The 121,523-nt window shown below is 37.4% G+C and overlaps 1 protein-coding gene across 2 annotated transcripts; it reads right to left on the reverse strand.

Annotated features, from left to right (window-relative positions):
* Positions 1-4,004: 4,004 nt before the first annotated feature.
* GOLM2 (golgi membrane protein 2) lies at positions 4,005-118,176 on the reverse strand. Of its 2 annotated transcripts, XM_045900177.3 has the most exons (10): positions 117,535-118,176; positions 84,417-84,471; positions 78,680-78,782; positions 76,861-76,951; positions 73,301-73,445; positions 72,704-72,784; positions 45,542-45,640; positions 43,770-43,940; positions 13,360-13,527; positions 4,005-6,095 (listed from the first exon to the last, which is right to left on the reverse strand). In XM_045900177.3, the coding sequence occupies exons 1-10, from the start codon at positions 117,859-117,861 to the stop codon at positions 6,025-6,027; spliced, it is 1,311 nt and encodes a 436-aa protein (XP_045756133.1). In that variant the 5' UTR covers positions 117,862-118,176; the 3' UTR covers positions 4,005-6,024. The 2 variants fall into 2 exon arrangements, with proteins under 2 accessions (XP_045756133.1, XP_045756134.1); XM_045900178.3 differs by lacking the exon at positions 13,360-13,527 and having other exon boundaries at positions 117,535-118,174.
* Positions 118,177-121,523: the final 3,347 nt, after the last annotated feature.

Raw genomic sequence — 121,523 nt, forward strand, 5'->3', positions numbered from 1 at the left:
TAATCATATGATATTCTGAAAAAGATAAAACTATGGAGACAGTAAAAAGGTCAGTGGCTGCCAGGGTAAGGGGTAAGGAAGGAGGAGTAAGTGGAACACATGGGATTTTTCAGACAGTTAAACTATTCTGCATACTATAATGGTAGATTCATGTCATTATACATTTGTCCAAACCCACACAGAATTTACAGTACAAAATGTGAATCTTAATGTAAACTGACTTCGGTTGATAACGTGTGTACAGTGTTGGTCTATCAATTTTAACAAATAACTTTACACCGCTGTGGGAAGCTGTGTGTGTGTGTGTGTGTGCAGAAATGGGGTACTTGGGGAATCTCTATTTTCTACTTAATTTAGCTGTGAACCTGAAACGGCCCTAAAAAGTAAAGTCTACTGAAAAAAAATTAATACTTGGTTCAGTTATTGGAAAAGTTTTAAGTATGCTTGGAACATGAGTAGGTGAACATACTTACTCAAATATAAATTTCATGAATGCTAAATACCAATCAAATATTTCCAATGATAATTTAGTGTCCAAATTGAGATGCACTGTAAATGTAACATATACACTAGATTTCAGAATTAGTACAGAAGAAAATATAAAATATCTCATTATTAGTATTCTATATTGATTACCTATTAAAATGGTAATATTTTGGATATATTAGTTAAATATCAAAATTTCACTGGTTTTTTAAAATGTGGTTACTAGAAAATTTAAAATTAAATAGTTAAATAAATTAAATTATTAAATTTAAAATTAAATTATTTTAATTTTGTATTGTATTTCTTTTGGATAGTGTTGCACAAGATATTCACATGGCTTGTTCTTTTACCACCTCTTCAGAAAGGCCCTCCCTAATGATCCTATCTAAAATGGCACTCCTTTAGGGGCACTTGGCTGGCTCAGTCGGTTAAGTATCCGACTCTTGATTTCAGCTCAGGTCATGATCTCAGGGTTGTGGGATCAAGCCCCACATCAAGCTCTGCACTCAGCACGGAGTCTGCTGGAGATTATCTCCCTCTGCCGCTCCCCCCACACCACTTGTGCTCTCTCTCCTCTCTAAAATAAATGAAAGCTTTTAAAATGGCACTCCTCCATCACTATTCCTTTATTCTGATTTATTTTTCTTATAGCATTTATCAATATGAGTATAGAAAATAATGATCTCTCCCTCTGGCCTGTAAGTTCCATGAAGGCAGAGACTTTACCACTGTTGTATCCCTAGTACTCAAAACAATTCTCCACACATATTAGGTACTCGATAACTAATTGAAAGAATGATCATTGTTCTTTCATGATGGAATCTTTAGGCTTATGTGTTAGGGGGTGGGGTGGACAACATCTTGAGCACTCATCAAATATTGAAATGAACCCCAAATCCACATTTCTGGGTCTCTCAACATTTCAACCCTCTATTCTCAAATACCTATAGTACAATTACATTTGTATGTCTTCAAATTCATTCTACTACCATTGCAATTTGCAATTAAACCCATCCAAAGAATTTTTCATTTCAATTGTTATACTTATGAGTTCTAGAATTTCCATTAGGTTTTTTATAATTTTCATTTCTGTGCTGAGATCCTCTATCTGTTCACTCATTTAAAACATTTTCATTTAATCTTTAAACATAACTTTTAATGCCTGCATTAACAAATAACAATATAACAAATAACAATAGCCATCTAATTTTTTTAACTATGGATCACATTTCAAGTCTTTGTCTAGTAATTTTTTATTGAATATTGGATATTGTATATATGTCATAGAGGTTCTGGATTCTGTTATCTTCTGAAAAGTGAAGATTCTTGTTTTAGCAGATTCTTCAGTTACTGAGTGGTTACCTTAAACTATTATAGGCTTGGTTTTATACTTTGTTATTAGTTCATATCTATGAGAAGCCCAAGGAATTTCATTAAGTTCTAACTTGGCAGGACTCAATCTCCATACTCTATCTCCCCTTAAAATCTTGTCAGAGCTTGTTAGGGCAGGCCTAGGGAGGTCTTACCCTAGGGCATGGTCTTTATCCCCAAGGTACAACCTTTCTAATGTTTCAGCTGGATGCCACAACTGTTAGAGATCTCTACCTTGGCAGGCCCGGAAACTTGGTGCCCCTGACCACTGCTTTTAGGCCAACACTTCTTGACCTCTGGTATCTACATTCCATTCTCAACTCTGTAGCAACTGCCTTCTGGTAAGCCTCAGGTGGTCTTGCTCTGATTACGTACAGCCCAGCCCTCAGCCACGGACTTGTGGGCATCCCCAAGGATTTCTCGGGTTACCTCTCTGTATAGCTCCCTCTCCATGCCCACCCTATTGATTCCACTTCAGCTGCTCTCCACTATGATCTCTGTCTTCTCAGCTCAGCCTCTTCACACCACAAGAATCTGGGTGATTGTGGGGCTCAATTGCTTAAGTTTCCCTTATTTCAGAAGTTTCAGGTTTGTGCTACCCCAAAACAGTCGCTTCATATATATTGTCCAGTTGCTACTAATTCAGGAGGGCTAGTCAAATTACTCAGTCATAGCCAGAAACAAAAGTCTCCCTTCCCTCAGATTTTTTGGAGTGGAATTAAGGAAAGAGGAGCAGCTGCTCTCAGGTGACCAATTAAGAAAATATGACCTGCTGGAAGCCACGGTTAGGAGGTTTGATGGGAAAGCTGGTCTAAGTGAAAGAAAGTAGCAAGTAGAGAGAAGCAGAAATGGGAGTTGGTGAAACAAAGCAGCATTTAATTGTGTCAGTTGTCCACAGGTCCAGGAGATTCCTGTCCTTAATGCAGTTTGCTAACATGGACCATTAAATTTCCCCCTTTCTCTGGGATAGTTGTTTGAATTTTCATTTGGAACACTTAGTGAGGAGATTTTTTTTTTTTTTTTTAAGATTTTATTTATTTATTTGACAGAGAGAGACATAGCGAGAGCAGGAACACAAGCAGGGGGAGTGGGAGAGGGAGAAGCAGGCTTCCCGCAGAGCAGGGAGCCCGATGTGGGGCTCGATCCCAGGACCCTGGGATCATGACCTGAGCCGAAGGCAGACGCTTAACGACTGAGCCACCCAGGCGCCCCTAGTGAGGAGATTCTTAAAACGAATTGGGTACAGCCCAATTAGAAGTGAATGCTGATGTGAAGACTCGATAACATAGATGTTGGAAATATGTTAATATCACATGGTTTGATTATCTTATTGAAACCATAGGGTCAGACATGTATGTAAGGGAAGAGAATTTTCCAAGGCTAGCCATTATGGGAAGTAACTATCTCCCTCATAACTATGCAGTTTTTGTTTTATTTTGTTTTCTTGCAGATTCTCTTTCCTCATATTCTAGCAAATTTTGTTATAGGATATACAGGACAAGTCAAAAAGGCACACAATCTTGAGATTTTTCTAAAATAAAGGTACATATTTTAGAAATGATTTTGAATTTGTATTCACATTTTCCCTGGAATCATCCCTCCATGTATATTTTATTTTACATATTCTTTTTATGGGTTAGTAGCAAGTGACCTAAACCTACAAGGTTCTCCCTACCCTACCCTTACCATACCTCTTCAGCCTCATTTCTCTCCCCTTGCTCATGATACTCTAGCCTCACAATTAAAATGTTTCATTTAAGTGGAAACTTAATTACTTGGAAACTTAGAGACCTTGAAAGCTTGGAACTTTATTTTTAATAGTTCTTATCATTATTTAAAATTAGCTGGTTCATGTGTTTACTTATATATTGTCTGACAGCTCCAACTTGAAAGCTCCATGAGAACAGAAATCTGGTCTATCTTATCCACTACAGTATTATTACATAAGACAATGCTGGGCAGATAGGATGCATTCAGTATTTGTTAAATAAACTAGCACTACAATAAACAACCCTAATATAAATCTTTCTGCCATTCTAGTTTAGCTTAGCCTAAAATGTATTATAAATTTGCTCAAATTTTAGTGTTAAAATGTAGCTATTTGCATCACATGAGTGTGATGTGTATATGTATCAGAATCAGCAAAATAGTAAAACAAGTTTAATTTATTAGAACCCAGTAAATGATGATTTTATAAGCAGAGTTTCCATCAAATTAACACTTAATTCCGGGCAAAAATACATGTAAAAAACCTAAATCTTAAGGCAGAAGTAAAATATTATAAAAACCAGCATGTCTATTACAGACTGTAGAATGTCAGAATTTTAAGAGATTCACATAGTATTTTATAGCACTAAAATGTTAATACAGTCAGAAATATTATCAATTGGTCCAAGATTTCTCAGTTTATAAAATGTCTAGACTAATTGAAGCAATTTTGCTGTATAAGTAGTAGCTACGATATTAAGTGATTCTTTTTATGACAAAGGCAGGAAATTTCATGGTTTTCATTTGTTAAGATTTTACAGTATTAAATATAAAGTATTACTAGAAGTATGTTTTAGATTCATCTTCCCACCGTAATGCCCAAAAGGTGTACATCAATTCCCTTTAACTCCATTTTTTTTTAAATTCTGTGAATTTTCATATCTATTCATTATAGGCCTGACTATACTCAGCAAAGGCATGAATTGCTTACTTTGATTTGGTAGAAATAACAATTTTAATAAATCACTATATATTTTCCTGGTCGCAAAATAATTTCAAACTGAAGTCTAAGAAATTTTGCACTTCTAATAAGTGAACAGCTTTTTCACCTCTTTTAAGTTTGAATTTTTGACTACAACCCAAGCACAAAGGACAGGGAGGGAAGCATTTCATGTTTATGCGCAATTAACAGAAGGACTTCTGAAAAACAGAGTTAACAACCTTAAATTTCTCCATATGATCAAAACCTTTTATTTTGGGGTGGGGGATAAAATTTAAAAGATTTAAATCCAAAAGCAGGGATTAACTATAACTAGCTTAAGCATTCTATGGAATAGTGTCAAAAAAGACAAATGCATTTAAAATAATTTTGTAAGTCTAGCAAATATGAGGTTTATGGGTTCTTAACAACATATTAATTACAAAGATTCTTCATCTTTATTACAAACTTTTAAGCTATTTTAATAAAACGGCTGTAGACCTCACTGTACTTCTACTTATCTGTGCATTAATAAAAATCTGTTAAAACTCCTTATTTAGTACTTCTGAAAAATTCTAGTCAAATAAGATCACTATAACTACCAGAGAAGCTTTGAAATACTGATTGCAGATTCATTTCCAAGTTGATTTAGCTTCTTTCAGAATCTGGCATTTAAATCATGAATATTTTCACCAACTTGGACCCTGAAAATATAAAAATTTTAGCCAATGATGGTTAAACAGTACTAGTATGATGTGAAAAAATAAAAATTGAAAATACATTGTCAATCATGCATTTCACAATTTCATGAACTAAGTAAGGTAAAACTCATAAATGTTGTTATGTCTTTGCAGGTTACCTCAACTTCCATCAGGTATCAGCTGAAAGCTAATCTGCCAAAACACATCAGCACTCATGTAAAATAAAAGAAGTAGGGAAATGATTTTGCACACATGCTGCCCAGTGTTTGGCTTTCAGGTTCCAACCCCTCTTTTATGTAACTATTCTAGGTGTAACTCCATGAAAAGCATGAGATGAGGAGTAGATAGAACAGAACATCTGTTGGGCTAGCAAGAATATATTAGTGTATAAAAAGTTTTTCAGCTGAGTGTTCTCACTGGGGTTATGCTATGTGCAACATATAAACTGTACAACCAATTTTTCCTCTTTGTCCATTTGTGGAACGAATTAGGCTCAATAAAATGTAAAATATACATTAGTTCATTTTAAATGCAAAGATTACAGTTTTGCTTACTTTGTTTTTGGCTCAACTGTGATATAACCAAAAAAATCTCTGCTTTAATAATACAATATGAAAAAGTTCACCTATGTACATGGGTACATTTCTTCATTAAAATTTTTCCTTAAATCTACCTCAATCTATCTTTACAACTGATCTTTACAACAAAAGTCAAAAACAACAAAGTAGAAATGATTCCATTTTACAGCACTTTAGGTTTTCTGAAGTTTTCCTTTAGGGCTTAAAGAACATCATTGAAACGTTGCTTTCCATAGTCTGCAGGATCCATCTGAAGTTCTCGTTCTTCATCATCTGTAAGGGAAATAGTTACGTATCAAGAACATTATTTTTAAAATCACTTGCAGAAAACCAATTAAATAATGCCTCAGGTTTTTTCTCAGCCTTAGGGTAGTTTTCTGCTTGTTATTTTATGCCTTTTAAAATAGCATTCTATTTCTTAGTTGCTCGGCTGAACAGTGAAAAGTCTGCTTTCCAAAGTCTTCCAACATACTGGAAGATTACTTAATTTTTTTCATCAAATTATTTATTATTTTATTTTTACATTATACATATTTTCTTTCAATGGGTAGCATTTGTATTATTTTATACCCAATGTTAGCACAATTACTTAGTACTAAGTTTTAAGGAGGGCACGTACTGCATGGAGCACTGGGTGTTACACGAAAACAATGAATCGTGGAAGATTACTTAATTTTAACAAATCTTTTGACAGTAGTTAGATATATAAGTAGATAGAAGTAGAGCTAGATATAGTTAGCAAAACTTTAGGAACCCACAAACATTGAGGAGTTGATCCTTGTATATAAAATATATTATTTCTACTAGATGAATTAGTCCTTTAAGTTTGGTAGAAACCATTCTGTATACATTGTCATGCCTTTAAAAACCAGCTTTTTTTCTAATTACAAAATGAATCCATACTCATCACATAAAGATTATCAAATAAAAGACAGGAAAATAAAAATTACTCAGAATCCCAATATTTAACATTATAGTGAATTTCTTTGCTCCTCTGCAAAGAGCTTACCAGCAACTTCTTAAATGAAATGTACTAACCAAAACTTAACTTTTTCTTTACCAAAAAGAAAAAAATTATTATATAATATTGTTAGTAAGATCCTCAAAGTCACTTTGCAACTATATTAAACAACTCCATATAATACTTTGGAGTTTGATTTATTTAGCTATTGACAGGTATTTCTGGGTCCTTCTTGGCTATCACCTGTCATTTCACATTACTGTTAGCTTATCTGCCAGTAGCAATCCCTTTCTAGTTTTGTTCTAAACTACAGGTTTTGAAATAAGACTGCTCAGAATACAAAAATTATGTTAGAACAAGAATGAAAAGTAATTTAATCAAAGCAAAGAGGCTTCTTTTTTGGTATATGGCTTTAGTGACATCTTTTGGCTCCTCCACAGCCTTAAAACATGATTTTTCATACTTTCTGGTTCACAGTTACAATAACCCAACAGCTTAGTTTTTGATAGACTGAGGTGTTACTATCATAATTGTCTGGAAATATAATTTTATATAATTTAAAGAGTTATATGTTAGAATTCAAATTCACGTGTATACTACAGCTTTCTGAAATCTGTTCTTTTAGATTTGAAAGGTTTTCCAGAAACTCTCAGCTTCTCTAGTATATCCTATAGTAAAATTTTGTTCAAGAAAGACGCCATATGGTGTATGTAGTATGTATTAACTTTACATAATGATGTGTTCTTATTTCTTCTTTATGTTTATTCATAAAAAATGCCAAATAAACCAACTTCCTTTTTTCCTCTCAATAACTTTCCTATTAAACTTACAGAAATTCTCATTTAGAATTGCAGGTAACCATTTTATATCATAAGCTAACAAAATGATCTCATATCCTCAATAGTGTAATCCACTAGGTATGATAACCTCAAATCTGTTACAGGTAAAGGCTGCAATTGTATCCATAATCACACGTGTATTTTGAAAATATGCTAATCAATCTCTTATCACAGAACTCTTTATACTTTAAAGATTATCTTTGGGTTTTTTTTTTTTTTTTAAGATTTTATTTATTTGACAGAGCACAAGCAGGGGGAGCTACAGGCAGAGGGAAAGGGAGAAGCAGGCCCCCTGTGGAGCAAGGAGCCCCATGTGGAACTGGATCCCAGAACCCAGGGAGCATGACCTGAGCCCAAAACAGACCGTTAACCGACTGAGCCACCCTGGTGCCCCAAAATTATCTTTGGGTTTGTTTTTTTTTAATATTTTATTTTTTTGACAGAGAGAGACACAGCAACAGAGGGAACACAAGCAGGCGGAGTGGGAGAGGGAGAAGCAGGCTACCCACGGAGCAGGGAGCCCAATGCGGGACTGGATCCCAGGACCCCTGGAATCATGACCTGAGCCAAAGGCAGGCGCTTAACAACTAAGCCACCCAGGCGCCCCATCTTTGGTTTTATAGGGACATCTGGGTGGCTCAGTTGGTTAAGCATCTGCCTTCGGCTCAGGTCATGATCTCAGGGTCCTGGGATCCAGTCACAAGCCCAACACCCTGCTCCAAGGGGAGCCTGCTTCTCCCTCTGCCTGCCACTCCCCCTGCTTGTGCGCGCTCTCGCTGTCTCTGACAAAGAAATAAAATCTTTTTTTTTTTTTTTAAGATTTTATTTATTTGACAGAGAGAGAGAGCGAAAGCAGGAACACAAGCAGGGGGAGTGGGAGAGGGAGAAGCAGGCTTCCCGCGGAACAGGGAGCCGGATGCGGGGCCCAGTCCCAGGACCCTGGGATCATGACCTGAGCCGAAGGCAGACCCTTAACGACTAAACCACCCAGGCGCCCCAGAAATAAAATCTTTAAAATAAATAAATAAATAAAATAAAACAGTCACTGGCACCTCTCCAGAAAGCTCTCCTTAGGATCCATGTTATAGGATATCACCTATACACATCTTTCAGGACTTCAGTAATTAAATGAAAAATTAACCACCATGGAACAGTGGGAAAAGCAGCTATACAAAAAAGAATTCCTAGAAATTTAACAGAAAAGTTATTAAAAGGAAAAAGTAGATATGTTGGAAGATTTTTTAAGTGAATAATTATAAAGAGAAAATAAGAGCAAAGCTCTAGGAACAGAAAAACTGAATTCTAGTCCAGACCCAGGCACTTATTAACAAACCTGAGCTACTTTCTAACCTCTTTAGTCCTTTAATTACCTTCTCAATAGAGTACAGATAGCAACTGGTTTTCCTATCTCAAAATAAAATAATGCATATGAAGGCAGTCTTTACTTCCAAAGTCTTCTACAAATATAAGAAGGAGTTTGTTGGTTCTATTAATTTATGCTTTTAATCAAATTTTAATATGGTGCCTTCACATTATTTTTCAGAATTCTACAGGCCTTTTGGAATATTGCATTTTTCTTAGATTCAACTATTATTTACATTAACTAAAGTCCATTTTCAGTGTAGCTATTCTAACCAGAATTCAAATTTCTATTGACAACCTTTTAGCATGTATTTGTAAAGTATGATGAAATTACCTAACCAAATCTGATACAGAACAGAGAACCACTAAATATAATTATATTTTATTTCATTTTACAAAGCAGCAAAATCTGTAAATATCTCATTAACATAAAATGACTATTAAAGGAAATACAAAAACATTCATAATTTATTAAATAATTCCTAAATTCCCTCTGAAGTCAAGAAAGGACCACTTCCATAAAGCCAGCTCTACCAAGCAAGAACATCTTGGGGTAATAAGGCAGTGAGACTCCACTAAAATATACAAATTAATCCATAGGCCAAAGTGCAGTTACCCTCTAAAGCAGGCAATCCAAAGAAAAAAATTTTATGTTTCCTTTTACTTCTTAAAAATTATTATTCAACAAACATTTATGTAGTGCTTGTAGCGCGAAAGATGTGTTCTAAGTCCTAAACAAATATTTGAATCATATAATCCAAATAACAACAGGTAACTATATCCCTATTTTACAGATAAGGATATCGAGGTACAGAGGTTAGATAATTCACAAGGTCATAGAGCTGGTAAGTGGTGGAGCTAGGATTCAAATCCAGGCAATCTTGCTCCAGAATCCAGGCACTTAAGCATTATGTTAAGCTTCCTTCCAAAAATATACCCAGTTATATGCAGGTCATATTCTATTAAGCAAACTTGGAACTTCTATGGGATTAAAGATAAGAGTAAAGAGAATGTGTAAACATCCATCTCTGTATTACAATAAAGAATGAATTAAAAGACATATCCATCAGATATATAGTGTTTCCAGAGTTAATCTATTCATTGGGTCACTTAAAAGAAGGCAGGAAAAAGAATTTTTACACCAATGTAAATAAAATAATATTTCTTTTAGGGAATGCTTCAGGAAACCAGGAATTAAAAATCAAAATAAACCAGGAAAAATAGGCTTCATTTAATTCTACAAGAAAACACTCGATAGGTAGTGCTGTCCCAAATGATCAATACATATGAACAAGCATTAGAGATAAAGCTGGAATCCTCTAGCTCTCTAATGGCAGAGATGATGCCAAAATCTCCATTTCATAATCAAGAATTTGGGGCACGAAAGCTAGAATGTCTTTAGCTGAATCCAGAACCTCAGTACAGCAACTAGAATCTCTAATTCTAGGGACCCAACAGATTGAGGAAAAAAACTACTAATATTAGAAAGAGCAGAGAAGAGCCCCTAACGCTAGAACCTTAGTAGTATTTCTGAAGTGCATGTTTCAGTTTTTTTAATTGAAGTAGAGTTGATACAATGTTCCATTAGTTTCAGGTGTACAGCATAGTGATTCCACAAGTCTATACATTATTCTGTGTTCACCACAAAGTGTAGCAACCATCTGTTACCAGCATGTTTCAATTTTTGATATCTTTCTAGCTGCAGAGTCTCAATGGTGGTAGTAAAGTTTCCACATTCTTTCCCCTCGTCTGGAGGAAGATGTGTTTCAGGCATGCTCGATTCTGAAACACATTTTCCCATAATACCTGTGTTAGAGATAGTGCTTCCACTGTGAATGTGACCACAGAATTTTAGAACTGAGAAGGACCATCTATTGTAGTTCAACATTCACATTACAGATGAAGAATTGTGGTCCAGAGAGTTTAAGTGACTTGAAAAACAATACACAGCTGGTCTCCTAACTCCGACTAATGTTTTTTCTCCCACTCTATTTTACTGCCTGCTTTGGCTACAAGTGCAAACTGGCCTGGAAACCCAACCATTATTTCTACATTGAAACTATGAAGAAACGCTTTTAAATTTTAAATATTCTAACTTAATAATAAACATTTAGATTCAAATTGTTGATAAACAAGGGAACACCTATAATTGCCCCTTCCCACTTTTTGGACAGTTAATACTACATCTAAAGATTTCCTGAAAACATGTTTAAAATTAATTGGGTCTACAATATTCTTTTTTAGTCAGTTCACTCAAACCTATCCCTCTTCATTTGCTGTAGCTGATGTTCTTGAATCTTTGTTCCCTATGATAAAGGAGTCCCCTTGGTAGCTATCTTATCCTGCTGCTGTCATCTAGTAAATCCCAAAATGGGATAAAAAAAAAAGTTAAGTGGCAACCCCCAGCTCAAGTAAGCTTCACTAGCAAATGAGGAAACCCCAAAATTTAACAATCCTCTCCCTACTTCATTGAGGGTTATCATCTTAGGTCATTTCCTCATATTCCTTAGAACTGATGCATTTATTTCCTTGTGGATGGGAAAGCAGAGCAGCATGAGGGTACTGGAGACCTAAAGTGGCAATGAGAACTGGGGGTGAGAGAGGGAGAAGGGTATAGGAGAGAGAGAGAGAAGGCACTGAAGATAAATGTACTTACTATGGATAAAAGCCATACAAAATAACTGAAATTTTGTGATAAAAGTCATTAACTTTAAGATAGCCTAAAACATAAGAAATACTTTTCAATTATAGTTGAAATTATTTGCTCTAATAAAAACCTCAAAATTATCCAATGACATGATAGATAGCAGTTCTTATGAAAGAAAACTAGACAATGTTTAAAGTGCAAACTAAGTTTATAAGACCAGAAGTTAAAAGGTTATTATTCTAGTCACAGTTGTAAGAATAAAAATTCAATGAGAAAGCATAAAATTATCAGTTAACAACATTTACCCAGGGCCCTATGTATGCTAAGTACTTTGGGGAGTGGGGGGATGGGTGAATATGATAGCAGGAAAGGATACAAACAAAATATAAGGCAAAATAAATGAAAATTCCTGCCCACCAAGAGCTTACAATCTAATTGGTGATATACATGCATGAAAAAGCCTGGAAACAATGTTATAAATAACTGCAAAAAAATATAATCCAAACAAATCACAAAGCAATGAGAAAAAAATGGTAAAATTTATGAAAAATGGATGAGATTATAGAAAAGGTGGGTATAATTTATTCAATAGCTCCAAACAGTGTTTGAGTTCTTATTAATGTATCCTTAAATAACTCTTAGAATTATTATCTCTTTCTATTCCCAAAAACCATTCTTCCAAAACTAGAATGTACTATTGAAACAATGCCTATGTGGAAGTCAGAGTCTCTAGTTTCCCTTTTTCTAATAACTATGTAGTATTCTAGGACAACTATATTTTCTTCTGAGTTGTATAAAAACAACCCTTTTCATGAACCTAAATAAAATTTGATTACTTTAAAAAGAGTTAAGGAAGAAAAAAAGAGTTAAGGAAGAAATCAAGACAGTTTACATTGGAAAATATTTCATGCATCCATCACATTATAAAATCTAATACATCACACATTATGTTCATAATCAACTTTTACAGAACAGAGAAAAAGTTCCACAAATACTACTAAATGATATTAGCAGGCAAAAAACAAGCCTAAAAACTTGCAATAACGCAACATACTCTGATATGCATGCATGGGTAGGGCTGCATGCACACAGGTAAATTCTGAACTTTTAATAACTTAAAAGCTCAGAAGTTACACAGTTAACAAGGAAAATATGTTGAATCTGTGTATTAAACATGAAACAGACAAATCTTTACAAACCATTAAATATAAATTTTCAGCTTCTCAGAAAAAATTTCAGAAACAGCCTTCCTATACTGAATCAGTAATGAAATAATCTTATCTTCAGTGTGGAGGAGACCATTACTTTTGGGGCTTTCCTTATAACACAAAGGCTGTCTGGTCAATATTTGTACCTAGAATAATGAAATGTTTTCAGATGAGAAATTGGAAAAGAATTATTTTCTGGGAGCATTTGCCTCAGGTAAACTCTAGAGCTATTTCAAGCAATTTAAATCTAAAATTTATGAATATTCTTGAGTTTCAAATTATAACTATATCAATAATTACATGTAAGGTAACTAAAATGAAAATACTTAAATAAAATAATTAAGATCTACATATATGACTATCATAAAATTGTTTTCAAAATAAAATTGAAATCCTACAGGATCTCTTTGTATTAGGATTATAATGCCACTAATAAGTGGGGAAAATTCTACACAAATTCAACCAAAAAATTTAGAGGTGGGTTTCACGGTCACAGCATGGAGGCCAGGCCCACGCTCACCTTGGACGTCTTCCTCTCCACCATCACCATCTTCTTCCTCATTGTAAGCCAGCTCAGCCTGCTTGTCTGCCTCGTACTCACCTACGTTACCATCATCCCCATTATAATCCGCCAGTTTAGAGCCATGCTGCGGATCAACAGGGGATTCATTCTCATCAAAGAACCGGCCTGTGAAGTAGGTAGAGGATTAATTCAAGAGTAAAGAGAGAAGAAAAGAAGGGACCTACACTGGAGGCAGACCAGAAAGTAGACAAGTGAAACCTGGCAACTTTCAGGGTACTGGTTATAAAAAAGATACATTTGTGAAGATTATCCAAGACAAAAAAGAAGTAAGAATAAAGACTGAAAACAACTTTTTAAAAAAATTTCTCTTTTGTGTTAATTTTAGTACTTGCTACTTAAGGTGTGAATATTTTCTTAAAGAAAAGATTACCATTTTCAGGACTGTTTTCCCAATAACCAACAACTTCTCCAATATAAGTATTTGTCTAATTTACCACTTTAGAGAACAATAAATAATTTTACTACTAGAATCTGTAGTCCTTTGTTGCTTATGAAATACTACTTTCTATAAATAATTTTTGATAACTTTTTTTGTAAAAATAAACAAGTACTATGCAGGCTAGTTTCTTTTTGGATGCTAAGACAAACTAACACAACTGAGGGATATCTCAGGTTCCTTCAGTGACAGTGACTCACGCTATAGCCTTGGATTTCCAAGGAGGGATGGGAGAAAGAATAAACCATCAGAATTCCTGGTGGTACGTGTTTTTTTCAAAAAAAAAAAAAAAGAGAGATAAAGCACAAGTAATTCCGATTTATTCTTTCCCATTTCCTAAACAGGACTTTTAAAAGTCAGAGGTAGAGGAAGCTTAAGAAAGTTGACCTACATGAGACTGTTATATTGCACACATTCATAAAAATAAGAAACCAAAAAGAGCAATAGACATAGTATCTACTGTAGAAAGCTATTCAACAACTAAGTATTGAAAATAAAAATGTTAGGCACACTAAGATCTGACTCATAAGTTAAACTCTACTTAGACATTAAATTTAAGTAGCATAAAGAAAATTTTATTCCAATCCCTAAAATATAAATAACAGTAACTTACTAATGATGAAAGAATTTAAGACTTTAAAAAATTATGAAAACTTTCTATGATAAGTTTAAAATTTTTTGAATTATATTTTTAAGAATTACATTGCAATGAGCCATTCAGGAAAAAAATTAATGACTTCTTTGCTTGGAAAGAAAAGTTAAGTGCAAATGGAAAGAATTATGGAGGTATTGGTCAATTTTACAAATAGCTCACCACATCATTAGGCCAATATATTTCTATTTGCTGGGTAAAGAGTTAATCAGGAAAATAATTAAAGAACAAATCACACTTACATAGGCTTTCAAGGATGGAGCATGTTTACAACAGGAGACTTAAGTAATTGGGGCCAATAAAAAGAGCATAAAGTCATCTTACATCTATTCCAGAATAAGGTTGGATATGTACACTTAAAAAAATGGAAAAGTTGATAAAACAGAGTTAGAGAAAAGAAATGGATATAAAAGAGTTAAAAAGGAAAAAAACAGAAAAAAGAATATGTAAGCTAATTTGTGAGAAAGACACCTTATCTCCTAATGATAGTAATACAAAACAAAACATCTTGGTGGCTTTTGTTATTATTTCTTTCTCTAACAATAAAATGGATGACACCAATGTAAGCAGAAAAATAGGAGATTTATAGAGATCTATATTTTCTTTTTTTAAATGCAATATTTATTATGGTCTAAATACCTGGAGCAGTTAAAGCATCCTTATGCAATAAGAAACTGCTGTTTTATATATAAACATTTTAATATGGTAGTTACCAGTGAATTTCTCAAGAAATTTTTTTAATTTTTATCAGTTATGAAATATAGAAGACTAAAAAATTAGTCTAAAAAAGCTATTATAAAATATAGTTAATATTACTGTACATTAACCAAAAAAACCATCCACCTATACCTTTTATAATATTCCAACAGAACAGTTTATAGTTTCTTTCTTTTGTAGGTGTTTGATGATCTGACTAGCCTGAATTCTGTCCTAAAAGTATAATATTACAATTAGTGACACTAGACACTAGACAGAGATAACCAGAAAATCAATAATAAGAATGGTTGAAAAATCAACCACAGGGGCGCTTGGCTGGCTCAGTCAGTGGAGCATGAGACTCTTGATCTCAAGGTTGTAAATCTGGGCATACAGATTCCTTAAAAAAAAAAAAAAAAGAAAAGATTGGATGACCGCACCACTGTCCTTTGCTAAATAAGTAATTTGTGCTATCAGATATACAGAATTTTCACCTTTGGAGAAAGAGCTAACCCTTCATATAGGGTTTCCAATACTATGATAGCCAAAACCAGTGAGAAAAAAAGAACCAGCTACACAACATTACCAGTCAAGTTGGGATGTCAAACTTCACATTAAACAGTGAATGAATATGACAGTATAAATAAAAATGCCTAACAATAAATATAACAGGCTGCTAAATTATATAATTTTCAGGCAACATATTTGCAAAAAGAGTTATATAAGGGAGAAATCCGTGTGGGTTAGAGCTAGAAGGGAAGGTTTCAAAAAAGAGGCAAATATATTGAACCATAACAGAGAGAAGGAAAGAAACATTCGAGGAAAAGGTTAAGAAGGTAGATGGAGTATTCAGGAGACAGTAGAGAGATTAATTTGATTGGATTTATATTAGACTGTAGAAAGAGGAAGTTTAGACAAGAAAATTAGGAATAATTATGGAAAACCTCTATAGTTAGAGGCTTTAAAGGGCTTCCTATATCCACTTCACAAGGTCAATGTTAGAATGAATGACTAAGTATATGAAAGTATCTACAATGCTTTTTCATCCAACAAAGACTCACTAATGTATGTGAAAGGTATTGCACTGGGCACTGTGACGCAAAAATAAACTTACAATCTCTATTTCTGGTAACGCATTGTAGTAAGGGAGACAAACATGTAAACAAATATTTAGAAAGTGATGCTGTGTGTGCTATACCACAATGACCTAGAAAGTGACATCTGAACATGGAGACTTGCTACCACTGGTTTCTATTTGATAGAGGAAGTCTGGACTTTATGTAGGAGGCAATAGGCAACTGTCATGGTTTCTTTTAAGCTCCCTGAGAACAGGACTCTAATCTGGCTTATGTACCACAGCAACTCCACTGTCTATTCAGGTAAGGAGCTATGAGGACTTAGACTAGGGAGATATAACAGGAAATTAGTTAGGAACAGATAAATCAAATACATTTAAAAATGACAAATTGAGTACATGGCACAATGGAATGGAAAGACTCAAAGAATGATTTTATAATCCTAGCCTAGAAACTAAAAATAAAGATATTTGTACCCAAAATGGAACAACTGAGAAGGTATGGAAAGTAAATGCTTTAGGTATACTGAACTTAGGGTTACAGTAAGATGTCCAAATGAAAGTATTTTATAGATGCATGGAAATACGGAACTAGACTCTAGGTACAAAGTGAGGGCTAGATGTATAGATTTAAGATTCATAAAGAAGATAGGTTAAATTATGGGAAGATAATTTCTATTAGAAAATGAATATTTATAGAAAACAGCTATAAATCAAAGAAATGATCTTAGGTAATGACTGTATTTGAGAAGGGGAAAAGGAAGTAATAAGGGTAAAGTTATCACATGATGGTGTAAAGCTGTGGTATGTTTCAACAAGAATTAAATATTGTACTTTATCTCTGAAGCATTTTACCTATTTGAAGATTTTTAATTCGGTTCTATCTCTCAGTAACACAATGCTAAAACTGTGCCCAACTAGGTGAGTAATATGGTAATTATATTAGTTTGGATCCCCAAATTTCCTTCCATTTTTGCAAAATTCAATTGTGTACTTGAATATTATTTTCATCCTGGTGGCTGCTTGAAAATGATTAACTTACAGCCTATCAGTAACAAGATATTAGCTCCATCCCAACAGTTTAAACATGAGAACACGAAGAAAGAAGCAACATACACTCTAGCTACTGAAAGTCTTTGGGTGGTATCACGTTGTAAAAAAAATCCTAAGAGACTGTTGACAGACTTTTCAGTTCACTTTAAACAATACAATAGAACTTCATACAGCATGATGGGTATTCTGTAAAACACCTTAAACATCAGACTGCAAACTTCCAAAACCAGTAGAAAACAAAAGGATGACAACAAATAACTGTAACATTGCACAATCACAAAAAGGCATTTCAATCAAGAGAACTAGACTGTATGTTTTAATCCCGTACTGGAAATCAAACGAAGGTAAGTAACTTTTTTGCTTCATTAGCTCAAGGTTCGCTTTTAGGTTTCAATTTCTCAACTATTTTTTTTTTTAAAGATTTTATTTATTTATTTATTTATTTGAGAGAGAGAGAATGAGAGAGAGCACATGAGAGGGGGGAGGGTCAGAGGGAGAAGCAGACTCCCTGCCGAGCAGGGAGCCCGATGCGGGACTCAATCCCAGGACGCCAGGATCATGACCTGAGCCGAAGGCAGTCGCTTAACCAACTGAGCCACCCAGGCGCCCCGCAATTTCTCAACTATTGTATGAAAAACAGGTTTTATGTTTTTCTAGTCATTCTTTTAATATATTATCACTATTATAAAGAAAATGAATCAATCTGAGTTGGTCAAAACTCTAGAGAGAAAGAAAAGGAAATTTTACTCTAAAGAAGGCAACATCTTTTTCTAGCCTTCATCTACTCCCAGTATCCACTGTGTACCATTCATTTGGACATCAACGCATTGAAATGATTCTTACATTATTCAATTTAACACCTACAGTTCTGACTACTTCAAGTATCCCTGAGGGTCCATGGTATGTGAAAACTTATAATCTGTTGAGACATGAATTAGAGTTTGAATGCTGGAAGGGTGAGGTGTGCAAATTGTGACAAAAATGTTACAGCAGGCTTTCCCCACCAAACAATGTATAGGGAAAACTACCGACTGGCTTTTGAATGGCTTACTTTGATTTCATCATGAGGCACGTTATGGGGCAAAAAGACCATACTTATTTTACATCTCAAGGTATAGGACCTGCATGTAGTAGGCACAGGAAGAAATCTGTTAATTGACTGTTGACTTACGGAAGGTAAAGAGAAACCAGAGAAATGAAAGAAGCATACTAGCTGGAAATTATGTCTAACAGCATCTGAACAATCTGACCATCATCACTTCCCCAACCCCATTCCCAATGCAAAGAGGTTCAACTGCTCTTTCCCCTTCTTTACATTATCCACAGGCTACATTTTTGTTATTTTTTAAGACTAATGCTATGAGGGGAAGGGAGAAGAAGAGAAGGGAGACACATAATTTGATTTGCATCAAGGTCAAATACTGTTCTCCTTTACCTTTTGCTTTTATCCTCCACCAAACATACTGGACTAGTCTTAGAACTAGCATAAAATAAAGGGGCCTGAGGCAGGAAGTAATTTGCTAATTTTTGAGTAAGTAATACCAGGCACATGTCACTTATTTAGGACAAGTACATTAATCTGATGTACATTAAGTAGTTGGACACTCTATTTCAACTTCAGTATTCAAATATTCTTAATAGTTTTTTTCAAGATTTTATTAATTTATTTGAGAGAGAGAGAGAGAGAAAGCACAAGAAGGGGGAGGGGCAGAGGGAGTGGGAGAAGCAGGCTCCCCGCTGCATCAGCCCAATATGGGACTTGATCCCAGGACTCTGGGATCATGACCTGAGCTGAAGGCACACACTTAACTCTGAGCCATCCAGGTGTCCCGAAAAAATTTTTTTTTCTTTTCTTTCGTTCTTTTTTTTTTTAAGTAAGCTCTCCACCCAACATGGGGCTTGAACTCAAGACTCAGAGATCAAGAGTCCCATGTTCTACCAACTAAGCCAGCCAGGTGCCCCTACAAAAATCTTTTTTCTTTTTTTTTTGTTTTGTTTTGTTTTAAATTTTTCTTATAAAGTAGCACTCTGATCCATACTTGACGAAAGTTTGACAGATTTTTCTATTTTTTTCTTATTAAATATTTTCAGATATACAGAGAAGTGTGGAGAATATAACATCCATGTTTCCATCATCCAGAATTTTGTCTAATTTTAATTTTTTTTGCCATATTTGTTTTAGAACTTTTATTTATTTATTTTAAAGATTTTATTTATTTATTTGACAGAGAGAGACACAGTGAGAGAGGGAACACAAGCAGGGGGAGTGGGAGAGGGAGAAGCAGGCTCCCCGCAGAGCAGGGAGCCCGATGCGGGACTTGATCCAAGGACCCTGGGATCATGACCTGAGCTGAAGGCAGTCGCTTAACCAACTGAGCCACCCAGGTGCCCTGTTTTAGAACTTTTAATAAAGAAAACATTACAGATACATAAAGTTCCCCAGGACTTCTCCCTAGCATTCTCCTCCTATCCCAAAGACAACCTCTCTCTTAAACTGGGTGTTAAACATCCCCATGAAACTTTATGTATTCTTTGATAAATTGATTCACAAGCCTCTAAACTTTAAATACATGGCATCTGGGCAGGAAAGAGTTAACTTGGCATGCCTCGTTTGCTCAAACCTTGTACATTCCAAAGAAAGGTTTGTCTTCAGTATTGGTGGTTGGCTGGAAGCTGGAAGCTAACTTCTGGGCCTATGGAATGTTGTGCCTGATAAGTATTTTTGTATGCCTGAGGCCTTGCGCCATGCTATACCAGTATGATTAGATAAATTTATCCTAACAAAACAATTTATGGCGTATATTTGTTTTTGCTAGGTGGAGGGTAGGAGGGCTAGAGTCTGAGTAACTGAGCTCAGTCATGAGGGTATCATATGACATGTGGGCACTACATGACTGACTCCCAATAAAAACTCTGGACTCCAAGGATCAAGTAAGTTTCCTGAGTTGGAAACACTTCATACATGTTGTCACACATGTTCGCTCAGAGGATTAAACAAATCTCCATGCAACTCCACTGGGAGGGGACACCTGGAAGCTTGCATTGGCTTTCTCCTGGAACTTGCCCCATGAGCCTTTTCCATTTGCTGGTTCTAATCTCTGTCCTTTCATTGTACTAAACCATAACTGTGAGTATAACTCTTCTGTGTCCTGTGAGCACTTCTAGTGAATCATCAAACCTGAGGGTGATTTTAGGACTTCCAACATAGCATAATGTATCTGTTTTGCAACTTGCTTTATTCTCTCATTATGCTTTTGAGATTTATCCATGTTGATAAATGTGGCTTTGTTCATTCATATGAACTCATATATATAATTCCATTGTATGTGTATGGTACATACACAATGATTTAACCATTCTCATACTGATGAACATTCATTTCCAATTTTCAATGTAATAAACAATAAATATTCTTGTACAGTTCTAATACATATGAAAGTGTTTATAAGTACATATTAAGTTGTAGGGTATGTACATCTTCTCACTCTTACGATTGACCTTCTGATTAACAGAAGTTCTTAATTTTAATCAAGTCCAATTTATCATTTTTGAATTCATGGTTAGCTTTTATGGGGGAGGGGAGATTAATCTGGTTTAAGAAATCCTTGCCTACTCCATGTCATGAAGATACTATTTTGTTTTCTTCTAGAGGTTTTATTAGCTTTAAATTTTAAATCTGAAATCTATTTTTTTTTCTCATTAAACTTTTGTTTTAATGGGCCTCAAAATTCTATGACAGATTTTTGGTCAAGTTGTTTCCATTAAAAGGTACTGATTTTAAAAGCTAGTAACTTAAAACTGCCACACACACACACACACACACACACACACACACACACAAAATGGTCCACAAAACATTCTCCTTTCCTTCCGAAGGTCTTACGATGCATTGTTATCATTAACCAGTCTTTTACTATTAAACTTAAATGGCCAATGACACAAAACAGTTCTGAGAACGTTCTTCCACCACTGATGAAAACTGGGGTGGCAGGTGTTGGAGATACTATTCATTTAGCCTTCTGAGCTTTTGGGGCAGACTTGGTGACCTTGCCAGTTCCAGCTGCCTTCTTGTCCACTGCTTTGATGACACCCACAGCAACCATCTGTCCCATGTCACGAACAGCAAAACAGCCTAGAGGAGGATAGTCAGAGCAGCTCTTAACACACATAGGCTTGCCAGGAACCATATCAACAATGGCAGCATCACTAGATTTCAAGAACTTGGGACCATCTTCAGCTTTTTTCCAGAATGATGATCTATCTTCTCCTTCAGCTCAGCAAACTTGCAAGCAATGTGAGGTGTGTGCATATCCAGCACTGATTTGGCCTGGATGGTTCAGGATAATCACTTGAACTGTGAAGTCAGCTGCTTCCACTGGTGTGTCATTTTTGCTGTCACCAGCCACACTGCCACAACAAACATCTTTGACAGATATGTTCTTGACATTGAAGCCCACATTGTCCCCAGGAAGAGCCTCACTCAAAGCTTCATGCTGCATTTCAACAGACTTTACTACAGTTGTAACATTGACTGGAGCAAAGGTGACCACCATGCCAGGTTTAAGAACACCAGTCTCCACTCGGTACTAGTACCAGTACCACCAATTTTGTAGACATCCTAGAGAGGCAGACGCAAAGGCATGTCAGTTGGACGAGCTGGTGGCAGATTGCAATCCAGAGCTTCAAGCAGTGTGGTTCCACTGGCATTCCCATCTTTATGGGTGACTTTCCATCCCTTGAACCAAGGCATGTTAGCACTTGGCTCCAGCATGTTGTCACTATTCCAACCAGAAATTGGCACAAATGCTACTGTGTCAGGGTTGTAGCCAATTTTCTTAACATAGGTGCTGACTTCCTTAACGATTTCCTCGTATCTCTTCTGGCTGTAGGGTGGCTCAGTGGAATCCATCTTGTTAACACCAACAATTAGTTGTTTTAGACCCACTTCAAATTCACCAACACAGCAGCAACAATCAGGACAGCACAGTCAGACTGAGATGTGCCTGGAATCATGTTTTTGATAAAGTCTCTGTGTCCTGGGGCATCAATGATGGTCACATAAGACTTGCTGGTCTTGAATTTCCACAGGGAGATATCAATTGTAATACCACGTTCACCTTCAGCTTTCAGTTTATCCAAGACCCAAGCATACTTGAAGGAGTCCCTCCCCATCTCAGCAGCCTCCTTCTCAAATTTTTTGATAGTTCTTTTGTCGATCCCACCACATTTGTAGATCAGATGACCAGTAGTCGTAGACTAGCCTGAATCTACACGTCCAATGATGATGATGTTGATGTCAGTCTTTTCCTTTCCCATTTTGGTTTAGGTTTAGTGGTGGTTTTCATAACACCTATGTTCTGGCAGCAAACCCATTACAAAAAAGCTCTGCAATCTATCTTTAATTTAATTCTGTATATTGTGGAAGTAGGAAAGCCAAGGTTAATATTTTCCTATTTGGCTATCCAATTGACCCAGTACTATTTATTGAAAAGACTATCCTTTCCCCCATTGCATTATATATTTTTCAAACTTTTAAAGAAGATTTTATTTATTTATTTTGACAGAGGGAGAGAGAAGAGAGAGCACAAGCAGGGGGAGGGGCAGAGGCAGAGGGAGAAGCAGGCTCCCCTCTGAGCAGGGAGCCCGACACAGGGCTCAATCCCAGGATGCTGGGATCATGACCTGAGCCCAAGGCAGATACTTAACCAACTGAGCCACCCAGGCATTCCCCCATTGCATTATGTTATCAATGTTGTCATAAATCAAGCGACTATATATGTGTGGTAATTTCTTCATTCTTCAATCTGTTCCACTGGTCCATCTGTCTATTCTTGTGACAATACCATATTGTCTTAATTACCTCATCAATAATAGTTTTATAATAATCTTGATGTCTGATAGAAGTCACTAAGTTTCATTCTTATATATTGTCTTGGCTATTCTTAGTCTTTTGCATTACCATACATATTTCAGAATCACTTTATTTCCACCAAATTTCACCAATTTCACCAATTGCAGTGCTATCCATCCAATTCCAGCAAAAAGAAAAAAAATGCTGCTGGGATAATAAATGGGATAGCACTGGAATTCCAGATCAATCAAAGAAGAACTGACATCTTTAAAACATTGAGCCTTCTAAACTATCAACATGGATTTACTTATATATCATCTAATTTCTGTCAATAATGTTTTGTAGTTTATACAAGTTCTTGTGAATATTTTGTTAGAATTTTTTCAAGAATCTGATGTATTTTATGCTATTAAAAATAGTTTTTTGGGGCATTTTTCTGGCTCAGTCAGTGGAGCCTGCAACTCCTGATCTCAGAGTTGTGAGTTCAGGCCGCATGTTGTGTGTAGAGATTACTTAAAATAAAAATCTTTTAAAAAAATAGTTTCTTTGGAGCGCCTGGGTGGTTCAGTTGTTAAGTGTCTGCCTTCGGCTCAGGTCATGATCCCAGGGCCCTGGGATCGAGCCCCACATCGGGCTCCCTGCTCAGCGGGAAGCCTGCTTCTCCCTCTCCTACTCCCCCTGCTTCTCCCTCTCCTACTCCCCCTGCTTGTGTTCCCTCTCTCACTGTGTCTCTGTCAAGTAAATAAATAAAATCTTTAAAAAAACTAAAATAAAATAAAAAAATAGTTTTTTTTTAAAAAATTTCACTTTATATGTTTTTTGCTGACATATACAAGTGCAATTAATTTATTTTAGCCTTCTAATAACTTTGCTAAATGCTTATGTAATACTCATTTACTTTAATAGTTTGTAGATTGTTTTGAGTTTTCCACATATAAAATTATACCTGCAAATAATAACAATTTACCCAGTTTTATTTCTTCTTTTCAATCTCTACACTATTTTTTTTCACACTTTATATCATTGACTAGGACATACAGTGAAAAGTTGAAAAGAAATAATGATAGAGGTTATCTTAGTCTTCATGATTTCAAAGAGAAAATTTTTGATAGTTCACCATTAAGTGATGTTTGTTAGAGGATTTTTGTAGATACTCTTCATCACATTACTGTCTAGTCCTAGTTGCTTAGAGTTTGTTGTTTATCATGAATACATGTTGAATTTCTTCAAACGCTTTCTTTGCACGTATTGAGATGCACCTACTCGATTTGTCTCATATATTTCGTTAATGTGATGAATTACATAGACTGCTTTTCAAATATTAAAAAACCTTGCATTTTGAGAATAAAGCCAACATGGTCATCATGTATATCAATTTTATCTATCTCTGGTCTGATATGCTAATATTTTATTCAGTATTTTTACATGTACAATGTTGGCAGGAATTGTCCTGTAATTTTCCTTTTTCATAAAATACTTAGTTCTGCCATCCAACTTATGCTGGCTTCATAAAATGAGTTGGGAGGTGTTACCTCATTTTCAATTCTCTGAAAAAGTTCATGTTAGATTGCTTTTATTTCTTCCTCTAAATGTTTGGAAGAATTCACCCGTGAAACCATTTGGGCATGAAAATTTCATTAAGGGAAGGTTTTAAATTACAGATTCAATATCTATTTTTTTTTTAAGGTTTTACTTTTAAGGGCACCTGGGTGGCTCAGTGGGTGAAGTGTCTGCCTGCGGCTCAGGTCATGATCCTGGAGTTCCGGGATCAAGCTCCACATTGGGCTACCTGCTCAATGGGGACACTCCTTCTCCCTCTCTCTACCCTTGCTCCTTTTCTTTCTCTTGCTCACTCCCTCAAATAAATAAATAATATCTTTAAAAAAAATTTATTTTTAAGATAATCTCTACACCCAACATGGGGCTCCAAACCCACAACCCCAGGATCAAGAGTCACATGCTCCACCAACTGAGCCAGCCAGGTGGATCTCACAACCCCGAGATCATGACCTGAACCCAGTATCAACAGTTGGAAACCTAACCAAATGAGCCACCCAGGCGCCCCCAGATTCAATATCTTAAATAAACACAGAACTCTTCAGATTTTCCATATCTTCTTGTGTCAGTTTTATATACAGGTGTTTTTCTAGGATACTACCCACTTCTACATTTTCCAGTGTTTTGGTAGTAATTCACAATACCTAATTAAATGCTCTTTTTCATTCCTGATATTGATAATTTGTGCCATCTCTTTCTGTCTTGATCTGTGCTAGAGGTCTTATTTTCACTAATCTTTTCAAATAACCAATTTTTAGTTTTATTGATTTCATGTAGTGATCCTGAGTTTAGTTACCTAGCTAAACTCTCTTATAATATTAGTGTCTCTTTTGGGGTATGGTGAGACTTGATTACCTATTCAATTTACTTAATGTTATTGGTTTATTCAGGTTCTCAAATCATCTTGAGCCAATTTTGGTAATTAGTTTTCCAGAATATTACCCATTTGATCTAAGTTTTCAAATTTATTGTCAAAGTTTTAAATAAAATTTTCTTGTGATTTAAAGATTTAAAGTATAACCTCTGTTTGTTTTTTTAAGATTTTAAGTAATTTCTACACCCAACGTGGGCCTTAAACTCATGACCCTGAGATCAAGTCGCACACTCCTCTGACCTAGCCAGCCAGTTACCCCGACCCTCTGTTGTCCTGTATATTACTTATTCTATCTTTTCTATTTTTTCATTAGTATTACTAGAGGTTTATCTAGTTTGTTTTTGATTTTGCTCCTAGTTATTCTTTATTTTCCACTTCACTTATAATAGCTCTTACCTATTTTTTCCCCTCTCTTCTACATTCTTTCCGTTTCCTCTGCTATTCTTTTTCTCCTTTCTGTGAGGTCAGATTGTTTGGGTTCTAACCCTGACTCAGCTATTTACTAGCTAAGTAATCTTGAAAGTATTATGAAACTTTTTTGTGTGTTTCCAGTCTATAAAATGGGAATAATATCTACACTCTGATTTGTTATAAGTTTATACATACAAATACCTTTAGAACAAAAACTGGCACATACTAAACACTCCAATGTTAGCTATTTTAGTATCATCATCATTAATAGTAGTAATATACAACTACTTCGACCACTACTACTATTATTACTATTTTGAATTTGACTCATTTAATTTTTAAGATTTTATTTATTTATTTGAGAGAAAGGGAGAGGGAGAGGAAGAGAATCTGAAGCAGACTGCACTGAGCACAGAGCCTGACTCTGGCCTCGTCCCACAACTGCGAGATCATGACCTGAGCAGAAACCAAGAGTCGGAGGCTTAACCAACTGAGCCATCCAGGCGCCCCTCAACTCATTTAATTTAGGGTTTTTTTTCTTACTGCTCTCAAGGCCATAAATTTAGCTGTAAATATTACTTCAAATGTATTTCTCACATTTTGATATGTGTGGTACTATATTATTGTTCAGTTCTGTAAATTTGTAAATGCTAATTATTAATTCCCCCCTCAAAAAAAAGTTCTTGATGATTGACATTTTTAAGTTTATAATATAGGGGTTTTAAGATACTATTCACGATATAAATTGTCTAAAAATTTATCAAGACTCTCTGTGAACCTAGGATCTAGCCAATTTCTGTAACTGTTCCATGTATACTTTAAAAGTCTCTCTACTAAACGTAGGGATCTGGGGCATGTGGGTGGCTCAGTCGGTTAAGCCTCTGACTCTTGGTTTCCATTCAGGTCTTGGGATCAAGCCCCGACTTGGGCTCTGCACTCAGCAGGGAGCCTGCTTGTTCCTCTCCCTCTGCTCCATTCCCCACACTCCCACTCTCTCTAAAATAAATAAATAAAATATTTTTTAAAACAGGGGCGCCTGGGTGACTCAGTTGGTTAAGCATCTGCCTTTGGCTTAGGTTATGATCCCAGGGTCCTGGGATGGAGCCCCGAGTCGGGCTCCCTGCTCAGTGAGGAGTCTGCTTCTCCCTCTCCCTTTGTCCCTCCTCTCTTCCCCACTGCTTGTGCTCTCTTTCTCTCAAAATAAATAAATGAGGGGGCACCTGGGTGGCTCAGTCAGTTAAGCCGCTGCCTTCGGCTCAGGTCATGATCCCAGGGCCCTGGGATGGAGCCCCACATTGGGCTCCCTGCTCAGCGGGGAGCCTGCTTCTCCCTCTCCCTCTGCCTGCCTCTCTGCCTACTTGTTCTCTCTCTCTCTGTCAAATAAATAAATAAAATCTTTAAAAATAAATAAATAAATAAATAAATAAATAAATAAATAAATAAATGAATGAATCTTTATAGTTGTTCCTCTTGTTATTATGGTAACTTCTTCTTTTTTCCTTAAAATCTATTTTATCATTTGTTAATACTTTATACCAACTTTCTTTAGTTCTCACTAAGGAATATCTTTACTTAAATTATGATAAAACATACATTACATAAAACATATCATCTTAACCATTTTTAAGTGTACAGTTCAATGGTATTAAATACATTAACACTGCTATGCAACCACCACTACCATCCACATCCAGAACTTCTTTTATCTTCCCCAACTGAATACTGCATATTCATTAAACAGTAATATCCCCTCCCTGACCCAGGGCCTGACAACTACCACTCTTTCTGTTTCTATATATTTGACTACTCTAGGTAACTCAAGTAAGTAGAATAATAACAGTATTTGTCCTTTTGTAACTGGCTTATTTCACCTAGCATAATGTCTTCAAGGTTCATCCATGTTGTAGCATGTGTCAGAATTTCTTTCCTTTCTTAGGCTGAGTAGTATTCCTTTGTACCTATACACCACATTTTGTTTATCCATTCATTCGGCAATGAACACTTGGGTTGCTTTACCTTTTGGCTATTGTGAATAATGCTGTTGTGAGTATGGGTGTACAAATACCTGCTCAAGTTCCCTGTTTTCAGTTCTTTGGGGTATACACCAAGAAGTGAGAAATATCTTTTATAGTCCTTTTATTTTCACATTTTCTGTGTACTGTATGTGTTTAAGATTTAGTTGTAAACATTTTATAGCTAGATTCTGCTCTTGTATCCTTTTGTGATCTCTTTGATAACTTTGTTTATTTTTATCATGGTTTTTCTAGTATTTGATCTTATTTAATTTTTACTGTTTAGATTCTCTTCTTTAAATTTTCTTCTTTCAAAATTACCTCCTATTCTTCCTCTATCCACTGTTAGATGGAAGTGGTACATTGTATTTCTAATTTTTTAGTGATTACCCTTAATTTTTAAGTTTTTATATTTTATTTAGTTATTTTTTAGGTAGGCACCATGCCCAACGTGGAGCTCGAACACATGACCCTGAGATCAAGAGTCACATGCTTTACCAACTGCACCAGCCAGGTACCCCAACCCTTAACTTTTAAACATATATAATTTATACATTTTTAAACAAAATTACAAAGTATTCAGTATTTCCATCCTCCTTCTGAGCAGGACATGGACCTTTTCACTTTACCCTTGAATACCTTCTCTTTTATTATTATTTGTTGTTTTTGCTGTCTTAACACAAAAATTGTTTTAAGTCAATAAATTTATCAATAGGTTTGATCAATTTGAGTTCCCATTTCTTGTAGCTATTACTACGCCTCTTCAATTTTCTCTTTACTAAAGAATAACCTTTATCCTTCATTGAGTGTGTTTATGAGATGTAAACTCAGTCTTGCGTAACTGAATATGTCCTCATTTTATCCTCATTGTCCTCATTAGCTGGTATAACATTCTACATTGGTAGTTATTTTCTACTCATCACACTTAAGATATTATTCCATTATTTTTTGTTATTTGATTTGCTTATGAAAAGTCTACTGTCAATATAATTGTCATACCTTGAAAATAATCTATATCTTCTGGTATCATTTAAGATTTTTTCCTTTATTTTTGGATACTCTGAAGTTTTCCTATGCCTAAAAGCAAAGATTTTCTTCATTATCCTACTTGACACTCGCAGGCACATTTGATCTGAGAACACATACATGTCCTTATTCAACTGCAGAAAATTCTGAGCTCTTCAAATTCTTCAAAATTATTTTCAAGTATTGATTATCTACCCCATTTCCTCCATTCTCTACCTGAAACTCTTATTAGACATACATATATCTTCTGTCTTAACACCTCTGTCATATATACATATGATATATATTTATCTCTATATCTGTCTCTTTGCCATTCTGTGCTACATTCCTGATAAATATCTCAGTACAAGCTTCCAAATCACTTATTTTAGTCAATTATTTTCATGGTCTAGCATCTCATAGACTTTTATTTCAGTGATTATATTTTTAATTTCTAAAATGTAAAACTGGTTTTTAAATTTATGTTTTTGCTTTATCTCTGCCTGTTTCTTAATTTTTTTTTTTTTTGAGCAAGTTATCTCTTCATTTGCCTCTTTGAGCATCCTTAACCATATTTAGTTTTTAGCAGACTGTTAGATAAAATTGTTTTCACATTACAATTGTTAATATGGTGGCTATGTCTCTTAGCATTAATATTTTTCATACATTTGGAGTTTTGGTTTGCTGACTGATTTTTCATGTAGGTGGGGTATTTGTTTAAGTTTTCTCTCTCTATGTCAACCCATATTATCTAGTAATGTTAAAGATGTTTTCACCCAGTTCCCCAGTCTAGAATGAGATTTATAATCCCATTTCAGAGTTTCTATTCCATGATGCTACTGGGGATAGCACAAATTCAGTATAAAACCGATGGTGGTGTGGTATGACCATGCAGCATGGTTACAAGGCTGCATCCCCACGTTCCTATCTCCATAAGCCTTCAGGTTGCTAAACACTGTAGTCCTTGATAGCCGTCAGCAATAGCTTTATTTTCTGCTTCCTTTGCCAAGTGAGATGGGGCAATAACCAGGTCTTGGCTTTATGCAATAAGCGTGGGTCCTATTTTATTCTTGTTGCTTTTAAGAGCCAAATTCCCGGAAACCTGCATTTCCAGATCTGAGCATCATAGGTCCAAGCATTCAGTTCCTTTCATCATCTAGTGTTTTTGTTTCTTGGCCACACAGAAATGTTAGCATTGTTTCGAGATTATCAGTACCTTTTTAGTTCTCTTTTTTATATTTTTGTCTATCATTATTGTGTGAGCAGAGTGGGTATGTCAAAGGTGAACTCACTAAACCATTTGTAACAGAGGTTGAAAATTACTTTTAAAAATCCATATATATAGGGCGCGTGGGTGGTTCAGTCGGTTAATCATCTGCCTTTGGCTCAGGTCATGATCTCAGGGTTCTGGGATCGAGGCCCACATCACACTCCCTGCTTGGTGGGGAGCCTGCTTCTCCCTGCTTGTGCTCTCTCTCTCGCTGTAAATAAATCAATAAAATCTTTAAAAAAAAAAAAATCCATATATATATGGAAAAATCATATACTCTGATACTCTAGCTTGTATCTCCAGTGTTGTTCAGGAGACTCATTAACCTTGGTTAAATAAATGAATTCCTGCTGTTACTTACCCTGAAGCATGTTATACAGAAAAAACCCATATGAGAGGCAGCTTGATCATTGCCTACTGTTTCAAGTAACTGTCTTTGTGACTTTCAGGATGAAGCTGACATTTGAAAAGAATGGTTTTCTCTATTCAAGGCATCTAAATATACAGGGTATGTCCCTCCTATTGGCAAACAGGTAGGACTTACATGAATTTTCAGTTTCAACTACTTTGGAGAATGTCTGACTCCTTCCTTGAAGAATGCCTCCAGCATACTTTGAAATATCCCCTAAACTATATTTTGTGTCACAATATAGCCCATATTCTACATTTTAAATTAAACCAACTCAAATAGATCTTCCAAATATAATGAAATACGCCAACAAATTATCTAGCCATTTTCACATGACGTGACAATACAAATCTAAATTTATAAAAATATATCAATAAAAATATGATACGCTAAGCCAAAAAACAAAAAAAAATACTACATTTAAAACTGCCAAAAAATTTGTGGTGATTATTGTGTAAAATCTAAGACTGTTCCTCACATACCTAGTCAGGAAAAATTATAGCTATAAATGCATAAGGTTCTGCCTAACAGGCATTCAACAAAAGTTAGTTTAAATGAATATATTAGTAAGAAAAAGAAATGTGAAGATTAATTTTCTAAAACTAAAAAATTAAAAAGTTTAAGACCTAAAAACTTTTAAAAAATAATAAAGTGGCAAGTCACAAGGAGCAAAGAATAAAATAAGGATAAGACAGATTAGAAATTAAACAGTGACAGGGGCAGCTGGGTGGCTCGGTCATTTGAGTACCTGACTCTTGATTTTGGCTCAGGTCATAGTATCAGGGTCACGGGATTGAGCCCTGCTACAGAGCCCGAGCTCTGCACTCAGTGAGGAGTCTGCTTGAGATTCTCTCTCCCTCTTCCTCTGCCCTCCACCCCATGCTCTTGCACTGTTTCTCTAAAATAAATAAATCTTTAAAAAAAATTAAACAACAAAAACCCCCCCCAAAACAAAAACAAAACAAAAATAAATGAAAAAATAAAAAAAATTAAACAGTGGCAAAAATAGTAGTTGGGTTTTTGAAAAATAGAAAAATTTAAACAATTGATAAACTACAGTTTAAAAAAGAGTGACTACAAAAGTTTTACAACTAAGAATTTTAGAATAAAGAAATTAAAAGTAGGGAAATTCTCATAACTATATATTGATATAATTTATGACCAAGTTATCATTTTGATTGTCACTATCTACAGAAATAAAAAATTCCAAAACTGATACAATAATTTTAACAAATATTTAACAAATGCTAACTATGTGCATGAAGTCTGGGAAAATAAAAAAGAGTAAGACACAGTTCCTGCCCTCAAGAAGTTACCACTTTAATACAGAAGGTGGGTAAATGAACAGTTACAGGATTCAGGACACACCATCCAACGTTGCTGGTTTCATTTTTCAGATTTAAGGAAACCTTTTTTTCTTTTCTCTTAAGCAATCTATAAGTTAAAGCAATTTGATAAAATATACCTTTGTGAATAAAGATAAACAATTTTTTTTCTCCCTACCTGATCCCTCGAGAATTCAGAAACTCTGAGTAATCTTATTTTCGTGCAACACAGTTACTTGGGTAAGTTCAGTAAGAATCCCTTTTCCTGGTATTAGGACACATTTGGAAACTTTAGTTATATTACCAAGGATCTGACTAAATGTCATACTTGAGAATGATGCATAAAATCCAGTGTGACCAGCTTTACAAATCTAAGGTTGACTATAAGAAGTCAATATTTATTGGGTTTTCCTTGGCTTGGCTTCCTAACCTCTAGAGGCTTTTAAAATTCAAATCTGAGATTCCTTACGAAAAGTTCCAGCAAACAAACTCAAAAGACCTCTGTGGGCAATCACTATTCTTGCTGCACTTATATAAATAATCAGACCAACTTTAACGAGACTAGCCTTATATTTTTTAAAATATTTTATTTATTTGAGAGAGAGAGAGAGAGAATGAGAGAGAGAACACGAGAGGGGGGAGGGTCAGAGGGAGAAGCAAACTCCCTGCTGAGCAGGGAGCCCGATGCGGGACTCGATCCCGGGACTCCAGGATCATGACCTGACCCGAAGGCAGTCGCTTAACCAACTGAGCCACCCAGGTGCCCCGAGACTAGCCTTATTTTGCAAACAAATTAGTCTTACTTTGATTATCTTTGATAGAAATGGCGGTGACTATAGAGAGAAAAATGATGCTTCAACAAAAAACTATAGCACACCCTCATGGGTATTAAATTCTAGTCCTATTCATTGTCTTTAAGATTTTGTTACCTACTAGGGCGTCTGGGTGGCTCAGTCAGTAAGCGTCTACTTCAGCTCAGGTCATGATCTCAGGGTCCTGGGATGGAGCCCTGTGTTGGGCTCCCTGCTTGGCAGGGAATTTGCTTGTCCCTATCCCTCTGCCCCACCCCCTGCTCATGCTTGGTTGCTCTCTTTCTCAAATAAATAAATAAAATCTTTTTTTTTTTTAAGATTTTATTTATTTATTTGACACAGAGAGATAGCTAGAGCAGGAACACAAGCAGGGGGAGTGGGAGAGGGAGAAGCAGGCTTCCCGCCAAGCAGGGAGCCCGATGCGGGGCTCGATCCCAGGACCCTGGGGATCATGACCTGAGCCGAAGGCAGACACTTAATGACTGAGCCACCCAGGCGCCCCAATAAATAAAATCTTTAAAAAAAAAAAAAAGGATTTTGTTACCTACTTGTTAACCAGACTGCATCTTGAATCCTTCTAGTTTCCCCCAGTATCTAGCTACAACTCTTCAAATTAAAGTTTCCAATTTCTTCCCATCCTCTGACTTGGAATTACTAAAAATTAAAACTCTCCTTTTCCCAAAGCCCTGCAAACTGAAGCTGGACAATTTGAAGCAAACTTCAGAGAAACCGCCACAACAGCTCATGTATGGACAAATTTTGTGCCTTCCTATGTGAGTCACTTAGAAAATTCACCAAATCGGGATGCCTGGGTGGCTCAGTCGTTTAAGAGTCTGCCTTCGGCTCAAGTCAGGATCTTGGGGTCCTGAGATTGAATCCCACATCGGGATCCTTGCTCAGCAGGGAGTCTGCTTCTCCCTCTACCTGCTGCTCCCCCTGCTTATGTGCTCTCTCTCTCGCTAACAAATAAATAAAATCTTTAAAAGGAGAAAAAAAGAAAAAGAAAATTCACCAGATCACCTGATGACATTGCCAGAGACATTCAAAGTGTAAACCAAGAAAATCTGTCATAGTTCCAGTGCCTTGTCCTTATTCCATCTGAAGATGCTTCAAGTCCAACATCTAGAAAATCTTCTTAACTGACTGCCTTCTGGGCTAAAAACTAGTTCCAACCATTAATAGTTGTTTTTCTTTTGTTTCCCTAGAAATACTCAGGACAGAGACAGGTTCAATGAATTATGGGACAGTCTACCAATTCAGTTTCTGGAACGATATTTCTTGAAGTTTCAGATGGGGGAATGACAGGGTTCAGGACATTCTACCCCCAAATACAATATCTTGGCATATTAAATATTTTAAGCTGAAGGAATTTGAGAAATGGTATGTGAAGGAAGGACTTTCTGACCTTCCCTTGAAGCAGGTCATAAAACCCTCATGTGAAAGGTACCCTCCTTGTACCTAGAGGGAAGGAACATCTTTATATCCAAGAGAGAGCAACACCAAGAAGAATCTGAACAAATAGGCCTTGCTACATTTCCCCCAGCTTACTACACTTACCTCACACCCTTTGACTTATCACATCTTTCCACTTTTCATCTGACTTAGCATAAAAACACTCAGGTTTAACCATTTCTCAGGTCTTCATTTTCTTATGAAGTGTCCTGCATCATTAAAATTTACATTAAATAAATTTGTATGCTTTCTTCCTGTTAATCTGTCTTTGTCAGTTTAAATTTTCAGACCTGGTCAGAGACCCGAAGAAGGTCAAGGAAAACTCCTCCTTCCCTACAACAGTTTATTACAGAATAGTGTGGGATATACATTAATGAAAGTATGTTCAACAGATTGAAGAAGTATGAGGAAGGAGTAATTGATACGGTCAAGATTACTAACGATATGAAGAAGGACTTTACCAAACAGGTGACAGCAGAGCATGGCTTTAAAGTATGATTAGGAACTTCTTAGAAATAGAACAAGAAAAGGAAATATTAAAGAATTTTTCCAAAACTTCCAAAGTAGAAGAGGTGGTATGATGCAGTGGAAAAGCAGTGAACCTGAAGATAAGGGACCTAGATAATAGTCTTGGTTGTTCCATTATTTACCTTAAGCAAATTAAATTTTGTGGACCTAATTTTTCTTTTCTGTCAAATGAGGGAATCACATTAGAGAAGAGCCTCAAACTTTAACGTAAATTAAATAAGGTCTAGGGTAGAGCCTGAAATAAGGTCTAGGGTAGGGCCTGAAATTCTAACAATCACATGTGATACGGATGCTGCTGGTCCACTGACCTATACTTCGCGCAGTAGGGCATTAGGTCATCTCTACAGGTTCCTTGTATCTTAAAAGTTTATTTCAAATAATTCTTCTATTATTTTGAAACTTTTTAGGAAATATGATTTTGAGAAGGATAAAACCAAACAAGAAAGCTATATAGGTGAAAGAAAGAAAGAAAGAAAGAAAGAGAGAGAGAGAGAGAGAGAGAAAGAAAGAAAGAAAGAAAGAAAGAAAGAAAGAAAGAAAGAAAGAAAGAAAAGAAAGAAAGAAAGAAAGAAAGAAAGAAAGAAAGAAAGAAAAAGAAAGAAAACTACACTTAAAAAATAATTTCCCAGGGTGCCTGGGTGGCTTAGTCGTTAAGCGTCTGCCTTCAACTCAGGTCATGATCCCAGGGTCCTGGGATCGAGCCCCGAATCAGGCTCCCTGCTCAGCAGGAAGCCTGCTTCTCCCTCTCCCACTCCCCCTGCTTGTGTTCCCTCTCTCTCTCTGTCAAATAAATAAATAAAATCTTTTAAAAAAAAATTTCCCTTTATGATTAAATAGTGTTTACTCTCTGAAAAATAAATATTTAATAAAATCACTTTCACAATTAACATGATAATATATCTTTCCAAAATCCTTATAAAAAGAATTTATTGGACATATGAATAAGCAATTTAAAAGTACAAGAAATGAGAAATACCAAAAAGTAAATTATAATCTACATAATAGTGATGTACAACTTGGAAATATAATGAAAAACAGTCCGTTTTTAAATAATGAGAAAAAAAAGTTAAATATTTGGACATCGATTTAACTTGGGAAGTCAGATATATATTCAAAGAAAAGCATAAGACTACAATGAAGCATGAATAAATGGAGCCTTAGATGGAAAGACTAAAAATAGTAAATAATATAATACTACCCAACTTAATCTGTAGATTTAATTCAATATACACTAAGGTTTCTTTTTTTGTCTTTTGTCTTTTTTTTCTTTTTTTCAGAGAGGGAGAGGGGTAGGAGAGGCAGAGGGAGAGGGAGAGAGAAAATCCCAAGCAGACTCCCAGACCAGTATGGAGCCCCTACACGGGGCTAGATTTCACAACTCCGAGATTATGACCTGAGCCAAAATCAAGAGCGGGATGCTTAACTGACTGAGCCACCCGGGGACCGCTACAGTAATGTTACTGAAGACTACTTATAGAACTTGATAAACTAATAGTGAAATTATCCTGAAGAACAGAGAAAAAATTAGATTTTTAAAAATTTCTTTTTTTTTTTAAAGATTTTATTTATTTATTTGAGACAGAGAGAATGAGAGACAGAGAGCATGAGAGGGAAGAGGGTCAGAGGGAGAAGCAGACTCCCTGCCGAGCAGGGAGCCCGATGCGGGACTCGATCCCGGGACTCCAGGATCATGACCTGAGCCGAAGGCAGTCGCTTAACCAACTGAGCCACCCAGGCGCCAGATTTTTTAAAATTTCTAAGTTCAAATTATTATAAAGCAGTTTTCAAGCCCTTATGTGATATTCTGATTTATGATAAGAAATATTATTTGGTCTTTATCCCTTTTCTGGCAGAGAGCTCCTAAAACATTTGGAATTTCCTAAGTGAGGAGAGCCAAACTCCAATTTCCTCATACCTTCCAATACATCTCTTCTATTCCAGAGTTCTATCCTTTCATAATAACCCTGTAATCTAGGAAATAAAATGTTTCTCTGAGTTCTGTGAGCCACTCTAGCAAATTAATTGAACTCAAGGAAGGGGTTGTTGGAACCTCAGATCTACCATCAACTGGTCAGAAGCACAGACAACAACCTGGACTGAGTAGAGCACTTTTATGTCCAGATAAAGAACAGATGATTAAAAGAAATGAAGGTTCTCATAAGAGTCAAGATGGATAAACCTGAATATATACAAATAAAAACCTAATTATCAAATTCAGCTAAGTTGCAGGATACAAGATCAACAAACAAAAATCAGCCATAACTGGAGAAATTTGGAGAAAGGGGAATCTTTGTACACTGTTGGTAGAAATGTAAATTGGTACAGCCACCATGGAAAACAGTATGAAAGTTCCTCAAAAAATTAAAACTAGAACTATCATATAATCCAGCAATTTCACTTTGGGTATTTATCTAAAGAAAACGAAAATACTAATTCACAAAGATATATGCACCTCCATCTTTACTACAGCATTATTTACAATACTCAAGAGATGGAAGGGCACCTGGGTGGTTGGCTCAGTGTGTTAGTGTCCAACTCTTGATTCCAGCTCAGGTCGTGATCTCAGGGTTGTGAGACTGAGCCCTATGTTGGGCTCCACGCTCAGTGTGGAAACTGCTCCTCCGCCCGTCCCCCCACGCATGTGTGCTCTCTTTCTCAAATAAATAAAATCTTCTTTTAAAAAAGAGAGAGATGGAAACAATCTAAGTGTCTATCAATGGATAAATGGATAAAGAACTTGTGTGGTATATATATATATATCCCATGGAATATTATTCAGCCATAAAAAAGGAAAGCTTGCCATTTGGGACAATATGGATGGACCCTGAGGGCATTATATTAAGTGAAATAAGTCAGACAGAGACAGACAAATACCATATGATTTCTCTTATACATTTTTTAAAAAAGAAAAAACCGAAGCTTATAGATAAAGTGGGCAGACTGGTAGTTGCCAGAGGTGGAGGTAGGGATAGGAAAAATGGGTAAAGGTCAAAATGTAAAAAAAGAAAAAAGAAAAGGAAAAATGCAGTTGATTTTAAATAGGCACAGAAATTTTGAATCATATTCAAAGTACTGACTTTGTGTGTATATGTATACACGTTTATATATGCTGATGTTTATATATGCTGATTATATAAAAACACTGATCCATAGCTATTATTGTTACAATAATGAAAATAAAATACCACATTCTAAATTTTTAAGATGAAACCAAATATTACATATCCTTAGAAATTTGCATAAAAATTAGAACCTCAAAAGCCAAGAAAAAAAAAACAGTCATATTTCTGTGCATTAGCAATGAACAGTTTGAAAAGGAAATTAAGAATTAAATTTACAACATCAAAAAGAATAAAATGCTTGGGGCGCCTGGGTGGCTCAGTCGTTAAGTGTCTGCCTTCGGCTCAGGTCATGATCCCAGGGTCCTGGGATGGAGTCCTGCATTGGGCTCCCTGCTCAGTGGGGAGTCTGCTTCTCCCTCTGCCCCTCCCCCTGCTTGTGTTCCCTCTCTCACTGTGTCTCTCTCTGTCAAATAAATAAATAAAATCTTAAAAAAAAAAAAAAGAATAAAATGCTTAAGAATAAATTTAACCAAGGAGGCATAGACTTGTACACTGAAAACTATAAAACATTGCTGAAAGAAATTAAAGACACTCTGAATAAATGGAAAGACACCCATTTTCATGTACTGGAAACTTACTATTGTTCAGATGACAATATTCCTCAATCTAATCTACAGATTCAACAATTGCCTTGGGGCACCTAGCTAGCTCAGTCAGTAGAGCTTGTGACTCTTGATCTCAGGGTCATGAGTTCAAGTCCCACATTGGGTATAGAACTAACTGAATTTAAAAAAAAAAAAGCCAACTGCCTTGTTAGAGTAGCAGACAAGCAGATCCTAAGAGTCATATGGAATTGTAAGAGATCCCAAGTCATCAAAATACTTTTATAAAGAACAAAGTTGGAGGGGCGCCTGCGTGGCTCAGTTGGTTAAGTGGCTACCTTCAGCTCAGGTCATGATCCCAGAGTCCTGGGATCGAGCCCCATGTCAGGCTCTCTGCTTAGCAGAGAGCCTGCTTCTCCTTCTCCCTCTGCCTGCCGCTCTGCCTGCTTGTACTCTCTCTCTATCTCGCTGTCAAATAAAGAAAATCTTAAAAAAAACAAAGTTGGAGGACTCATACTTCCTGATTTCATAAGTTACCACAAAGTTACAAAACAATGTGGCAGTGGCATCTGGGGAACAGAATTGAGAGTCCAGAATAAAACCATACAATTAATTTTCAACAAGGATGTCCCAACTGTTCAATGGAGAAAAAAGAGTCTCTTCAGCAAATAGTATGGGACAACTAATACCTGCATACAGAATGAAGCTGGATCCTTACCTCATATCATATATAAAACTTAGATTAAAAATAATAAAAGAAATTGGGCGCCTGGGTGGCTCAGTCGTTAAGCATCTGCCTTCGGCTCAGGTCATGATACCAGGGTCCTGGGATCGAATCCCACATCGAGCTCCCTGCTCAGCAGGAAGCCTGCTTCTCCCTCTCCCACTCCCCCTGCTTGTGTTCCTGCTCTCCCTATCTCTCTCTCTGTCAAATAAATAAATAAAATCTTAAAAAAAAAAAATAGATTAAAACCTGCATATAAGGGGCAAAACTATAAAGCTTTTAGAAGAAAACATGGGGGGAATCTTCATAAGCTTTGATTAGGCAAAATTTCTTAGATATGACACCAAAAACATGAACAACAAAACAAGAGATAAATTGGACTTCATCAAAATTAAAAATTTTGTGCATCAAAGGACACTATCAAAGAGTGAAAAGACCACCGGCTGAATGGGCAAAAATAACTGTGAATCATAAGTCTGATGAGGATCTAGTCCCCAGAATATAAAAAAGAATGCTGAAAACTCAACAACAAAGACAAACAACCCAATTTTTTAAAAAATGGGCAAAGGACCTGAATAGACATTTCTCCAAAGAGAATTATACAAATGACCAATGAATACATGAAAAGATGCTCAATGTCCTTAGTCATTAGGGATATGCAAATGAAAATCACAATGAAGGGCACTTGTCTGGCTCAGACAGTGGAGCATGCAACTCTTGATCTCAGTTGTAAGTTCAAGCCCCATGTTGGATGTAGAGATTACTTAAAAATAAAATCTCTAAAAAAAAAAGAAAGAAAAGAAAATCACAATGAGATACCACTCCATACCCACTAGGATGTCAACAGTGAAAAATAAAACAAAAAACCCCAGAAAGTACTAAGTTGGCAAGGATGTGGAGAAATAGCTAACAAACACTGCTGGTAGGACTGTAAAATGGTACAGCCACTGTGGAAAATACTTTGGCAGTTCCTTTATAAAGCTAAACACAGAATTACCATATAGCCCAGCAATTCCATACCTAAGTATACACTTGAAAGAATCGAAAACAAGTGTTCAACAAAAACTTGCAAATGAATGTTCATACAGCATATTCATGATAGCCAAAAACTAGAAACAATTCAAATTCAGATAAATGGATAAACAAAATATTATTATATTCATATAACTGAATATAATTTAGCAATTAAAAAATAAAGTACTGGGGTGCCTAGGTGGCTCAGTTGGTTAAGCGACTGCCTTCGGCTCAGGTCATGATCCTGGAGTCCCGGGATCGAGTCCCACATTGGGCTTCCTGCTCAGCAGGGAGTCTGCTTCTCCCTCTGACCCTCCTCCCTCTCATGCTCTCTGTCTCTCATTCTCTCTCTCACAAATAAATAAAAAATAAAGTACTGATACATGCTATAATAGGCTGAACTTTGAAAACATCATGCTAAATAAAAGTAGCCAGACACAAAAGGTCACATATTGTGATTCCATTGATACGAAAGATTCAGAACAGGTGAATTCATCAAGTCAGAAAGCAGATTGGTCTTTGCCAGGGACTGTGGGTAGGAGAGAACTGGGAGTGACTGCTTAATGGATACAGGGTTTTATTTCGGCATGATGAAAATGTTCTGGAACTAGATAGTTGTGATGATCGCCCAACATTATGAATGTACTAAATGCCACAAAATGTATACTTTGGTGAATTTTACGTGCATTTTTCCACAGTTTAAAAATTATTTTTAATTTAAAAAATTCTTGCATGATAAAATATAACAAAGTCTCATATCAGGAAAGGCAATGGAAGAGTAAAACTGTGGTAAAGGTAATTTATAAAAGGTTAATATCTGAATTATTTATAAAGATTTGACACAAAGAAATAGGATCAATATCCAAAGTTATCAGGCTAAGTGGTCAAAACTGATGCACAGATTATAAACCAAGAAATAATTACAGTAAAATCCTCACATAAAAATGGAGAGGCTACCAGAAAGTAAATGCTTACTGAAACATCTTTAAGGAATCATTATATCCTAAATGCCTTATAAAGAAGTTAAAAAGCAAATGTGGCCAGGCCATAGGGAAATAAATAAGTTTAAAATCTCCAGTGACATTGTGAAACTGGTTCTAGAGAACAATCTAACAATATGTAACTGGAACTATAAGCTTGTTAGGTACTTTGTCCTAGGAATTTCAGTTCGGGGACTACTTTTAAAGGAACACACTCAAAGTAGGAGAAGCAGGAAATAATTTGAAAATAAGATATTCATAGCCATGACAACTAACATGAGAAAATACGAAATAATTTAAATAATCAATAAAAGAGTTGAGCTAAATGAACTTTTATTATTGCTTAAGCACAATGGAATATATGCATGTGTCTATATATGTGTGTATGTGTATATGTATATATCTATTTAATATAACAACCGTGTAACTATTTGATAGGTTAAAATACATGTAAAGATAATGCTAATGTAAATGTGCTCCCATTGATTTCAACTCTGTAGATACAGTGAAAAGAATTTGGAGTAAGAGTTTAAAACTCAACAGGCTCTTTTAAATAAGTTGTAGAGAATAAAAATTTCCTGGCAATTATTTTCCAATCACATTCTTTACCCAAAGATCAGTAAAAAAAATATAGATATGGCAACAATAAAAAGTTTTTCAGGAAAAACTATAAGTTTAGAAGAAAGTCTTAAATGAATTAAGATACTGAATTAAGGGGCGCCTAGGTGGCTCAGTCATTAAGCATTTGCCTTCGGCTCAGGTCATGGTCCCAGGGTCCTGGGATTCTGCTCAGCGGGAAGCCTGCTTCTCCCTCTCCCACTCCCCCTGCTTGTGTTCCCTCTCTCACTATGTCTCTACCTGTCAAATAAATAAATAAAATCTTTTTTTAAAAAAAGATAATGAATTAAGATATTCTGTTTTGCCCTTACTACCTCTTTCTTTCTATTGAGATAAAAGTTTTCAGGCCAATTCCTCAATAAGACTTAGAGAAAAATCTTTTCACTGTATTTTTTTTAAAGATTTATTTATTTCAGAGGGAGAGAGAGAGCAGCAGACACCCGCCAGGCTGCCTCGATCCCATGACCCTGAGATCATGACGTGAGCAGAAATCAATAGTCAGACGCTTAACCAACTGAGCCACCCAGGTCCCCTTCATTGTACTTAAACATTAGGAGCACCCGGCTGGCTCAGTCGGAAAAGCATGCAACTCTTGATTTCGGGGTTGAGTTAGAGCCCTACGCTGGGTGTAGAGATTACTTACAAATAAAATCTTAAAAAAAAAAAAATTTTTTTTGTTTTTAGCCTATGTTTAGCTAATTGTTTAATAAAAATGTTTTTCAGGGCACCTGGGTGGCTCAGTCGGTTAAGCATCAGCCTTCGGCTCAGGTCATGATCCCAGGGTCCTGGGATGGAGTCCTGCATTGGGCTCCCTGCTCAGTGGGGAGTCTGCTTCTCCCTCTGCCCCTCCCCCTGCTTGTTCTCTCTCTCTCTCTCTCACTCACGGACAAAAATAAAATAAATAAACCTTTTTAAAAAAATGTTTTTCAGATGATACTTGATTCAGTCAACATATATGGATGCGCTTTAAAATATCAAGGAAGGAAAGTTAGTTAAATGTATGCAAAGTATATATTCATATAGACGAAGAAATATGAACGACTGTCAAAAGACCAATAATACCCTGAATAGATTTAAAAAATGTAACATCATGCAGTCCTCACTGTACAAGGAACCTGTGCACAAATAACTACCTAATCACTGCTCTGAACAGTTGTTGCCACAGAAACCATCAAAAAGAGCAAAGGCAAACTGCAGCTTTTAGACATTCTGTCTGTTCAGAAGTTGTAGTTGTACAAAGCCTTGTAAAGCAGAAGTAGTGAAAAGTATAGTTTAAGGGAACTGACCTAAGAGATACATCCTGTCCAAATTCTACTACCAGAATTTTTTCTTACACTTCCTAAGAACCTGCCAATTAGAGAATTATGCAGATTAACAGCTACTGTCCACTTATCAAAACTGATACCTCTGAAACAATTAAGCAGTGATACTTTATTTGTTCAATTTCTTTCACTTCTCTCCTAACACCTAAATGAAGCAAATTGCAACTGGAGGGAACAGAAAAGGCAGTAGGCACTGAGTCTTCTACTATGGCAGTCTCCCCAGGTCTGTATATTTCCCAGAATTCATTTTTCAAAACTATTTATCTTCTCCTCCTAAGCAAAGTTTTCATTCATTAGCCTAACAAAACATAACTTTTCTCACTTCTCCAAAAAAATGTTATAGTCATAAAAACTAATGGCATTTTTAAAAAATCAACTCACCTGAAGATTATAATAATTGAAAACATGAGAAGCTTTTTAGAGTCTTCTTTAAAATATCTCTATCCATTTAAAACCTGCTTTCCTTTTAATTTTACCACCATCATACTTTCTATATGCATATAACTTCACATTCATTAGAGATTATAATAATGAAGACCCTAATTGAGCCTTGTAAACATACTATATTTAAATCTTTTCAGCATAACATTCATCAACTGATTCTTACTTTGCTTCAACTTATGGAAATCACCGACTCTATCCTTGGTAGCTTGCTTTAGTATATCTGCTTGAATTCTGGGTACACTCTCCAAGTTCGGGCCTGGAATTAAACGCTGAAGAGGATTGGAAGGGTTCTGTTTTGAAGTTCCAGGGTTTCCATTGTGATGTCCATGAGAATCTATAGCATAAAAACATCAAACTAAAGTCATATTTCACAGAGGAATTTCACAAGACCTGCTTTAAGAAAAGGTATCAATATTGTCTGATATTGAGTAGTCAGGTAGCCTTTTTTTTTTTTTTTGGCTTTATTCTAATTTCTTTAATCAAATCTTACAGCCAATGTGATTTTAGCTGTGTGAAGTTTACTAATCATTTCTAGGTAAGTATCTCTAATACTGATTATAAACCTATCCAAAAAAGAGATACATAGTAGAAACCCAAAGATTTAAATGGCATTAAGAGCTGTATCTTTTTCTCCCTTCAAACTTGGTATTGCTATCAGAAATCTCTAGTCTTTAAGTCATTTTTTTAAGCTTTTATTTATTTATTTGTTGGGAGGGGAGAGCGCGACACACACAAGCAGGGGGAGCAGCAGGCAGAGGGAGAGGGCGAAGCAGGATCCCCGCTGAGCAAGAAGCCCAATGCGGGACTCCACCCCAGGACCCTGGGATCATGACTTGAGCTGAAGGCAGATGCTCAACCAACTGAGCCACCCTGTCCTGTCTCTAAGTCATGTTCATCTACACAGTGACTCACAACTGTTAACTTTTTTCAGTTTATTTATTTATTTCTTAAGTAATCTCTAAACCCAATGTGGGGCTGAAACTCATGACCCCAAGATCAACAGTCACATACTCTACTGACTGAGCGAGCCAGGCATCCCATGTTAATTCTTATTTCTCTTTCTTGCTTTTAAAGATATTATTTTTTTAAAAGATTTTATTTATTTATTTGACACAGAGAGAGAGCATAAGGAGGGGGAGCGGCAGGCAGAGGAAGAGGGAGAAGCAGGCTCACCACTGAGCAAGGAGGCCAATGTAGGACTGGATCCCAGGACCCTGGAATCATGACCTGAGCCGAAGGCAGAAGCTTAACCAACTAACCCACCCAGGCGCCTCATAAAGATTTTATTTTTTAAGTAATCTTTACACCCAACGTGGGGCTCAAACTCACAACCCCAGAGATCAAGAGTCACAGGCTCTACCAACTGAGCCAGCCAGGCGCCCCACGTTAACTCTTGATTTTTTTTTATTGGTAACTCCTGGATATAACTTTTCTTTCCCCCACTCCTCTTTCTTCCTCATCAAAAACTTGATTTAGATCCTTACTATAATTAATTTTAGTCATATCAATTCTCATTTTAGGGAACATTTCTATAAAATCAAATACATATTCAGTAGAAAACAGATACATTTTTAAGTATGGAGTAGGGAGTTGAAAACAGATGGATATAGTAGTTAATAGAAGGACTCTGTGAGATTAATTTCAACACATTTTGAAAAGGGTAAATACATATAGACTGGCAGAAATGAAAAGGAATATAGTCCAGAGTGGCAGAACAAATAATTCTTCTACTCTTAATAACACTTTAGACAAAGTTCATTTTTAAATGATTATTTCTCCCCAAGCTTCGATCAATCATTGGGAAATATATAACATTAACTAGAAGAATGAATGCTACCTCACCATGCCACTAAATGACATGTTTTATGCACTTCATAACAACACTTGACCAGTAAATTGGTTTTCAAATGGAATTTTAAGAATAAGACTTCATACCTGGAACCACATTTGGGGAGAGAGGTTGTCCAGTTGGAATATGGGAGACTGCTTGATGACTTTCATATTGAGAAACAGAAATAGAGGGTTTCCTTAGAGCTAAAAGAAAAAAGAGATCCATATTATTCCTGTCGATATGATTTCTAAAAACCAACCATCATGAATCTATTTGCACTGCACTAATCCTATGATGCTTATTTTAATTTTATAATCTTTGTAGTTGATATATTAACTAATTAACTTATGGTTACTAAGTGATACATTGTACTATCCATCACAGACTTTGGTGACAAATAAATCTGACCAGGATGTAAAATAGTTGGAATTCTGTTTTGTATAACACTATATCCCCAACACCTAGAATAAGTGACACATAACAAAAGCTCAGCTAAGATTTGATGAATAAATAAATGAATCTCTTCAGATACAGCAAGATCTTTTTCTGTTGATAAATAAAAATTGACATTTACAGATTAGGTGAAGCAATGAGAATATGCTACTGTAAGTTGCTCAGATTTTAAATAAAAACTAAAGATGACTGATGGAACAGGTTGCATTTTATTTTTGAAGAGGGAAAATTTGTATTTTGTACAAAGAGCTTCACTAAGAAAGATGTACACATGTCTAGCGGGGACTTTATTCTCTCTTAAGAAATGAAGGCAACAGGGAAAGATCATTTTCTGCTTACTACCACTAACTCTACAGTTTCCTTGGGCAGCTTAACAAGATAGAAAAGCAGAGAGCAAAGAAGGAAACTAGAGAGAAGGGAAACAGATGAGAGCCCATCTCTAAGATATGATTAGTGCCACATTTTATTCTGGTGGCAGAGACAATGTGTTCCTATTTCATCAGATTCTTCCTGGGCACAGATCAGCCTTACTTACAGTTAGGGGCCATAAGACTAAGTTCTGACTCTGAGGATATAAGTGAAACTGAATGTGCCACTTCCAGGTATGGTGATAAAATCTGTGCAAATCACCTACAATCTCTCTTCCCTCTCTGCCACAACTCAGGATGCTACATGTGAAGATGAATAATATCAAATAACGGAAGGGACACTGCTTGGAGGAGAGCTACAACAGAATCACCCAACCTGCATGAGACTGTAAAATGAACAATAAATAAATCCTTCTTGTTTCAAGCCACTGCAATTGGGAGTTGTTTGTTAATATAACACAGCCTAATCAATTCTTTCTTTCTCTCTTTTTTTTGGGGGGAGGGGCAGAGGGAGAGGAAGAGAGAAACTCTTAAGCAGGCTCCATGCTCAGCACGGAGCTGGATGTGGGGCTCGATCTCATGACCCTGAGATCATGACCTGAGCCAAAATCAAGAGTCAGATGCTTTACAGACTGAGCCACCCAGGCACCCCACAGCCTAATGAATTCTAACTTACAGTATACTTGGGTTATTTTTATAATCTTGAAAGTTTGTTTCAATGACTGTATTTCATTTATTATTACATGGATTTCTAAAGTTAAGTACTCAAGAGTTTAGAATTCACTCTAAGAAAGCAACTTACTCAAATTTACAGAAAGTTGAGGTTTTCTATATCTCACTATATTCCCATTACCCTGTTTCTATTTCTAGCTTCAATGTCCAACACCCACTTCTGCACATAAGACAGCTAAATAACAATCTGCTAACATCTTAAAAGAGCAATAGCTTGCTGGGTTTAATTAATATAATTTTTATTTGCTAACACTCTAAGGACACTAAGCATCTGGTCGATATATTTGGAAAGAGAAGTCAGTCACAATCTACAAATTTGTTTTATAGATTTGTATCACCATAGCTAGCTCTGGCACTACTCAAACCAGAAGACAAGAGAGAGCATCTCCACTACTAAACAACGAGTAATTACAAATGTCCTTAGCTTTATAGAATAATGCCTCCTGCTCAAGAACAAGGTGACTATTTGGAGGCAAAGCTATGATTTAGATAGGTGAGAAAAAAAATGCTGGATTAAAAAGAGCCTCTGTAAAATACCCAGAGGGGTTTAGATACAGTATAAACAGAGTAGTAATATGGAGCCCTTACAAGTTTGATATGAATAATACATGTTCCTGGAGAAAATTTATAAAAAGCGCAAAGCACAAAGAAATTTAAAACTATAATTCCACCACATACAGGTAACCACTATATCATTTCAAGACTATCAAAGATCTTTAATGTTTTGTGGGGATTTTTTCCTGTGCATTATACTATACACCTTAAACAAAGGTAGGGTCCTATCACACATACTCTTATAATCTGATTTTTATTTAATATTTTATACCTATCCTTCTTTGTCATCCCATTTTCTTCTACAACATTCCTGATGGTAATGCTGAATCAAAACTTCCAATTTAGTGTTAACTATACTTCAACTAAACAAATAATTAAAAAACACAAACAAAAAACTTCCAATTTAATAGGCTTGGCTAGAAAGATCTGGGTAAAGAATTGCCACAGGGATCTTAAAGCCCCACACACTGCATCACCTAAGCTAGCTGGTAAATAGACTTCTACTACTTAAGAAAAAGAAATGTGTGTTCTGTAAACATTTCAGTTTCTATGCTTTTATGTTGACTTTTTGTTTACTTTCATTTTTTCTTTCTTTAAAAAGTTCCTTTTTAAGAAACTCCAGCCTTGGGGCGCCTGGGTGGCTCAGTTGGTTAAGCATCTGCCTTCGGTTCAGATCATGATCCCAGGGTCCTGGGATGTAGCTCCACATCGGGCTCCCTGCTCGGCGGGAAGCCTGCTTCTCCCTCTCCTTCTGGCCCGACTCCCGCAAGCTCATACTCTTCTCTCTCAAGTAAATAAATAAAATCTTTAAAATAAAAAATAAAAGGCAAAAACTCCAGCCTTGTTTTTGTTGAACTAAGGGAAAAGGTAATTTACCTATACCTAGGATAAGACAGAGGCTTCCCCCAGGGGTTAGAATGAACAGTTACAGTCAGTGATACCAGAACAAATGAAGACCTAGAAAACCACTAGTGGGCTTGAAGATAAGTGAGACTGCTAATCTCACTTTCCAATTTCTATAGGGTTGTTCAGACTTTTTTTCTATACACATATAAGTATCTAATGTTTATTCCACAAAAGTAAGATATTATACTTGCTTTCTTGTAACCTGCTTTTTTCATTTAAAAAAATAGTAAGTATATTTGTATGTTAATAAATACAGTTCAACATTATCATTTTTAACAAGTACATATCACACTTTATGGATATAACAAATTTAATGAATTAACCCTCTCTTTAACACTTATATAACTTTCAATTTGTCATTATAATCAATTTTGCGTTACACATTTTTACACCTACATGATACAGTAAATTCTCAGGGAAGTACTAAGCAGTAGGGCAAGAGCCATATGTACTTCTTAAATTAAGAGAAACTAAATAATAAATGTGAGCTTGAAGTCAATAAAAGTGCGGGAAAAAAAAATCAGACACTAAAGACTGCAAACAGTAATTTATATTAAAGCATTTCTAACTTTCTATATATTTTACCCTGGTCCTCTCCATTGAGGACCACTGAAAGCCAGGAGAAAGTATACAAATTGACAGAGAATAGCACGCTGCTATCAGATAATATTAATAACTAGGCTACTAAAATATATATATCATTGATAAAGCCGTTATTAAGGAAAAGTACCAAAGATAAAATGACAAAGCCTAGTTATGATAAAGACAAAACACAGGACACAAAGTCACTTGGAGCATACAGCTGTTATCCTATTACTCAGGTTCTGGGTTTTATATTTTTTATAATGGAGAGCTATCAGTATGGAAGTTCAATCATTCAACAATATTTATCATTCAACAATATTTACCAAGCGTCTATTATATGCTAGGCACTGTTATTAAAAACTGGAGACTCAGGAGCACTGCGTGTTATACGCAAACAATGAATCATGGAACACTACATCAAAAACTAATGATGTAATATATGGTGATTAACATAACATAATAAAAAAATGGATAAACAACTAATTTTCACCAAGAAAAAATAAATAAATAAAAAACTGGAGATTCAACAGTAAACAAAACAGACCAAGTCATTGCCCCCATAAAGCTTACATTCTTGTTGGGTAGATAATAAGTAAACAAGAGTATGTATAAAATATAAATGTCAGAGTGAAAAGTTCTATGCATAAAGTAAAACAGGGAGATATGATAGAGAGTGGTGGGAGATTCTGTTTTAGATAGTTTGGTCAGGGGAGGCATTTTCAAAGAGACATTTAAGCAGAGTGAATGAAACATGGAGGAAAAACATTCAGGCAAAATCATCAAGTACACACAAAGGCCTTAAGACAGGAGCATGCATGGCATATCAGAGGAACTGCAAAGAAAGAAGTGAGGGGAAAGTGTTAGAAATGAGGTCAGAGAAGAAAGAAGGATCTATATTAGAGACACAACAGTTAAAAAGTTAGACATAATTGGTTAGGGGGTTGGGGGGCTAATGGCTGGGACTACATTTGGCAATTCCAAAGGAGGCAATAATGTACTAATTATAATAACTGTAGTTCCCATTTTCTGACTGCTTAGTATAAACCAGGCACTAATCTCATGTCACCCTTAAATCTATGTGAGATAAATATACCTTTCACAGATGAGGAAATTGAAACTCATGACAGAAGAAATGAGATATACATTTCGCTTGACTTAAAAATTCAAAGTAGTCATTTCTGGAGGAACTGGCTGAGATGCTTATAAAAGGTGATAGTAGGTTTAAGGTTAATCCTTCTTCACTTCTCTATTGCCCTCAGTTGCAGTCCCTACTCTGAGAGCCAAAAAAGAAATGTCTGCATTTCCTTTTTCCAACGATAGGGCTACAACCTTAAAAATGTTCAAACCTTCCAGTTTCTGTCTTAGAGGGCATCACAATCCAGTGACTATGACTATGGAGAAGTAAGTATAAGTAAGAATAAGCAACGGTCCTCAACTCAACAGATACCACCCTGGACATACTGAATAAGGGGGTAGTACCTAGGTATCTATATTTATTAAAAGCCCCAAAAGTGGTTCTGGTGCACAGCCAAAAGAATAAAATTATAAAAAGCATGAGCTTTGGAGTCAGACAGACCAGGACTTAAATCATGACTCTGTAATTTATTAACTGTATGATTTTGGGTTAGTGACTAATTTCTCAAAGTCCTAGTCTTCATCTGAAAAATAGGGATAATGCCATTTACCCTGCATGATCGATTTGGAGGCTAAGTAAGAATATTAGCTACTCAATTATGATATAAGCCTAGAAAATAGTAGGTGTTCAATATATACTGAAGTTGTCAAAATAAAGTATTAATCCTTAGAAAGAAAAAAGAATGCAAGATTCATGTTGAAAAAACGAAAACATTTAAATGTAAAACTACTGGCCTTAACCAATGTATTGAGCTTCCTGGTTACAAAGTTTGCTCACACTCAAGAGTCCTGATGAATGTTTACTTATAATAATGTTTTGGGAAGTTATGAAACTCTAACTGGTAAGTGCCCATAAATATATTAATCATCTTGAAGCATGAACATTAAATACAAAACAATGATGTAACATTTTTATGTTACTTTGTTCTGCATACAGGAACAGATATAACATGCTTGTAAATTGCTCAAATATGAGCCAGTGGAACCACCTCCACCCTCTGAGCAATAAAGGTACATGTCTAAAGAGACTATTAAAATGATGTTCTCATATGGCTCCTAAGACCTGGCCTGTGAACTTTGGCTCCTTCAAATTTGGAGATCCATTTATATAATTTTAAAAGAACAACATAAATTTCCACTGCTAGCCATAACATAGAAACCAGTATTGGACTTACCCTCTTACAACCCAAACTTTTTTTAATATGGACAAAAATACGTAAGACAACTGTTTTCAGGCACTGGACAACCAGCAGCATAAGACTAACTCTTGAAAAAAGGGGTGTACATGAGATAGGCAATCTTAGTGAGCAGAGGAGGCAGAGATCAGAGTTTGAGCGGCTCAGGTGGTTGCAATTTGTAAGACAATACTACAAAGAAGCTGTGTGGAGTGAAACAGAGGAGAGAGATCAGCATGGATATTCCTCTTGGGTTTCTGGCTGAGGCCTCAGCTATATATACAGAGGGTTAAGACTCTAGAGAGGCTAACAGAAAGCACTTGCTGCTGCAGGGCTGAGAGCTGAACAGAAACAGGTCATAAAGCACTTGAAAACAATGCATCTTTGGCCCAGCCATAATAGAGAATCTTCACTGAGCATCCTGAGCATTCAGATGAGATGCTACAAGTCCTACTTTAAAAATAGGGATCACGTCCTACAGTTAGGAACCATGCCTTCAGACGAAGAACAAAATCAAAACTGACCTGTCCTGACAAAGCATAAAATCAAGTCTGACAGAATCAAGAGCATTCACCAATAATTTGACTGTCTGCCAGAATAAAAACTCAGCACCCTTTAAAAGACAACAAAACCCATACTTCTGTACTATAGCATTCATATAGCACACAATAAAATTACTAGACATACAAAGAAGCAGGAAATATGACCCATAATCAAGGAAAAAAGCAATCAACAGAAACAGACTCAAAGATGACCCAATTGCTGAAACTACAGACAAGGACCTGTAAACAGTTGTACACACATACACACACACACACACATACACACACACACAGATTTAAAGGAAAGACATCCAGTAGAGAAATGGAAACTAAAAAAAGAACCAAATAGGAATTCTAGAACTCAAACACATCTGAAATGAAAAACACACTGGATGGGCTTTGAACAATGGACTAAACACCATAGAAAAAGGGGTCAATGAACCTGAAGACAGCTCAAAGGCATTAAACGAACAGAGAGAAAAAGTATTGCAAAAAAACCTGAATAGAACTTCAGTGACCTCTGAGATAATATAAAGCAGTCTGAAATACATGTATTATGAGTTCCAGAAGGAAAAAAAAGAGAAAAGGGCAGAAAAAAAATTGAATATCTGAATTTGAATGAAGGCTGAAAATTCCCCAAATTTGGTAAAAAAATCAACCCACATATTGAAGAACCTCAGGGAATCTCAAGCAACACAAACACAAAGAAAACCAGGAGACCATTTCAAGGTATATCTTAGTAAAACTCATGAAAATCAAATATATAGAGAAAATCTTAAAAGCAGTTATCAAAAAAAAAAAAAAAAAACCATACTACCAGTACCTGGCTGGCTCAATTAGGAGAGCACACAATGCTTGATCTCATGGTGTGAATTCAAGCTCCACACTGGGCATAGAGCTTACTTAAAAAAAAAAAAAAAAAATACACACTAATACAAGGGCTCAACAAAAAGAATGATGATGGCTAGCTTAGAATCAGTGCAGTCTATAAAACAGTGGAATTGCATTTTTAAAGTGATAAAAGAAAAAAAAAATCAACCTGAATTTCTTTTTGGTTTAAGATTTTATTTATTTATTTGTCAGAGAGAGAGCACAAGCAGGGGGAGGTGCAAGCAGAGGGAGAAGCAGGCTCCCCGATGAGCAAGGAGCCTGATGCGGGACTCAATCCCACGAGTCTGGGATCATGACCTGAGCCGAAGGGAGACACTTAACCAGCTGAGCCACCCAGGGGCCCCGTGAATTTATATATTCAACAAAAATATACCTCAAAAATGAACATGAAATAAAAATGTTTTTAGATAAACAAAAGTTGAAAAAATGTGTTGTTAGAAGACCTGCATTTCAAGAAATGTTAAGGGAAGTTCTCCTGGCTGAAGGGAAAATAATAATCAAGATTGAGATCAGAATCCAGGGGCGCCTGAGTAGCTCAGTTAGTTAAGCATCTGACTCTTGGTTTTGGCTCAGGTCACAACCTCAGGGCCGTGAGATCGAGCCATGAGTGGGGCTCCATGCTCAGCAGGGAGTCTGCTTGAGATTCATTCCCTCTCCTTCTACCCACCCCTCCCCCTGTTCTTTCTCTCTCTCTCTCTCTAAAATAAATAAGTAGGAGCGGGAAAACATGGCAGAGGAGTAGGGGACCCTATTCCAACCAGTCCCCAGAATTGAGCTGGATATCTACCAGACCACTCTGAACACCCATGAAATCAGCCTGAGATGTAAGAAGATAGATCTGGATCTCTACAAACAGAATATCGCAGGTGGCTGGTTTCGAGGTTTGAAGTGGGGAGCCATGATTCCACAGGCAAATAACGGAGGATAAACGGAAGGGGGAGGGAGCCGAGCCCTCAGGATCCTACACCACTGGTGAGCGATAGCCTCCCGCGCTGGGGATGAGGCACAAACTCGCAGACTGGTAGTGATGGGGAAAGGATTTTAGGGCAGTCCCCTGGATGGAAACCCAGAGCAGCCAGGTCCCACATGCAAACTTGGGGTGGCTGGCGGTTTTAGAAGCACAAAGGGCAGAGAGGTGCCCCGACCCGGAGGAGAGGACTGGGAGCGCTGCTGAGGGTCGCACAATCCAGGACACTGCAGTTTATAGCAGCACAGACAAAAACGGAGATAGTGTGGCCTGGAGAGCTCACTGGAGAACAAATTGCGATCTCTCTGCTCTGAGACAGAGGGTTGGAAACGATCTCTTCTGCTCTCTTGGAAGAGACCCGGAAAGCCACCAGGGAAAACTACCAGGGAACAAAAGCCCCAAACACTGGTTTCCACTGAGCCCATCCCCCACAACAGGGGGCAGGGCAACTCTGCCCAAACAGGGTTGCCTGAGTAACAGTGTGGCAGGCCCCTCCCCCAGAAGACAGGCTGGGAAAACAAGAGGCCAGCAACCCTAAGGTCCCTAGAAAACAGGTGCATCTTGCTTGGATTCTGGTCAATAATTTGGACTCTATACATTCCCTCAACCACCCCTCAACAGAATGACTAGGAGGAGGAACCCCCCAAATAGGAAAGACTCACAGACTATGACTTATGCCACAGATTTACAAATGGATTCAGATATAACCAAGATGTCGGAGATAGAATTCAGGGTAGCAATTGGGAAGACGATAGCTAGAATGGGGAAATCGATTAATGACAACATAGAGTCTCTAAGGGCAGAAATGAAAGCTGAATTGGCAGAACTTAAAAATGCTATCAATGAGATCCAATTTAGATAATCTAACAGCTAGGGTAAGCGAGGCAGAAAAACAAATCAGTGATTTAGAAGACAAATTAAGAGACAAGAAGGGAAAAGAGGAGGCCAGGGAAAAACAACTCAGAATCCATGAAAATAGAATCAGAGAAATAAGCGACACCATAAAACGTTCCAATGCCAGAATTATTGGGATCCCTGAGGGGGTGGAGAGAAAGAGAGGACTAGAAGATATATTTCAGCAAATCGTAACTGAGAACTTCCCTCATCTGGGGAATGAAACAAACATTTGTGTGCTAGAGGCAGAGAGGAACCCTCCCAAGATCAAGGAAAACAGGCCAACAACCCAGCATGTAATAGTAAAACTCGCAAATCTCAGAATCAAGGAAACCATCTTGAGGGCAGTTAGGGGAAAGAGATTCCTTACCTACAGAGCAAGGAACATCAGAATAACGTCAGACCTATCCACAGAGACCTGGCAAGTCAGAAAGGGCTGGCAAGACATATTCAGGGTACTAAACGAGAAGAACATACAGCCAAGAATACTTTATCCGGCAAGGCTGTCATTTAGAATGGATGGAGAGATGCAGAGCTTCCAAGACCGGCAGAAACTGAAAGAATATGTGACCACTAAGCGGCCCTGCAAGAGATATTAAAGGGGATTCTATAAAAGGAGAACAACCCCAAGAGTGATATAGAACAGAAATTTACAGGGACAATCTATAAAAACAAGGTCTTCACAGTCAACATGATGACAATAAATTCATATCCTTCAAACATCACTCTCAACATGAATGGCCAAAATGCTCCCATTAAAAAAAAAAAAAATGCTCCCATAAACGGTACAGGGTTGCAGACTGGATGAAAAGACAGGACCCATCCATATGCTGTCTAAAAGAGACTCATTTTGAACCTAAAGATACATCCAGACTGAAAGTGAAGGGATGGAGATCCATCTTCCATGCCAACGGACCTCAAAAGAAAGCTGGGGTAGCAATACTTATATCAGACAAATTAGATTTTAAACTAAAGACTGTAGTTAGAGACACAGAAGGACACTATATCATTCTTAAAGAGTCTATCCAACAAGAAGATCTAACAATTGTAAATATCTACACCCCCAACATGGGAGCAGCCATCTACATAAGCTAACTGTTAACCAAAATAAAGAGTCATACTGATAACAATACGTTAATTGTAGGAGACCTCAATACGCCACTCTCAGCAATAGACAGACCATCTAAGCAGAAAATCAACAAAGAAACAAGAGTTTTGAATGACATACTGGACCAGATGGACCTCATAGATATATACAGCACATTCCACCCTAAAACAACAGAATGCTCATTCTTCTCGAGTGCACATGGAACTTTCTCCAGAACAGACCATGGGTCACAAATCAGGTCTCAACTGATACCAAAAGATTGAGATTATTCCCTGCATATTCTCAGACCATAATGCTTTAAAACTGGAACTCAATCACAAGAAAAAGTTTGGAAGAAATTCAAACACTTGGAAGCTAAAGACCACTCTGCTCAAGAATGTTTGAGTCAACCAGGAAATCAATGAAGAACTTAAACATTTCATGGAAACCAATGAGAATGAAAACACAGTCCAAAAACTATGGGATACTGCAAAGGTGGTCCTAAGGGGGAAATACATAGCCATCCCAAGCCTCACTCAAAAAAATAGAAAAATCCCGAATTCACCAACTAACTTTACACCTTAAAGAACTACAGAAAAAGCAACAAATGATGCCTAAGCCATGCATTAGAAAAATAATTAAGATTAGAGCAGAGATCAGTGAATTAGAAACCAGAAACCTAGTGGATCAGATCAACAAAACTAGAAGCTGGTTCTTTGAAAGAATTAATAAGATCAATAAACCACTGGCCAGACTTATCCAAAAGAAAAGAGAAAGGACCCAAATTAATAAAATTATGAATGAAAGGGGAGAGATCATGACTGACACCAAGGAAATAGAAACAATTATTAGAAATTATTATCAACAACTATATGCCAATAAATTGAGCAACCTGGATGAAATGGATGCCTTCCTGGAAACCTATAAACTCCCAAGACTGAAACAGGAAGAAATTGACAACCTGAATAGGCCAATAACCAGTAATGAAATTGAAGCAGTGATCAAAAACCTCCCAAAAAACAAGAGTCCAGGGTCTGATGGATTCCCTGGGGAATTCTACCAAACATTCAAAGAATAATACCTATTCTCCTGAGGCCGTTTCAAAAAACAGAAACAGAAGGAAAGCTTCCAGACTCATTCTATAAGGCCAGCATTACCTTAATCCCAAAACCAGGCAAAGACCCCATCAAAAAGGAGAATTTCAGACCGACATCCCTGATCAATATGGATTCCAAAATCCTCAACAAAATCCTAGCTAACAGGATCCAACAATACATTAAAAGGATCATCCACCATGACCAAGTGGGATTTATCCCCGGGATGCAAGGGTGGTTCAATATTCACAAATCAATCAATGTGACAGAACATATTAATAAGAGGAGAGAGAAGAACCATATGGTCCTCTCGATGCAGAAAAAGCAATTGACAAAATACAGCATCCTTTCCTGATTAAAACTCTTCAGAATATAAGGATAGAGGGAACATTCCTCAAGTTCATAAAATCCATCTATGAAAAACCCACAACGAATATCATTCTCAATGGGGAAAAGCTGAGAGCCTTTCCCTTAGGATCAGGAACACGACAAGGATGCCCACTCTCACCACTATTGTTCAACATAGTACTAGAAGTACTAGCAACAGCAATCAGACAACAAAAAGAAATAAAAGGTATTCAAATTGGCAAAGAAGAAGTCAAACTCTCTCTTCGCAGATGACATGATACTTTATGTGGAAAATCCAAAAGACTCCACCCCCAAATTACTAGAACTCATACAGCAATTCAGTAATGTGGCAGGATACAAAATCAATGCACAGAAATCAGTTGCTTTCTTATACGCTAACAATGCAACCGTAGAAAGAGAAATGAGAGAAACGATTCCATTTACACTAGCACCAAAACCCGTAAGATACCTCGGAATAAACCTAACCAAAGAGGTAAAGGATCTATACTCTAGGAACTACAGAACACTCGTGAAAGAAATTGAAGAAGACACAAAAAGATGGAAAAACATTCCATGTTCATGGATCGGAAGAATAAACATTGTTAAAATGTCTATGCTACCCAGAGCAATCTATATACCTTCAATGCCATCCCGATCAAAATTCCAATGACATCTGCTGGAAAAAACAATTCTAAAATTTGTATGGAATCAGAAAAGACCCTGAATCACCAAGGAAATGTTGAAGAAGAAAAAAAAAGCTGGGGCATCACGTTGCCTGATTTCAAGCTATATTACAAAGCAGTGATCACCAAGACAGCATGGTACTGGCACAAAAACAGACATATAGACCAATAGAACAGAATAGAGAGCCCAGATATGGACCCTCAACTCTATGGCCAAATAACCTTTGACAAAGCAGGAAAAAATATGCAATGGAAAAGACAGTCTCTTCAATAAATGGTGCTGGGAAAATTGGGACAGCTATTTCCAGAAGAATGAAACTCGACCATTCTCTAACACCATTCACAAAGATAAACTCAAAATGGATGAAAGACTTCAATGTGAGACAGGAATCCATCAAAATCCTAGAGAACATAGTTAGTAACCTCTTTGACATCGGCCACAGCAACTTCTTTAAAGATTCATCTCCAAAGGTTACTGAAACAAAAGCAAAAATGAACTTCTGGGACTTCATCAAGATAAAAAGCTTCTGCACAGCAAAGGAAACAGTCAACAAAACAAAGGGGCAACCCACAGAATGGGAGAAGATACTTGCAAATGACACTACAGATAAAGGGCTGGTATCCAAGATCTATAAAGAACTTCTCAAACTCAACACCCAAAAAACAAATAATCAAGTCAAAAAATGGGCAGAAGACATGAACAGACACTTCTCTGAAGAAGACATACAAATGGCTAAAGACACATGAAAAAATGTTCATCATCATTAGCCACCAGGGAAATTCAAATCAAAACCACACTGAGATACCACCTTACACCAGTTAGAATGGCAAAAATTGACAAACTGAGGGCTTTAGAGAGGAAGGGGGTGGGGGGATGGATTAGCCCAGTGAGGGGTATTAAGGAGGGCACGTAGTGCATGGAGCACTGGGTGTTATATGAAAACAATGGATAGTGGATCACTATATCAAAGACTAATGAGGTATTGTATGGTGACTAACATAACATAATAAAATAAAATGGAAAAACAAAAAACTTTTAATGTATTTTTATAAATTTAGATATTTCCTCTAAAAGCTTTAATCATTAGAGAAAGAATCTTAATCAATAATAATAACTACTACATTGCTTCTTTATTTCTTTATTTTTATTTACTTATTTATTTTTAGAAAGGGAAAGGGGAGAGGAGCAGAGGGAAAGGGAGAGAGAATCTCAAGCAGACTCCACGCTCAGTGCGGAGCCTGATGCAGGACTGGATCTCAAGACCCCAAGCCTGACCTGAACCAAAATCAAGAGTTGGACACCTAACCAACTGAGCCACCCAGGCGTCCCTATGTTGCTTCTTTAAAACATAAGCTTTTCTGGGGCAGCTGGGTGGCTCAGTTGGTTGGGCATCTGCCTTCTGCTCAGATCATGGTCCAAGGGTCCTGGGATCGAGCTCCACATCGGGCTCTTCACTCAGCAGGGAGCCTGCTTCTCCCTCTCCTTCTGCCTGCCACTGCCTCTGCTTGTGCTCTCTCTCTATCAAATGGATAAATAAAATCTTTAAAAAAAAAGCATAATCTTTTATTTTTTCTCCTCTCAAATACCACTGTAATTACTTCTCTTTAATTTTTAAAAAATTATTTATTTTTAAATAGGTAATTTATGAAATTACCCTATGAAATTTTGAAACCAAAACCCAAAAAGTTCTAAAGATTGTATGATGAAAACTAAGTCACCTTTTTATCTGTCCTCAGTCTTCTTTCCCAAGGGTAATCACCATTACCATCTAGAGCAGCACTATTCAACAGAACTTTCTGCAATGAAAATGTTCTGTACTCGTGCTGTCCACTATAGTGGCCACTACCCACAGGCAACCATTAAGCACTTAAAGCACTAGTTTGAGGAACTGATTTTTTAGTTCTAAGTTTAATGAAATTAAATAAATACATGTGACCAGTGGCTACTGTATTAGACAATGTAGATCTAGAAAATTCCTCCAAGAGAAGTGGTTTTCAACCTTAGTTACATAATACAATCACCTAAGGAACACTTACACATTCAGTGCCCAAGCTGCATCTCAGACCAAACATATCAAAATCTCTGGAGTGGGACCCAGGCATAATTTTATTTTAACTCCCCAGTGATTCCAATATAGCCAAGGCCAAAAGCCTCTATTCCAAAAAATTAATTTTATAAATAAAGCAGCTCTATCTAATATGCATTTATAAACCAAAAGGAGAAACTTTTTCTAAGTTATTAATTAGAAAAGAACTTCCAATTGTTCAGGTACATAAAAATCTTTGTATCTATCAGGATTTTCCCCAAAGTAAATCATTAGAGGCAATTTTTACTATGAGGTTAACTGGATCTTAAAACTAGAAAAAAGTTTCCAAGTAAGAAATAAGATTTTTCTCTCTGTTGATATGCATGACATGGAGGAGGATTACATACTCCTAAAGAACTCTTAAAGATCAATAAGGAAAATACCAACAATCCAATAGAAAACTTGACAAAAATGATTACCAGGTAATTCATAGAAGGCAGCAACCAAAATGGCTAACATATGAAGGGATGCCTAATATCACTAGTACCACAGCATATTTAAGTTGAAATAAGATAGTATTTCATAAATGTCAGATTGGCAAAAAATTAAAGTACAGCAAACCCAAACGTTAGTGAGGATGTGGATAAACAGAAACTGTCCTATATTACCAGCAGAAGCGTAAATTGATATTACTGAAGATAAAGATATTCTATGATGCAAGAATTCTACTTTTAAGTTCATACTCTTATACACAGTTTTGCAACCATTGTGCTGAGCTATTGATCTCCTCAACTCTCAGTGACTGAGGAGGGCCTGGGACAGTTAGATCCCTAGTCATGTTTTCTAGCCAGTACCAGGCTCACCTCTGTAACTCAATATACTACTTAAATATTAGTATCTAGAGACTAGATACTAGAGACTCTCATATGCATAAGAAGACATAAACAAGAACATCTACTGTGGTATTATTTGAAATAGCAAAAAACTAAAAGCAGTCTTAATGTTTATTATATGCAAATAATAAATCATGGTATATTTATACAATGAAATAAATATAACTGTTAAAAAGCCACAGGTATGGGCGCCTGGGTGGCTCAGTCGTTAAGCGTCTGCCTTTGGCTCAGGTCATGATCCCAGGGTCCTGGGATCGAGTCCCACATCGGGCTCCCTGCTCGGCAGGAAGCCTGCTTCTCGCTCTCCCACTCCCCCTGCTTGTGTTCCTGCTCTCGCTATCTCTCTCTCTGTCAAATAAATAAATAAAATCTTAAAAAAAAAAAAAAAAAAGCCACAGGTATGACACGGGTAAGTCGCAGAAGCATAAAACTGAGGGGGAAAAAACAAGTTATAGAATAATATACACACTAAGACACTATTTATTTAAAGTTTAAGGCAGCAAACAAAACAACACTTTATAGTTTTATAGATGTTTACAAATGCAGTAAAAGCCTAAAAACATGTACAGAAATTGATACACACCAATCTCAGCATAGTAGTTACCTCTGGGGAAGAAGAGACAGGAATAGGATCTGGAAGGTACACAAGGAGGCTTCAACTTATCAGTAATGTTTTATTTCTTTAATAATAACATCAATAACAGAAATATCTGAAACAAATGTGGCAAAATGTAATGTTATTTTTGTGGCTTTCTTTTGCGGAGATGTAGGTACTTCGCTATTCATTATATTATTCTCTGTTTTATTTTATGTTTGGAATGTTTTTTTAATTTAAAAAGTTTAAAAACTAGTGATATAAATATGTAACTGTCTAACATAACAGGTGTCTAAAACAGCATAAAGATAAATATCCAGGTAAGTGTTTGGTAACAGGTTAAATTATAAGATTCCTATAAAATCTTGGTGACTAGCTCAAATCAACATTAAAAACAAACAAAACCCACTGAGGTTTGGCTCTATGGTTTGGGAGCTCAGAAGCTGAAATGTCATGTTAATCATAGGCATATGCTATATACCTCTTGCCTGTTTCAGAGCTACATTTTAAGACAGTTCAGCCCTGCTCCGTTATAGTTTCTAGTATAACCTTGGCTATCATAAATAAAACAACACATAAAAATCTATTTTAAAATGACAAGGATGTGTTCTTTTCTCTACTTCTGCTGTGGGGTTACTGCATCTACAGCCATTAGGGACTCCACATACACACCAGAACTTGCACAGGCATTAAGAATTTTGGCATAGACTACTTCAGAGAGAAAAAGACAACACTCAGTAAAAGGAATGACAAGAAGATAACAAATATGTTTCTAAGGATATGCAATAATCATAATAATAACAATTGTAACTAAGATTTATATAGCAGTGGCTATGTGCCAGGCACTGTCCTACGTGCTTTACATTTAAATCTCACATTCACACTATGAGGTTGGAACTGCTGTTATCCTACTTCACAGATAAGGATAAGAGCAAATAAATGGCCGTCACACTCCTATTAAAAGATGGGAGCCATGGGTTTGAGTCCTGGCAGTTTGTTTCCAGATACCACTGCGCCACCACTAAGGATATTCTGGTAATGCAAGCATACACATTTACTGGGACCCTGTTATGTGTAAGGCATCATACTAGGAGCTCAAGGTACAAAGACAGGACATAGCTTTCCTTTTTGCATCTGACTGACTACACAGCTCAAAGTTTCTTTTCACCATTTACTATAGCAAAACAATCTTTATACTCAAGATACATACCTAAATAATTAAGGGTAACTGTTATAAACAATGATTTTCAAAGCAAAGCACCAACAGTTTAATGAGGCTCAAAAATTAATCCAGAGGACTTCCAGTTTCTGGTTCCACATGTAAGGAGCTTAGGGGTTGCCACACTATCATAACTAGTAAAAAGCTAAAGAGGATGAAAAATCAACAAGTCTTCTGGATAGGAGAGAAGAGGACACAGGGCAGACCACTGTCCCTAAGAACAGAGAGACAGAAAGGTGAATACAGTAAGTCACAGCTTACGAAAGAGACTCGTGAGCAGAAATGGCCACTGGAACCAGTGCCAGGGCAGGAAAACCTGAACTGTAATTGATGTTCAGTGTGGACAACTCACTGAAGCCTCAGTGTGGATAACTGAGAGAGTTAAAAATTCCAGGAGGACCCAGTCATAGGGAGGCTCCCCACAATATTGTGAGATTTACCTCCAGGAGCTCAACTATATTCCCACAGTAAGTAGTGGGGGGAAAAAATCCCCTCAGGCAGGAGGAAGGGAAAAGGAACCATTCTGAAATACACTAGAGCACTTTGTTCTTAACAAGGCCTGCCCATGGGAGAAACTAGGTAAACAGAGCCTAATTTGCTAGGGTATTATCAGAGCCTAAGTGACCTTAATTAGAAAAATACCCAACTTCAGCCCACCCTAACCATCCTGCCCCACCTAAGGGAAAGGAAAAAAACTGAAAAAGCTTGTGAAGTTCACAGACCAGAGGCACAGACTCACTCTAAAAGAATAGAAATCATAGGACTAAAGAACACTTCGCACTCTTCACTACCTCACACCTCACTACCACATTACTAAAGGCCTACTTACAGGAGTAACTATTACCTCATACATCATGTCTGACTATCAACAGAAAATTCCAAGTCATACCAAAAGGCAAAAAAGCACAATTTGAAGAGACAGAACTAGCATCAAAGAAGGAATTATACCAGACCAGGAATTTAAAACAACTACAATTAATGTGCTAAAGACTAATGGATAAAGTACACAGCATACAAGAACAAATAGGCAATGTAAGTAGAGAGATGGAAATCCTAGAAAGAACCAAAAAGAAATGCTAGAGATAAGAAAACACTACAACGGCAAGGAAGAGTGCCTTTGATGGGCTCACTAGTAGACTGGACACAGATGAGGAAAGAAGCTCTGAGCTAGAGGATCTATCAACAGAATCCTCAAAAACTGAAAAGCAAAGAGAATAATGGTGAAAAAATAACAGAATATCTAAGACAACTACAAAAAGTATAACATATGCATAATAGGAATACTAGAATGAGAACAAAGAACAGAAGAAATACATGAAACAATAATGATTGAGAATTTCCCCAAATTGATGTCAGACACTAAATTGCAGGTCCAGGAAACTCAGAGAACACCAAGCAATAAGAGCCCCCAAAAGACAACATCAGAGCATATCATTTTCAAATTACGGAAAATCAAATATAAAGAAAAATTAAGCCAAAAGAAGGCCTCTAATCAGCCATGACAGTGTAGACAGTGTCTACATATAAATATTTTTGGCATTAGTGCTAAATTTACACAAAACGTATACATTTTTTGGTGTTCCTCCCAGTTCTAAGCTACAGTGCTGCAACCGTTATATGAATCAATATGGCAAATTCATACTATAAAAATCAGATATGAATTTGTTGGCATCTCATCAAAAGTAGCATTCTTCATCCCTATTCATTCTAATGAAATAGTTGTATGCTTTTTTTAATCAAGCAGAAGCAGCAAGATAGGATTTTTACCCTACTAAAGTGGTTCATGTATGAAAGACATATGAAAACCGCTGTCTGGTAAGCACAAATTACCTAAAAATGGTCAAGATAAGATCTTTAAGACCTTTTGCATTTCCATTTCATTTAACTCTAATTCTGGAATTCCTTGGTGGCCAGGTAATAAATTATGATAGTGGACAAATGAGAAAATAAAATGAGACACTACACATTTAAAGTAGCAATGATAAAATTTTAACTTGAAAACTATGCACAAAAGAGGTTAAAAATTATAAATTTCAATGCAAATATATTTTTGTATATATATGACATCAAAAATAAATGCATGCAAGCAGGTAAACAACCCTTGCTCATATATCTCAACAGGGTGCTTCTATATACTAAAAACCTGCAGTTTATCCGTGGCAAAACTTTAGGTGAGAGTTAAAAAACAAACAAGAGCAATGTAAAAGAGATTAATCAAGCTCAAAGCTCAGTAAGTCTAGGACCAAAGTAAGTGCTACAAAATTCAGAATAATAATACATGGTCTAGGAGGAGCAAGATGGCGGAGGAGTAGGAGACCTAAATTTCATCTGGTCCCAGGAATTCAGTTAGATAGGTATCAAACCATTCTGAACACCTACAAATTCAACAGGAGATCAAAGAAAAGAATAGCAGCAACTCTCTGAACAGAAAAGCGACCACTTTCTGGAAGCAGGGACCCAACAAGTGGCAGATCCGGGGAGATACTCCTTCATCCCCGGGGAGGAGTGGTGCACCACAGGAATCTGCTGGGTTTGGAGACTCCAAACGGGGCCGTGTGCCAGAGACAGAAATGCTCAGTCACAGGCCAGGTGAGCATGGAGTGCGGCCGGAGACCGGGGAGATGGGAGTGATTGACTGCCTTTTCTCTGGGGGCTCACTGAGGAGTGGGGCCCTGAGCTGTTGGCTCCTCTGGGACCAGAGATTGGAAGGCCACCATTTTCATTCTCCTCCTCTAAGCTGTGGGGAAAGCCTTCAGGGAACAAAAGCTACTGAGAGCAAACCCAAGCAGATTACTTAGCCTGGCCTCTGGCAAGGGTGGTGCAATTCCGCCTCTGGCAAAGACATTTGAGAATCACTGCAACAGGCAAACCGCCCCCCCAAGAAGATCAGCAAGAACAGCCAGCCAAGACCAAGTTTATCGATCAATGACAACAGCAGAACTCCAACACTAGGGGAATATAGCACACAGAATTCATGGCTTTTTTTCTCAGGATTCTTTAGTCTTTCAAAGTTAATTTTTATCTTTTTTTTTTTCTTTTTCCCTTTTCAACCAAAATCTTATCAATCCCTTCTTTAAAAATCTTTTTTAATTCTCATTTTTAGAGCCATATTCTATCCTTTCATTGCAGTTAACCTTAATTTGGTACATATATAAGTTGTTCTCTCTTTAAAATTTTGGGATACAGTTTCTTCTAACAGACTAAAATATACCCTAAATCTCTAGTGTATGGCTTTGTTCTAGTCTCCTGCCTGATCACATTCTCTCCCTTTTTTGTTTTTGTTTTTTAAATTTCTCTTCTTTCTTTTTTCAACCAACTTCTTTATCAATTCCTTTTATAAAATCTTTTATACTTTTCATCTTTACAATCATTTTCCATCCTTTACCCTTATTTTTGTACATATATAAGTTTTTCTTTCTTTAAAATTTTGGGAGGCAGTTTCTTCTAACAGACCGAAATATGGCCAAAATCTAGTGTGTGGCTCTGGTCTATTCATCAGCCTGATCATATTCTTTTTTTTTTTTTCTTTCTTTCCCTTTTTTTCCCCCCTGGTTTCGGGTCTCTTCTGATTTGCTTAGTGTATATTTTTCTGGGGTCGTTGTTACCCTGTTAGCATTTTGTTCTCTCATTCATCTATTCTTCTCTAGACAAAATGACAAAATGGAAAAACTCACCTCAGAAAAAAGAACAAGAGGCAGAATCGACTGCCAGGGACCTAATCAATATGGACATTAGTAAGATTCTGGAACTAGAATTCAGAATGACAATTATAAAGATACTAGCTGGGCTTGAAAAAAAGCATGGAAGATACTAGAGAATACCTTTATGGAGAAATAAAAGAACTAAAATCTAACCAAGTCAAAATCAAAAAGGCTATTAATGAGGTGCAATCAAAACTGGAGGCTCTAACTGCTAGGATAAGTGAGGCAAAAGACAGAATTAGTGATATAGAAGACCAAATGATAGAGAATAAAGAAGCTGAGAAAAAGAGAGATAAACAACTACTGGATCATGAGGGCAGAATTCGAGAGAGAAGCGATACCATAAGATGAAACAATATTAGAATAATTGGGATCCCAGAGGAAGAAGAAAGAGAGAGAGGGGCAGAAAGTATGTTGGAACAAATTATAGCAGAGAACTTCCCTAATTTGGGAAAGGAAACAGGCATCAAAATCCAGGAGGCACAGAGAAGCCCCTAAAAATCAATAAAAATAAAGTCAACACCCCGACATCTAATAGTAAAACTCATAAGTCTCAGAGACAAAGAGGAAATTCTGAAAGCAGCTCGGCACAAGAGGTATGTAACCTACAATGGTAGAAACATTAGATTGGCAGCAGACCTATCCACAGAGACCTGGCAGGCCAGAAAGAACTGGCATGTTATATTCAGAGCACTAAACAAGAAAAATATGCAGCCAAGAATACTATATCCAGCTAGGCTGTCATTGAAAATTGAAGGAGAGACAAAAACCTTCCAGGACAAACAAAAACTAAAGGAATTTGCAAACACAAAACCAGCCCTACAAGACATATTGAAAGGGGTCCTCTAAGCAAAGAGAGAGTCTAAAAGTAACATAGACCAGAAAGGAACACAGACAATATACAGTAACAGTCACCTTACAGGCAATATAAAGGCACTAAATTCATATCTTTCAATGGTTACCCTGAATGTAAATGGACTAAATGCCCCAATCAAAAGACACAGGGTATCAGACTGGATAAAAAAACAAGACCCACTGATATGCTGCCTGCAAGAGACTCATTTTAGACCCAAAGACACCTCCAGATTGAAAGTGAGGGGGTGGAAAATCATTTACCATGCTAATGGACACCAAAAGAAAGCTGGGGTGGCAATCCTTATATCAGACAAATTAGATTTTAGACCAAAGACTATAATAAGAGATGAAGAAGGACATATGTCCTACTTCAAGGGTCTATCCAACAAGAAGCTCTAACAATTGTAAACATTGATGTCCCTAACATGGGAGCAGCCAATTATACAAGCCAATTAATAACAAAATCAAAGAAACACATCAACAACAATACAATAATAGCAGGGGACTTTAACACCCCCTCACGGAAATGGACAGATCATCTAAGCAAAAGATCAACAAGGAAATAAAGGCTTTAAATGACACACTGGACCAGATGGACTTCACAGATATATTCAGAACATTCCACCCCAAAGCAACAGAATACACATTCTTTTCTAGTGCCCATGGAACATTCTCCAGAAGAGATCACATCCTAGGTCACAAATCAGGTCTCAACCGGAACCAAAAGACTGGGATCATTCTCTGCATATTTTCAGACCACAGTGCTTTGAAACTAGAACTCAATCACAAGAGGAAAGTCGGAAAGAACTCAAATACATGGAGGCTAAAGAGCATCCTACTAAAGAATGAATGGGTCAATCAGGAAATTAAAGAAGAATTTTTAAAAATTCATGGAAACAAATGAAAATCAAAACACAACTGTTCAAAATCTTTGGGATACAGCAAAGGCAGTCCTAAGAGGAAAGTATATAGCAATACAAGCCTTCCTCAAGAAACAAGAAAGGTCTCAAATACACAACCTAACCCTACACCTAAAGGAGCTGGAGAAAGAACAGCAAATAAAGCCTAAACCCAGTAGAAGAAGAGAAATAATAAAGATCAGAGCAGAAATCAATGAAATAGAAACCAAAAGAGCAGTAGAACAGATCAACGAAACTAGGAGCTGGTTCTCTGAAAGAATTCATAAGACTGATAAACCCCTGGCCAGACTTATCAGAAAGAAAAGAGAAACGACCCAAATAAATAAAATCATGAATGAAAGAGGAGCGATCACAACCAACACTAAAGAAATACAAACAATTGGGGCGCCTGGGTGGCTCAGATGGTTAAGCGTCTGCCTTCGGCTCAGGTCATGATCTCAGGGTCCTGGGATCGAGTCCCACATCGGGCTCCCTGCTCCTTGGGAGCCTGCTTCTCCCTCTGCCTCTCTCTCTCTCTCTGTCTCTCATGAATAAATAAATAAAATCCTTAAAAAAATAAATAAAAAAGAAAAAGAAAAAGAAAAAAAAAGAAAAGAAATACAAACAATTATAAGAACATATTATGAGCAACTATATGCCAGCAAATTTGATAACCTGGAAGAAATAGATGCATTCCTAGAGATGTATCAACTACCAATATTGAACCAGGAAGAAATGGAAAACCTGAACAGATCCATAACCACCAAGGAAATTGAAGTAGTAATCAAAAATCTCCCAACAAACAAAAGCCCAGGGCCAGATGGCTTCCCAGGGGAATTCTACCAAACATTTAAAGAATTAATACCTATTCTTCTGAAACTGTTCCAAAATATAGAAATGGAAGGAAAATTTCCAAACTCATTTTATGAGGCCACCATTACCTTGATCCTAAAACCAGACAAAGACCCCATCAAAAAGGAGAATTACAGACCAATATCCCTGATGAACATGGATGCAAAAATTCTCACCAAAATACTAGCCAATAGGATCCAACAGTCCATTAAAAGGATTATTCACCACAACCAAGTGGGATTTATTCCTGGGCTGCAAGGTTGGTTCAACATCCACAAATCAATCAATGTGATACAATACATTAATAAAAAAAAGAACGAGAACCATATGATCCTCTCAATAGATGCAGAAAAAGCCTTTGACAAAGTACAGCATCCTTTCTTGATTAAAACTCTTCAGAGTGTAGGGACAGAGGGTACATACCTCAAGATCATAAAAGCCATCTATGAAAAACCCACAGCGAATATCATTCTCAATGGGGAAAAACTGAGAACTTTCCCCCTAAGGTCAGGAACATGGCAGGGATGTCCATTATCAACACTGCTATTCAACATAGTACTAGAAGTCCTAGCCTCAGCAATCAGACAACAAAAAGAAATAAAAGGCATCCAAATCGGCAAAGAAGAAGTCAAACTCTGACTCTTTGCAGATGACATGATACTTTACATGGAAAACCCAAAAGACTCTACCCCAAAACTGCTAAAACTCATACAGGAATTCAGTAAAGTGGCAGGATATAAAATTAATGCACAGAAATCAGTGGCATTTCTATACACCAACAAGACAGAAGAAAGAGAAATTAAGGAGTCGATCCCATTTACAATTGCACCCAAAACCATAAGATACCTAGGAATAAATCTAACCAAAGAGGCAAAGGATCTGTACTCAGAAAACTACAGAATACTCATGAAAGAAATTGAGGAAGACACAAAGAAATGGAAAATCGTTCCATGTTCATGGATTGGAAGAACAAATATTGTGAAAATGTCTATGCTACCTAGAGCAATCTATACATTTAATGCAATCCCTATCAAAATACCATCCACTTTTTTCAAAGAAATGGAACAAATAATCCTAAAATTTGTATGGAGCCAGAAAAGACCCCAAATAGCCAGAGGAATGTTGAAAAAGAAAGGCAAAACTGGTGGCATCACAATTCTGGACTTCAAGCTCTATTACAAAGCTGTAATCATCAAGACAGTATGGTACTGGCACAAAAACAGACACATAGATCAATGGAACAGAATAGAGAGCCCAGAAATGGACCCTCAACTCTATGGTCAACTAATCTTTGACAAAGCAGGAAAGAATGTCCAATGGAAAAAAGACAGTCTCTTCAACAAATGGTGTTGGGAAAATTGGATAGCCACATGCAGAAGAATGAAACTGGACCATTTCCTTACACCACACACAAAAAATAGACTCAAAATGGATGAAAGACCTAAATGTGAGACAGGAATCCATCAAAATCCCAGAGGAGGGGCGCCTGGGTGGCTCAGTCGTTAAGCATCTGCCTTAGGCTCAGGTCATGATCCCAGGGTTCTGGGATTGAGTCCCGCATCCGGCTCCCTGCTCCGCGGGAGCCTGCTTCTCCCTCTCCCACTCCCCCTGCTTGTGTTCCCCCTCTCGCTGTGTCTCTTTCTGTCAAATAAATAAATAAAATCTTAAAAAAAAAAAAAAATCCTAGAGGAGAACACAGGCAGCAACCTCTTTGACCTCAGCCGCAGCAACTTCTTGCTAGAAACATCACCAAAGGCAAGGGAAGCAAGGGCAAAAATGAACTATTGGGACTTCATCAAGATAAAAAGCTTTTGCACAGCAAAGGAAACAGTCAACAAAACCAAAGACAACCGACAGAATGGGAGAAGATATTTGCAAATGACATATCAGATAAAGGGCTAGTATCCAAAATCTATAAAGAATTTCTCAAACTCAACACCCAAAAAACAAATAATCCAATCAAGAAATGGGCAGAAGACATGAAGAAACATTTTCCCAAAGAAGACATCTAAACGGCCAACAGACACATGAAAAAGTGCTCAACATCGCTCGGCATCAGGGAAATCCAAATCAAAACCTCAATGAGGTATCACCTCACACCAGTCAGAATGGCTAAAATTAACAAGTCAGGGAACGACAGATATTGGTGAGGATGCTGAGAAAGGGGAACCCTCCTACACTGTTGGTGGGAATGCAAGCTGGTGCAGCCACTCTGAAAAACAGTATGAAGGTTCCTCAAAAAGTTGAAAATAGAGCTGTCCTACGACCCAGCAATTGCACTACTGGGTATTTACCCCTAAGATACAAATATAGGGATCCGAAGGGGTACATGCATCCTGATGTTTATAGCAGCAATGTCCACAACAGCCAAACTATGGAAAGAGCCAAGATGTCCATCAACAGATGAATGGATAAAGAAGATGTGGTGTACACACACACACACACACACACACACACACACACACACACAAATGGAATATTATGCAGCCATCAAAAAGAATGAAATCTTGCCATTTGCAAGGCCTGTTTCTCCCTCTCCCACTCCCCCTGCTTGTATTCCCTCTCTCACGGTCTCTCTCTGTGTCAAATAAATAAATAAAATCTTTAAAACAAAAAAAAGAATCACTGGATAACGTCATTACTTCACAAACAAATCATGCTCATTCTAACTCTGCATTTTTAAATTCCTGTTATTGCTCTTGTCCTTACCTTTATTTTAGAGGCATATACTGTGGTGAATTGGAAACCCCAAAGAACAGGCATAAAAGAATGTGAGAAGGTAACAAAACTATACAAATGAAAGGATTAATATTCATTCATTTGGACCTCAGAAACTCAGCAATTTCAGCCACATACAATGACCTATAACCACAGAAGTGATCCCTAAGATTGAAAAGGAATAAAAATAGCCAAGAAGGGCGCCTGGGTGGCTCAGTTGGTTAAGCGACTGACTTCGGCTCAGGTCATGATCCGGGAGTCCCTGGATCGAATCCCGCATTGGGCTCCCTGCTCAGCAGGGAGTCTGCTTCTCCCTCTGACCCTCCCCCTCTCATGTACTCGCTCTCTCTCATTCTGTCTCTCTCAAATAAATAAATAAAATCTTAAAAAAAAAAATAGCCAAGAAAAATCAAAGACATGCTGTTACTTCCAGTTTTTCACCACAATAAATTGGAGTCAGCAAGGAGGAGTACCTATGACAACTAAGAAACATAGAAATGGCAAGAAAAACAAAGAGACAAGGGAAAAACAAAAGAAACAAACAAAGAAAAAAAAACACTGAACAGGACTAAAATACCAGTAGTGACTTAAAGTGGAAATGTATAAGAAGCAGACACATTAATGAAGAAAGAAACAGACACTGAACAGCAATGGCCATAAAAGAAGAAAAAGAAAAATAGGGTATAAACTACTGAAAGTGTGGGGTAATTAACTGAAAGACAAGCCAAATCCTATATAAGGGTATTACCATGCCATATTAAAGCACACCAACAACACAGCAATCTGGGAACATATTTTGTCTCACAGATATGAGCCATATATACTTTTACTAAACACAAATGACTCTAACATAGTGTAACTGTCATGAGCAGTAACTCTGAGTTAAGAAAATGTTCTAATATGGTTGATTCAACACAAAAACAAGTGCTTTAACAAATTTTCCAAAACAATTGTATCCTAAACAAGTCCTGGCAATTAATGGGTAGTTAATTAACAGAAAATATAAATCTTCCAGAGATCTATGACTTTTCTCAAATGACTATGACCTCTACTCAAAGAGAGTAGGGTAAATACTCTGATAACTTTTACTTACCAGTAGGAAGATCTTCAACTTTTGCAAGGTCATTCTCTTCTATTCCAGGCATTCCTGCATCACCGCTTCGTTTGATTTGTTCTGCCCAAGTAACAAAAGATGTAATTCTTTTTTTTTAAAGATTTATTTCTTTTAGAGAGAGAGACAGACAGACAGATCAGGGGAAGGGGCACAGAAGAGGGAGAGAATCTCAAGCCGACTTCATGCTGAGGGCGGAGCCCAATACAGAGCTTGATTTCATGTCCTTGAGCCAAAATCCAGAGTTGGCCGCTTAACTGACTGAGCCACCCAGGCACCCCAATAATTCTTTTTTTCCCCTTATATAAATTGAAAGTGTTTTGAAGGAATGTAATAATCAGTTTCTAAAGCAATAGGCTACATTGACTGCATATCTTTATATCTTGCTTTGGACATAGTTGTAACTCTAAAACAATTTACTCTTTTTTCTTCTCTATCAAGAGATCCAAATTTGAAACAACACTGACACCTAATCATAACTGAACTAAAATCAAGCAATATTCTTTATGACTGAAAATGTTCACTTCAAAGTGAGTAGAAAAGTCAATATCCTATTAACACAAAACAAAATAGTAATACCTTTCCCATGTGGAATATGATTGCTTGAGGGTTCTTCATTCTTATCTGCAGCATTCTCAGCTACTCTGGGAATGTTTTTAGGTACTGCGTGATTGTTTATACCCAATTCATTTCCATCTTTTGATTCAAACTTGTGTGACTTTTGCTGTTAAATAAAGATTTGGTAATAGTAAATATTTTTTAGTTCAAAAGATTAAATAATTGACACAACTACCAATTAAATGTTCTGAAACAGTTCATTTTTTGAAACATATACCATGGGTCCAAATTCCAAACACTTGGAGATGTGGGATATAATATTATTTTCTGTTCAGTTTTTAAAACCTAATATGAAATAAAAGAATAACACTTCTTAAAGTCTCTGATTATAGTAAATGGTCTAAAATGTTAGGAAGAGGTAATTCTCTTTGGCTATGCTGAAGGAGTGATGCTGCAAGAAGACAGTCTTGCTTGGAGGTTGCTATGGAGGCCTACAGCTGGGCATTATCCCGGGTGCTATGGGCAGGGTGGGTTCTCTATAGGCCTACGTTGTAATCGAGCAGGATGGTGGACTACAGGAGGCTGGCACATGGGTGCCCCCTCAAGTGTGATAGATGGCTAGTGACATTGCCAAGCTTTTCCAGAAGCAGAAACATATGGGTGGAAAATAGGCAAACTTCTTCCTAGGTGCACTGGCCACCCAAGCATAGGAAGTAACAGCAGAACAACACACAGGTCAGTATTCTTTCCAACATGCTTCTAACCCAATCATCTCCTTGGAAACTTGAATCTTCAGATAACTGGTTAGGCCTGATTCAGTTCTATCGGTGGGCCAGTTTTGCTTTTATATTGGTTGAGTGGCCTCAGTGGAAAATTGAAAGTGGCAAGGAGTTAAATACACATACTTGTGTTGCCACATAGGTCCTTCTACTTAAAATTTAATGCATATATAAATGCTCTGTCAACTCTAAAGCACTATGCAATGTAATCATTAGTAATGTTATAAAAAACAATAGTACTAAAAAATCTAAAGGAAATCTAGAAAAACTGAGTCAAATTGTAAGAATTTGTCACAATAAAGAAGAAAAGGTGTTTTGACAATCAGGTACAGGTATTCCAGTATGCCTGGCAGATAAAATTAACAATAAAAATTTGCACTGTGCTTCATAGTTTACAAACTGCTTTCAAATCTATCCTCTAGTAAAGTGAACAGTTTTGGGAATAATGAAGTCAAACTGAGGCTTAAAGAAGTTTAGTAGCTCATCCAAGGTTACCAAGATAGAGAATTGTGGAGAAAGGATTCAAACCACAGTCTTCCTCATTCCCACATTTCCTGGGAGCCAATTCTGAGCTTAATATTCAATGAGTGAAATGATAACACTGAAATTTTTGAACATGTCAACAGGAGGGCCGAGGGTAAGAAAATCTATGAGGTACAATCTGAACAGGCAGCCTGCTTCTCTGTGCATTTCACTATAATGCTGTATCATAAGGCTATTTCTATAGTACTCTTCGTAGATGTGGATAAAACAAATAATATTAAGCAAAACTTAAAGTCAACAAATTACTGTTCAAAAATACTTTTCCATTTAAAATAGTTAATAAAGACATTGTCCCTTTGATGCATTATTAAAGATAGTACCTTTATGTGAATGGACAATAGCAAATATTCTTAATAAAATTAGATGGCTTTCTAAATGCAATGTTAGTGATGTGGTAAGGGGGCTACCTGAACATTTTTTAAATAAAACTTTTTATTCTGAAATAATTTTAGACTTACAGAAAAGTCATTACCCCTCACCCAATTTCCCTTAATGTTAACATTAGTATGGTCCATTTGCAAAACTATGAAACCAACATTAGTACATTATTAACTGAATGCCAGACTTTATTTAGATTTCACTACTTTTTCCATTATGCCCTTTTTCTGTTCCAGGATCCAATCCAGGATACTATATTTCATTTAAGCTCTCATAGTCTCCTTAGTCTTCTCTGAGCTACATCAATTTCTCCTCCTTTGTATCATGAAAGCAGAAAACAAATGAGTATGGCTGTGTTCCAATAAAACGGTATTTACAGACACTATGAGTTTCTTATAATTTTCCAATGTCATGAAATATTCTCTGGTTTTTTCCAACCATTTTTAAATGTAATAACTGTATTTTGCTTATGGGTAGTATGGAAACAGGCAGCAGGTGGGATTTAGTTTGCTGACCACTTCATCAGAGTAAGTTCTAAGATAGGCATGTGCTTGGTTAAAAAAAATAAAATCCCTGACTACAACTTACACTTGTTTCCTATAGCTTCCATTAGATTTGTTCCAATGAAAAAAAACAACTGAAATTTCACAGAATCAACTTATTAAGGTAGTAGACCAGGGAATGAAGGATAGGGAGTAGGATTAGGCAGCTGGCCTGAAGGGTAAGGGCTGGTGTGCTACCCTAGAAAGGAGAAGTTCTCTAAGCCTCTCCATTCCTCCCACTTTGTTCCATTTAGGGCAAAATAAGGGTAAAGAAGAACTGGAGAGGACATTAGTCAATTAATAATATAAAAATAGCCTAGTACACACTTGCCTGGAAAAAATGGAAAAGTTCTCTCATCTGTGCTTCTTGGGAGAACAGAAGAGAGTAAATTTATCCCCTTATTTATCTATTACACTTGTAATAATGCAATTACAACAGCAAACCCCTCTCTTCCTTTTGTGTTCTACTATGCTCCTCTAGCCACCCAGTGTCTCAGGAATGCCTTCAATGCCTCTATGCTGCAATGGTAGCCCACTCAGACCTGTCATCTTCCAACAATCTATGTTCACATCTCTCCAAGGTAGGCTGTGGATGGGAGCAGCTAGTCCACTTTGTAGATTCAAAAAATGAAATAGAGAAAGAACACTGCCCTCGATATCATGCTCTAAAATAGTGAGTTAGCTAAGAACAAAAATCTGGTTTCTTTAACTTCTTGGCCTGTAGGTAAGATGTTACCACTTTTCATTATTCCATCTCTCTTTAAATCACAAGACTTTTTACAAAACATGGTTAGTCAGATAAGATTACAAGGTGCAAAAAAATGAATGTCCTAATGACCAGTAATTTTCAAATTCCTTCCATTTCAAGCAGGGGCTTCACAATATATATCAAATGAAAATGGATAAATTAATAAAAGAATTTGCACCCCCAAAATATGAATCAAAATAATGGCTAGTGTTTCATTTCTGTGTTTTAAGAAAGGAATTCAGAATAACAGAGATTGATACTTAAGGAAAAGGTGTCTCAAGTTTTTTCTATTTCTTAAATGCATAAAATAAGAAGTAACTGATTTGTCAATAAAGTTGTATCCACTTTACAGTCTGAGAAATATATTAATAGCAAAAATATTTAACTCAAAATTCGTTTTAAGAGTTGAGGTTATATTTTTGCAGATGTCTAATTTACTCAGCAATAAAAACACTGCAAGTCATTTTTAGAAATTGGCAAGCTAGAGTATTTAAAAATACAATGTTTTATGACAGAAGTACATATTTTAATTTCTAAATTACAAGATTTATAACAAGAACATATTCTGATTTAAGTATTTTTTAAATTTACCTTTTGTTCCTGCAAAAACTGGTCTGCTAATTTTTTAATATTTTCTTCATGCTGTGCTCTTAACTCCTTGATCTGTTGTCCACACTGAAAACTAAATTACAAAGTCATTCTTTTAGGCTATATTATCTTGGATTGACTTCTCAAAGTTGTCTAGAAGTTGAAAACATACATTTAAAAGATAAAGCATTCAGTTAGCAAGAGAGTGGGCACAGAAAGACAAAGAGCAGATATAAAAAGAGCTCACAGTCAAAATTCTGAGAATATTTGAATCTTTAATAGAGGATAAAGAATACTGATAAAGCTAATTAAAGTAACAGAAATTAGAAAGATGAAAAATTATTTTTATAAATTACATTTATAAAGAAACAATTATCAAAGCCAACTTCAAACACAGAAGAGAAAAAACATTATAGAAGAGAAAACCATGAGACCAATATATAGTAACAGATGAGAAAACCTAGAATTATGAGAGTTGATAAGGAGTGGCAGCAGATGATTTATCCAATAGATAGCATTTTCAACACAACTGTAAGAGTTCTAAACCATAAGAATAACAAGAATGGAAGGAACCAATAAATAAGATAGAATGGAATCAAGAAAAAAGGTGAAGGAACAGAACAGATAAAAGATTGAGAATTTTCACTGGACAAGTGGCCACAGAATACAAATAATACCATTCGTGCAAAAAGAAACAAATAGTTACAAAATATACAGAAAAATGTTAACTTTCACCATTAAAAGTACAATTAAACTTCTTATATGTATATATGGTAGTACTTTATTCCTATACTAGCAAAATTAAGTCCGAGTTATAAAGGCCAATGTTGGTAGGGGTACAGGAAAATATTTACATTATAAATTAGTACAACCATTTCAGAAAGCAATCTTTCATATATGTGATAAAAGCAACAAAACATTCTGTCTCAGGAATACTACATTTGAGAATATACACCAGTGAAATAACATAAGAGGGAGAAATCCTTTTTGCATAAAGGTTTTTATAGCTGGTATTCATAACAGTATGATAAGGAAAACTCCTGCAATAGTCCAGCAACTGGGAGAGATTAAACAAACTTTGGTACATTAACATGCTGGAATGATATATTACCTTTGAATACGCTAACTCTCTAATTCTATAGATATATTGAAAATCATTGGATACTATTAGGTTAAAACACATACATGTAAATAGATGCATATTGATAACCTACAAGAGTAAGAAGCCAGAAATGGATACATGGTACTTTAAAATATAGTTCATCTTTCTAATTTTGGGTATGCAGACCTAAAAAAAACCTTTCATTATAAAACTGATTAAAGATATAAGAAAGGTTTTTAAAGAGCGAATGCCAGAAAGAGGTTCCCCGACCTCCTCACCAACTGAGTGTAGAGGTGTACGCAAGAATGCAGAGCAGGGAAGCAGCAGCTTGCACTCAGTCCCTAAGCTGTTCTGGGGACACCTCCCAGTGTTGGCTTCATCTTCTGGATGCCCCTCATAGAGAACCACAGATTCTCCTGTTAGTCTTTGCACATCTAATGCAAAACTCAGGCCTTGAACGATTTTCTGGCTCACAATGAACTCTTCTACATGGGCAGACTATACATACCTTGTAAAAGATACTTTAATGGCGTTTAACATATCACAATAAAAAAGTGTGGATCTCAAAGAGGCACAGAAAGACAACAGAAAAGGAATTTAAAAGACCTAAGGAAATGAAAGAAGAAAAGGAAAACAGAAACCAGAAAGGAAGAAATAAATGGTCCAAAAGTTGGACAAATATTCCAGATTCATAGCTATTTGTTGCATATAGCATCTCACCTCTCATATTCTAACCTCTTCACAAGGTAAGTAGTGTTCTTCCTATAGTCCTGAAGCTGGTCTTCCTGTCGAAGAAACTCCTGACGAAGTTCAGCAAGTTGCTCTATCCACACAAGGTAAGAATCAAAGGAATAAAGTTTACTCATTCTAATACTTCTTATCAAGAAGTTACGGGATTTTTAAAATTTATATACACGTCTCAATTTCTTTACTCAAACTCTCAGGCAGTTAAATTATATAATTAGTACCACATTTAATTGCCTTTTATAATGCATTGGCAATAAAAATTTTTTTAAAGAATTATTTATTTATTTGAGGTGGGGGAAAGTGAGTGAGCAGGGGGAGGGGCAAAGGGAGAGGGAGAGAATCTCAGGCATACTCTGCACTGAGAAGGAGCCCAACGGGAGGGGCTCCATCTCATGACCCTGAGATCATGACCTGAGCCAAAACCAAGAGCCGGCTGCTTAACAGACTGAACCGCCCAGGCGCCCCAGCAATAAAATTTATTTTAAAAACAAGATAGCCTTGGGGCACCTGAGTGGCTCAGTTGGTTGGGCTTCCAACTCTTGGTTTCAGCTCAGGTCATGACCTCATGGGTTGTGGGATCAAGCCCCACACTGGGCTCCGAATTCAGCGGGGAGTTGGCTTGGGATTCCCTCTCTCCCTCTGATCCTCCCCCTGCTTGTGTGCACATGTTTTCTCTCTCCCTCTCTCTCAAATAAATTAAAAAAAAGACAGCCTCAGTGGCTTTGACATCAATCAGAAATATTAAAAAATTATACATTTTTTTCATATTATGTAGGTATATACTAACTGTGGAAACAGTACCAAAAAAAGACAAAAGACAAAAACCAAAAAACCCTACTTAACTCTTTAAACCTATCTGCTTTATAAAAGGGGAGTGGGGAATCATATTTTTTAGAGGTGTTGGCTATGGATACAGGATTCAAGGTTTCTTTTTCATTTTAATAACATTTGACTCCCAAGTTAAGTGCAATCACTTTGGATCTCATTTCTAGTTCTGCTGCTAATGCTAGGACCACATATACTATAATTATATTTTCAAAGCTCATAATTTCTGGACAAGAGCTTGAAGTTTTAGTTGTAATGAACAACATGAACTTCCAAGCTGAAGAGTAGATGAAATGTGGGGCCTTTATTTCCCCCCAGAGAGGGAGAGGGTGGGGAGGGGCAGAAGGAGAGGGAAAGAGAATCTTAAGTAGGCTCCATGCCCAGTGCAGAGCAGGAGCCAGGGCCAGGCTTGATCTCACAACTCTGAGATCATGACCCAAGTAAAATCAGGAGTCAGAAGCTTAACCGACTGAGCCACACAGGCGCCCCAGATGCTCTTTTGTTCACATTTAATCCACAATCACCCACCCCACATTTTCTAGAGTTGCTCCCTCTTCACATGACCCTACAAATAAAAGAAATTCAGCCAGAGAAGAGAAACATCAGTTTCTGAAAAAGAGGATTAAGAAAATTAGCTAACAGCTTTAGCAGTAAGCAAAAGTAGTGAGAAAGTCTTAATTTTTATAAATGGCAACAGAGGTCTTTTCTGCATAAGTAACATTTCTTAAGACTAAATATATCTAGGGGCGCCTGGGTGGCTCAGTCGTTAAGCGTCTGCCTTCGGCTCAGGTCATGGTCCCAGGGTCCTGGGATCGAGCCCCGCATCCGGCTCCGTGCTCAGCGGGAAGCTTGCTTCTCCCTCTCCCACTCCCCCTGCTTGTGTTCCCTCTCTCGCTGTGTCTCTCTCTGTCAAATAAATAAATAAAATCTTTTAAAAAAAAAGACGAAATATATCTAACCATAGTATACCAATATTATAACATCTACTTTTCATGGAAGGCTTCTAAAATCAGTCTTATTACTTTAAGGGCACTCCAAAAATGCTTGGGATATAAGTTTTCAAAAAGCAGAGGTAAAATATATTTATAATATAATTATATACATGTAAAAAACTGGACTAAAATAAAAATATTTCAAAGTGCTACCAGTGATTATGTTTAGTGGTAGGATTCTGAGCATATTTTTTTCTCTTTCTAAATTTTATTGTGGAATCATAACTGTGACAATGACAACAAATAAAAATTTTAAGGTCAGATGAACATTTGTTGAAATGTATAAATAAAACATTTAACAATGCGCATATCAATAGTTATTGTATAGTATAATACTTAGGTGTAAAAAGTTAATGATTCACATAAAATGTTTGTAGTTGATAATCATGTTTACATATTCAAGCCACATATTTTTATTTAAAAAATTTTTGAGCTATAACACTGTATAAATTTAAGATGTACAACATGTTGATTTAATTCACTTCCCCACTGTGAATGACTTCCACTGAAGCACTAGCTAACACCGCCACTGTCTCACATAATCACCATTTCTTTTTGTGGTGAGAATGTTGAAGATCTACTCTCTCAGCAATTTTCAAGTACCTAATACAGTATTGTTAACTATAATCACCATGTTGTTTATTAGATCCCCAAAACTTACTCATTTTATAACTGAGAGTTTGTACACTTTGACCAACATCTCCTCATTCTCCCCACCCTACTCCCAACCCCTGGTAATCACCATTCCATTCTGTTTCTGTAAGTTTAGTCAAGCCACATTTTAAGTTTCTTCTTACTCTATTAATTCTCCAATATGTAAACATGGTTGATCTCCATAGTTTTTCATCTCTGATATCTACCTCAGACAAAAATAGAAATCTGACAACAAGTATCCCTGAATAACACATTACTTGATCCCTGGCCCCATCTCCTAAGATATAGAGGACTAGAGGTAGCAGAAACTCTGGCCTCAGCTATGGCTGTTGATTCTACAGAGACACTGAGATCTCAGCAAGAGGCAGTGACAAAAAGTCTTGTAGCCTACAGATATTTAGCCAGTTCAGTGAACCTGTATTCAGGCAGGAAAGGTTCTAGAACTAAAAAGTTACTGCAATTAAAAAAAATAAGCACCAGCAAGCAGCTACTAGATAATGTACCTCAACTGGTGGTCTGTAGGCTTCTTTTTCCCACATTGTAAAATAACTGAAGTAGCTAAGTTTATCTTCAGAATGAACCTGAGGCTTAGTATGATTTCAAGATTTGGGATGGCTTCTCCTCCTTCCCACAAAGTTTTTCACTAACAACATTTGAAATTCCTATATCAAGAAGTAGTTTTAGGGGCGTCTGGGTGGCTCAGTCGTTAAGCGTCTACCTTCGGTTCAGGTCACGATCCCAGGGTCCTGGGATGGAGTCCCCATCGGGCTCCCTGCTCTGCAGGAAGCCTGCTTCTCCCTCTCCCACTCCCCCTGCTTGCGTTCCCTTTCTCTCTGTATCTCTCTCTGTCAAATAAGTAAATAAAATTTTTAAAAAAAAAGTAGTTTTATTTCTAAATGGAGATAAAAGGCTTAAAATACAATTGACAAGGAAAAATAAAACATCAGTATGAGTGAGTTCCAGTCGATGTAAAATAACAGATTCTTTCCTGTTTGAATACAGGGAAAGGATTATAAAGCAGGGAGCTCATTGGTACTTTGAGTAAGTCAACACAAAGACCTGAAAAGGGGAAAAGTAAATAGATCAGACAGCAAAACTAAAGACAAAATTTTCCTATATCTCAATTTTACCTTCAACTGATAGCCATGTGTTTTATTTTTTATTTTTTAAAAATGTCTTTATTCTACCTTTTTTCTTGTAGTGTATTTTATTTTACTTTTAAAATGGGCTCCCACCCAACATGGGGCTCAAACTCACAACCCCAAGATCGAGAGTTGCATGCTCTACCCAACTGAGCCAGGCAGGCACCCATGTTTTATTTTGAACCCAAAGATACTCTGTGTCTACTGTGGCTACTCCAGGTCACCATAGCAAGATTCTCAGAGTAACTTAACATGAGATCAGGTCCACAGCTGATTGTGCAGAATGTTCTACTTCTGGCAGTAACACCAGGGTATTTTACAGAAAGGCATGGCCATGCTCCTTCAATTTAACTTCAAAAGATTAGGGATGTAGTTAAAAAATGGGTTGCTTAGGACCAACATTTAAAGCAAAAAAAAAAAAAAAATTTACTTCTAGAAAATTTTTATTTCAAATTTCCTTTCAGTAATAGGCATAAAAATAAGGTGAGCTATTCAAAATAAACTGGTGTATACTAGAATGTTACTTTGTTATCTCAGGGATTAAAAACCAACTCTCATTCCTTTCATTTCCAAAAAAAAATTAACTACCACAATGTTTTTTAAAGAGTCTTAGTGTGTATGAATTCCATTATATCCAGTATTAATTTCAACGAAAATAGTCCAATTTGATTTTATAGATTTGAAGTTTGTTTCAGTAGAAATAGTTCCTAAAGTGCAAAAGTCCATTTAAAAGGATATTCAATCTTAAGAGTCCAAGCTTCAGTACCTGCACTAAACCAAAAGTTGTACAGTTATGAGTTCAAATCAAAGCCTCTTTTACTGAAGATTATCATAAAAAATTTCCAATTATCTCAAGATGTACTTCAATGTACACAATACAATAAAGATTTTTACTCAGTAACATAGGCTGTCATTTTCTTTGGCATAGACTAGCAGAAGCCACTGGACTTCTTATTCAACTGATCTATGATTACTTAATAGAAATATACTTTGATGACAAGCAGAATCATTTGTAAAAATAGCCAGCAGGAAACAGCACTGACAGAGTGACATCTTCTGTGTCATCCTAATGTATTCCTATGAGTCAAAAAGAGTAGAATATGGACACAAATGCAACAAAAACAGATGTGGCCACCCAGGAAGTAAATTTCTAAGAGAAAGTCAAAGTTGTTCTAAATCATAGATAGTAAAAAATTAATAATTTCTATTTTCGAGTTACAACACACACACACAAAAATAATGGTTTTGCTAGGTGAAGAGCAAAACTTCAATAAATTACAAAGCTAGCTCAGGTTGGCTTCTTCAAGAGGATAATAAATATGTATCATCTAATTCTACCTAAAGAGGGTTAAAATGGTTATAGAATAAAGATATATTTATGAAATTACAAAGCATTTATTACCCACATACAAAAACTTAGAGTCCCTGTTGCAAAGTTTTAAAATAATACAATGTTGTAACTAAAGGGTGGGAGGGAGAAGGGGGGTGCTCTTCAGACCCCAAATTCCAAAGGCTGGTGATGGTGTGAAGTAATGTTAAGGAAAGTATAGTTTATTCTCCTTAACTATTATTATTTTTTATAAAAGCTTTAGTCATCTATTACTTCATCTAAGGGGGGGAACATATAGCTCCAGGTTTCTTTCTGGCTTCTTTCCAAGTTTTCTTTCTATTCTAAATTTCTATTCCCAGTGTATCTAAAACATTAAGCATGGAGGACCTGTCCAAAGCTTCCCTAGACCTGAATGGATTATTTTAGCAATTGGACACAGTACAGAGGGATTATCCCTTACCTCTTCCCTAGAAATCTGATAGCTTCTGAAGCTACAGCTCAATTTTCTTTGATGCGTCTTTTAACATTTCATTGCATGAAATCAGCCTACCACACAAGATTTAAATGCAAACTTTAACTTGCATTTATTATATATATATATAAAGCAACATTACAATTTTTTATTCTATCTTAAAAGGACAAATGTCTTCCCATCAGAGGAGCTTTGTTCAAAAAATTTTATTTCATTTAGCTAACTATTTGATTCTTGAGGATTTTAGACATTTAGTGACCTTTATTTATCTTTAATCTGTAATTAAGTTTCTTACCCTTTAAATGATGTATATCTGCCATCTGATATGATATGTTGCTCTGTAGTTTAACCTGAAAAAAAATTAAGTTTCATTTTACTACAGAATATGCAGTTTTACTCATATTTCCTTTTTTTACTCATATTTACTTTGAGCTTCATCATAAATGCAAAAGAAAAATCCTTAACTTATACAAACCTGTCCCTTTCCAAAAAGAATTAGAGATAAATTCTGATTTTGTAATACTCATTTTAAATTTGCAAAAGAATATTCATTTTACTTAATATATAGTCTAATAACTTTTAAACATTTAAAAGTTTGAGTTAAATATTGCTTAATGAGATCTTTTTTCAAAATCTTACCAGAAGAGACCTCTTACTAACTCTATATTAAGAAAAGAATTAATTGTTTAAATCAGTTAATGGCAAATCAAAAGTAACTGATGCTTATTAAGCTCCCACAGGATGACAGATACTACACAGGACCTGTTGTGGTCACTGCCCTTCAAGAGCCAGTATACAAGAACAATAAGAACTTAGAAGTATATCAAAATATGACTCAAATTAAGGCTTAGCACTTAATTTAAATCTTTTTTTTTTTTTAAGTAATCTCTACACCCAACATGGGGTTCCAACTCACAACCCTGAGATCAAGAGTCGCAAACTCCATTGACTGAGCAGCCAGGCACCCCAGGCTTAGCACTTAATTTAAAAATTAAAATAAGGCCTTGGAGAGCTAGGATTCATCCACAAAGAACTACTGTACCAGTTTTTGCTTCAAGAGGTTTCACCCAATTGTTAAATGCAACTAAAATATCTCTACAAACAGGTTCTCTTGTCAACCTCAAGAGTAACTTTACTTTGAAAGCATAGATAGATCATATTGAACAGAAGCAGCACCATGAGTACCAAACTGATTATGATAAATACCTCCTCAATCTCTGAAGAGAAAGTTTTAAAATTCTTAGTTTGAAATAATTATAGATTTGTAAAAAATTGAAAAGATAGCACAGAAGTCCCATGTACCCTTCACACAATTCCCCCAGTGGGTACATCCTATATAACTATGGAATAACATCTAAACCAGGAATCTGACATTGGTACAACATGTAAGTATAATTCTATGTCATTTTGTCATATGTATAGATTCATGTAACCACCACCAAAACCAAGATACAGAATACTCTATCATCACAAAGATGTCCCTCATACTGTCCTTTATAGTCAAATCTATCCTCCTTCCTCACACCATTTCTAATCCCTTGTAACTACTAATTTGTCCTCCATCTCTGCAACTTTGTCATTCAAGCATGTTATATAAACGGAATCATATAACATGTGACCTTTAAGCTGTTTTTACTCAGCATAACACATAGTTGTTGCATATATCAATAGTCCATTCCTTTTTATTGCTGAGTAGTATTCCATGATATGAATGTACTACCATTTGTTTAAAGCATTCAACTATTGTGTAACATTTTTGTGGTTTCTACTTTTTAGATATTACAAATACAGGGGCTATGAAAAATTATGTTCAGATTTTTACATGAACATTAATTTTCATTTCTCTGAGATAAATGCCCAAGAGTGAGGCTGTTCCTTTTTAAAAGTGGCCATGCCACTTTCATTTACATTTTTAAAAAAATTACCACACAGGTACTGGATGGGAGAATAATTGGAAAACATGAGAGCAGCCTCAAGGAATCAGTAGGCAAAGCAGCACCTAAAGCAGTATAATTACTGTAAGAATTCAGAGATGATTCTTAGCTGATGTAATCAGGGAAAACTTTATGGAAGGGATTTTGTCTGAATTAGGCATTGAAGGCTAGGTAAAATTGTAAATTGGTAGAAAAGGACATTTTAGATAGAGGGAACGGCATAAGAAAAGTTAGAGAGGCAAGAAAGACATGAGGCACATATGAAGACCTGATCAAAATACTGTTTGGTTATAGCACATAATACAGGGCAAAAAACAGTGGGAAAGAAGGTTTGAGATAAGTCCATGGAGTGCCCTGCAGCCCTAAGAAGAATCTACTCTTCAAACAGAGAGCCAGTGACTTTCAAATTTCATATGAAAGTTTATCCATAACAAATAACTAATGAAAGCATACCTGTTCTATTTGAAGCACAAGTGGGAATCTAGGGGTCCCACTTCCTTTTCCCCTAGAATCCTGGTGGCTTTGAAGAATGAAGTTTAAAATATGATGTAGATATTCAGTCATAAAAAGGAATGAAGTACTGGTACATGCTACAGTATGGATGAACCTTGAAAACATTATATATGCTAAGTAAAAGAAGCCAGTCACAAAAGGACATAGGGTTTCTTCTTGTGCTGATGAAAATGTTCTGAAATTAGTGATGATGGCTGCACAGTTCTGTGAATATACTAAAAAACAAACTGAACTGAAAAAAAAAAACTGAACTGTACACCTTAAAAGGTTAAGTTTTATGATATATGAATAATATCTCAAATTTTTAATGCAAAAAAATAGAAATGAAAATGCCAAGGGTATTACAGGGACCAGATATGAAACTGGGGATAGAATAATGGACAAACTCTATAGACACTCAAGGAGTTTATTATTTAGGAGAGGCAGTCAAGTAACTAGTCAATTATAATACAGTAAAATAAATGCTATTATTAGGTCCCACAGATATGACAGGAGAACTTAGTAGAAGCACTTAAATCCTTAAGAGGATGAAATGCCTTAGGGGAGTGAGGGGTAGCTTCTGGAGATGATAGCTAAAATATGTCCAGCAGGAAAAGTAGTGTTTTGCCAGGTGGAAGTAGGCAGAGGGTAAGGAGGAAAGATATTCAAGGCATGTGTCAAAACTTAGAAGTGAGGGGCACCTGGGTAGCTCAGTCGTTAAGCGTCTGCCTTGGGCTCAGGTCATGATTCTGGGGTCCTGGGATCAAACCCCGCATCATCGGGCTCCCTGCTCCACAGGAAGCCTGCTTCTCCCTCTCCCACTCCCCCTGCTTGTGTTCCCTCTCTGGCTGTCTCTCTCTCTCTGTCAAATAAATAAAATCTTAAAAAAAACAAAAAACAAAAAAAAACCCTTAGAAGTGAAAAATAATACACATTTCAAAAACTTCAAGCAGTTCTAAGCAGTTGGAACAGAGAGAAAGAAGTGGTAAGAAATATGGATAGAAAGGTAAGCAAGGTCCACATTATGAAGGGTCTTGCCAAAAAATGTGGATACATTCCAACGGCTATGGTCAACCTTTAAAGGACTTCAAGCAAGGGTAAGAGATCCAATTGGCAACCTGGCTTCAGTGTGATGAGTGGACCGGAGGAACAAGATGAGAGAGAGGGAGACCAGATAGGAGAACAGGAGACTACTGTTGCATCTCAGGTGAGAAAATGATGGTCTAAGCCAGGGGTGGGCACACTATGGCCTGTGAGCCAAATCTGGCCTGCTTCCTGTTTTGGTAGGGATGACAAACTAAGGATGGTTTATACATTTTTAAATGGTTGGGAAATCAAAAGAAGAACAATATTTTGTGAATTAAATGAAATGCAAATTTCAGTGTCTATAAATAAAGTTTTATGGTAAACGGCCACACTCATTCATTTACATGTCGTCTCTGCCTGTTATGGAGCTACAGTGATTGTGACAAAGACTATATGGCCTGCAAAGCCTAACATATTTACAATATGCCAACCTCTGGTCTAAACTAATAGAATGAGAACAGAGAAATAAATATATTTGGGAAATATGAAAGAGGAAGAATGAATAATCTTGCTGACTGAGTAGATAGAGGGTAAAAGAAGAAACATCAAAGATGATGGTTAGATTTCTAAAGTAGGAAACAAGATGAGTAAGGTTGCAGTACTACTCCCCAACAGGGAAGCAGGAAAAATAGACTTGGGGTGGGAGGGAGAAGTGGGGGGATGATTTTTTCAGATTTGAACCTGTTGAACATGAGGCACTTGTGACACACCCAAGAAGAGATCTGGAAGAGGTCTGGAGCTTGGAGACCGATGAATTGAGATTCATTAGCATATGAATGACAATTAAAGCCAAGGGAATGAGATCATTGATGGAAAGCTGCAAAGGCAGCAGGAGAAACTGACACCAATTGCCATGTGATCAGTTGATCACTAAGAACTGCTCTCCAATCATTTGTAATTAGCCTATGTTACATTCTTTCCCACTCCCGTTATTTTCATGATCCAATTTTTTTTGCATTTTTTGCCCCTCCAAAGAACATAACCATCTTTTTTCTTGTTTTCAACAAGTTAGCATTACTTTGTTTTTTATCCATTTTTATGATGTTATTCCAACTTCTCTACACTATTTTAAACTTGCTTTTTAAATTGCTAGAGATGCTGTTCTTGAATACTAGGCTATGAGTGGCCTCAGCTTCCCTGAACTGTCTCTTTTGTATCCTTATAGTCTTAACAATTTTTTTAATGGAGGAAGGGAAATTCAATCTACAGACCACAAAAATAGTACAGGATTATATGAGCAGTACTGCTTTATTCTTATCACTTTAATTTTCTCTTCAATCTTCTTTATTGAGAATGAAGATGCTGATCCCAATGGCTCATATATAAAGTCCTCACATTTCAAAAGCTGCTCTGGAACAATATATTTTACATGGTATTAAAGAGAAAATCATAGCTTGTCTAAATAAAAGCCTTTTCTTAATCCAGCATAATGAATTTATTTTCCACCCCATTCCTTTGCCATGTAAGAATTTTTCAGTTAGCTTCTCAGACCGCCCCCCCCTTATGGCATTCCCTTGGCATCTCATGTTCTCTATTATTCCTGTCAATCTTTCCCACAGGAGTCTCACAATAATCTTATATTTAGTATTTAGTATTATCGGCAAGTAACAGTTCCCAATTTCTCTCACTTCCTATTAACACTAGTTTCATTCTGCAAGTTATCTCACCTTCCATATGCCTTTGAACAGAGGTGCCAAGGATTTGCTCAAAGATCTCACAGAGCCCAGCTGGTAGATCATTAAACCCAGAAGTTCTCTTCCCTCTACAACAATTTTACTATATTGCTCACTTTCAGAATCTAGATGTCTGCTACTAAACTATCTGTTCATCTTTTTGACATGTTGCAATATCATAGGCATCTGATCCCTCTTCTCTCCATATATACACCTCACCGTCCCCCTCCAATTCTTATCTAGCTCCTAAAATGGTTTCATAAAGAATCCTTCTAACATTCAATATTATCCTTTCAAGGAAATCTGAATGTGTTTTTAGCTATCATGACACTCCTTTGTATCTGGCAAAACCTAAGAATATAAAGCAATAACTTAATTTTGGCTTTAATCTTACATTTTCTACTATCTTGAGTCTGTTTATGAAGATTTTTCCCATTTGGTTTCTGATTTTTTTTTTTTTATTTGCACTAATTTCTTCAACTTTGTTTTCCTTTCCTTTTAAGCTTTTCATTAATCATTTCTGCATAGAGATAGGTCTCTTTAGTTCTTTAACTCCTTTGGCTTTAACCCTTCCTCTGAGAGCCTTCAATTCCTTGAATACTTCCACCATCTCATCATCTTCAAAAGGAAGCTTGCCTTACCTTATGATTATTCCTCCTCATAGTTTTAATTTTCTTGTGTTCTAACATGAATTTGCTTATCTTCTAAATGACTCTGCCAAAACTTCCCAGTTGTTTGGAAACTAATTTGAGTTCTATTTCATGATTGGAAAAAAGATATTTCATTTTACCACAAAAACTCTGTTGGAACTGGCAATGCTATAGGGATACTTTTTTTTTCCTAAGTATATTCCAGACAGGTAACAGTACATAAACTCTAAGAAGTATTATTTAATCCTTATGTTACGAAAGGATTCTTTTTTTTTTTTTAAAGATTTTATTTATTTATTTGACAGAGAGAAACACAGCAAGAGAGGGAACACAAGCAGAGGGAGTAGGAGAGGGAGAAGCAGGCTCTCGGCTGAGCAGGGAGCCCGAGGCGGGGCTCGATCCCAGGACCCTGAGATCATGACCTGAGCCGAAGGCAGACACTTAACGACTGAGCCACCCAGGCGCCCCTTATGAAAGGATTCTTATTGTCCGGCTTTACACGTCCCTTTTGGTCACTTTCAGAATTTTGCCAAAATACCCTTTTCACAATATGCAAGAAAGATATCAAATAATTTCTCTTTCAAATTTCTTTGGGGATGAGGGGTGTGTGTTAGATAGACAGACATGCACACACACGGATGCACATGTGCACACAAATGTAGCCCCATTCCTTTGCCTAATTTACATCTGTGGTCAGATAGATTCCAACCCAAATTCCAACATATCCTTCAAAAACCCACAATGCTCAAAATGCCTTGCCTGACTCAAGTCTACTGGGAAGAGCCTCATATTCAGTCCTGTCAAAAAGAAAACATTCTTTTATCACACACAGTCCTATTTCCAGTAAGAATGTCACCTTGTTTCTCTTCTACTCCCAAGGTTTATCAGAAATGAGAATTCCATGAGAACAGGCACTGTGTCTCTCACTCATCACTGTGTATCCATCTCAGCAAACGTTTGCTGAATGACTCCCTAGATTTTCATGCTCCATTCTCTTTGTACTACGTATTTTTCTACCTTAAATTGTATTTTATTCATATTTGTATAATTCTAATTATCCTTCCAGACTTCTTCTAACCCCCCTCATTTATTTCCCCTTGTTATCAACTTCATTGCCTTAGGCTTTACTTTCCCTCTCCCCTTCTGCAATGCTTGTTTCTCTGGGATTTGGAGTCCATCTATAATTGGCTGATTATCCATGCTGTCTTTGGCCTTTTCCATGTTAATCTCTTAAAATGCGTTTCCTATCATTCCTGAGACCTTTTTCCTCTCTTCCAAGACACATGTTCTTGATCTCTTTCTTTAGTAACAATTATCTTCTCCTGATATTCTCCTATAGCATTTCTCGTTCATCCCCAGCTATTTCATCTATTTTCCTCTCATCCTTTCTTCCTTCAATACCTAAAACTTAATCTTTATATTTTTACCACCTCTTTCTGAAGCTCTTTTAATGCTTTCCCCATCCCACATGGCTACTTTGAATTAATTTTGGCAGCTGTTACCAGCTCAGTTGCTCTGGTTCTCTTTTCATTCTGGGACCTTGAAAATGGCTCAGCTGTGCATGCTTCACTTTCATTATGACCTGTTCTTAGGCAATCAGCACAACTTTGACCATTGATCCCAAAGGTTATATATAATTGGCTTTTTACAGATGTCATTTCTGGCTCCTTTTTCTCCAAACCAGAAACATTTTTCCTTATTATATCTCATACTCAGATGATTTTTAGCGACAATTCTATCTTCTGTAATATAACTGCTAAACCTGGATCATGCTCAGAATCACCTAGGGAGCTCTAAGAAAAACATATTCTTGCCTCCTCCACCCCACTCTGGTGTGATTTAGTAGTCTGGGGATGGGCCCAGAAATCTTTTTTTAAAAGTTCAAGTGATTCTGATAATCAGCCAGGTTTAGTGGTTACTCATGTCTGGCTGGCACCTATACCAGCTGGATCAAAATGGGATATCAATACTAACTGATGGGTATTAAACGGTTTTCTTAATGTTTATTTTGTGTTAGGTCTTGTGCTAAGTGTTTTACAAGTATCACTGCATTTAATTCCTACAACCATCCTATGAGGTGGGCTTTACATTTTACAGATGAGGAAACCATACTCTATTTCATATGCCCACAGTAGATTCTGGATATTCTCCCAAGCAGTCCTACGCAAGAGTCTGTGCTCATGACACTGTGCGTATACTAGATCAGGTAGGTAATTAAACTTCATGGGGCGCCTGGGTGGCTCAGTCAGTTAAGCGTCTGCCTTAGGCTCAGGTCATGATCCCAGGGTCCTGGGATCAAGCCCCACACCGGGCTCCTTGCTCAGCAAGGGGGCCTGCTTCTCCCTCTTCCTCTGCCCCTGCTCATATGCTCTCTCTCTCTCACAAAGATAAATAAAATCTTAAAAAAAAAAAAGGAAACTATGAACTATAACACTTAATGATGAATAGAGGCAAAGCCAGCAAAGAAGACTAAGAAGAACTGAGAGAAGAAAAACAAGAGAGTCTGGTGTCAGGGAAGCCAAGAGCACAGACAGCTGGGTGAAAAGATGCTGAGATATCAGGAATAGAAGAGAAAATCCAAATGTGAACAAAGGCAATTCTCTTTTCAAGAAATGTAACTGGGAAAGGAAGAAAAGATGCAAGCATTTTTTAAGTGCTGAGGAGCAAGTAGAGACAGGTTGAATATAAGAAGGAGACTGGGTTAATAATAGTACAAGGTCTTTGAAAAGGTGGAGGAAATTAGATCCAGAAAACAGGTACAGAGTCTGGTCGTGGAGAAAGTAGGAACTTTTTTTTTATTCCAACAAGGAGGGAAGACATATGGTTAGAGAAGTAGGTATGCCTACAGATTTGGTAATAAAAATTATATTAGTTCATGTCCAATTCTTGGTCAAAAGGGAGACAAGATCACCTGTTAGGCTGGAGGAAGGGGAAGAGGAATGTAAATGGGGGAAAGGCGGTGGGGAAGGCTTGAGGAAGGGAGAAGTTTGAAAGCTGTTGGAATAGATATGTTGTCTAGAGAGTACTGTAATTTGTAAGGGCTGTTGAAAACCCAGTTGGGGCAGCTGATCATAGATTTCTACAAGTACCAGTCTGGTTACATGTTTTTCTCCAGCTATGCTTGAAATAGACATGTAAAAGAGAGAATAATGGCAAGAAACTAAACTGAAACAACAGACCATTGAATCTTAGCTGGATAGGTAGTAAAGAATGAACAGGGCTGCTGGAAAGGAAGGAAAGGATAAGTGGTCCAGGTGAAGTTGAAAAACAAGTATAATCCATTCAGCAGTTCTAATGTCTTTTTTTTTTTTAATCTTTTTTTTTTTAAGATTTTATTTATTTATATTATTTGAGAGAGAGAGAATGAGAGAGAGAGAGAACACCTGAGAGGGGATGGGGTCTGAGGACGAAGCAGACTCCCTGCCGAGCAGGAAGCCCGATGCGGGACTCGATCCAGGGACTCCAGGATCATGACCTGAGCCGAAGGCAGTCGCTTAACCAACTGAGCCACCCAGGCGCCCTTTTTTTTTTTTTTTAAAGATTGTATTTATCTGACAGAGACACAGCAAAAGAGGGAACACAAGCAGGGGGAGTGGGAGAGGGAGAAGCAGGCTTCCCGCTGAGCAGGGAGCCCGATGCAGGACTGGATCCCAGGACCCTGGGATAATGACCTGAGCCGAAGGCAGATGCTTAACAACTGAGCCACCCAGGCGCCACCTAATGTCTTTTTTAAAAAAAGATTTTATTTATTCACCCATTTGGCGAGGGGGGGGGTGTAGTGCATGTGCAAGCGGAGGGAGGGGCAGAGGGGGAGGGAGATGAAGAGGGAAAAAATTCCAAGCCAACTCGGTGCTGAGTGTGGAGCCCAATGAGGGGCTCGATTTCACAACTGGGAGATCATGACCTGAGCCAAAACCAAGAGTCAGATACTCAACCAACTGAGCCACCCAAGCACCCCCTAATTTCTTTTTGATATGTTCTCCCAAGAATATACAAGTCTGAAGTTCACAAGCTTTAATTTTTTTTTTTAAGTAAACTCTATATGCGACGTGGGGCTCAAACTCACAACCCCGAGATCAAGAGTTGCACGCTTTACTTACTGAGCCAGCCAGGTGCCCCTGAAGTTCACAAACTTTAAATTTCCAGAATGTGAAATCCTAGGTCAGGTTTATGTTAGAATGAATTAATAATCAAGGCCTTTAGTTATCATTAGCTGTTGGCAAATATTTCTAGTTCTCATCCTAGGCACTAGATCATATGTCCTGATTTCTTTGAAGCTGCATTGAGAGAGGGGCAATGAAATATGAGCAAAATGACATGAATCACTTCCAGATATTAGAAATTATAAGGAGCACAATTCACCACTCTCTCATTCTACCATAGCAACCGATGTTTCAGATGGGGGCTGCTCAGTCTGCCTACTTCCTAGAATGGGGAAGATGTACAGCAGTGCTTTCCATCAACCCACAAAGAGCATGTTGAGTGAGTGATCATTTTTTTTAAGATTTATTTATTTCTTTTGAGAGAGTGAGAGAAAGTGTGCACCAGTGGGGAGGAGGGGCAGAGGGAGAGAATCTTTCAAGCAGACTCCCTGCTGACAGAGGAGCCCCAAGCAGGGCTCAATCCCACAACCCATGAGATCACAACCTGAGCCGAAACCAAGAGTCAGATGCGTAACCAGCTGATTTAAGTAGGCTCCACCCCCACTGTGGGGCTAGAACTCATACCCCTGAGACTGAACTGCATGCTCTACCAGTAGAGCCAGCCAGGTGTCTCGAGTCAGGGATAAATTTTAAGCCACATAAGACGGTACAGACGGAGGACTATGAAAGAGAAAGGAGAGGAGAGAAGAGGTCGGTAGGGAAAGAAAGGCAGACTTTGAAATTATGAGAGTAAGAGTCTCCTCCCCATCTGCCATTTCCAGTTCATAAACCATTTCCACTTACACATCTCACTAATCCTCAAAACTTGAAATGTAAAAAATCAAAATAGTTTCTCCACAAATTAGCAGCCCTTCTCAGCTTCCCCACTACCTTCAATCTTTTGGTTCTCCTGCCTCTTCCCTCTCTTCATCTTATTAACCAGCCCATTAGTGCCTAGAACTGCATGCATTCACACTCCACACAAGCTTTCACCAAGTCCAGCCAATTCTTCTTTTGCAATTTCTCTCAGATCTGACCCTTAACTCTTCCTATGTTCATGGCACCCACCTTGATCTACAAGGACTATTTTCATCTAGCTGCACTAGAAGAGAAGCTCTGTAAGAGCAGAGATCTTATTCATTTGGTCACCCCTTACCCCTGGCACAATGCAGTCACTCAACATATGACTGAATAAATAAATGAAGAAATCGATCACTAGTCTTTTCCCCACTTTTATCTATTTCCAAATGGTAGCGACAAACATCTTGGCAAAAACTTGTTTTCCATAAAAATCTTTCTTCTAGTCAAAATCCAATAATAGAATACTATTACCCATAGTGTGGAATCTAAAATTCTTCTACCAAGCATTTAATGCCTTCCATAAGGTGGGCACCACTTTATCCAGTTATCAGAAATGGTCTCCTTGACATAGTCAAGCTAGTTTTAACCATCTCTAATTTAAACTACTTTTTCCTATGTCCATGGCTCATCAGCCCTTTCCTTTCCTTTTTACCACTATAAAATAAAAACCAAGACTTAAGTTGATTCTACAATATCAGGATGTTAATTTCTATCGCTAAGAATTTCACTATACTGACTATTCCCCATCCTTCCAACACGTTCCCAATGTTTTATGCTATTAGGCCCTAGTCACACCTTCCACTTCCAATTCCCTTCCAAGCCACCTCTTACCAAGACTACCCACCACTGTTGTCAAATCCCCTTTCAGGTCTTAAGTGTGCATTTAATTTCTTCCTATGTTAATTCATTTCAGCATATATTTATTGAGTAGCTATTTCATGCAAGTCATTGTTCTAAGCACTGTGGATACAGCAAATCACAACAACAGATAAAAATCCCTGCTCTTGCTAGAAGATTACAATATTTAATATGTAATATTTATTACAATAAACAAAAGAAGTCATACGATAGCATAGAAACTGGTAAGTGCTGTGGAGAAAATACATTAGAGATGGAAAAGAGGGGAAGGCCTAAACAAAAAGGTGTCATTTAAACAAAAACTTTTAAGAATGAGAGTTACCATGAAGCTATCTGGGGAAAGGGGGTCCTGGGCAGAGGGTACAGCCAGTGTAAAAGCACCATCACAGGAGAATGACTGATACTTCAAGGAACTGATCAAAATGGCCAGTGTGGTGTGAATGAAGTGAGCAACAAGAAGGGTAGTAAGAGATGAGGTTAGAGAACTGTGAGGGAAGCAGATGGTCTAGGGCCTGTGGACCACTGGAAAGACTTGGACTTTTTCTGCAATTGAGATGGAAGCCACTGGAGCATCTTAGGCAAATAAGGAATATAACCTAATTGGCATTTTAACAGTGCTGTGTTGAAAAGAGATTAAAGTAGGAGCAAGGACAGAAGAAAGGAATCTAGTTAAGCTATCACCAATAATTTAGGCAAGAGATGGTGATAATTTAGACCAGAATGGCAGTAAAGGAGGTAAAGAGAAGTGTGTGGATCCTGGGTTTATTGGGGAGCTAAGCCAACAAGATCTGCTGATAAATTGGATGTGTGGCTGAGAAAGAAAGTGTCAAGCATTCCAGAGCTTCTGGCCTGAGAAACTGACAGGAAGGAGTTGCCATTAACTGACCTAGGAAAGATTGTGAATAGAAGTTTTGGGGTAGGGGAAATATCAGGGGTTTGGCTTTGGACTGATTAAGTTCCAAAACCATATTTGCCATCCAAGAGGAGATGATGAGTAGAGAGTTAAATATCAAGGCTGGAATTTAAGAGAACAGTCTGGGTTAAAGATACAAATTTGGAAATCATCAGTGTATAGATGGTATTTCAAGACGTGGCAGGGTGAGCTCTCTAAGGGACTGTGTGTAGATAAAGAAGAGGTTCAAGGACTAAGCCTTGGAGTATTCTATTTGAGGAGGAACCAGAAAAACAGAATGAGAAGGAATGACTAGTTAGGTGGAAAGAAAACAATATTTCCTGTAAGCGAAAATGAAGAACATGTTTCAAGGAAGAAGAGGAAGTAATCAACTATATCAAATGCTGCTCATAGGTGAAGTAAGATGATGACTAGGAATTGACAACCGAATTTTAGCCAACACTCAAATACTGAACCACAGTTGGTATGGTGAGGGCAAAAGCCTGATTAGAGTGAATTTAAGGGAATGTGTTTAAGTTGTTTTCAGAATAAGCTACCAGACTTACTTCCAACAATAATCCTTCTACCTAGCAGAAAGCCAAAACTGGGTTTCAGCCTCACTTTCTGTGAAAGTTATCTCAACTGATCATACTCATTACTTTCAAATAAAGAACTGATGGTAGTAGAGTCAGCCCTTAGTTTTCTGATACTAATTTCCCAGAAGTCATTGTACTAGAAAGCTCACTTTAGTCCTCAGCACCTTGAGTAATATGTCCAGATTTTCTAAAGGTTCCAATTTAATATAATTTTCTTCTATTAATGAAGGGGATTCCTTATACGTGCAATTAAACATTTAATTTCATGCCACTATGTTAGTTTTTATATTAAATTTTTTTCTCAAATCAAGAAAATTCTCTTTCAGCCAGGGGCTGGGGAAAGGAAAAAGGAGAGCTTTGTTCAATGGGTACAGAGTTTCAATTTTGAAGATGAAAGGTTCTAGAGATCTGTTGCACAACAATATGCATATTGGTGGGGCGCCTGGGTGGCTCAGTCGTTAAGCGTCTGCCTTCGGCTCAGGTCATGATCCCGGGGTCCTGGGATCGAGCCCCACATCGGGCTCCCTGCTCTGCGGGGAGCCTGCTTCTCCCTCTCCCGCTGCCCCCACTTTGTTCCCTCTCTCGCTGTGTCTCTCTCTGTCAAATAAATAAATAAAATCTTTCAAAAAAAAAAAAAAAAAAAGAACGGCTCTAAGGTCAAGCTGTCTGGGTCTGAATTCTGAATTTATAACTTATTATTACCTTGGCTGTACTGCTTATTAACTTCTCCGTGCTTCTGTTTCCTCATCTATAAAATGAGAATATTATCTGCCTCACAGGACTGAGATAAACAAATAGTGTTTACAACACTGCCTGGCACATAATAAGTATTTAATAAATGTTAGCTAGTAGAATATCTTCTTTGCTGTTCCCAGTACCTAGCATGGTGGTCCCTCAAATTTAGCTTTTTTGGCTAAAAAACTGGGAATTTCAAAGAATTTCCTAGCATATTACTTTATTCCTAATTCCTTTTTTGTTGGCTCAGAGCTATTTACTCTATAAATAAGTACATTTTGGATTATTTTCTCCTAAATGCTTCCCCTGAAGCTTCAATTTTTTTCCCAACTCACAGTTAATGATCTTGCTGTTAATGACCTCCTTCAAGAGTGCCACCTGTACACTGTGAACTTTTTCTAAGTCATTCATTAAAAATGTTAAACATTACCAGTCCCAAAACTAATCTCGTTTCCCACTGTTTATTATAATTCTCCAGCTGAGAAAGTAACCATGGTACATTAAAAAAAACTATGGCATTAGGAATCAGAAGACCTAAGGTTTTAGACCCAACATCAGGTACTAGAGACCAGAGGCAAATAACATTTAGAAGCTTTAGTTTTTGGGGGGGCCTGGGTGATCCAATGGTTAAGCGTCTGCCTTCAGCTCAGGTCATGATCCCAGGATCCTGGGATTGCTTCTCCCTCTCCCTCTGCCTGCCACTCCCCCTGCTTGTGCTCTCTCTCTGTCAAATAAATAAAATCTTAAAAAAGAAAAAAAAAGAGTTGGACACTTAACCAACTGGGCCACCCAAGCACCCCTAAAATAATAAATTTTATGTTAAGTATATTTTACCACAACAAAAAAATAAGGATAATAAAGAGTCTGACCCTAAATAGCTTTATCTCCAGCCACAAATTCCCTTCCTTCTCACCACCTTACATGCCACTCTCCTATTAAACTGCCTGACCCATACAACAGACTTTCAATCTTTCCCGGCTTCATTTATGTTTATTTGGCCTTACCCTTTTCTAAGTTTGGTGAATTACTCTTCATCCATTAGGATTCATCTTCAGTGAATCCTTTCTTTCTTGAATTCCTGAAGCAGTTAATCAATTATTCCTTTGTACTCTCAAATCCCTTTGTAAATAGTTCTGTAGCATTTAATCATGCATTATGGATTATTTCTCGATGTGTATTTCTTCCATTACATTGAGTTCCTTAAGGACAAGTATTGAATCTTACCATCTTTCTATGCCTAGCACCTAGCACATGATAGATCCTCAGCTTTCCCAAATAAAAGATTTATACATATAACATGCTTTTTAAAACTCAGAAAGCACTATGTCAGGAAAAGGACTTATTTCACTTTACTCTTAGTGAATTTATTTCAAGTTAGCTTCCAGTTTACAAAACAAATCCCTGAAGATATGCAATATATAACAATTTTTTTTTCATTATACTCGCACTAAATTAATCTCAAGGTTTTCTTCTCTTCGTTTAGATGCTAAATTGAACCAGAAAAATATTTTTGGGTTTTTACATGAACAAAATACTAATCTAAATGTACTAGCATGCATTTCAAAGAAAAGATACATTCTATCTAGAAAGAAAATGAATTAATAACAAGTTAGTTTTACATCAGAATATTTTGATAATGCCTTCCAGAAAAGTAGTGTAATCAGTTACATGGATATCTATGGTAGCCCTAGCACATATTTATGCACACTTTAGTTAAGAGCCAGTGCAAACTACTGAATCAATCATCAAATATTTCCTTATTTAAGTATTAAACACATAGGGTATAATACCAAATATGTACATGTTTACATGCTTTAGACTAGATTTTTAGTCAAGAAATTCACAATATAAAGTTGGAAGACACAGAAAAAAAGATGAAAAAAAAGACATGCAGTATAAACATGCAGACAGATATGGTCATTCATTCAACAATTATTTATTAACTGGGAATAAGCCAGATACTCTAAACGAAGCAAATGAAGAGAAATGGACCCTGCCTTCAAGAATCTTAAACATTTATTAAGTAATGTTATGCCAGGAACTGTGCAAATACAAAGATGAATAGAACATACAACCATGCCTGGCTTACAATCTAGATATGGAGAGACAATTATAAATAAATAAATAAATATGGCGATTAACACTGACAACTCCTTCTCAAAACTCTTTTCCCTTGGCCTCCATGACAACACAGAATCTGGGGCCTTTTCTTCCTTTCTGTCTGTCTACTCTTTCTCAATCATTTAAACCTGCTCCTCCTCTACTAAACCCTTATCTGATGCAAAGCTCTATACTACACATGCACATCCCTCTACAACCTACCATTCCTATGACTTCAACAACCATAACAGATTTAAATCTGTCTCTAGCCCATCCTTTCTGCTGAGTTCCTGAAGTGTATTTCCAATACCTACTTGATATTTCACAGATTCCTCAAACTCAACTTACCTAAATTTGTACTTTTCTCAAACTAACTTCTAATCTAAGGTTCCTACCTCAGGTCATAGCACCACCATCAGCTGGGCTGCACAAACCAATATCAAGGGATTCATCTTTGAATCCCCACCACACATCAAATATATTATAAAATCTTAATTCTATTTCTATGTCTATGCCTTAATGACCCAGTACTTCTCCATTAAGTTGTTACTGGCATTTGAAGCAGGACAGTTCCTCATTGTTGGGATTCTCTCCTGCAACACAGAACATCTACCATTCCTAACTTCATGTTTAAATGCCATTAATGCTCCCCTGTCATTAGTACTAACAAAAATGCTCCCTAAGGCTAGTATTGACCAGGTTAAGAATTGCACTATGCTTAGTTGAAGACTCCATTATCTCTTACCTGTACTACTAAAAAAATTTTAAATAAAAACCTTATAATTATTTTCCTTACATCTATTTTTTTCTTCCCTCCAATCAATTCTCTAGTCTGCAGCCAGAATAAATGTTTTAAGCTTAATCTGATCAAGTAATTCCTCTACTCAAAACCCTCAATGTTTCTGGTCTTAGGAGAAAGCATTTAGTTTTTCGCCATTAAATATAATGTTAGCTGTGGGGCTTTGATACATATCCCTTATGAATTTGAGGAGGTTTCCTTCCTTCCTATTTTGCTTAGACTTTTTATCATAAATGGATATTAAATTTTGTCAAATGCATTTTCTCCAAGGATATCCAATCTCACCAATTCTATCTAACACTGTATTGGAGGTCTTAGCCATTGCAATAAGGCAAGGAAAAATAAAATAAAAATCATGCAACTGGAAATGGGGGAGGGGCGCCTGGGTGGCTCAGTTGGTTAAGTATCCATCTCTTGATTTCAGCTCAGGTCATGATCTCAGGGTTGTGAGATCGAGCCCCACATCAGGCTCCAAATGTGGAGCCTGCTTAAGAATCTCTCTCTCAGTGTTATGCTGAGCGAAATAAGTCAATCAGAGAAAGACATGTATCATATGACCTCACTGATATGAGGCATTCTTAATCTCAGGAAACAAACTGAGCATTGCTGGAGTGGTGGGGGGTGGGAGGGATGGGGCAGCTGGATGATAGACATTGGGGAGGGTATGTGCTATGGTGAGTGCTGTGAATTGTGCAAGAATGTTGAATCACAGATCTGTACCTCTGAAACAAATAATACATTATATGTTTTAAAAAAAAAAAGATAACAGAAGGGGAAGAATGAAGGGGGGGAAATCGGAGGGGGAGATGAACCATGAGAGATGATGGACTCTGAAAAACAAACTGAGGGTTCTAGAGTTGGAGGGGGGAGGATGGGTTAGCCTGGTGATGGGTATTAAAGATGGCACATTCTGCATGGAGCACTGGGTGTTATAGGCAAATAATGAATCATGGAACACTACATCAAAAACTAATGATGTGGGCGCCTGGGTGGCTCAGTCATTGGGCGTCTGCCTTTGGCTCAGGTCGTGATCCCAGGGTCCTAGGATCGAGCCCGCATCTGGCTCCCTGCTCCGCGGGGAAGCCTGCTTCTCCCTCTCCTACTCCCCCTGCTTGTGTTTTCTCTCTCACTATGTCTCTCTCTGTCAAATAAATAAACAAAATCTTTAAAAAAAAAAAAAAAACAACTAATGATGTAATGTATGGTGATTAACATAACATAATAATAATAAAAAAAAAAGAATCTCTCTCTTGGGGCGCCTGGGTGGCTCAGTTGGTTGGGTGGCTGCCTTCGGCTCAGGTCATGATCCCAGGGTCCTGGGATCAAGCCCCGTGTTGGGCTCCCTGCTCAGCGGGAGCCTGTTTCTTGCTCTCCTCCCTGCTTGTTCTCTCGCTATCTATATCACTATCGCTATCTATATCACTATCTGCCTCTCTCTCTCAAATAAATAAATAAAATCTTAAAAAAAAAAAAAGATTCAATCCCTCTCCCTTTGTCCCTCCCCTTCCCCCTTTCTAAAAAAAAAAAAAAAAAGGAAAGGGGGAAAAGGCTGTCTTTATTTGCAGATGACATGATCATACACATATAGAATTCTAAGCAGTCTACCAAAAAAAGCTCCTATTAATGAGTATTGTGGCTTTTTTTTGTAGGTTCCTTAGAATTCCTTAGATTCCATTAATACTAGAACTAATGAGCTAATGCAGGGAAATAATCAATACACAAAAATTAATAACATTTCTATGCAAAGAACAAGTAGAAAACTGAATAAGAGATATAATTCCATTTTTGATAGCATCAAGTACACAAAATACTTAGAAATAAATATAGTAAAATATGTGGGAGTGCTAAATACTGAAAATTATAAAATGTTGCTGCAAGAATTTAAAGAAGGCTAAAAAATAGAGAAAATAGAGAAACACCACATACATGGATTGAAATATTCAATACTGCTAAGATTCCATTCACTCCAAATTGATTTCTAGATTTACTATGGGTTGAATGTGTCCCCAGAAATATAAGTTGAAGTCCTAACTCCCCAGTACCTGTGAATGATCCTTACTTGGAAACAGAATCATTGCAGATGTACTCAAGTTAAAATGGAGTCATACTGGATTCGGGTAGAGTTTAATCCAATATGACCAGGATCTTTGTAAGAAGAGAAAACAGAATTAAGGAAGAAAACACCATGTGAAGAGACAAAGACACACAGACATATTATGAAGACAGCCACAGAAGATACAGACAGAGACCAGAGTTCTGCTGCCATAAGCCAAGGAACACCTGATGTTTTCAGAAGCTAGAAGAATCTTACCCCTAGAGGCTCCACTGGGAATATGATGCTGACAACACCTTAATTTTGGACTTCCATTCTCCAAAACTGTAAGATAACAAGTTTTGGAACTTTTTTTCAAGTTTCTGTTGTTTTATTTTTTTTAAGATTTATTCATTTATTTTAGAGAGAGAAAAAGAGAGAGACAGAGAGAGAGTGGGGTAAGGGCAGAGGGAGAGAATCTTCAAGCAGATTGCCTGCTGAGCATAGAGTCCCACGTGGGGCTTAATCCCATGACCCATGATCACTACCTGCGCCCAAACGAAGAGTTGGAGGTACCCAGGTACCCCAAGTTTCTATTGTTTTAGGCCATTCAGTTTGTGGTGCTTTGTTACAGCCCTAGGCAACTAATACACATAGTGAATAAAGTTATTTAATTTGTTGGTGAGATAACTGCTCTTATATAATATCATATATTTTATTTTATATATATAATTTTATATATTTTTTCTTTTTAAAAAAGATTTATCTATCTATTTATTTGTGGGGGGTGGGCACGTGCACGAAAGAGGGCAGGGACAGAGGGAGAGAATCTTCAAGCAGAGTCCCCACTGATCACAGAGCCCAATGCGGGATTCAATCTCACGATCCATGAGATCATGACCTGAGCTGAAACCAAGAGTCAGTTGCTTAACCAACTGAGCCACGCAGGTGCCCCTAATTTTATATATTTTTAAACATATATATAAAATACTGTGTGGCAACATAGTTTACTAGAAAGAACAAGGGTTGTTGCAATCAAAGACCTGAGTTTAGAATTCTGCCTTACCTCTTAAGCCTGTTTCTTCATTCATAAAATGAGAAGATTAATGAAATAAAATATGTAAACACCTGTCCAGCAGAGTTTGATGAAATTCAATAATGTTAGTTCCTTTCTTTCCTGGGTACACTGGTACAGTTTTGTATTGTTCTCTTTAAACCTGAATATATTACTTAAACTGACAAAAATATATTGAGCACTCACTCTATACTAAAAAGATCTTTGAAACCTGTCCCCACTTTTCTTTTTTGTCTCCCTTTATTTTCATATTTCTCTACTTTGTTTTGCTCCCCTATTAAGGGAGTGATCCCAGGAGGTTCCATGGAGATCATAAAACAAATTGATCCTTGAAAAATGATGGCTACGTGGGGTGCCTGGATGGCTCAGTCAGTAAAGCATCTGCCTTGGCTCAGGTCATGATCCCAGGCTCCCTGCTCAGTGTGGAGTCTGCTTTCTCCCTCTCCTTCTGCCCCTACCCCCAACTTGTGCATGCTCTCTCTCTCAAATAAATAAAATATTAAAAAAAAAAACAACTGATGGCTACAATTTAGTTATGCAGAGAAAAGGTAAAAGGACATTCAAGGAGCTTCCTTCTACCTGCTTGATAGAGGAAGAGAAACAATCTTTAATAGTGTGGTATGTGGTATCTGTCCTCTGAGTGATAAGGAGAACTTTGTAAACTGTGACTTCATTAAGCAAGAACTAATTTTTTGTGGCTTAAGACCTAAGTTTGTCCATTTTAGCTTCTTCCTTGGAAGAAAATTAACATTTCCTTTGACTGAAAGTCCAAGGTTCCCTCTAGGCACAGGCTAGGTATGCAGTAATTTCAGTCTCCCCCATTGCTTCAAGGTTCTCTTTCTTTCTTTTCTTTTTTCCTTTTTTTTTATTATTATGTTATGTTAATCACCATACATTACATCATTAGTTTTTGATGTAGTGTTCCATGATTCATTGTTTGCGTATAACACCCAGTGCTCCATGCAGAATGTGCCCTCCTCAATACCCACCACCAGGCTAACCCATCCTCCCACCCCCCTCCCCTCTAGAACCCTCAGTTTGTTTTTCAGAGTCCATCATCTCTCATGGTTCATCTCCCGCTCTGATTTCCCCCCCTTCATTCTTCCCCTCCTGCTATCTTCTTCTTCTTTTTTTTTTTTTTAACATATATTGTATTATTTGTTTCAGAGGTACACGGTTCTCTTTCCGATTCCTAAGTAACTTTATCTAACTTTCTTGCCCTATTTCTTCCTGGCCAGGTAGCTCCTCCTTTGAATAATGTTGCCTGTTACCTTCCATGTCTGATTCTTTTTCTCCGGCAAACTAGGTCCTTCCCCTAAGGATGAATTCAAACCTTATCTACAGGAAGCCTTTTTTAATTTAATATAAAATGATATATTTGTACCTTATAATTTCAATCCTGTATATCTAATTTAAATTCACCTTAAGGGCAAAATTTTTTCTCAATAATAATATTTGATGCTGGACTGCAAGGCTGGAGGTGGATTGTTAAAAGATTTGTAAGCTATGGTTAAGGGCATTGACTGGCTTCTTCATCTCCTTTTATGACATGCTTAATTTTTATTTTTAAACAACTTCATTGACATATAATTTACATAAAGCAGACGGCATCTATTTAAAGCATACAATTTGATGACTTTTGATAGCTTTATACATCTGTGTGACCACCCCTCAAAGTTTCCTTTCATGCCTTTGTCATCCCTTCCTCTACCCCTGGCCTCAGGTGACAACGGTTCTGTTTTCTATTACTATAGATTAGTTTCCTTTTCGAGAAAGCTATATAAATGGAATCCTAACTATGTACTGTTTTATGTTGGGCTTCTTTCACTCAGCACAATGGTTTTGGGATTCATCTATGTTGTTGGGTATATGAGTAATTCATTCTATTGTTGTGTAATATTCTACTCTACAGATTTATCACATTTTGTTTATCCATTTGCCTGCTGATAGACATTTGGGTTTTTCCAGTTTGGGGCTTTTGTGAATACAGCTACTATGGATGTCTGTGTATAAATTTTTTGTTGTGGTTTATGTTTTTATTTCTCTTGGGTAAAAACCTAGGAGTGGAACGGCTGGGTCATATGGTAGGTATATATTTAACTTTATAAGAAACTGCTAAGCAGTCTTCCAAAATGGTTATACCATTTTACACTCCCACCAGCACTGCATGAGAACTGTAGTTGCTCTACATCCACACTAACACTTAGTACTGTAAGTCTTTTTAACGATAGTCATTTTAATGGGTCTGTAGTAGTGCCCCACTGTGGTGTTAATTTGCATTTTCTTTTTTTTTTTTTAAGATTTTATTTATTTGACAGAGATAGAAAGTACAGGTAGGCAGAGCAGCAGGCAGAGGGAGAGGGAGAAGCAAGCTCCCCGTGGAGCTGGGAGCCCGACGCAGGGCTCAATCCCAGGACCCTGGGATCATGACCTGAGCTGAAGGCAGACGCCCAACAACTGAGCCACCCAGGCGCCCCTAATTTGCATTTTCTTAATGACTAATGATACTGAGCATCTTTTCATGTACTTATTTGCCATTCATCAGTCTTCTTTGATGAAATGTCTTTTCAAATCTTTTGCTCATTTTGAAAAATTAGATTGTCTTATTTACTTTCATTGAAATATAGTTGACACACAATGTTACTTTAGTTTCAGGTGTACAACATAATGATGGGACAACTCTATATGTTATGCTATGCTCATCACAGGTATAGCTACCATCTGTCACCAAACAATGCTATTGCACTACTACTGACTATATTCCCTATGCTGTACTTTTATCCCTGTGACTTATTCATTCCATAACTGGAAGCCTGTACCTCCTAATCCTATTTACCCATTTTCCCCATGGGTTATCTTCTTCTTATTGAGTTTCAGGAAGCTTTTATATATTCTGATACAATTTTCTGTCAGTTAAATGTACTGTGAATGTTTCTTCCAATCTGTCTTGCTCTTTTTTTTTTTTTAAAGATTTTTTTTTATTTATTCATTGGAGACACAGAGATACAGAGATAGAGGAGAGTGCATGAACAGGGGGAGGCAGAGGAAGAGGGAGAAGCAGACTCCCCGCCGAGCCAGGACCCGGATGTGGGGCTCGATCCCAGGACCCTGGGATCATGACCTGAGCCGAAGGCAGATGCTTAACCATCTGAGCCACCCAGGTGCCCCTTTTCTTTTAAAAAGTAGTGTTTTTTGAGTTTTTAACTTTGAAAGTCCAATTTATCAATATTTTTCTTTATGGTTCATTCTTTTTGTGTCCTCAAAAATCCATTCCTATCCTAAGTTGCAAATATCTTCTCTTGTGTTATCTTCCAGAAGATTCAGTTTCACCTTTTACATTTAGGTTTGTGATTCATTTCAAGTTAATTTTGTTTTTTTGTGTTTTTTTAAGATTTGATGTACTTATTTAACAGAAAGAGAGTGAGAGAGCACAAGCAGGGGGAACAGCAGAGGGAGAGGAAGAGGGAGAAGCAGACCCCCCTCACTGAGCAGGGAGCCCAATGTGGGGCTCAATCCCAGGACCCTGAGATCATGACCTGAGCTGAAGGCAGACGCTTAACTGACTAAACGACCCAGGTGCCCCAAATTAATTTTGTATATGCTGTAAGGTGGCAGTTATTGTTCCTTTTTCCCCCATAAAAATATCTACTTGTGGGTGCTTGGGTACCTCAGTGGTTAAGCATCTGCCTTCGGCTCAGGTCGCTATCCCAGGGTTCTGGGATTGAGTCCAGCATGGGGCTCCCTGCTCAGTGGGAAGCCTGCTTCTCCCCCTCCCACTCCCACTGCTTGTGTTCCCTCTCCGGCTGTATCTCTCTCTGTCAAATAAATAAATAAAATCTTTAAAAAGAAACCTAAAAAAATTTTTTAAAAATCTAATTGTTTCAGTATCTTTTGTTGAAAAGACTCTTTTTCTTTCTTTTCCCCTTTCCAACTTTGTCCGTTTTTTTTTTTTTTTTTGTAAATTGCTTTTATTCTAGGTCTATTTATCTATTATTCTAGGTTATTTGCATTTTCATATGCATTTTATTTTATTTTTTTAAGTTTTTATTTATTTTTGACAGAGAGAGAGTGTGTACAAGCAGGGTGAGTGGCAAGCAGAGGGAGAGGGAGAAGCAGGCTTCCTGCCAAGCAGGGAGCCCGGTGCAGGGCTTGATCCCAGGACCCTGGGATCATGACCCCAGCAGAAGGCAGACGCTTAACCATCTGAGCCACCCACCGCCCCTTCAGATGCATTTTAGAATCAGCTTGTCAGTTTCAATAACAACAAAAAAGTCTGCTGGAGTTTCTATTGAATCTTGTATTAGTTTTTTCCTAGGTCTGTTGTAACAAAGTGCCACAAACTCAGTAGCACTTAAACTTAAAACAAATGAAATTTACTCTCTCACAATTCTGGAGGCTAGAAGTCCAAAATTAAGAGGGCCATGCTCTCTCTCTGAAGGCTCTAGGGAAAAGATCCTTCCTTGCCTCTTTCTTAGTTTCTAGTGGTTGCTAGCAATCCTTGTCATTCTCTAGCTTGTAGATGCATCACTCCAGTCAAGGCCTCCATTGTGTCATGCTCTTCTTTCCTTCCTTCCTTGTGTAACCATGTCCAAAGGTCCTCTCATAAGGATACAAGACAGTGGATCAGGGTCCACACTAATCCAATAACCCATAACACTTTGTATCAGCACTAAGGACTATCAAGAACCCATAGGAAAGGGCGCCTGGGTGGCTCAGTTGGTTAAGCAACTGCCTTCGGCTCAGGTCATGATCCTGGAGTCCTGGGATTGAGTCCCACATTGGGCTCCCGGCTCAGCGGGAAGCCTGCTTCTCCCTCTGACCCTCTCCCCTCTCATGCTGTTTCTTTGTCTCTCTCTCTTTCTCTCAAATAAATAAATAAAAAAAATCTTTTAAAAAAAAAAAGAACCCATAGGAAAAAATTTAAAATATGGCCCTTCCTTAATTTTTTGTTGAGAAGACAACGTTAACATATAAGAAGCTACTAGTGAAAAATGAAAAACAAAATAAATTAGTGTGGTTCAAATAGTAAGTGTAAATAAAATATAAGGAAGAAAAAGCACGCTCTGGGGCAGAAGTCCCAAACATAGATAAAATACTGGGTAAAAGGGGCGCCTGGGTGGTTCAGTCTGTTAAATGTTTGCCTTCGGTTCAGGTCATGATCCCAGGGTCCTGGGATCAAGCCCCACATAGGGCTTCCTGCTCAGCGGGGAGCCTGCTTCTCCCTCTCCCCCTGCTTGTGTTCTCTCTCTCCCTCTGTCAAATAAATAAAATCTATTAAAAAAAAAAAAAAGCTGGGTAAAAGATTGATAGAATATATGCACAGAAAAGAGGTAAGAGACTAAGAGTCAAACAACAGGAACAAAGGTACAAAAACAGGAATTAACATGACACAGAGAGGCAGGTGGGGAGACAAAGTAAACAAAATAACATGTCTGGATCACAGTTTGAGTCAGGAGAGAGTGGGAGCCGAAGGCAGTTGAAGCCACTCCATGGAAGACCTTAAAGGTTAGAATTAAGCAGTGGCATAGCCACTCTGAAAGTAAGGTTTGAGGAAGATCAATTTGCTTAAGGGGGAGGAACTGACTGAAAGAGAGACCTGGGCAAGGAGGCTAGTTAGGAAGCTACTGCTGTTTCCTTTCCAATCAATTCTCTATTCTGCAACCAGAATGATGTTTTTTAACTCAATCTGATCAAGGAACTCCTCTGTATGTTGCATCACTGAATATCAGATGCTAGGAATCAAAGATGACACCAAAATTTCTAACCTCAGTCTTTTTTTTTTTTTAAAGATTTTATTTATTTGAGACAGAGAGAATGAGAAACAGAGAGCATGAGAGGGAGGAGGGTCAGAGGGAGAAGCAGACTCCCTGCCGAGGAGGGAGCCCGATGCGGGACTCGATCCTGGGACTCCAGGATCATGACCTGAGCCGAAGGCAGTCGCTTAACCAACTGAGCCACCCAGGCACCCTCTAACCTCAGTCTTAATAATGGTTGCATGGCCAAGAAAATATGAAAGCGATATAGTTTGGAGAAGAATTATGAATTTTGTATGGTTTATGAATAAACTTGACCAGATTATGACTGAAAAGGCAGAGCAAAGGCAGGAATTATCATGTGCAGCATATTAGAAGAACTGTAGAAGGTTGATCCTCAAATCACAGAGGAACCGGCAGGCTCCAGAGAGTCAGCTAAGACAAGTATGGGAGGAGTCAACTAAGCCTAACTAAAAATGGACCAGGAAATGGGGGAAGAAAAAAAGTCAACCAACCAGGGGCAAAGGGTGAGGCAGGTAGACTGGAGGTGGGACCGGATCTGGGTAGGAACTCTCTACATCCTGGAAAGAAGGCAGGATGTAGCCGTGGAATAATAGCTAATATAACACTTACTGAGTCTTTCTTTCTTTCTTTCTTAATATATGGTGGGCATTATTCTGAGCATGTTAATAAATTTATTCATTTAAACTTTACAAGAATGAGAGGTAACTATTATTGTCCTCATTTTACAGATGAGGAAAGGGAGGCACAGAGAAGTTAAGTCATTTGCCCAAGGTTACACACATACTAAATGGCAGCAACAGGATTTGAGTCCACAGTAATAAATATCCACTACGTGCCAAGGTTTTATACACACACACACACACACTGAGTGTATTTTTTGCGGGGGGAGAAAAGGTAATATGCTTCCCATCCTCCTTTCTGGCACATAATCTTTTCCTTATTTAACTGATGTTACATACTGCCTCAGAGAAGACTGTGGTTGTTAAAGGCAAAAGAGATTATTTATTGTTCAGCTCCAAACCTCAAAATTGACTTTTTTTTTTTTTTTTTTTTTTTTGCATTTATAGTAACACAACAATTTGGGGGAGGACTATTTCTACATTCTAACAGCTCCTTTTAATTATCAAGAACTTGTCTTGGCTCATGTGGACCACACAGCTTTAATGTAAGATACACATACGAAGAATTCAAGGTCAGATAAAAGAAATGCCCTACACACAGGAAACAGAAGGAAAGTCCTTTCTGACAGAAAGAGGAAAGGCAGGCATTGTTGTGTATCATAGATTCATCCTTCTTATGAGCTGAACTATGTTCCCACAAAAATCCATATATTGAAGTCTCAAACCCCAGTACCTCGGAATGTAACCTATTTGGAAATAAGGTTTTTAAAGAGGTGACTAAGTTAAAATGAGGCCATTAGGGTGGGGTGCTAATCCATTATGACTGGTGTCCTTATAAGAGGAAGAGATGCTAAGGATTTGTGTGCAAAGCAGACAGGGGGGTAGGGAGGGAGGACAACTATGTGATAACAAAGTAGCAAGAAGGCAGCCATCTGCAAGCCAAGGAGAGAGGCTCCAGAAGAAACCAATCTGATGCACTTCAACCTTGGATTTCCAGACTCCAGAACTGTGAGAACATAAATTTCTGTTGTTTTCAGCCATCCAGTCTGTAGTATTTTGTATGGGAGTCCTAGCAAACTAATATAACCCTCTGGGGGAACTCCTTTAGGAGGATGGCAAAAAATAAGATAAATATGGGGAAAATCCCACAGAAGTAGGGCTTGCTTCTTACTTCCCCGGAACAGCTTAAGCTCCCTTAAGTTATTTCTGTGTTCTAACAGCCCAGGTAACAGAGGTAACAGATTGAAAATGGCAGGACAGTATAATAAATTGGAAGAAGTCCAATATCACCTTTCTGATTCCTTCGGAGTTGGGATTCCTAGACTCCCAAAGCTAGCCTGACAGTAGCACACCTAGCACCTAGATCTTAGTCTCTAATACCATTTTCCAATAAAAGGAACCAGGTCTTCTTGGAGAAATTGCTGATTCTAGGACTGGGGCAGGAAATATACAAGATAAGCCTAGAGCATCTTGTAATGCCAGAGAGTAAGGAAGGGGCATGTCACAGCGATGGGTATTATGTCAAAGGGATGCAGGCGGCAACTCAAAGAGCTCCCGATGGTCAAAGCTGGAACAATTTGAGCAAAAAAATAAGTGACATTGGATTATAACCTGAAGTATAAAATAAGTATCTATGAGTCCATACTAATATAAATGACTAATAAATTAATGAAGGAAAAGAGACAAAGGTCCATGCAGAAGAATTTAAAATAATTTATAGAGATACTCTGACCTTAAGGAGGTAAGAGTATAACTCCCATTCATTAAATGTGGGCTGCATATAGTAACTTCCTTCCAAAGAGTACAGCGTGAAAAAAAAAAAGGAAAAAAAGAGAAACTTTATGGTAGAGAAACAGGACAAACACTACCTCAAGCCAGGTGATCAAGGTTAACATCAACAGTGAGAAGTCATTTTGAGAGATGTACCACTAATATGATGTGATAAGAATGACATTTTACCTCTGTGGTCTTCTTCCCAAAAACCATAAAAACCATAATCTCAATCTAATCCAGAGAAGAGCATCAGACAAATCCCAATTGAAGGATATCTGACCAGTTATCCTCAAAACTGTCAAGGTCATCAAAAACAAAGCCTGAAAACTGTCACAACCAAAAGGACCCTACGGAGACATAAGGCTAAATGTAATGTGGTACTCTGGATGGAATCCTGGAACAGAAAAAGGACATTAGGGAAAAAAATGAGGAATAAAGTATGGACTTTAGTTAATAATGGACTTTAGTTAATAATAATGTATCAACAGGGGTTCATTAATTATGACAAATGTATCATACTAATGTAAGATGTTAGTAATAGGAGAAACTAGGTGTGGGGTATATGGAAACTGTACTATCTTTGCAGTAACTCCATATATCTAAAATTGTTGTAAAATAAAAGTTTATTTAATTTTTTTAAATATTTATTTATTTATTTATTCCAGAGAGAGAGACAGAGACAGCATGACGAGCAGGGAGAGGGGCAAAGGGAGAGGGAAGGCGGAGTCCCCACTGAGCATGGAGCCTGAGAATGGACTCCATCCCTTGACCCTGAGAGGCCCAGAGATCATGACCCCAGCCGAAACCAAGAGTAGGCTGCTCAACCAACTGAACCACCCAGGCGCCCCTAAAAGTTTATTTAAAAAAAGAAAAGAAAAAGCAGCCTGAGCAAGGACTGCCTTGCCAACACCCCCTACACACACATCCTAACTAAAGCAGCTCAGCAGGGTGAAGGCATTTTTGGTGTGAAACATCTATTGGAGGGAGGTGGGTATACAGGGGGTGATGCTGCCATAGGATCATGGTCTCCAAAAGACTGTAAAAGAAGTACCTAGTCAGGCATCCAAACACCACTGTTGTTACTTAAGATAAAGATTCTTCGGGGCGCCTGGGTGGCTCAGATGGTTAAGCGTCTGCCTTCGGCTCAGGTCATGATCCCAGGGTCCTGGGATCGAGCCCCACATCAGGCTCCTGGCTCAGCGGGGAGTCTGCTTCTCCCTCTTCCTCTGCTTCTCCCACTGCTCATGCTCTCTCTATATATATATCTCTGTGTTTCAAATGAATAAATAAAATCTTTAAAAAAAAAAAAAAGACTCTTGAAGACCCCCAAAATCACATGCAGATCTGAGGTCACTGCCCACAATGCCTTGGGAACATACAAAATTTAACCTACACCTCAGACTACCATGACAATGAGAATGTTAACAGGACATCTTAGGATGGAGTTAAGGAAATCTTAATTTGACTGACTTAAACAATAAGGAAAAATGTTTATCTCACCTAACAAATGCCAATATTCTATTACACTATTCTACTCTACAATCTTCAGTGCCTCAGCCATTCTTTAGGTGACTCTCCTGGCACTTTTGTAGTCTCCATTTCAGGTATCACATGCAGAAGAAACAACATCTGACAGAAGAAGAGACCATCTCTTCAAGTGAGACTCTGTTTTTTTGTTTTTTGGGGATTTTTTTTAAAGGTTTTATTTATTTATTTATTTGAGAGAGAGAGAGCACAAGTGGGGTGAGGGGCAGAGGGAGAAGCAGGCTCTCCGCTGAGCAAGGACCCCAGGATCATGACCTGACCTGAAGGCAGGCGCTCAACCAACTGAGCCACCCAGGCGCCCAAGTGAGACTCTTGAAGAGCACTTGTCAGGTGTTTTGCAGAATGTCATTCAGTACGAATTTGTCTTTCTCAAGATTAGACTGGGAATTTTTAGATTTGGGGTAAGAATACTATAGAGATCCAAGTGCCATTCTTTTAAGGAGCAAGGAAAACTTCCCCTCACAACTCACCAGCCACATCATAAGCCCCCTCCTAAATTAATCACTAGGAAGAAAAATGAGATTATCATACTCAATTTAGACCAATCAGGACTTAGCCCTGAGTCACAAAGGGAAGAATACATATCAGACAAAATAGGGCTGGTCTGCAAAAGTGAAGGGGGTATGAATGGACACTGAGCAGGCCACCACCAGTGTCTATAGGTAAAAACCCTAAAAGGCAGGGCCTCTACCCAAGAGACTACATTAAATGAACAAGTCTGTTTTAAAATGAACGAGACACTTTTCACTGTCTAATTTACTTCTCCTTCCTCCAACACTATCACCACCCAGAGGGATTTTTAGATCAGTTATAGAAAATAATAAAGCTTTAGGCTTTATTTATTCTACAATCTGATTTGTAATGTGTCTAGTTCGATACTTCCATATATGTGATCTCAGATCTGTACAATACCTAGGTAGGTACTATGATCCCCTAGGTAGGTACAGATGAGGAAATGAACCCAAATAGTAGTTAAATAACTTGCCCAACATCATAGAAACTGAGTTAGAATTCTAAGCTGTATCTGCAGTCCTCGAGGCTTGAAATGTTTTTTAAGCTGCCATATACTTCCCCAGATATCAAGAGAGTAGCAGCAATAAAGGAAACACCTCTGAGAGAACTTTCATCTAAAGTTCATGTGGACCAAAACTACCCTTTCTATTAGGAGCTCAAAGCCCCCTCCTTAACCCCAAGAACAAACATGCACAAGCACTGCAACAAAGATGCTATAGCTAACACAATATGAAACTGACATACAAGTGAGAGATTTAGATCTGCGAGCCAGTTGCATAAATTATCCAAACAAAAGTAGTTAAGATACCTACAGCAACATTTCCCAAACTAGTGTGCTTTGCTGGATTCTTCTGTACCATGATAATAAGTAGGCCATGAAAATAGTAATCTGTGATCAAATTAACTGAGAGACTAGGTTAAACAAAATTAAAAAGGCTTATTTACCAACAGAGCCTTTATATGCTAGCAGGCATCATGAACTCCAAGAAGAGCACATTCTACTTATAATGTTTAACATTTACTTCCAAAAAAGAAGGTTTTCCTTTTTAATCCTGACCACTTATAAACAATTCCTAGGAAAGTATTGTTTAACACCATTTTGAGAAACACTATTCTACAAGGGAAGCAAAGGCCCAAGAATAGAGTCCATTATTAGGGGGCTGGAGGCAAACAAACAAATCCAATAAAGAAGATAGTGAAGAAGGTAGGAAGCAAATCTGGAGAGTTCAAGAAAGGAGACGGTTTCTAAAAAGAGACAATCAACAGAACGAAACTATCGAGAGATTAAATAGATTGATAATAAAAAAAATTTTTGGATTGGAGTAGGAACACGGTCACTTGGGAACTTTAAGAGAATAGCTTCAGAAAGGGGAGGAAAGAAGGATGGCAAGCATAATAAAAAAAGACTAGGATGGAAATGATAAAAGAAGTAGATGAAGCATTTCTAGACCACCAATAATTGTAGTTTAGCAGTGAAAGTGAAAAAAAGAAATTGGTGGGGCGCCTGGGTGGCTCAGTCCGTTAAGCGTCTGCCTTCCGCTAGGTTGTGATCCCGGGGTCCTGGGATGGAGCCCCACGTAGGGCTGGCTCCCTGCTGCGGAGAGCCTGCTTCTCCCTCTCTGTCTGCTGCTCCCCCTGCTTGTGCTCTCTCTCTCTGTCAAATAAATGTATAAAATCTTAAAAAATAATGAAAAAAAGACATCCTTAAGTGAAAATGACTTTAAAAAAAAAAGAAACTGGTTGGTTAGGAAAAGGCAGTAAATAGAGGAATGAAAAAAAAAATTTAGAATGGGGGACACCTGTACCTGGTTGAAGGTAAAAGTGAAAACATACTAAAAGAAACATAATTACAGACCAGTAGATGGAAGAAATGGAACCCAGAGTATAAATGACTAGAAAAAAGTTATCTTTCCTCTTAGATTGGAGAGAATTTGAATAGCAATGCCTAGCCAAGTCTAAAGACCTTATTTTAATACTCCAAAATTTCACAGATTTCTGCCTACTCCAGCCAAGAGAATTTTTCAGTCTTTAGAGTTCAGTGTAGAGCATATGTATAAATTTCCTGATGTGTTGCTCCTCTCAGAGGATGTCTATGTTATGTGCAAAAGGAGAGGGTTATAGAGCAGTAATTACCTGAGGGCCCCCAATCTGCATGAAATAAGGTGGAGGAAGATGACAATAAGGAAGCTGGAGCTCATGGAGATTTTAATTTATAATGATTTAGTACAAATGATTTTGATATACAAAATAAAAACTTACAATTACAATAGGAACACACAAAAAATGTGAAGATTACCATAAAGGGTCAAGAAAAAAGGCATCTACTTAGCCCACCCAGAAATTTTCACAACTCTGCTGTACCAACAGAAATTGCATAAGTCATAAATTAATAATGTAACTCCAATATGCTGGTGAGTGAGAAAAAAAGACTATTCAGTAGCAGGTCTAGTTACAGTCCAGCTTCAAACTTTTTAAATTTAAACTTTGTATGACTTTCCATTTACATAAAACACCAATCCTAAGAACTACTTAAGCATGAGAATTTTCATTTTTATTTCTCTCAAGAACAAGGACACTGACATGAGATTCTGTTGCTTAGAACATAATTAGAGATTCTATCTTTTTGGCTAATGTCATTAACAATTCAAATTGAGTACATAATTTTCTATTAACTATGTCCAGGTCACAAGTGTGGCTCATATATGACTCCAGAGCCCATTTACCGTAACACTTTGATCACAAAAAAGGTAGTAACATCTGATTCTTCAACTACTTAACATATCAACCTACAGAGTTTAAGAAAAGTCATACTACTTAAAAAATATATAAACACAAGAGTTAAGAGGGGGCCCCATTCCTTAATTAAAGAAATTAATATTGATCAGTATGCACGGAATACGGATAAGGCAACAATACCAAGACCCAATCTGGCAGTCTCCAGATTTGTGTATCTGTAAACCTAAGGCTGCCACATAGGCCAGATGACTACTACTGCCAGCTCAGCAGCTGAGCTTGGAGAAAAGGCGGCATCCACACAGAGGCCACTCTAGAGGACCAGAACTTAAGGCCAGTTTCGTCTGGTGGAGACTGGAGAACGTGGCAGTAATAAACCGGGAAAAGTCTAAACAGGGTTGTTGGCGGTTAAGGGGAGCCTCCAGGGCTGCAATCCTGGAAGACAGAGAGCAGACGCGGCGGGCCAACCCCGCGACGCCGGGGTTGAAAGAAACTATGGGGGTTGAGAGGAGAGGGCTCGTCCTTACCTTGTCATCCTCGCATCTCTTCCCCAGGCCCTCCTTGGCCTGCAGCCGGCTGCTGAGACGACCGTAGTCGGCCTCCTTCTGGTCGATCTGTTTCTTGTGCGAGTCCACCAACAGCAGGAGGTCCGAATTGCGCTTCTCCAGGCGCCCGCGGGCCACCTCGGTGCGCTGGACCTGGCCCTGCAGCTCCGCCACCTCCTCCTGAAGCAGGACGTGGCGGGAGGAGATACTCCAGTAGTTGAAGGCGAGGACCGCGATCACCACCAGCAGCACCACCAACACGAAGGAGGGCAGGCGGCCGGCCCGCCGGTTAGCTCCAAAACCCACCATGGGGTCGAACTAGGCTGTGCCCTGGGGCCTCGTCGCCGACACCTGCGGGCAGAAGCTCAGGCCTCAGAAGCTGAGTTGCCTGGGGGACGCGGCCCCAGGGCCGGCCGAAGGAGAAGGCGGGCCAATCTGCCTGCCGGCGAGCCGGAGAAGGGGGCGGGGCCGCAAGCCGCAGGCCCCTCCCCGCCCCCCCCTCCTCAAATCTGGCCAGAGCGCGTTCCCAAGGCTTTGAAAACGACCCTGCACCAGCCGGGTGGAACCAGGAGAACCCAGCTGCCCGCACCCGGGGCCCAACACCTCAGGCTTGGGGGGCGGGGAAAGGTGCCGGAAGGGGGCGGGTTTAACTCTGGCCCCGCCCATTGGCTGGGTCCGGGTCGCTTAGGGGGGCATTGCCTAGTTTCCGCCGACGCCCCCTCTTCTCGCGAGAAATGGAGTTTCTCTCGCCCTTTGCATTCTTATCTCGCGAGTGTTACCGCTATCGGGCAGAGTGTTGTGTTAATTTTGGCGCTTTGTGTTCGCTCTTGTATCTGCGTTCCAGTTCCTTCGGTTTTTACCCTCTCGGTTTCCTTGACCCAGGGTTTAGGGAGCGCCAGCCCTACCCTGGTCCTCGTGAGAGTTTTTGTCTTTGAGGACCTCTGCGGCTGTGACCGCTTTGTAGGGAAAACAGTAGGTGAGCATCCGGCAGAAAGGGCGACTACGAAGGTTTTGTACTTGATTCAGTAAAAGATTTTCTTGTTCATGCTAATGATGTGGAGAATAAACAAAAAAGACCATAAAATAGCGGTGCCCGAAACATTACAGAGAAAAATGAAGAGAAACTAAGCTTTATGACTGAAGGGGGTGGTGCCAGCCTGGTTTCCAAGGTTACTGCTTTCACGAAAGAGAAGAACTTCAGAATGTATGAGTTCTGTTCTTAAACTCGCTGCTGCTTTTGCTTTGAGCGAGGCTTCCAAATAGAAAATCCAGAAGCTGCCCTCTGAATGGTAATTAATGCTGATACTGACAGCTAGCACACTCTGGTTAGAAATAACAGCTCTTGTACAAATTATTTGTGCATGCCTAGTCTCCTGTTACCCTCTCAACACAGTTTTACACGCGAGGAATCCAAGACACAAAGGTGTTCCAGAAACTTTCTCAAAGTCTCATATCTTGTTTGAAACAGTGCTCGGCTTGGATCCAGATCACTGTACTCTAACTTCATTGCGTTTTGCATTACACCAGGCTAACCATTGCTATATGTTCAGCATTAATCATAATGATGCAGAAAAAGCTCCCACCTCTTCTGTTTTTTCTGCAGATTTCCTTTGTCCTGACATAAAAAGTTTTGAAAGTTATTGGCTGTCCTGTTTAAGGAGATGGGGTTGCTTTATTTTTCAAAGTTCAGGTTCAAGAACTTCCATAAGCATAAAACCCCCAAAATAAAAAAGCTTTGGTATTTTCATTCAAATCAGAGTGGTATGGTTTTGAGGCAGGAAGACTTGTCATCTTTGAATAATTATTCTATGCTTCCTGTCCATTTCAAAAATGAAGTTACTTGTCTAATGTTCCCAGAGTAGCCTGGAAGAATTATTGCACCTTCAAAAAGTGATGATTTCTCTCTCATAGATACAGAAAAACAAGTGACGCCAAAATTATTAATCTTTAGTTCACATCAAACTTGAGCCTTTTGCTCTGGCTTCATAAGATCAAAGAAATCAGGGCACCTGGGTGGCTCAGGCCCTGATTCCAGGGTTCTGGGATCCAGCCTTACATTAGGCTCCCTGCTCATCCTGGAGTTGGCTTCTCCCTCTGCCCCACCCCCCCCCATGCTCTTGTGTGCACTCTCTCAAATAAATAAAATCTTTAAAAAAACAATAATGAGATCAAAGAAATCTGCTCCAGTCTTGAATGGTAAGTGGACTTTGGCAAGAGGGAACAAAGCAAAAATGGGAAATCATGGACTATAATGAGCCTTCCCATGTATCCTTTCCTCAACTTCATATTGGCCTTGCTTTGTGTAGCCAGCAGTTGAAAATTAACTATGAAGTAGTGTTAACTACTTAAAATGTCACTCTTTCAAAAATGTTTTCATTTTTATATGGGATTCTGACATGTAAAATTTTAATATTGTATAAAACACATTCACATACGTTTTTTCAGCAGATGTTTAAAAGAACTATTTGGTGCTTATTATTCCATTATTCCATTTTACAGATGCAGAAGTAACTTGCCCAAAGTTACATGTCTAGCAGGTGGCAAGGCTGAATCTTGAAAACCAATCCTATTTCCACTCTTCCCCCAGGGAAAAAGTTTTTGTTCCATTTTAATGGTTACCTCTTCAAGCTATTCTCCCTACTAAATGATCCCAATCCACATATATCGAGACACTGTATAAGTGCTCTCCTAGAGATAGTTCTGGGTTAAGCATTAAACAAATGGAAGTAAAAGTCAATTCCTTAAGCCAAGTGATCAACTTTAATAACATTGATAAATCATGTTATTAGTATATATCCTTGATATGATGTGATGAGAGTAGCACTCTGTGGTCTTCCTCCCCAAAACTCGTAACTCTAGTCTAATTGTGAGAAAATATATCACACAAATTCCAGTTGAGGCACATTCTACAAAATGCCTGACCAGTAATCCTACAAACTGACAAGGTCATCAAAAACAAGGAAAATCTGAGAAAATTTCAGAGGCAAAAGAACCATAAGGAGCCATAACTACTAAATGTAATATGGTATTCTGGATAGGATCCTAGAACAGAAAAAAGAACATTAGGGGAAAAGGAAGGAAATCCGAACAAAACATGGACTTCAGTTAATAATAATATATTAATTTATTGTCACAAATGTACCATGCTCATATAGGGTGTTGATAATGGGGGAGATTGGACGTGGGGTATGTGGGATTTCTGTACGATTTTCACTTTTTTTCTGTATTTCTAAAACTGCTCTAAAATAAAATTATTTTTAAATCATCAGTTTCTATTTTGGGGGATATCTTTTAGGTTATCAAGTATAGACATAAGTATGTTCACATAGCTGGAAAGGCAGTATAATCACCGAGAAATAATATTTTAAGATTTATTTGAGGGGTAGGGGCACCTGGATGGCTTAGTCGTTTGAGCGTTGGACTCTTGGTTTTGGCTTAGGTCGTGGTCTCAGGATCATGGGATGGAGCCCCACTTCAGGCTCCACACTTAGCAGAGAGTCTGCTTGAGAGATTCTCTCCCTCCCTCTCCCTCCCCCTCTGCTCCTCCCCCTGCTCATGCGCACTCTCTCTCAAATAAATAAATAAAATATTTTAAAAAGACGAAAAAGATTTATTTGAGGGGTAAGCATCTACTATAAAGGGGCAAGTGAGGTTGAATAACAGGAATTTTGTTTTTAAATGGAGTTTTCTTTAAGGGCAAAAATCACATCACTTATTTCTCTTGTACAATCCAGATGCTTTTTTGAGCTCAGAACACTATTTGACATATGTCTTCAGTTTATGTTGACTCAAAAAAATTTATGTTCTGGGGTGCCTGGTCTGGCTCTTGGTTTCAGCTCAGGTCATGATTTCATGGGTCGTGGGATGGAGCCCCACAATGGGGTCTGCGCTCAGGGGGAGTCTGCTTGAGGATTTTCTCCCTCTGCCCCTCCCCCCACTCACTTTCTTGCACATGCTCAAGGGCTCTCTAA

This window comes from Mirounga angustirostris, unplaced genomic scaffold (genome assembly GCF_029215605.1).
Source record: "Mirounga angustirostris isolate CCGP_5_RB_7025 unplaced genomic scaffold, mMirAng1.0.hap1 SCAF_9, whole genome shotgun sequence".
NCBI lineage: Eukaryota > Metazoa > Chordata > Mammalia > Carnivora > Phocidae > Mirounga > Mirounga angustirostris.

What these genes read in the sequence shown, in the direction of transcription:
- GOLM2 (XM_045900177.3), bottom strand. Translation starts at nt 117,861, where the DNA reads ATGGTGGGTTTTGGAGCTAACCGGCGGGCCGGCCGCCTGCCCTCCTTC. An exon ending in CTCCCCAAATGTGGTTCCAG is followed by an intron (nt 43,941 to 45,541) that starts GTATGAAGTCTT and finishes TTTATGCTATAG; the next exon opens with ATTCTCATGGACATCACAAT. An exon ending in TGGAGAGGAAGACGTCCAAG is followed by an intron (nt 6,096 to 13,359) that starts GTGAGCGTGGGC and finishes TTTCCCTTACAG; the next exon opens with ATGATGAAGAACGAGAACTT.